The sequence below is a fragment of the Medicago sativa genome, chromosome 5, assembly GCF_051527215.1.
Source record: "Medicago sativa cultivar Bolivia chromosome 5, Bolivia_mono, whole genome shotgun sequence".
Lineage (NCBI taxonomy): Eukaryota > Viridiplantae > Streptophyta > Magnoliopsida > Fabales > Fabaceae > Medicago > Medicago sativa.
The window spans coordinates 74,716,551-74,851,690 of NC_140753.1; the positions used below are offsets into that span (position 1 = coordinate 74,716,551).

Sequence of the window (135,140 nt, forward strand, 5' to 3'; positions counted from 1 at the left end):
TATTTATACATTACATGCATATAAAAATTTGTTTTTTCTTTACTATGTCATACTCTTAAACTTGGCCCCTCTTAAGCTAAATTTCTAGCTCCGTTCCTGGCTAAGTGATATATGTCGGAGGATGAATATAACTCACTTGATTAAGTTAAAGGTTTAAAAAGTTAAAACTCAAAGATTAAATACGACAAAAGAGAAAATACAAACTTTTGACATTCAAAAGAAAAGAGTGATACCTATCGTTGTATTTCTCTGATTGTTCTTCCAAAACCATAGAATGAAAAATTGATGGACTAATTAAGGTGACACATTAAGAGAGTTAAACAGATCCAAAAGTCCCTAAAAAATATTCCAAAAGTATGTCCTCACCTTAGTCCAAAAGAATGAAAAAAAAAATCCAAAAGTCCCTATTTCACATATAGAAAAATGTATCCAAATCCGTTTTAAATAGATTGAATTGAATCTAATCTTAGTTAATATTGGTTAAATAGACACAGACTAGATACTCTTAAGTAAAGAATCTGAATTTGAACCTTAATCCCTATATATTATGGTACATTATATATATTTTTATCTACCAAAACTATGTCCTCACCGAAAAAAAGACTACCAATATATATATATATATATATATATATATATATATATATATATATATATATATATATATAGACACACATACAAACCACACGTCTTCTCAACCTATCCCTCTCTTTCTCGAACCCCAAAAAAAAGAGTATCGCCGCTCTGCAACAACAAGAGAATTGTGATAATTTATTTATGGAAAATGCTACCATGTGCCCTAAGGGCACATGCTAAAGAATTTAAAATAGAAATAAATGTATTAAAAGTTGTGCATTTAACTTTATTCAACTTTTTAAAGTTAAAATTTTGTTATTTTCAATAAAAAACTTCTAATTTTGGATTCCTTAACTTGTGCCCTTAGGGCACAAGATAACAAGACCCTTTATTTATTATTACTAGCTTTAGACGGGCACGGAAGTCTGTCATTCTTATTGTGTTAATGCGTATAAATTACGCATCATAGTTTTTATAAAATTTTGATTAAAAATAATTTGATTTTGATTAAAATTATAGGTATAGATAATAGATATTTTATACTCTCTCCGTTCCTTTTTAAGTGTCTTTTTAGGGTGAATTTTTTGTTCCTATTTAACTGTCTTTATGGTATTTTAAGGGTACGATTTGTCAATTATACCCTTTGTCAATTACTTTTATCCTTTTCAATAAAACTAATTAATGTTATCTATTTGGAAAATTAAAATTTGTTTTTTTTTAAACAAAGTTTGTTTCTTATTATCTTCAAATTTAAACAAAATTTTGTTTCAAACAATGGTTCCAAGAAGAGTTAAAATTCTATAAATAATGAGTACCAATTGTTAAAAATTTCAAGTGTGACTCTAACATTGGTTGAAGTCATAGTTGAAGACTTAACTTTAATTAAAGAAGTTGGAAGAAAGTTAGTTTTTTTCTTAACTTTTGATTAATGTGAAGTTGGAATAATTAAAAAAAATATGCACAATATTTAGAAAATTGACAATTGTTTGTTATGCGAGAGACAGTGCGCAAAAAAATAGGAATTTGTTGGAGAAAAAGATAATAACCGACAATTGTTTGTTACGAGAAAAAGATAACATATTAAATTTATTGGAAAGATAAAGTGTGTGCAAAAAAAAGGAATTTATTGGTAGATTAAAATGAGGGTATAATAGGAAGAAAATTTGCAAAAATACACATCGCTATTTTTGTGTTAATTTTCTAAAAAGACACTTAAAAAGGAGCGGAGGGAGTACTTTCATATGGTAACAAACTATACTTATTTTTTTCAATAATTCCAACAATATAACAAATATAAGATCTTTAAAAAAATATAATAAATAATTATAAATTCTTATCTTTTTAAATGACACAAAAAGAATAACAGTCTTATAATCAAATTTGCTCAAGGGTTAAATTGGAAGGAGAAAAGCCAGCGCAAAATGGTTTACTTTCTTTATATATATAGTATAGACTAGAGTTTAGAACCATTTTGCGCAAAATGATTGCACCACAACTTTGTTGCTTTTGCATTTGGATTGAACCTTCATGTTTCCTTCTCTGAGCTGTAGTACTTTATTTTCAGAATTTATGATTTGATAATTATTTATACGGATTAACTTTAATATTTATACGGATTAACTTTAATAATTGTGAAAGTAATGCATCCAATTGAAACGCTTGTTTGAAATTACTGCAGTTTGCATTTAGGATGACGGCACTTTACATCTATGATGAATCGCCTGTATTTCCAAATATTGAAATGATAGTGATATTTGAAATTTTATCATTTTTACTTTATAAAACTCTCAGTTTACCAGGTTCAAATTTTCCTACACAGTGTGGTGTCCTTGATTTTCAAACAGAAGCACAGTAATATTTGGCTGACTTATTTGAATGATATAGTTCTCATATTTTCCATGATATTTGGCTGAATTATTGAAAGTTATGAAGCACACACAATAGAGGATTTTGAGGATTAGATAAAGAAAAATATTGGAATTCCTCACCTTGCTTGGAAGAGTAATTTTAGAGAAGGGAAAGAATACTTGAGTGAGATTTTTTATGTTTTGAAAGCATTATAAACATAGGAAAATCATTTGAAAGTTTGTTAAAATCTCTTTAAAATTCTTCAAAATCCTCTCTCAATACATTACTCTTGAGTTCCTTAGATCCTTTCTCCTATCTCTTCGAACAAGGTAACATTCTACTCTCTCTTCTCCATTATATCTACAAAACATATCAAAGCTACATATTACTCCTCATAACACACTTCAATATACCCTGCTACTTTGTTCATCATATTGCACATGCATAATTGACCACAAAAGCTAGTCCTACATCACCACATTATATTCAACAATGTTGCACCTCAATTGGATCTCTGCAGTCTAACAACTTTCTGCCCATCTCCCTTCCATAACTTCCCTTTTCTTTGTCGATATGCATTTGTGGCACGGTTGACTTCCTTATTAGTAGTTACGCGATTTATTAAGAAATGACCTCAGCTGCCACAGACACTGATTCATATTTGCGCCCCAAGCAATGTCATTTTTAGAATCCGACTCAACTGATTATCAAACTTCAATTCATCCACTCTTGGTCCAAAGACACCTGAAACGCAAAAACAATCCGCTTCATTTGAATCTCTTACTCATACGAACAGTGTAAATTTAGCCAAACTTATCTTTAGCAAATACCTCATATACCAGCAAGCTCCAGTTTACCTTTTTCCTTGCGTCATTGAGTTTGATGAAACCGTTATTATGCATAATGACTTTGTTGGCTGTAACTTATCTTTTTCCTTTCAAGCAGATGGATATTCTTATCTAACCTCTTTCAAGCTTCTTCTAATCCATTAATTGTCTCTTATTTTTATACCCCTTTAGGATTTTCACTCAAGTTTTCTCTTCTCAGCATCTCTACCTTGCTTCCACCACAAGGTATTGCATGTATTAATGAAAAATAGTAGTTTTCTTGCTTAAATGCTTTGATTGGTCCAATAGGATTTTATTCATTTAACTTAGTTTACTGGTGCAAAGCATATAATTATATTATGAACCATCTTTAAGCCTTTCATGCTCAAATTGTTTGAAACTCTTTGTTGTGACCCACTGAATTATTTTTTCCATGCTCATACATGCAAAGATTGTACAAACCCAAAAGATTTAGTTGAACAAGTTTGGATAATAGGATAGGAGCAGTGCTATTGAGCACGACTCAATAACCCCACGACAATACACGACTTTGTAATAAGCGGCTGTCATACAATACATGGGGGGAGAGAGAATAAAAGAAATCTTTTACACTATTCATCCAATGGCTTTAACTGTGCCGTGCGTATTCGTGCCTTGATTTTGTCGTGCTAACAAGCAATTTCCATAGGATAATAGGATGACAAGTACAACCGTTAAAATACCAATTGAATAATGTGACCCACTCTTTTTTTCGTTACGTATGTTACCCTTCGTTTAAACTATTTTATTTACTATTTTTTGTTGAATAATGTTATTTTAAATTTTAATTAAAAAATTAAATCCCATTAAAATAGGAAATATCCCAATATTATCAATATTATATATGAATGGGATAGAGATTTTGGGCTGAATTTTTTATAATTTCAAGTATACCTTTGAACAAATTTTCCTATATTAATGTTATATTGTTTTTTTTAAGGAATTAATGTTATATTGTTGGTGTTATTAAAAAAAAGTAAGGATTTATATTATATTTGTTAGATTATATTATTGTTGTCATTGAAAAAAATAAACATGGTTTGTTGAGTTTGGTCTATTTGAAAGTTATAAATATCTATACTTATAATTTTAATATATATCAAAAAAATTATATAAAATATTGTTTCTAATTTACACGCAACATTTCTATAAAATATCGTCGATAATCTATGTGAATTAGTGCAATAAAAAGAGCGAAAAGACATGTATATACTCTCTCCGTACCTTTTTAAGTGTCGTTTTGAAATATTAACACCAAATTAGCGAGGTATATTTTTTACACCTTTACTTTCTATTATACCCTTATTTTAATCCATCAATATATTTCTATTTTTTACAAACACTTACTCTTTCCAATAAATTTAATATGTTATCTCTGTCAAAAAATAAATATATTTTTTTTGTTATATTCCTCTCGTAACAAACAATTATTAAACAATTGTTGGTTACTATCTTTTCTCTAACAAATTCCTATTTTTTTGCATACATTTTGTCTCGCTCGTAACAAATTCAATTTTAAGATAACAAGAAACAAACTTTGTTTAAAAAAAAGAAAAAAACAAACAAAAATCGTACTCTTGAAATAACAAGACCACATACTCAAACAACACTCAAGAAGGGAACAGCTTGAGTGATAGTTTCTGTCACTCTCCCGAACCCTAAACAAAACAATATCGCAGCTCTGCAACAAAAGAGTATTCTCTCTCTGTTTACCTTCCAGCTCCTGAAAACTGTGGTAATCTAATCTCAGCTTCTGTATTCATTCCATGGCTTCCAATTCCTGTAGCAGCGACATTGTAAGTGGATGCTTTATTCACAATGATATTGCTTTCTCTATTCTATCAAAACTCCCTATTAAATCTTTGAAACGATTTGAATGTGTATGCAAATCATGGTCTTGCCTTACTGAAGACTCTAGTTTCATGACTATGTATCGCAAAAATATTTTTATATCTCAACCTTATGAGGGTGGTACATCTCTACTCATAAATATTTACTCTGACTATGAAAGGTTCCATTTTCTATCCGGTGAAAGGTTTGAGAATAGGGTCAGTTTCATTTCTCCAGTTAAATCTGAAGTTGAAATCAATGGCTTCGCGAGTGTTAATGGTATACTTTGTTTCCATTACGGTCTTTTTGAAAAAAGTCTCTCACTGTGGAATCCAATTACCGAAGAATCCAGGGATATTCCTCCTTCTAGGACACTTCTTCCACCTATTGTTCATAAATTTAATGCGGCGGATAGCTTTCTCCATCGCACTATGATTCATGGATTTGGTTATGACTCTATTGCTGATGACTATAAGGTGATTTGTCTTGAAACATTTGAACCACTCTTTCGTAATGATGAGCTAAGCCAGAAACATTCATTCTTGCTGCAGCATAAATCCCTGCAACCCTTTTGGCAGATTTATAGCCTAAAAAGTGACTCGTGGAAGAAACTCGACGTCGATATGCCTCGTGCTTCAATTTCGGACGGAAATTTCCAAGTGTATATGGATGGAGTTTGTCATTGGTTGTCTATGCCTCATTGGTTTTGTTATCCTCTTAAACTTTATGTTGGAACATGTATGGTATCATTTGACTTGAACAATGAGACATTCTTAGTCACACCCGTACCCTCATACGTTATATTGACGAGGACACAATTGTTGGTGTTGAATGACTCCATTGCCTTGATTTCCTTCCCTGACCACACACAAACTTTTCACATATCAATTTTGGGTGAAGTTGGTGTGAAGGAATCATGGATCAAACTTTTCACCGTTAAGAAACCTTGCGCTTGTGTTGGGTTTCCTCTGGGAGTCGGTATGAATGGTGAAATAGTCTTCGCAAATAAAGACAACGAAATACTTTTGTTTGATTTAAATACCAAGAAGATTGTAGAGCTTGGGATTAAAAGAAGAGATGAATGGTGTCTTGGTCAGATTAAAGTTTACAAGAAAAGCCTTATTCCAATCAAAAGAAATTTATTATTTTCCTATAGATAGTTTTACTCATGATTGTGGTTATAGAAAGTGGTGGTCAATTGCTAATATCAAAATTATTATCAAGTATTTGAAAGACACTTTCTAGTTGACTAGGCCATTTGCTTTGCTTTCCTTTTTTTATGCTTGCATATTCTTCATTGTAGTTTCAGAATCCTGATATGTTATCATATGAATGGATAAGTGTCAGAAGTTCAATATTAATACAAAGTTCTTTCTTTTTACGTCTTTATATATTGTTTGTGCCTATTAAATTCTTTAAACTCTTGACCTTGATCCATGCAATTTGGTCAAATGAGTTGCACTTATTGCTCTTGATTAGAAATCGTGACCAGATTGAAAATTTTGTTGCTATTAGATTTCTGTTTAGTTATCTTCACTCATAGCTCGGATTGCACCGTAATTTTGTTGCTTTTGCATTTGGATTGAACCTTCATGTTTCCTTGTCTGAGCTGTAGTAATTTATTTTCAGAGTTTACGATTTGATAAAATTTATACGTTTGATTCAAAGAGAAATTATTTATACGGATTAACTTTAGTAATCGTGAAAGAAAGTAATGCATCTGATTGAAACACTTGTTTGAAATGACTGCAGTTTACATTTATTATGACTGCACTTTACATCTATGCTGAATTTGCCTATATTTCCAAATATTGAGATGATAGAGATATATATTTGAAGTTTTATCATTTTTACTTTATAAAACTCTCAGTTTACCAGCTTCAAATTTTCCTTGCAAAACAGTGTGGCGTCCTTGATTTTCAAACAGAAGCACAGTATGTAGTGAAAAATTCTATTTGGGTGTGGGTGCAGATCTACTATTCAGGCTTTCAAATTTTTAAAGGAAATCAAGTTCCTAAAGAGATAATAATTTACAAAAAAAGAGCCTGCTTCCAATTCCACATATCTCAATCATTATCAAGTGTTTATTTGATAAAGATACTCTCTAATTACCTAATAATGCATTTTTTTTCCTGCATTTTCCTCATTATTGACATGCCTGAAGTTATCAACTCAAATTTTATTTATCTTCATGTCTTCTTATATCATGGTGGTTATCAGAATCTCTATAACTCAGCTTCTTATTTTTAGTTGAGTTTAAAAAATGAATGGAGTGGAGTGAAACACATTCCATACCATTCAAACCACCAATTTTCCATTCCTTTAATTTGGGTATATGCAATGAAATGAAACTTTTACTTGTGAGGAGTGTGTCTCAACCACTACTTCTTTTTGATGAAGATTGATTTCGAAATTTAAAATTTTTCAAAGAAAAACCTAAAACACTTAATGTCGGATCAATCACTTGACCTCTTTATTATTTCACTTCTTCACTCCCTTTAGGTCATCTCTCCATAAGATGATAAAATAGGACCATACTAAAACGGAAATGAATTGAACCATATCAATTATCAAGGTTGAATCACTCTAATTTGGTTTTTTTGTTTTACTCACTCTAATTTGTTTATATATCAACTTATTAAGTTTGTTGGTTGGTATGGTTAAAATGGTAGTTGCAATGAAATTTGATATGTTGGGGTGCGGATCCGAATCTACATTTCCAAGGTCGGCTCAATAGTTTTAAATAGTAAATATGTGGCCTAAAACAAATTTTAATACATGAGGCCAAGTATTCTACTTCTGGAAAACAGAGTGTTATCATCTCTTCTTCAATGGCTTTCAATACTGCTTCCCCTTGCACTGACAAATCTGTGGCTGCCACAAATAAAAAGTTAACCGACTATATTTACAATGATATTGCCTTTTCCATTCTATCAAAACTTCCCATTAAATCTTTGAAGCGATTTAAATGTGTACTCAAATCATAGTCTCACCTATCTGAAGACTCTCAGTTCATGACGGTGATACATATCTGCTCGTAGATCTACATCAAGGAGAGTTTTTTTCTCTATATGGTGATAAGTTCGAAAACAAAGTCAAAATAAATTGGCCACATCAATTTCCAGATGAAAACACCGATTTTAATATTTGTGTTCTTGGTTGCAGTGCTAATGGTATACTTTGTCCAAGTCTCTTTGACTTACATGTTCAAACAATCATTTCGTGGAATCCAACTACAGAAAAATTTAAGGCCATTCCTACGACCACCATTGAGTCGTTTCTCCCGCCTATTGCAAATGGTTTTGAGACTATGGTTGATTTTCTTCCTTGTTTTAATCTTGATGGATTTTGTTATGACCATATAACAGATGACTATAAGGTGATTTGCCATGCAACATTTCACATAGACTACCTTGATGCCCACAATGATGAGCTATCTAATAAAGATTCGTTGTTGTTGCGAGATAAATCTTTTCGCCCCATTTGGGAGATTTATAGCCTAAAAAGTAACTCATGGAAGAAACTTTATGTCAATATATCTGAGTTTGATAAAGGATTGGTGACTTCTCATGATAGCCTTCTTCGAGTGTATATGGATGGAGTGTGTCATTGGGTTTGTGGATTTTGTGAAGGAAAACAAAAATTTATTAGTTTTGTATCATTTGACTTAAACAATGAGATGTTCTTTATCACACTTGTACCTTCAGACCATAAATTGCACTCGACACAATTAATGGTGTTAAATGGCTCCATTGCTTTGATCTCTTTAAATAAAAAGGCGAAAACTATTCACAACAATTTTGGGTGAAGTCGTCGGTGTGAAGGAATCATGGATCAAACTCTTTGTTGTTGAACAACTACATGTTGGATTTCCTATCTTCAGGTGTTCCGTCTATATACGGCACCTTTCGTTTGTATCGTTTCTCCGATCTTTGTTTGTCTTGAGCAAGGGATCTGGTTTTTAATAAAATTTGCTGATTCAAAAAAAAAAAAAAAGATAATGAAATAGTTTGTTTTGATTTAACTACAAACATGATTAAGGAGCTTGGTCTTAAAGCAAAAACAAGCAGTCAGCGTGATTTTCCAATTCAAATATCAGTTTTTTTTTTTTTTTTTTGAAGGAGCAAACATCACGGTTATTAGCAAGCATTTGAAAGGCACTTTCTAATTGCTTAGGCCGTTCGGTTTCCTTTTTTTTTTTCATGCATTTTCTTCATTGTAGTTTCAGAACCAAAATACATATTTTGAAGTTCAAAATATTAATACGAAGATCTTTCATTTAACGTCATTATATATTCATGTACCTATTAATTTCTCTACCGATCACAAGTTTTTTGTTCAAATAGTCGAGTGGTGAAAATACAAAGTGTAGAGTAGAGAATCGTAGGTTCGAACTTGCATTCCAGCACATCAAATATCAACTACAACAATCAACCGAATTGTACTTACTTAACTTTTTTTTAACTTTCTTTTTACTAGAGTCCGAAAGCTTTTTCCATTTTATTTATAAAGTTTTAACAGTTGCGATTATAATGATGTAAACTATAAAGGCAAAGTAGCAGGAATGCAGGATCATAAATTTGAATAATTATCAAGAGTGAGAAGATGAATAGCATGAAAAAAATTATTATGGTATAGCCATCAAGCATTACATTACATTACAGTAACATGCAGGAGAAGAAAATCAGTATATATTCGAATACTGGTACTAATTCAAATCATATTTGTGATCAAACTTAATCTTTTGATACTTTCAAGCACATTGCTACCCTTTTCATCACATTCAAAATTCTCTACTGCCTTCAAAGAGGCTTCGATTAGACCAGAAGACATAGGATGTCCGATTAATCTTTTGTCTTCTCAAACTTGGATCCCTTTTTGCATTTACAACCAAGACATTCAGAAACGACTAGGTGAAGAATACCAAGATAAAAAGGAAAATGAACAGGGCCAGCAAACCACATATCATCATCATCTGCCCCTTTGCACTGGCCTTCTTCATCACCATTGCCACTCTTTTCTGAAATCATAAACAAAGAGACGCGCATCAACTTACACACGTCAACATTCAAATCTTTTCCATTCATATCTTTATTACCAGCAATATTAAAATCAGAGAGCAAAATCCAAAAGCGGAAACTCACTTGGACAAAATCTAGACGATTGGATGTACTGTCCATCTCATTTCCCAGTTCATCTAGAATCTTTTCCTGAAGCATCAAGATTTTGACAATTTAGAAAGAAAAAAATCTCTCAGCAATAAAATCAGGCATGACTCGCATGAGAACACATCTTCTGTTGAAAACACTTGAAGGAAACATATTACATTAATGTTGCCTAGTCTACTACTTTTCAAAGCAATATAGAAATAAATCATAAAACATAAATATATCAGCTACCTGCCCAAGGAGCTCTTCATGTATTGTAAGTCCAACACCTCCGATTCTCTGTACACTTAAACTAAGCTCATCTAACTCCTCGTCCTGCTGCCTATCAATAGCAGTAAATATCACATTATAAAACTGACAACTTGTGGTTTCTAGAAAGAACATCCATTCCTAGAAGGTTCCCTAAGGCCTCGTAGGTGGTTTTCTGTTTTATTTTGAAATTTTCAAAATCAAAAACTAGTTTCAGTTTTGAATTCAATTTTAAGTTGAGTTTCAGTTTTTATTTTTGAATTAAGCCACTCTATTAACTTCACTTCTTTTTTTGGTTACACTCTATTAACTTCACTATGAATTAACCTAATATAAAAAAAAATTGACAAAAAATTGACACAAAATATTGACAACAACGATATAGATTATAAAACTATAAAAATAAGAATCAAACAAAGCAAAAAGATAGAACAAAGGATGCATAATCTTCCAAAACAAACCCAACCCCACAAACAAAGTAAAACAATTAAGCCCAATTTTCTATCATCAATCAAAAAACAACTTACGAAAGTACATCTTCTATATAATGAAAAAGCAACTGGGATCATACTGTTGAAAATCAACTGCAGGTGATCACTATCCATTCAACAGTGTAGTAAAGAGCTAAACTCAAACTCAATCATCAGTTAACAAAATCATGCAGAGATAATTGGAAAAGTTTGTAAAAAAGAGGAACGTAATAGTTCACACTTTAATATTATAATTTATTATGTTACTAAATTCTGTAACCAGTCACACTGTTGAGCATAATTTCAAAAGATTCAGAAGTTTGATGCATGAGTCATGTTTTAGAATTTCAAAAGTTTGAGGTGCATGGGACAGACACTAATACTGAGAATACTTAACTGAGAAACTACCCTTCCCTACTGCCAACTCATAATGGAAGCCTTAATTAGGGAATCACCCTCCCTGGCTTAAACATGAGATGCAGCCCCCAACCCAACAGCAACTGTTTTGCATTACAACAAGGTCCCACACACAACAAAAATATGCAGAAGGCATAAAAGACAAGCCACCCCCAAAAGCTATATCTCAACAAAAGAAGCCACGGGATAACAATGCCAAGTAAGAAAAAATCAACGCAAACAGGGTAACATGGAGCGCAGGAAGGGAATGGTGTGGCAGACTGAGAAACTGTATTGAAGGACTTAAAGCGTCGCACACAATGAAGGCTAGGGGGTCGATACAGTGAAGGTTACGGCATCACGAGCAGGGAAGGCTGTGCCTGCAGGAACGTTACTCACAGGAAAGGCATCACCGACAGAAACGATGTTGCGCAAAAACAATGTCGCACAGGAACAGTGGCGGCGTGCCGTAACTGGAACAATTGTGGACGAACGGAAATGGCAGGGGGGGTCATTCATAAGAGAAAACGCACGAAGCGTCAAAAGAGAATACACACGGTGGATATAAAGAGAACGTTTTTAGTGTTAAAATAAAAACAACAATCAGAAAATGTATTTATGTGGTTTTTGGTTTCCCTTAAAACTTTTTCAAGATTGGGTAGAAAATCATTTCAACCGTATTTTACCCAAACATATTTTGTTTCCAAATTTAACTTTTAAAACCAAAAACCACCTAAATACTTGAACATTGTATTTTGTGCCTATATTTATGTTAAAGTTACTTGCCAGAGTTTATACTATTCTTTCCCGATTTTCTTATCTTCTATAGGAATGAAAAACTGAATCCACTATTTCAGTTATATTGTTTATCTAACAGCAACAGTAGATTCAAACAACATTAAAACAATTAGCACGGATTACAAGGAAGAACACAATTAATTAATAGAATTAACTAGAGTAGCACAAGAAACATATTCACATATTTTCACAATTTATTGCAAGTACAAAGGATCTTACATCTGGTCAGAAAGCAAAATATAATGCACTCTGCTTAAGAGGTCAAACTAGTAATAACCAAGAGAATATTTTCCATCTCATACAAAAAAGTGTCCATAATTGGAGTTTGATATCACAAACATGTACACAAATTCAATTTAAGGTGGGAAAAAAGACAAACATACTATATAAGATGAAGAAAGGGAAGAAAACATACTTTATAAGAAGCATTTGCCTATCTGATTCTGATTCTATGAAATCATCATTATCCCCAGAGGCATATTGGTTAGACTTAGACGTACTTTGATGAGAATCTGGAAGCCTCATTAATTCCCTGTGCATCCCACTTATACTAGCATGAGTTGTTGTATTTGATCCCTTTCCAGCTTCCACTGTTCTCTTAATTGTGCGCACCTATTAATGAACAACATTTGTTCATGTGTATCATGCAGCAGATAGAGAAAAGGAATGGAAAACTTTATTTTCTTGGTTACAAAAGGAAAGGAAATCTAATATCTGTGGTTTATATAATAAATGAACAGCTGTAGATTAGGTTTAGAAAATTTTGACATGTATTCCTTAGCCTTGTTAAAGTTTGACATAGGTTATTTTACCTGGGTGCGAGCATTGCTGGTCCACCTCCTCCGGTTTTCAATCTCCACTTCATCAATGCCATACCAAGAAGGATCTCTAGATGCTACAGAAATTGCTTTGTCCAATTCATCCACCTTTCTATCAAAAAATTAACACATTTCAGTAGTTTGAACAGATTGTATCGCGGCAGAAAAGAATCCACGTCAAATATTAGCAATGCTGAACATGTGTGATAAAGAGAGGCTGGCAGGCTGCATATCTCAGTAGACTAAGTGTGTGCTTGTGGAGTTGGAAGATACTTTCTATCTTCCAACATTTTCACTAGACTCCATTTTTACCACCCTTCTTATTTTGAATAAACCATCAATCAGAAACCATTAATTCAGTCCCTGATATTAAGATGTTAGGGACTAAACCGACGAAGTTTCAAATACTAAAGGGACTACTTATAATATTTTCATAGTTTAGGGACTAAATTGATAGATTATTCTCTTATTTTTCACCTTTCCTACCACAGGGAAGGGATACAATCAAAGAAAAACAAGGCTGGGGAGGCGGGGAAAGGATATAAATGAGTTTAATACATTACTACACTAGACTATTTATTAATTATTAATAATAAGCTATTAAAATAAGTTAGAATCCAATAATGATATTTACAAATATTTTGCATACAATGTTAATAAAGTAAACTATTCTTTTGCCTTAAATTTTCTTGCTAAAGAATATCATTTACTTAGTAAAATAACTTCTGAACATGGGAAGATCACTTCCTCCGGCTGATCTAGATTAAACTCCAAACTCAGACATACCTTAAGTGCGTGTTTAATAACTAACAAATCCCAGTTCATGCAAGCGATGATAACTAATTTGTATCAAAATCAGCATAATTAGATCAATTACTGAAATTCAATACACAATCAGATTGGATCATGCAATAAAGTGATGGATCAACAGAAACCATGAAGAAAAAATGCAAATTTGATTCTAACAATTGCGAAATGAAGGTGAGAAAGAAGAACTTACAGAATCTTGAATATCTTCTTTGACAACGTAAAATGGATCTTGAGCTGAGGGCATTTTTTTTCTCAGAATCTGGAATTGGGAATTGGAATGGTAAAGACACGAAATTGATGAACAAATGGAGGAAGGAACGAACACTAAGCTTTGTTTGGTTGAGAAGAAAGTTAGCAAGCAAGTGAAAAGAAAAGAAAGTATTGGAGTTTTTTCTTGTTTGGCAAGAGAAAGTAATATTTTATCATTAAAAAAAAGGGTTAATTAAGTAAATGGTCCTTTTAAATATTCAGAATTTTGTTTTTAATCCCTATAAAATAAAATCACACTTTTTAGTCTTTATAAAATTTTTCTATCAACATTTTTAATCCCTATAAAATTTTCCATCAGCATTTTTAGTCTTTATAAAAATTTTCCATCAACATTTTAATCCCTGTCAAAAATTTCCATCAACATTTTGGTCCTTAAAATGCTTAAGGAAAATGTCACAGGGACTAAAAAGAGTGATTTTATTTTGTAGGGATTAAAAACAAAACGGTAAATATTTATAAGGACTAAAAACTTAATTAACCCTAAAAATATTATTTTTTATAAGAAAAACATTTTTTTTCTACAAATATCGAAAACAAGTGCCTCCTTATAAAAAAAAATAAGAATCTATTTTGTGTTTTTTATGTAATTAAAATAATTTTTATTTGTATTTTTAAGGATTAAAAAAAACTTTATATAGTTTTTCTTTTGTACAATAGGAGAAAAGAAAAAAAAATGAGAACAGAATAACTATATAGAAAAAGGAATTCTACTAACATCAGCACTAGCAGGAGTAGGCTAATTCCAGCAGGAGGAACTGCAATACAACAATAAGTCTCATGGCTATCAGCTTCAAGCTTAGCAAGATAGTCAGCGCAAGCATTCCCCTTCTGAAGAGTGTGATGCATGTGAATGTGTCAGTCCCTCGAAAGGAGCTCATTTATATTATAAATAATTGTTGTGTGGTGATGCCAAGCATTTACGGGTTCAAATATCAACTTTATTGCTGTCTTTGAATCAGAAGAACACCACAACTCTAAAATACAAAACTCTCAGGCCATATATAGCTCATAATAACCTGTCAATATCTCTGTATGGAGGATGTTAGAGAAGCCTATATTTCCAGTAAATTCATGGATCCAAGCACCATCCTCATTCCTAAGAAAACCCCAAAACCGAAGACACCGGAATTGCCAAGGCTACTGCCATCAACATTCAAAATCATGCACTTTATCACTCGCATGAGTGGAACTGGATGCTGCTTGAGGAAGCACTTAGCCAGAAAATTAGCATAGTTGTTCGTACACATCCGAATAGAAAAGGGAGAAACAACCTCATTTGCCATAAACAGGTTATTCCTAGCGCGCCATAATCACCAACAAGCGGACATAAACAAAAATCTAGAATGGCCATCAATACCACGACGTAACCAAACATAAAGATCATCCCCTTGAAAGAAAGATAAGTCAGTAAAGCCAATAGCTTGTCAAAGACGAGTTGCATATAGTTTTCTTAGATACAACTATTTAAAAGAGGTTTTTTGTTAAATGTAATTTTTTTTTATAATTCATGATGAACGAACCTTTAAAAGATTCTCATTTAAAGTTGTTTTTATTTATTTATTATTAGATTCTGATTTTTTTTTTTTTTAAGAAAAAATAAAATCAGCTGATGTGATACTCTTAGAAGTGGTATTTTTTTAAGTGATTTTTTCTAAAAAAAAATGTAGCAAATAACATCATAAACTATTATGTCAAGTGTCCAAACAAGCGCTATATTATGTATATAGATTTCTTCAAAAAAAAAAAATTATGTATATATATTGAGAAAAACAAATTAGATAACTTTTTTTATTAAATCAAATTTGTTACCAAAAAGAAAGGATTTCTAATCAAATTTGTTATCAAAAACAAAAGATTTGAAATCAATTGCAAAACCCTACCTTACTTAGCACGGCACAGAAGCTTCTGCAAAACAAAACCCTACCTCCTCAAGAGGCAATAGTATCAGTTTATCACCACAAACAAAATACAAAACTGATCGAGGAGAATAAGGAAGAAAAGTCACTGGAGCTTCTACATTAGTTTCTGGCTTCAACATCGAAAATGAAGGAAAGTGTTTTTGTTTCTAGAATATTGAATGACATTGGTGGTGAAGACTATCGGATGATTGAAAATTTACTAAGTTTGCGATCTAAGTTCTTAGCTAATCAATTCAAAGATGATGTTTCTCATATTCTTTGTTCAAATAACCGGGAGTACTATGCTGCTGATTCGGAATGCAACAATGATTTTAAGAAAGTTACAATGAAAGAAAAAAGAAGTAAACAATCAAAGAATCATGAGGATGTTGTTTGTGGATGCAATGAAGGTTTTGACAAAATAATAACCAAGAAAAAAATAAGGAAGCAATCAGAGACAAGAGATTTTAGCAGTCTTGAATATGGTATGCTTGAATCAAAGAATCGCGGGGTTGCTGATTGTAGACGCGATGAGGGTGTTGGGAAAAAAATTATCAAGACAAGAAGAAGTGATGGACCGCGGCTGAGAGTTGCTTTTGGCAGTCCTGATACAAAGAATAGTGAGGGAGCTGACGAGGGATCTTCATCCAATGAGGGTTCCAAAAAGGAGATCAAGAAAAGAAAAGACAAGGATGAACAATCAAGGAAACCGACAAAGAAACGCAAGAACCAGGTGCAAGAAGAGAAACCGGAGCTTCCATTGGCGTTTAAAGAAAAGATTGAACAAATGGAAGGTTGTGATGTGAAGTTGGTGATCCAGAAGGAACTGACAATGAGTGACGTGGACAAAGACCAAAGCCGCCTGTCCATTCCAATAGGTAAGATTGAAGAGAACTTTCTGACGCCAACGGAAGAATTGTCTTTGGATTATGTGTCTCAAAAGAAAAAAGGGAGGAAGAAGATTGTTGGTATGTTCGTGTCTGTGTTGGATCCCAATCTTATACTCTACGATGACATGTGCTTCAAGAAGTGGAAAATGGGGACTGGAGAGGTCTACATTATCACAAACAAATGGAGCAAACTTGTAGCAGAAAACTGTTTCGAAGCCAAGAAAAAGGTGCAACTCTGGTCTTTTAGATGCCGTGGTGAACTCTACTTCGCACTCGTCAAGCTCTAGCCAAGCTCTATTAGTCAATGATGCACGTACTTTTATATAAAATCTTTAACTTTTAAGTATTTGGACTTTAGCCTTCGTTTGCTTCATTGATTTGCATTTCAACTTTAGTTATATATAAAATTCAGTTATTTCAAATAGTAGAAGATTTTATGGAGTAGATCTTAGTTTTTATCCCATTCAATTATTGAATGAACTTTTAATTACTGTGTGCTTATTTCATTCTATCTCTTTTATGCTCCTTTGTTATATTGTTGTTGGGATTAACTTTTCCCACTAAACTGAAGGATCATGGACATTTCAATCAATTAGGAGTAGCATTACAAGAATCTAGCACATCAGAACAAAGTTCAATACTATTGTCTTTTTATAAGGTGTTCATTACAATGTCTGCATTCAGAAACTTCAATCATGTGTATCCATCCAAAAACAAGTACATTTCCCTAGAATGGTAAAAACAAAAATCCCATTACAACGTTTCTATAGCAGAATCAGATTTTGCAACACATAGCTAGGTGAAACTTTCAAGTACGTGACTGCAACTTTCAGCTTTGGAGAAATGCAGATGTTGGGAAATATTAAACTACGATAGTTATACTTGTTAATGTCAATGTATTGTAGTAGTTGTTGTCAAATATTTTATATTTTGGATTAATGTTAAACTATTAAATGTGAGATAACATATTTGGTTATGTCACAATGTTACACTGAAAACTTAGTGAAGAATATTGAAAATTTCTGTCAAAAACGATCTCCAATTTATTTCAAAGCATTAGAAAATAACTGACATTGTTTTGTGATGAGTTGAAGGCTATAAATCTAACATGTTAAAAAGTATATGTGCAGTTCATGTGTTGAAATGTAGATCATTAGGTTCTAAACATGCTTGAGGTAAAAACAAACAGGGCAATATAACTTGCAGCTCAAGCAATTGCAAGCTTAGTGATTTTATCAAAAAATCAGAGAGATTAAGCAGGATGATAAAAGTGTTCCAAATTTAGTCTAGCTGCTTGATCCGTCCATAGAACACAGCAAAAAAATATGTAGTTTTTGCCTGCGATCACTTTCTTCACGTAAGAAAATTAAGAAGGCTATTGTTTGTCCCATATTCTGGACACATATTTCCAATAGTAGAATCTATCTATCCTATGCAGACTCATAATAATTAACTGACCATAAAATTCAATGAACTTGCTAATAACCCTATGATTCCGCAACATTTGGCTCAGAGTTAAAACCGAGTCAGTAAATTTCCCAAACAACTTGATTCCAACACCACCAGGCAATATCATACTCATAAGCTGTCATTCAACAAGTAAAGAATGTCAATGCCTTATCATGATCACCAAAACTAGAATAGGAAGGAAATTGCAATCATGGAGTAATTTGAAAAATCTTAGTAGATGGAAAATATGTTCTTATCTTTTAGATTTCTATAAAACACTGACCATGTTACTGCCCTCATTGCTTCATATAGCTGATACAAATAAAAGCAAGACATGGTAATAATAATTGGTTAACATATAAGGGCCAATATGATCTCCATTCTCGTCAATGTCGTGTTCAATGTCCGTATTAGTGTTTCATATATAGTTCAATAGAGTGTTAGAGTTCTTATTCTTACCAATTCTAAGGATCATTATGGTGAAGGCAGACTATAAAATTTTCCATATTTTCCACACAAGCTAAAAAGGTGGAGAGGATTATTAAACAGATTAGTATAATGCTAGAAAATATTTGATCTGAACCACATTAAAAAATTTAATCTACCGGGCACAATATTGTTTAGTTTGATCATCAAATGTGTCTTTTATTAGTTAGTTTAATATAAAAAAATTACTCGCACAAGATATAATCAACGATATTTTTGTAATTTAAGAATACAATAGAACTATAATAACGTCATCTCACACATTTAGAGATGATTGATTCACCTTATGATAAAGAAAAATAAAGTTTGAGAGTTACGCCACAATATTTCATGATTTCATCTCCCCCTAGAAATGCTTTTCCGAGTCACCATTGCATTGCTAGCAAAAACTCAACTTGTCAACATCAACAAAATTAATGGCAATGCAAAAATCAGATGGAGTACTAATTAACTTGAGAGGAGTGATTTCACTTTAGGCTAAATATGGCATTCCTTAGCTTGGTCTCCTTCTTAAAGGAATCTTAGCATTTTAGGGAATTCATATTCACAGATCAATATACTTCACTACACCCCCTCCATCTAATCTTCTATAAATTCGCACCTCTGCTTTCACTTGAAATTCTCACACCCTCTCATCAACTCTTCTTGCTTTCTTCATTCTAAAAAACTTACTATAATTTTTTCTTCAATTTTAGAAACCAAGTAGAACATTTTCCTATTAAATATATGTAACCTCTGGTTGACCCTTCACCCTTACTTCTTCAAATTATTCAAATCTGTTACAGAGGGTAATTTAATTAATATAGTTCTTGATGATTGATAGATCATTTGGTAAGTGGTAACAAAATATGTTTCTAGTTTTTTTTTAAAGGCAAATCTGTTTATAGTTTTTTTAGAGGAAATATTAATGCATAAATCTTCTATCTCTTCATTATATATATGTCCAGTGTCCTTTACATTTTCACTAATACTACTCTGACTCTCTAACCTCTTCTACTAAGTGATGAAAGTTATTTAATTCAAATTAGTATAAATTATTTAACATTAATTGCTCATTTTAATTTTCTTCTTCATGTTGAATAATAATCTAGCTAAAAACAAATCTAGTCTAGCTAAAAAGTATATGTGGTTCTGTTTACATCATAGTAAACAAATAGGTTACAACGGTCGAAGAAAGTGATATATGATTCCGATGAAAGTGATTATAAAAGCCTCACGCCATAAACACCATCTAAGTGGAAGCTTCATTAGGACAGTCACAAATACCGAATTACCTTTCTCTACATATAGAGCAATTGTGACAGCTCCTAAAGGAGTAAACATTTCAGTGAATCCCAATGTTTTCTCATATGTTCCCACTGTAGATGGAAAAATGAAGAAATCTATTGGGTCAGCTTCTTTTGTTTTGGGATGATGGCAAGTTTCAAGTGAGGAGCCCCATTATTGTATTTGATGAACGAGAGCAGAGAAAAGTGCATAAAAGTATTTTGTTCCATAAAAGTATAGAGCTGAATTATTTATTGTTTTTGATTGAAGAGTGAAGAAAGGCAAAGGGTGTCAATTTATATTGTATAAATTACATAATATTGTAATTTGTAATTTATTATGTATTATTATTGAATAAGTTGTATTCTTGTCAAATGAAAATTAAGTTGTATAATTTTTTTTAATATTTTCATCTTTTATTGATTCATGATCACACTCGTTTTTGGCCATATCTAAATATTTCAAACAAAAACCTAAAATAGGAGTCGTTCAACACTTTGGTGACTGAACCTACAAATAAAGATTAAGGGTCCGCTTGTTTTGGATTTTTTTGAAAAAAAATCTATTTTTTTAACTAAAAAATCACTTTTTTTGTTTTTGTAGTGTTTGTTTTAGATTTTGAAAAAATCCATTTTGTTAAAAAAATCATTTTTAGGCTCAAAATGAAAATCTATTCCAAGTAGCTTTTCCAAAATCTATTTTTTTTTCTAAATACAAGGAGCTCAAGTGTAAGAGTTTCAAATCTTCAAAAAATGATTTTTAGGATAGTAAACAAACACAAATAGAATAGATTTTTTTAAAAATCTCTACAAAAAAAATCTCTAGATTCTTTTACCTCAAAATCTATTTTTTTTAAAGCTGAAACAAACGCACCCTAAGTAGGACAACAACAAAGGACTACACGTCAAGTAGAGTAGAGTACTAATGGGAACCAAGGATGTGTTGCAATGAAATAACTAAGAGTGTATATAGTACATCTCACTAAGAAAGTAAAAGCAAAATATCATTGCTTAACAAAGTGAAGCTAATATATACATCAATCTCATATATCTTCTTGTTCTGCAACACAACATAGCAGCAATACAAAGGAACTATTTGCACGCCTTCAAATTGTCCATTTAAAAGCAAAACACATAGCTTTAGACAAACCCCTTGATGGTCCACTTCCTCAAGAATCTGCAGTTGGTACTGCATTGAGGAATCTAGTTGGGTCGGTTTCTGCGGAAACTTTGGTTTAATTTCTCTTGGATTTGCTTTCTAGTTTAGTTCATGTGTTAAAGTGTAGATCATCAGATGCTCAACAAGCCGCCGCGTCTTTTGTTGCATCCCTCTACTTATCAACATGCTTGATGCTAAAGCAATCAGTGCAAGAAAACTTGCAGCTCAAGCAATCGCAAGTTTAATGATTTTGTCGCATGATCGGAAAGAAATTAAGAAGGATAGTGTTCCAAATTTAGTCCAGTAGTTTGATCCAAGTCAGTTTCTTGCCTTGGATCACTTTCTTTATGAAGAAGGCCATTGTTGTCTCGTATTGTCAACAAATGTTTGCAATCCTAACAACAGTTCATCAACGCCTTCAACTTAAGGCATGTATTTAAATAGACTCACTCATTTGTGTTGTGTAGATGCAGTCTCCTTACCATAAAATTCCAACAAATAGTAGCTATAGGACACTTCACCATCCTTTTCTCAAAAAATAATACTAGGTGGAAAAAGCACACACTCAAGGGGGTTATAATTACAAATTTTGTCTAGGTTGGGTAATTTGGTCCCTAAAATTAACGAAATTTCAAAATAATACCCAAAATTGAAAATCCTCATCATATTAGTCATTTTGAGTGGTCAATTGAGTCTCTAAAATTGTCCTAGAGGACTTATGTTATTGAAAATTTTCAGTTCAAAAGATGAGTTTTGAAATTTCATTGATTTGATTTAATGGATTAAAAAGATTTTTGGAACTAAAACGATAAATAACCCAAAAATTGTAAATGCATTTATCATAGTAACATTTTTTTCCTTTCAAAAAGAGGGTAGCTAGCAAAGAGCTAGGCTACCAAAATATATTAGATAAAAGAGAAAAGAAACAAAAAGCAGGGGGACCAAACCAAAACCTCCTTAGATATTAACAAATCTAAAGTTAGGCATACCTAACTTATTCTTTACAAAAAAAAAAAAAAAAAAAAAAAAAACTTGTAATGCTCATAGGTAAGTCAAACCAAACAGTTAGACTAGTAGTTGAGAGACCAAGACTTGCAAGCATATCAGCACACTGGTTGCCCTCTCTATACACATGCAAAACAACAAAATTTACAGTAGAGAGTATTAAAATGCAATTGCTCCATCTGTTCCTTAGGTGCCAAGGAACTAACTTATGATTACTGAAATCTTTCACAACTAATTCAGAATCGGTTTCCAACCAGAGATCAGATCAATTGTATTGTTTAGCCAACTCAATGACTCTCATTGCACCAGATGGTTCAGCAGAGAAAGCATTACCAGGGCTTAAATTTTCAGAGAAGCAAAGGAGAAAATCAGCATCCTTGTTCCTAAAAATTCCTCCACAGGAAGATGATGTGGAAGTAGCAGCTCCATCCGTATAACATGAAGATAGAATAGAAAGAAGGAAAAAAAAACTATATACAGCGACAAACCTAAAGGCCAATGTTTTAATGATAACCATCAAGATTCTTCATGGAATCCCTCATAGAAGCTACACCAACAGGAACTACGGTAGCATCCTTGTCAGCACTATCAAATCCACTCCGTCCTCAACATACTCATATTTATTTTACATATTTTTCTTCGATCAACGATAGATAATGTTGAAAACATAAACTTTCTTCCTAAAAGGATAAAATGTTCAAATTCATTGACTGCGCCACTTAAAAAAATTTGGTCAATCTAATTTTTTTTTGGAAAGGAAAAAATATTTATTCAATCTTACTGTCAAAGGTAGATTGGCGGCTGGTCAAGACAAACTTTGATTAATTTTTCGTTATCGCATTTTGTGGAATTTGAGTTAAAAAAGCACGTATGTCTATTTTTTTTTCCTACATGACTTAAGATAGGTGAGACATTTTCCATTTCATCCCTGTCTTGGCCCCTTTATTTCCCCCTCTGGATCCCAAATCGATTCAAGAAAATTAAAAATTTCCTTATAAAGCAATTTTTTATGCATGTGTTATCTGACAACGTTTTCACAGTACATTTATATATGTATATGGTTCCACCACAAACAATGTGTGTATCTTATTACTATACTTATACCACACCTACATTTTCTTGGGCACATGCAATGCAATGCAATGAATATATGGCCCAGCACAATAATGTTAAGCCACACTTTATCTATATGCTATAGTATAGATATATTAATCCACATCCTAACATGAATAATACTCCATATATAATCAAGAGAATTAAATATTCAAGAAAGTTTTAATTGCATCAACCTCTTTATCCTTAAAAAACTTTAGTTCCTGGATTGCCAAATTTCTTGCTTCAACAACTTCTTTATGATCTTCCTTGAATCCCCATTTTATCATTCCTTGAATAATCCCAACATAAAAACCAAATTTCCTCAATCTCTCAATTTCCTCTTCACACCCTCCACCCAAAACACCACCACATACAGCCCCACACGAATGCAACCTACCTTCATATTTCTCCACCACACGCCTGATTTCTTCCACGTGGCAAATCTCATCACCGTCGGATCCACCACCCAAAGTTTTCATGTACTGTGCATCTATCACCCCTCCTCCTGAACCCACAGCCCGTGAGATCTCAACCATCACCTTTAAGATCCTCTCAGAATTTTCTCCACCGTCGGATCTAGCTAATAATTCAAATCCAAACGGGACAATTCCATCACCAGTAAGAAGCTCCACGTTAGGCCCGTAAACATGATCGATCATTGGCCCGGGCTTGGGACCGGGTCTGTCTGAGAGTGGAAGATGCTCGTGGGTGTAAGTGGCTGCTTCCATTAGTAACAAAGCTGAAGCGGCGGATATGGCTTCCTGGCGTTGACCACCGACGAGCTCACATGCGGCGAGGCATAACGCCGGCACGGTTGTTTTAGGAGCTGTGAAAATGAGGTGGTGCATGGGCTCAAAAACCAAAAGGGGTTCTTTGATGGTAATCGTTTGTTTGAGATGAGCTTCTACGTCAGCATGCAAGGAAGCCCAGTAAGGAGTTTGAGTCATACTCATTCTGACGGTGGTGGGCTTGAGCTTGGTGGTTAAGTGGGAACGGTGTTGATTTGATATGCATGAGAAATGAACGGTGGATTTGACATTGGTGAGGTGGGAAGTTGTAGTAGCCATATTGGAAGAAGAAAAAAATTAGGTGAAAGGTTGAAGAAGAGAAAGGAGGGAGAAGAATGAAATAAGTCACAAGTTGAGAATTATTTTGATTTTGATATTGATGGGATCCTTAATTATTATATCTATATATCTATATAGGTTCGTTCTATGGTGTTGATATTCAACTAATAGAAATTTGTCTGCTTTGCTTGACATTTTTTTAATGTGCTTAGATTTTTTCTTATAAAAGAAATCAAATAAAAATGAGACTAAATTATAGATGAGAGAGAGAGAGAGAGAGCAGGAGACAGAGATTGGAGGACATGTCTATAATAATAGAGTGCTGTATAATTAATTGATTGAGACTGTAATTTTACTTTACTACAATATTAGTCTGCATGCATGACTCTAAAAGCAAAAGTAACATCAAGAATTCCAGAAGAAAGAAAGCACATATGAAGAAGCTAAATGCTAACAAGTGTTTAGATATAAAAAATTTGAAAGTGGTGTGGTGTATTCGATTTTTGATAATTTAAAAGAGAGTAAAATTTCATGGTAATTTTATAATAGGGATACATGGAGTAGTAGGGATTTAAGAAGAGCAAGAAGAAGGGAGAAGAATGAAATAAGTCACAAGTGGTGCTATTGATATTGATAGATCCTTAATTACAATTTTTATGGCTGTGTTCATTCTTCCGTCAAAACGTTCGTTCCATGATGTTGATGTTCAACCAAGGGAAATTTGGCTGCTTTGCATGGTCATCTTTTTTTTTAATGTCTCCCTTACGTTAGGTAAGGTGAGAAACTCGTGTCAAATGTCAAATAAAAAAGGGTAAACAGTGTTTTTAGCCCCTGTAATATAAGTCACTTTTGGGTTTAGCCCCTGTAAAAATTTTTTTTTTAGATTCCACCCTCATAAAATTTTTTTGTTTTGGTTTTGGCCCCTGACCCCTCTGACTCAGCAGAATCTATGAGGTGGCACTGACGTGGCATTTTTTTTATTTTTCAATTTTTTTTTGAATGCCACGTGTGTAAATGAATGTCCACGTGGCATTTCTGATTTTTTTTAATTAAAAAAATTTAAAAATTATTTTTTTTAAAAAAAAAATTTATTAAAATTTTTTTTAAAAAAAACAAAAAAAATTCTTAAAAAATAAAAAAAATGAAAAAATTTCTGAAATCTGAAATTGGAAAAACTAATAAAAAATTTCGAAAATTTCATTTTTCCAGAATTTTAATTTTTTTCAGAAAATTTCGAAATTTTATTATTTCAGAATATTTTTCATTAATTTTTTTCATTTTTATTAATTTTTCAATTTTCCAGAATTTTTTAATATTTTTTCCAATTTTTTTATTAATTTTTCATTTTTCCAGAATTTTTTAATTATTTTTAATTTTTCCAGAATTTTTTAATTTTTTTTAAAAAAATAAAAAATGCCACGTGTATCCCCAAAAAAAATATAAAATAAAATTAATTATACAGTTAGTGTGACACGTCATCAAAAAAGGTGACACAACATGCCACGTCAGCGCCACGTCAAAGATTCTGCTGACTCAAGGGGGTCAGGGGTCAAAACCAAAACAAAAAAATTTTATGAGGGTGGAATCTAAAAAAAAAAAATTACAGGGGCTAAACTCAAAAGTGACCTATATTACAGGGGCTAAAAGCACTGTTTACCCAATAAAAAATACAATAAATTAGATATGAGAGATAAAAAGAAAAGCAAGTGGAGGAGAGAGAGCTCTTTTTTTTTTTCAAAAAAAAAATATATTTTAGAGGAAACTTATACCAATAAGTTAATTAATAATAGATATATCAATGGATTGAATTAATGGTGTGTTTGATCCGCTAAAAAATAATATATAGGATAAAACAACTTTAGTTTTACAGTGTTTGATTTGTAAAACTGTTTTAAGGACAGAACAAACTTGAGGTAAGGGACAACACAAAAGGTGGAAATTTTGTCTCTCGCTAAACCACGTCACAATTTTTTGTACCACGTACAAGTTGTCTGAAATACGAAAATAGTTTTTTGTTCATTGAAAATCGTATAAGATAAAAAATTATTCAATATCATAGAAGTTTGTCTTGTGCTAATTGTTCTGCGTTATGTTGTGTTGTTATGTCGTATACATATTGTTTACCAGATCAAACACACTTATATATTTGATAAAGAGTAACCGAAAGTTAATAAATTAGTCGATAGTGGATAAACTTATGGTAGCACATAATAGATAAATTCGTTTATAATTGATAATTAACGGAGTGCACCATAAAAACATGTTAATTATCCTTAAACTTTGAAAATCTTGAATGTTTTTTTCCAAACATGTTTAAATAAAAAATTCATTTATTAAAATTAATTTTTTTTAATATGAAATAAATTAAATATGAAGTTTTTAAATGTAAAAAATTAAGATAAAAGTAACGAAAATATTAACTTAGAAATCAAATTTAAGTTTATTTACTGTAGAATTTTTTTTCTATAATATTTTAAAGATGGTTGTAAAAAAAACAATTATCTAAAACATACATGATGGCTTAGCAAGTGTTTGTTTGGATTTGGGTTTTATTCAATTTTCCCGCGTCCCAATATCTTCTTTAAGTGAATTTTGTGAAGCTATATTTTCAAGCTTCTGAAATATGGCGATATTGATGGATCCTTAATTGTAATTGATGTTGCCTTGTTTGTCGTTGATATTTAATTAACGGAAATCTGCTTGTTTTGCTTGGATATAGATATCAATGTCTTTGTTATGTTAAACACATGCTTCGTCCTTCCAAAAATATAAGAATTGATCAACTCATGTTGATCCTTTTTTTTTTTTTCATTTGAAGTTTTCCTTAAAAAAATTCTTTTATTAAAAAAATTGTAGTAAAAAACATTACAATATAAAAAAAATATTTTAAAAAATTGTTATAACCTACTGGACTAACTTGAGCTTAAGATTAAAGAAGCCGAAAGAAATGAAAAGAAATAAACACACATAACAAATGACGATATTGATGGATCCTTAATTGTAATTGATGTTGCCTTGTTTGTCGTTGATATTCAACTAACAGAAATCTGGATGTTTTGCTTGGGTCTATATCAATGTCTTTGTTGTGTTAAACACATACTTCCTCCTTCCAAACTTATGTTGATCTAATTTTGTTTATATTTTGAAACGGAAGAAGTATGTAAAACAGAAAAAAGAATGAGTTATAGTGGTGGGATTTATATAAACTCATACTTAATTTTTTTTTTTTTTTTTAGTCTAAGGATTAAAATTTTACCTTTGAAATGGAATAAGTGAGAGATTTAAGATTCGAATACTAATTACCACATGTATAAAGTAATGTCCATACCAATTGACAAATAAACGATATTTATAGTAACACTCACATTTGAATCTAACATAGTGGAATAATGTTCATCATGTCAGTCTCACCATTAAGATTTGTTGGGTTTTGTTGACGAAGTATTATCCATGATTTCATCGTTTTAAATATATAGTTTAGGGAGTAACTCACAACAGACGAGGCCATCTAAATTTTTTGGAGGTCCTATTTCAATTTTGAAATTATTATATGTTTTGTTGGTTTACTTTGCACAGCCTGACCACATATATCTCCAAATCTCCATATAATTTCCAAGTCTTCCTTGTGACGTGACTAAGGATGGCAAAAAAATCCGCACCCATAGATATTTGCAGATAAAATCAGCCACAGATATGTAGCGGATACCATAATGAATATCCATGGATATAAATAAACGGATATTTTAACTACCCACTAATTAATGGATACAGATGTGGATTTAACGGTATCCGCACCCGCGGATATCTATACCCGCTATTAAACCGAATAAATTACATAAATAATCTTAATACCTTTCAATTTCCTGAGCAAAAAACCTCGGTAATGTGAGTGTCATTAGTTATTACACGACTATTCAAATCTGTATTACGTTCCTTTAAAAGGAAGTGAAAGTGGTCAGGATTGTTGAAGCAAGAAACTTTGTTTTTGCTAAATATGATGAGCTTTATTTATGCTTTTGTTAAATCAAATAACTTTATTTTTATTAAATGTAAGGAGCTTATTTTATGTTTTTGTTGAGTCAATGATCTTTGTTGTTATTATAATGTATGAATATTATGTTTTGCTAAAAAGAAAAGGAAATATGCATGCTATGAACTTTTGTTTTTAAATTTCAATTTTTATGAAAACTTGTGAAGTATCCTTAAAGAACGTTCTTAGAACACTCGTTAGCAAGAATGTTTTGTTTAAAGAGTGTCCTTAGGGTTTTTTTTTTTTTTTTTAAGAATGTTTTGTTTATTTTGAATTCACGATTTCTTTGAGGGAGGTGAAGACATATTTTTCCTTTTAAAATTAAAGAAGTCTAATCATTCATCTTTTATAAATGTTAGAGTTATAGATAGATACAACAAATATTGAGTGTGAATTATTAGCTCCAAAAAATATTAATATCAATACTAAAACTTCATACTCCTCCGTCTCATTTTAATTGTCCTTTTAAAGTATTTTTTCTATCTTAAAATAATTATTATTTTAGAATATCAAAACAACATTTATTATATTTTTTCACTAATACCTTTATTTAATGAATTCCACTCAATTTAACTACCCCTCTAAATATAATTAATAGATCCGTTTTAGTAAATGTATTATATTTAGCACAAAAAAATTATTATGGTTTTACAAGGTGAAAATATATTTTAAATGGAAATGTTATGAAAGAAACATGCTACTTGGTGCTCAATTTATTTTTCAAACGTCACATTCGATAGGACTCTTTTTAGTGAAATATTGTAAAGTCTAACCCATTTAAATTGATCTGATGATATTGGCTTGAGATCTAAGACTTTGCATGAGGTCAGATTTAGTTTTTTTAAAAAAAAAAAAGGTATTGTGAAGTTTTAGAGTTTTTCTATTCACACCCCATATTTTTCTGGTTACACCCAAATTTTCTTAAAAGTTTTTAATAATACCAAAATTGTCCTTTTATATAATTTTTCTTAAAACCTTAATCTTATTCATTGTCACTGAGCTTCACCCTATTTCACCCCACAAACGATCAAACAATATGATGTTCAATCAATCTCTATGGAAGATTAAAGAGTGAATCAAAACTTCTTTCATCCATACTCGATTGAATATAAGCAAGTTCTTCTTTTTCAAGTAGGTTCATGTAAACTAAGTTTACATGAACCTACTTAAACTGAGTTTACATGACCTATTAAACTAAGTTTACATGAACCTACTTAAAACTGAGTTTAAATGACCTACTTAAACTGAATTTACATGTACATACTTAAAATAAGATTATGTAGAATCATTGAACAAGGTTAATATGCACACTTAAACTCAGTTTACATGACCTACTTAAACTAAGTTTGCATGACCTACTTAAACTGAGTTTAAGTATGTACACTTAAACTCAGTTTACATGATCTACTTAAACTAAGTTTACATGACCTACGTAAACTGAGTTTAAATATGTACACTTAAACTCTATTTACATGATCTACTTGAACTAAATTTATATGACCTACTTAAACTGAGTTTAAAATTAAATTACAGTAGAAGGAAAACATAAATTGAACCTCGAAAAAGCTAAGAATTATGGAACCAATAACAAGAAAAACATAATCAATTGAAGAACACAACTTACTAACCTCATATGCTTCGAATTTTATTGGAAATCTTGCATAGAAGGGATAAATCTTACTTGGAGAAATAATTTTGGAAGAGGAAAGAAGAGGGATTTTGAGGTGTAACCAAGAAAGAAGGAAAATGCTTTTTTAAAAATAAATTTTATGAAAGGGTAATTTTGTCATTGTGGGGTGTAACCAGAAATATACAGGGTGTAATTAGAAAAAGTCAGGTTTTATTCTTAAAACAACAAATGTCAAAGTCCGTTACGTTTCGATCCTCTCAAAAGTCCGTTACTTATAGGTAAAAATAGTTTAAGCTTTTACACTCCCCGACATTGGAAGAAGGAGGCCATGGATACTCCGATGGCGGAGGCGGCAGAGTCAACCTCCGACGATGACGACATTGACAGAATAAACCAACTACCAAACTCCTTACTACATCACATCCTCTCCTTCCTCCCTACCAAAACCTGCATTCGTACCACACCCCTCGTTTCTCGCAAATGGCGCAATATTTGGAAGAATCTCGAAGCCTTGGATTTCTGCGACAGTTCCAGCCCCGTAATTTATGAATTCGATAACGACGAACAGTTCTTGATCTTCTCCGTTTTCGTCAACACTGTCCTCACTCTCCGCAAATCTCGCATTGTTCGGAAGTTCCGTCTCTCATGCTATCACGTTCAACTCGATCCCTTCTATAACCACTCGATTGACACGTGGATCAATGCCGCCATTGGCCCAAACCTCGAGGAGTTTCATCTCACTCTGCTTACCGCCGCCGGCTTCAACAGGGTGCCTGTTTCCCTCTTCTCTTGCCCTAACCTTGTCTCTCTCAGGCAACAATTCCTTTCATCCTTTCTTTTTGTTTTTTTATCGTCAAATTCTCTATCATAGGGTAGTTTAATGTATGTAAGTTTATTAGTCTATTCAAACATACAACTGGATCTATGAAGCACGGACACCTACACGCCCCAACAGGGATAATAATTTGAAAAAAAAGACACAATTCAGTGTAATCATAGATCTTGTGTCGTGTTTGTGACATGGGGATCCGAGGAGTGTCCGGATTAGTAAGTTGTCATGAAATAGACTCTTTTAAACATTAACAGCTTATTTCAATAGGGACTACAAATATATTTGCTTTTTTTATTTTTTATTTTTTTGCACAGTTCAGCTGTTCTCTGATTTAGTTTAAATGAGATATGATACGTGATGATAACTTGACGTAACATTCATGTAATGTACTTCAGTTTCAATGACTATATCATTCTGCAATTGCAAGACAATTCGGAGATTTGTTTACCGTCACTGAAGTTGCTGCAACTACTAGACATGTATAATTTGGATTTAAATTCTGTGAATGTCCTTCTCTCTGGCTGTCCTGTTCTCGAAAATCTGGAAATTTCTTTTGCTCCTGAATCTTTGGCCACACTTCGGGTGTCATCTTCAACCTTGAAGAGGTTAAAAATCAATGTTGAGAATGAGGTTGGGGCTTACCTTGAAATAGACGCGCCTGATCTCAAGTACCTTAGTCTCACCAATATCACGTTTCGTGATGCTGCTTCTGTTGGGAACTTGCACAATGTGGAAGAAGCACATCTAGATGTATTTTCCACTCCTGAAAGTGAATCTGTTGAACCTGTACTCAGTCTTCTCCGAGCTCTCTCTGGAATTAAACATCTAGAGCTGCTTAGTTTAACTACAAAGGTGAGTGATTAAAGTTTTTATTATTTGTATTATATGTTGTTTTGTGCTAATTATTATTAAATAATCACTTAATCACTTGCTTTTGTCTTGTACAAGCAGTGGCTATTTGCTGCCCCTGTCTTAGATTTTCCTGAATTTCGCCACTTGCTTTATATAGAGCTTTGGTTTCTCTCTGTCAACATAAGTTTTCTGATCGACATGCTTCAAAAATGTCCTGTGCTACAAACTCTCATAACATTCAACTACAAGGTTTGTCTAGAGCTTTGTTGTGTCCGTGTATTTTTTGTTTGGATCTTACATGTGAGTTGTCCATTGTTGCCAGATGCATCCATCATTTGATTCATCACCTTCATATGAATGGGAAGTGAAGCCGAAAAGTGTTCCTAAATGTCTTGTATCCCATTTGACCTTTATTGACCTTCAAGAATATCTCGGAAATTTAAATGAGCTGGAATTTACAAGCTATGTTTTGCAAAATGGACTTGTTTTGAAGACAATGCATATTCGCAGTTTTTCGCTAGAACAACAGGGGGAATGGTTGAAAAAAATCTCCGATCTACCAAAGGCATCTGCCACGTGTCAAGTTAAATTTCACTGAGCTGCATCATCTCAAGGTGTGAATGAACTCTTACTTTATTTTACGTGGCTTTTTCTATCAAAGATGATGTTATGAGTCTGCACAATTAGCTTTCCCTTGTTTTTACATGCATGCCACCAAATTTTCAACTATATTGTTTGTGGTGGAATTCCATGACACCCCCAAAGTATCTAAATTTATTTGTTCTTGTTATGTTCTCATAATTAAATCTAAGGAGCAATGTTCAAAAGAAGCCTAGAAATACAGTTAGGCTTGGGAAGAAGTTATATAATATTATTAGCTAGTTAGAATATGAGTAATGGATAGTTAAGTTTGGATGGGAAGGGGGTGCATTCAGTTAACTGGAGAATTGGTGATCAGAAGAGACTAGGCTCTCGAATTCCCAGTACACTCTTATTCTTTTCATCCTTTTATTTATAATTCCTAAACTCAATGAGTTGTAGTTTCTATTGTTAGCAATTTCCTTGAGATGTATCATTAATAAAAGAAGTCTATTCAGTATATTAATTTAATTTCCAACCAATTCTATCACCTTGCTGGGTGTATGGGTGGAAATCATGCATCATGCATATAGAATAGAATAGTGAGAGTGAGAGAAAAGGCAGGTTGGAATTTAGTTAGAATTAAGGGAATTTAGTTAGAATAGAATAGTGAGAGTGAGAGAAAACCAATGAGATGCTAGTAGTGGCTTCCATCATTTTGATGACACTCCTAACATAGATTATCATGGGGGTAATGAGTAGCAGCTTATTGCCTGACACATTTCAACTGTTAGTTAGATGTTCGCTATCACTGTTACAATTAAGTTACAATTTCTATTTTTGGCTGTTGGCTATTAGTTGCAATTCTGTATATATGTAGTTTATTGTAGTCCAATATATGTCCATTGCAGCTCTGTTGCACTCTCACATCGTGTGATTATATTTTCCTATGCCATTCTAACTTCTAGTTCTTACACCATAATGAGTTGTATCATCTCTCCTTATGAGGGAGAACTGCCAAGTGTGGTCAAAGACCATGTCATTGGCATTATAACAACATTCAGTTTGTTGATGAAAATATTCATCAGTCTACAACAGCTGATCCACTTTTTGGCACATGGGATAGGGTAGGTGTAATATCATGCTGTAGATTCACCAATAGAACAATGTTTACTTGCTTAGAATATCATTTTGATTTAGCAATCTATATGTTGATTACACTCCAATAGATGGCCATTGCCTGTTTGAGCTATTAGTTGCACTTTCACATTGTGTGATTTTTTTTCTTGCTATTCTATTCTAGGACCTTGTGTTGTCAATGTATTTGACATTACAACAAGATGCAGTTTGTTGATGACAATTTTCATTAGCCTACACAAGCTGATCCTTAGAATAGCACTGTGACTAGTAAATATGAGTGTGACCATGACAGACTAAGATGGGAAATAACTGGTTAAGGTAAGTAGGAATCAATGAAAGTGAGACATTTCACATTTGTGTTAAGGTTTTGGTTTGAAGCATCAATGGGGACTTTTCTGTAAGTGCTGCAGATAGATGAAGTCTAATGCAGATAGATGACAACACTTGCAAGCAATTAGGCACCTAAATCTCACGAAGACATCAAATGCACGGTTCTACCGAAGTAGTAAAAATAGAGTATCATTCCGACAGGGAGTTGTTCAATTCAATTAACTTTAGTTGATGATTAGAAGAGGTTAAATTGCAAAGTTGGGGTTTTCAAATGGTTGAAAGAAAATATAATAATAAAAAAAGAGCCTTGGGATTATTGGTTCATCATAATTACAGACCCTTCACAAACCAAAACCTTAAACCTAGAACTTTATGTTAGACCTACTTTCTACTCTTTAGCCTATCACATATCCTTTCGGTCTCAGTGAGTGTGTTTCTCTAGCAACCATGCCTATTTTCATGGTTGATTGCTATTGAAATCCTTGAAGCTCGAAACTTTATTGTCTCAAGGTTTGCTAAACTATTTTCATGTTTCGCAATCCTTGTCTATATTCACTTGTTCCAATATTAAAACTTCATCTTTCAATCCTTCGCTTAATATTTGTGATGAATCAATAACAACTATTAAACTTCATCTTTCGATCCTTCGATTAATAGTTGTTATTGATTATAAGAACGGTGAAATAGATTAAAAATTAGGGTTACATAAAATTAGGGTTTAAAGCTTGGTTTGATTAGGATTATGTCATTAGACTTATCCAACAATCCCAAGACAAGAAGAGTCTACTCACTCATGTTCATCGTAGACATGGAGCAGAAGAAGAAAAGCATAGAGTAAATAACAAAGAAATAAAGAAAGAACTTTTATTAAGAAAGACAATTGTCACTTATTGAATTCCAAGAACAAAAGATGAATTGTTGTGATAGCTAGCTACTCTATTTATAGTCTTATGTCGACTTAAAACCTAAGCAACTAATCACTAGAATGTTCCACAAGAAACCACAGGCTTTTAGGTTAAAATAGGTAGCTTGTTTCCGAAGCAAAAGCAGCAAAAGAGCACCCTGAAGCTTGGCACGGCTGTGCTGCTGGTGGCACGGGCCGTGCCTCCTCTCTGACTTGGGGAGTGACATATTTTTGTCCCATATTTCGTATTTTCATCCCGAATCAGCTTCTACTAATTATTGACTCATCATATGACTAGTTATTTGTAGTCTTTCTTGTTGGGAATAAACCTAATGAAATTTGAAATATGATGACATTTGCAGTGTGCTTTGCGGCTTCACTAAGAAGAAGACGTTGGGAGCAAAACGGAAGATTATGCATTTTTTAATTTCAGCACGTTCACGTGGCTCTGGCCGTGGCAGCTATTATGTTTGTTTCTTCGTGATTAGTTAGTCTCATGGATGATTCCTTTTATTGTTGGTCTGGAGTCAAGACATGTTGTCTCATTATCTTCTCAGTCCATTTCTTTTTATATGCTCTATAGTCTATACTCTCTAAATTTCTTGATCATGAGAAAAGACAGAACATCTTATATTTGAACTGTTATACCCATCTATCTGATTATTTGTTAACCACTTTATTGGAAATACAGGTTTCATTTTTTTTTTTAAAGAAGGAAATACAGGTTTCATGTTGATTGATACCAAGTCCCCATTCAGTTATTTCACAGTTAAAAATTGGTTCCTAATCCCATTGTTGATGGATATACAAAATTTCCTTTTCTCATACCTTTGGAATCAAGATATACAAAATTATGTCTTCTTTATTTTACAATTTCAAATGTTTTATATTATTCTCTTGTGATGGGGATTGTCAACAATACGTTTAACAAAAAAAAGTTGAGTAAATAGGCAATTACCCCTCGAAATTGTAAGTTTCGTCAATTACCTCCTGAAATTAACAAAACTTCAATTACCCCCTGAAATTACAGAACGTTAATCAATTTGCTCCCTCAGTCAAATTTTTTTTGTTGGTGAAGATGACGTTTTGCAAATACTCCCTGAAGTTTTGCACTTATATGTGACATTTGGTAGCAAACATTCAGAGAAGAGTGAATTTGGAAAACATTTTCAAAGTTGAGACTAAATTGAAATATTTATATTTTCAAGACTAAATCAGAAGAACTAACAATGCCAACCATTTTGATTCATTTCGGTTGCCAATAATATACTTAATAAGAGAAATGTTAGGAACATTTTATTTTCAAAACTCTTATTAACACAGCTGTAAACTCACCCTTGTATTGAGTTTTTCATAAAGTGATGAGTCATGAGACCAATACGAATTTCATCCACTAAAAAAATGAATGTTGTTATTATTCTCTACTTAAGAAACACTTTACAATGTTTAGTATATGGCATTAATAATAGAAGAGCTAAATTGAAAAGCGTTTTACAAGAGTCCTCCAAGTATGAAATTGAAATATTCATCTTCTTAAGTGGAGCTTCTGTTTTTTTTTTTTGTTGACAGAAACAAACTTACCCATTTCATTCATAATAGTAGTTTTAATACAAGATGACATATAATCATGAACTTGAGAACTATTATAAGATAATGACGCCCTAGCTAAAGAGTGGGCAACCTTATTTGCTTGTCTCCTAATGAAACTTATCTTAAAGTTTTGATGATTCATAAGTGAAACTTTACAATATGGAGCTTTTAAGAACTATGAATCTTCTTCAATTTATTTTACAAGAGTTCAATTATTATAGGAGGAATATTATTTGAACAACTAAAAATTGTTTCTATACAAAAAACACCACTTAATTATAACTATTGATTTAATTTTAAAGAGATAAAAAACTAATAAGAAAACAAAATCTATCGATATCGTATATAAATACGTTGTTGAACAATTAAATAGTTGTCCAAATAACATTGTCATACATAAAACTACATAACCCGCTTTTAAGGTGCATTCTCAAAATTGAACTTTTTTTTTGGTATATTTGTTTCAACGTTTAAGAAAAATATAATATCATCTCATTGTTTATAAATGTTGTATTAGAGTCCGTTTGCTATAATTTTCTTAACAAACAAAACATTTTTTTTTTCAAAAATAATCACTTTTAAGAATATCGTATCTGTTTGTTTTAACTTTTTTTAAAAAAATCAGAATCTTAAAAAAATCAAAAACAAATTCAAATATGAAATTGTTATGTACAACTTTTCAAAATGTAGATTTTTTTTAGAGGAAAGAGAAAATGTGGTTCAAAAGATCGAACTGATTTGATAACAAAAAATTAATCTAGTTGTATAAAAAAAATAATGTTTTATTTAAAAAAAAGTTATTTTTATCGCAGTAAACAAACATAAAATAAATTATGATTTTTTTATAAAATCTTTAAAAAATAATCTCTAAATTATTTTATATCAAAATCACTTGTTTCAATGTGAAACAAATAGACTAATTTCTATATAAAATGTTATATTAACTTTCTATGTTTTGTCGTAAAAAACAGTGTTAGGTAATGTCGGTTTGGTTTATTTGAGAACAATTAAACTAGTCCTTCAGGTTTTTTTGGTTCCTCTGAATTTTTTCTATAGGTCATTGCACATTCATTTTTCAATTTTGATGGATAATAAAGGTAAAGGATCAAAAGCATTATCAACCTCTTTGCAAAACCTTAATTTGAATCTGAATTCCCAATCCAACTTCAAATCCAACAAGTCTTCCATTACAACAACGATCACCCGTCCTCAATTTCCCGGTAATTCTTTCTTTCAACCCCCCTTCTAAGCGCTTATTGCTTATCACGTGATAAGCGCTTTTGTATAAGCTATTTCCATAGAAAGATATAATAAATTTATATTGTTTTCGTTAGATAAGCTCGATTAAGTCAATTCAAAAATGACCATGATAAAATTTGGAGACGATTGATTTGCGTTTGGAACTTGAATAGGAATATAGGATGATTGAAGTTTGTTTGTTAGCCACTAGGTGTGTGTTTTGTGTTAGAACTGACTTACGAGGAGTTTGTGTGATTTACATTAGGTCATTCATTGTTTTAAACAACTTAATTAAGCGCTTATTGCTATAAGTTTTGTGAGACTGTTGGGAGGGATTATGCATAAGCTATTTAAACTAATTTCGTATAATCTATACCTTGTTTTCACAAGCTATCTTGGAGAGCTTATGGGAATAAGCTGAAAACGGCTTATAAGCTGTTTCCATAAGCTCTCCCAAACAATCTCACAACTCAAGTGCTTATGCTAGTAGATGCTCAAATAAGTCAATCCAAACAGGCCTTGGTGGTAAACATGCACAAATGCTTTATTTCAGAGATGGCGTTATATAATTATGAGGGGGTTTGTTGGGTCATGTTTGAATAAACAACTTGATTAAGCGCTTATGCCATAATCGTTTATCATATAAGTGTATGTATAGGCTATTGTTATAACTAATAAAATAAAGTCTCACATAATCTATAAATCTATAAGCTGTTTTCACAAACTATCTTGAAGAGCTCTCTGAAATAAGATGAAAACAACTTATAATCTGTTTCCATGAGCTCTTTATAACCAATATACTGAAGTCAAACTAGTTACATATAATCTATAAGCTGTTTTCACAAACTATCTTAGAGAGTTTACGGAAATAAGCCGAAAACACCGTATAAGTTTCCATAAGCTCTTCCGAATGATTTCTCAACTCAAGAGCTTATGACAGTGGACACTCAAATACACCAATTGAAACAGTCCCTCGGTGGTGCTTTCTTCCCCAATCATATGCCACAGAAGATGACATTAACTAAATTCCATGAGAAATTTGTCGCGCAGGATTCCTTACTAAGACAAAACCTCCAAGTCTAGTCAACCTCTGCATTGGACTTATTGGAAGACATTTGGAGGATATTATTGAAGATTTAGATGAGATTGCTGCCGGCTTGCCGGCTGAAATTAAGGTAACTTAGTTGAAAATGATTTTATATCTCCTCAAGTCATATGTCATGTATTTATGCACATACTTGTCTAAAACAAGAATCGTTAATGATGTACTTGACAAAGTAAACAAACTTTGATGACAGTTAGCGGTAGCAGCTATTGCTAGAAGAAGAAAGTTGCTGAATGATGATGTCCTGATTGCATTAGCTGATGCTTCGTGGGAAATCCTTGATGTCTCTTGCTCGGATGTTTCAGATTTTGGATTGATAAAAGCAGCTGAAGTATGTAGATTTGTTAAAGCTCTGGACATAAGGTATAGAATTATAACTTTTGTTTTTTAAAAATGACTAAGCTAGGAGCCTAGGACTATGTCGTCATTTTAATGCAAAACAATGTTCTTTATGTTTGAGAATAAGAGAAATTGTCATATTTTTTCCAGCATTATTTAGTCTTTTGAGTTGCGATGTATATTCAAATTCATAAACATTTCTTACAATATGCTCCAGTTTTAGTCTTAAGCTTATGTGATGTTACAAGAACATGATATGCAAATATTTTGGACCTGCTTGCAAGCACTTCCTGCAAATATTTTTCTGTTTGGATTTGGACTATACTATAGAATATGTTGGAAGTAGTTGATCAACACAGATTTTGGTTTCTACTTTGGTATTCCATTATATTTTGTAGATTTGCTTCTATTAGATGTGATGATTATTAATTTTCTTCACTTTGAATCTGATCTGTCAATAACCTCACATGGGGTTAACATATTGTGATTCATGTCTTGCTTTGTAGAAATATCTTTATAGTGTCTAGTATGTTTTTTTATATTATATTTCTTTCTTTCAGAATCACTTGATATATTGAGACTATTTGCAGCCGGTGCACCAAAATTACTGCTAGTGGTATATCTGAACTTGTTAAGCACTGCCATTCATTGGATACATTGAGATGCGGGTACGTATATTGCATTTATCCATTTTCAGTTATAATTCTATGTTAGTACATTTTACCAACTGTGTTTCTTTTTGAAGTGTATTTCATTTGTCATTTAATAGTACTTAAATAATTCTATGTTAGTACATTTTACCAACTGTGTTTCTTTTTGAAGTGTATTTCATTTGTCATTTAATAGTACTTAATTTTGGAAACTGAAAGTTTTGCTTCGATGGGCTATTTTAATATCATATTCACATTACTGTTGCATCTGTCATTCTTTTGTAGTTAGGATATATAATTGAAGTTCACTTATAAATATCATCAAAACATGTCCACTCTTAATCTATGATGTCAAAAAATGTATTTATGATCACATAAGCTAGTTTCCTGCTCTATATATATATAATGTTTTTCCTTTCACTCACTGGAACAACACCGGCTAAAAAAATGTTTTAACTTAGGATTGCAAACCCCATAACAGGTACTGAACCATAATTAATATTGCAGAGGGTGTCCAAGGAGTGACAACACTGCACGGAGATGCTTGAGTATATTTAAACCAAGGCTAGAATATGTGGAAGAGGATTCTTGGGAGGAGCTTGATACTAAAGAAATGGCTAATGGTGCACAATCACTCCGGTGGCTAGTATGGGTATGAAGTTAAAATCGCTGTCTGGATTATGATAACTTGTAAATTCGTAATTGAATGTAGATTCTTCCCTTTCAGAAATTGAAAAGAAATTATTTTTATATATACCTATATATATATATATATATATATATATATATATGTTGAAGATATATACTTAATTGTTAATTTAATCTTAAAATATTTTGTTTTTGCAGCCGAACATTGATAATAATTCTTTAGAGGACTTTTCCGCCGAGTGCCCGCGTATCGTTGTAAATCCCAAGCCATCTCTATTTGGGTTTATGGGAACTCAAGTTCCTTTAGAAGCATTTCAAAATATCATATTAGATGATGCAGTTGTGAAAGACATTGATCCCAAGACATGGACAATGCATGGGATTGCAAAGAGGCCCATTTCTTCACCTTCTTCAAGCTCTACTGAATTATCAGTAGCTGAAAAATTCAGACTTGCCTTTGAGGAAAGGGATAATCGGTTAGCTCCAAAGCGAGCTAAAAATGCTCGGCAACATCAGCGTCGGGCAGCACGGGACATGTTGTTGATGAGCACAAATGCCAAGGCAGTGGTCTTAGCATCGCAAGCAAGCAAATCTCTCCATAGTCGAAACTTGTAGTCTCGGAGAATTCTGAAATGATAAGTATTTTTTTGGTCACCGTGGAATGTACTATTAACTTATGTATATGTGTAAGTTGTTTCTTGGTTATTTTATGCTAACAAGTTGGAATTGGGAAAGATTGTACCTTTGAATTTTTGTCCTGTTTGTTGTTTTACAAAGTGAAAATATATTTTAAATTGAAATGTTATGAAAGAAACATGATGGCTTGGTGTTCAATTTATTTTTCAAATGTCACCTGACGATATTGGTGCTTAGAAGGACTCTTTGTAGTGGAATATTGAGAAGTTAGAATTATGTTGATGGTGGAGATCAAATCCTTGACATCCTTGTCACTCCCTAATATTATAAGTTATGATTGATGAGAACGAAGGCATTGTTTGGCATTAATGTACAGGTGTAATATCTTGAACAATAGGCTCGCAAATTCACTTTATCAATTTTTTTCCTCCATAAACTAAAAATGGAGTTTCTTGATTTTGCTTTCAAAATTGATTCGAATTTGAAGCTTTTGATCATTGAATTGGCTTTTAGAATCGAATTTATTGTTCAACTCAATTTTACATAAATGTATTCGAAAGTTTCAAACATAAATTACTCAACATTCAACTTACTTTTAGTTAAAATAAATTTTAGATAATCAATTAATTAATTTGAAATACATTTTTGTCATCGCAGAAGCGCGCACACTCAACCACGACTCTCAACCAAATCATTCACGGAATTTCGATGGGACTTGTCAAGTTGTCCCATACAAATCTACTAATTTATAAAATGTTGTCATTTCAAAAAAGAAAATGTTGAAGTGCAGGATACAACTTGACAGCTCTTGTACCAATCCTGCATCATGATTTGCCATCTTGATGCGGCCATTCTCTTGAGTTCTAATACAAAATGCGCAATTTAATCCTAGATTTTTTGTCGCGCTACAACTCTGAACTCGAAATAGGGGCAGCAAAACATCTTGTGTCGCAGCAAAAAGCATTCATGTTAAGTGTCGTCCGTGCAACACACTCATTGAAATCCCTCACAAACAACGTTCTAACACACTATCACACTATCACTGAACACCATTTCACCAATTCACTCTCCACATACTTTGAATAATCTATCAAGTCTTAAACATCACTATAGAATTCATAAAGTATTAATTCTTAAATATCACATTGGAAAAACCATCAAGTCTTATACTTGTGTTTGGGTGAGTGCTTTGACAAACACTATGGAATGGTATCTGGTGTATACTTGTGTAACTGTAATGCTATCTCAATTACCAAACTTGAACTCTATAGTTGGGGTTTATTAGTGGCTTTTAGGCTTATGGCCAATTGGATTATATCCATTTTAATGGAGAATAACTTATTGCAAATTGGTTGCTGTATATTGTCGATTAAAATTCCCTCTAATGGTGATGCTTGATCATTTGTTATGGATAAATAATTAAACCACATGCTGGTGGAAATGAAATGGGTGTAGTCTTGTGAAGTTGAATTAAGGTAATTGATGTAGAGTAAGGAATATTACACAGTCCTTGCTTGCAGTAGCTTCTACATTTGGAGTGTGTCGCTCATAGATATAGTAGACTTATATATACTATATAGTGTACTTACTTTACTGTTAGAATAAGATTATGCACACAAATTCCAGACTTAAACTTGGATATAAGGGTAAGATATTTTGTGACTAAGTCAAAGCTGAGAAGGAGGTTTGTTCTTGATGGAGGATCCCAAGTGGCGTGCTGTAGGCAACATGTTTCTCATATGCCTATTTTCTTTCATTTGGAGCAGGTCATCATAATGAACCATCCTGGTTACGTTATTATTGTTAGTAGAATAGAACACAAGGATCAATTTTTTTCTTTCTCTTTCTCTATACTATATGATGCTCGAAATCTTGTGCAACTTATGGACGACATAGTTCCTGCGACACTTTTCACTCCTTCACTCACTAGGAGTCAGTTAGTGGAATATGCTGTGCTCGATATTGTCGAGAGGAGGTTTATTCATCGTCTGTGATTACTATTGGTGGCACAGAATATGGTTTAGCTAATGACGAGGTTGCTCATGTGAAAGAATTTGGTAAGAATGACACAACATTTAAAAAATAGACTCATCTTGGCCGTCTTTTAAAATCTGGGGATTATGCTCTTGGTTATGACTTGTGTGGAGCTAGCACCAATTGCTATTATACAAATGATCTTCCTGCTGCAATTTTGATAAAGAAGACTAGTTATGAAGAGAATGGTAGAGTTGTTCGAGATAAGATGGAATATGAATATGGACTCTTCATAAAAGATCTAGAACAAGACCCTCATCTCACTTTCACCATAGCATCCGACCAAAATCCAACCTACCGCCACCCATCAGACAAGGCCATCAGAGATCACTTCAGTAGACCTTCTGTTCCATTGGAGGAGTTGCTTGCTGGATAATCTTGATCTGAATTACCAGTTACAAGTTTAAAAATAATCACTTCTGTTGATCATGATTTGTTTATTCCAATAACAAGGTGCTTTTTATTTATTTTTCATTTAGGTTGTTTTCATTTGCAATTTCTGTTGTTTTGTTTATTCCAAGAGCAAGAATGAGGAATATGCTTATTTTTCATCATGATATAGTCCTACTACTAATAATAATACATATCTTATTGTGTTTACATTCCTTTATTCAGGGTCACTGGCTGACCATGACAAGAGAAATTATAACTGTCCATAAGTGTTCCATATTATGCAAAATATGTAGACATAAGCAACGAAGAGAGCGAAACTGTAACAGCCAATAGACAAATAAATGACAGTGAAGAATGCAACTCTGCTCCACAAATTAGATACAGTTTTAAGCCTAAATAGAGGAGGTGTTTGCTATAATAACATGGAAATGCAGTATAATACACACTCCACTCATAATAGAGAAAGGTTGGCGATTTCGATCGTTCCAAAAACCTTTGCCATGCAAAACAACTTTTAATATGATTCACAACTTTCTAATCCATATCTACGTGCTTCGTATTTGCAAACGACTTTTAATACGATTGGCATCTTCCACGATCTTTTGAATAAATTCATATTCGTACCTGCAAAAGTTACGACTTTCAATTCAGTTATGCAAAAGTTACGACTTTCAACAAGTTGTCGCATAGAATACAAAAACTGCACTGAAACTTAAAACAAAATGTAAACAACAAAATATTTCATGTCTAAATTTCTTGCTGGTAAAATCATACTTCAATTGATAGCTATAAAGAAGAGCAGTTTTTTTTTTTTTTTTACCAATTCACATACCTTCCAAAACGATGAAATTATATTATATTATATCATATTCTTAACTGCTATTACTAGTCGAGTAAAAATTGGTTATTATAGAATAATGCAAATAGAAGTCTTTTGAAGTATATTACATACCCGGTTGTATAAGCCTTTCCGGACAAATTCGACACTTCAAACAAAGCTGACTTCCATTTCTGTACTCTCTCTGAGTCAATTCCAAAAGTATTTTCATGTCTAGCCATGTCTTCGCCATAACTTTTTCTCATATGCCTTATGTCTGATGGATCCACTTTGTAAAAGATTGGCCAAACTAATTGATTCTTCAATTTCATACACTCCATAATCTTGACAAGTTCTTCAAGACACCATGAGGAATTCGCATAGTTTTCAGACAAAATGATAATCGACAGCCTTGATTCTTCAATTGCATTTAGAAGAGTGGGTGAAATTTGGTCTCCAGTGTGCAGTCCTCCATCATCCATGAAGGTCTTGAATCCCCCTTGACATAAAGCGTGATAAAGAGAACCTGTAAAAGAGTTGCGCGTATCTTCTCCTCTAAAACTTAGGAAAATTTGCCATTTGGCCATTGAATGTCTCAGACTATCTAGTGATACTTTCCATTCCTCAATTGGTTTACCTCTTAAGGAAGATCCCACTTCTTTAATTGTTCTCGGTAACCCTTCACATTCAAAGGAAACTTCACGTGCCACATTCAATAAGTCAAATGAAGATGAGTTCCCTTCATCATGAATACCAGAATGTTTTTGGAACAAAGTCCAAGATTCCTCTGTAGATAAGGGACCAAGTTGAATATCCCTTTGGGAGTACATCAATTCACAATCTTGTTGGGAACGTGCGGTCAAAAGGATCTTGCATCGATTACTATTACAAGGAATGCCTACATCTTCTGGATCAAATTTTACCCGAACATCATCGAAAATCACTAGAATTGGACGACTCATACTTTCTATTCTTGAGAATATTCTTCTTGCTCTTCCAGCTTCACTGTTTCTATCGAATGTCATGTCTAACAAGTCAGCAATTTCTTCTTGTATAGTTCTGATATTCAGGTTTTGCGTCACCGTGGCAAATAAAACCTCATGAAAAATCTTTAGATACTTAACTTTCTCACCCATTGCTTTCGCCAACGCTGTTTTACCAGAGCCCTTGCTACCATACAATCCAATCATAGAGCAATTATCATCTCGCAGTGCCTCTAAAATTTGATCTGAAGTCTTATCTCTAGACTTAAAACACAAAATATTTCCAGACGAGAAGTGCTCTAAACTTGGAATTGGAGTTGAAAATGGATCAAATTCGCATTTTACATTCAATGCGGTTATTTTTCTCAACAATTTCCTAAATTCATTCCATTGTCGTTTTCTTGATTGTAGTGTCAGATTTTCAACCTCTTGCATGAGTATATCTGCTTCTTTTAGCCACTCAAACACAGCATCGCTTACCTTTTCCGTTTTGTGATCAGTTGCTTCAACTTTTACACGCACAAGATCTCGATTTGAAATCAGCCTACTCTTTTCTGTTTCGACTTCTTCAAAGACTTTGCCGAACCAATCAGATAGATATTTCTTTCCTTCATCGTCCTCTAACACCATCTTTACCGCCTTACCAACAAAAAACATGGCATATCGAAGATTTGCTGCTGCTGCAAAGTTTTATTGATGTAAACATTTAAATCAGCATACGTTTCACAATGAATATCATTTTCACTTTTCAATGTAAATTTTTTTTTTTTTTTTTTTCCAATTGTGTCTTCTACTATATACAATATTCCCAAAGTACTATTTTCTATTAATGACCGAAAAACACATCAATAGTTAACAAACAAGGTTAATGTAATAAAAAGTGTCACATTTTTTTACATACAATTTTATTGCATTTCTTAATCTATGTACAAACTTTGAACGACATATGCAGTTTAAAACGGAGAGAGTAACTGACACAAAAATTTAAATGAAAGGAATTGGAACTCACACATGTTGCAGCATGCAGAAACGATGTGTCAATGAATTTTGAATAAATGAATGTCTCTTAGCTTCAAAGTAGAAGGTTAGTCAACAAATAAATGGTTGGAGGGGTGTATATTGTGAAGTGTGATGTGATCAGCCTCCAACTATAGTCTATATATATGAGATGAGATATCATCAAGTCAAGTCCAAACTTTTGTGTAGAATAATAATAATAATGATGGCTATGTGATTATTTCATAGGAAGCTTCGTTTATAAACAAGAAAGAAGCTGATTCAAACTTGAACTCACCAAAACTTACAAGAAAGAAACAAGTAGTCAACCCGGTTTGTTTCTTCAGTGAAAATACTGAGAAGATAGAACGGGGTCCTACTTCAATTATTAATCTTGCTTCGGAAAATCTGTGGGCATATAAGAAGAGTTTTTTTTCTTTCTCTCAAATGAATTTTTTTATAAACAAAGTAAAAAATCAAACTAATAAAAACAATGTCAGAATTATAATAATATTTAACTTATACCCAAAAAATATTTATTTAGTAATTTTTTGAAAAACAATCCTGCCAAGGCCGGTCCCAAGCCCGGGTAAAATGGAGAGGGTTGTGTTAGGCCTCGACAGCCAACGTAAAACTTTGTCGAATCTCTATGACATGGACCAAATACGAAATAGTGTGAATGCTAGGTCGTTGCCCGGAAGCAACGCGCTGTATGGCTCGAGTACAGTGTCAAATGAGCAAGGGCCGCTGCATCGCCGCCTGGATGTAGTGAAAAATAAGCAAGGGTTCCCACATCTTCGCGAACGGGTGCGGGTAAAGAAGCTAGTTCATGAGAGTAGGATTCGTTTTGGAACTTGGAATATAGGTACTCTTACGGGTAAATCTATGGAAGTAGTAGACACTATGACTAGGAGGAGGATTAACTTTATGTGCCTACAAGAAACTAAGTGGGTGGGGAAAAAGGCGAGAGAATTAGATAGTTCAGGATTTAAGCTTTGGTACACGGGTGAAGTTAGATCGAGAAATGGGGTAGGCATCATTGTGGATAAGGAGTGGAAGAAAGATATTGTGGATGTTACAAGGATAGGAGATCGGATTATAGCCTTAAAGTGTGTAGTGGAACAAGACACCTTTAACGTAATTAGCGCTTATGCACCTCAGGTAGGACTAGAAGAACACCTTAAAGTAAAGTTTTGGGAGGAGCTAGAAGGATTAATTCAGGATATTCCATTAGGAGAAAAGATTTTTCTAGGAGGGGATTTGAATGGGCATGTAGGGAGGGTTTCGAGAGGTTTCGAGGGCGTGCATGGGGGGTATGGTCTCGGGGAGGTAAATGCGGAGGGAAATTCCATCTTAGATTTTTCATCGGCTTTTGATCTTACAATAGCAAATACGTGTTTTAGGAAAAGAGAGGAGCATCTCATCACTTACAAGAGTGGGGCCTCTTGTTCTCAGATCGATTTCTTTCTCATTAGGAAAACAGACAGGAAGATCTGTTTAGACTGTAAAGTCATACCGGGAGAGGGCTTAACTACCCAACATAGAGTAATGGTGATGGATGTAAGGGTTAAGAGGAGGGCAAAGAGAAGAGACCGTAGCGGGGCTCCGCGAATCAAGTGGTGGCATTTAAAGGGTGACAAACAAAGGATATTCCAACACAAGATATTAGAGGGAGGTTTCAGGCAACCACATGGAAGCGCTACTGATATGTGGGAGAGGATGGCTCATGAGATTAAGAAGGTGGCAAAAGAGACATTGGGAGAATCTAGAGGTTTTGGACCTAGGGGTAAAGAATCTTGGTGGTGGAATGACAGTGTTCAGAGTAAAGTTCGAATCAAGAGAGATTGTTTTAGAGATTGGTCTAAGTGTAAAAGTGCCGAAACTTGGGATAAATATAAGATAGCTAGGAAAGAGGCTAAGAAGGCGGTGAGCGAAGCGAGAACTCAAGCATTTGAAGGATTATACCAATCTTTAGGTACCAAGGAGGGGGAGAAATCTATATACAAGCTTGCGAAGGGACGAGAACGAAAGACAAGAGACCTGGACCAAGTGAAGTGTATTAAGGATGAAGAGGGTATAGTTTTGGTGCAAGAGAGAGATATTAAGGATAGATGGAAGAAGTATTTCCACAACTTATTTAATGAAGGATATGAGATCTTACCAGACTCTAACAGGTTAGACATCAGAGAGGAGGACCGAAACTATAACTATTATCGCCGGATTCAGGAGCACGAGGTGAAAGAAGCGTTGAAAAGGATGAGTAATGGCAAGGCAGTTGGGCCGGACAACATACCTATTGAAGTGTGGAAAAGTCTTGGCGATAGAGGAATTGGGTGGCTCACAAAACTTTTCAACGAGATTATGAGGACGAAGAAAATGCCGGACGAGTGGAGAAGAAGCACCTTAATTCCAATCTATAAGAACAAGGGGGATATACAAGATTGCGCGAATTATAGGGGAATTAAGCTAATGAGTCATACCATGAAGTTATGGGAAAGGGTAATTGAGCGAAGACTAAGAAAAGAGACTCACGTTACGGATAACCAATTTGGTTTTATGCCTGGGAGGTCGACTATGGAAGCGATCTACTTACTTCGACGCGTGATGGAGCGATATCGGACGGATAAAAAAGACTTGCACTTAGTTTTCATTGATTTGGAGAAGGCGTATGATAGAGTACCTAGAGAGATTTTGTGGAAAGCCCTGGAGAAGAAAGGGGTGAGGATTGCCTATATTAGAGCTATCCAGGATATGTATGAGGGGGCTTCGACTAGTGTGAGGACGCAGGATGGGGATACCGGAGATTTTCCCATAACAATAGGACTGCACCAAGGGTCAACCCTAAGTCCTTATCTTTTTACTTTAGTTTTGGATGTACTGACGGAACACATCCAAGAGTTAGCACCGAGATGTATGCTTTTTGCAGATGATGTAGTCTTGCTTGGTGAGTCGAGGGAGGAGTTAAACGGGAGGCTAGAGACTTGGAGGCAAGCCTTAGAAGCGTACGGTTTCCGCCTGAGTAGAAACAAGACGGAATATATGGAATGTAACTTCAGTAAAAGGAGAAGTGGGTCTACCTTAGAGGTGAAAGTTGGAGATCATATCATACCCCAAGTTACACGGTTTAGATATCTTGGGTCCATAGTACAAAATGACGGAGAAATAGAAGCTGATGTACATCATCGTATTCAAGCTGGGTGGTTGAAATGGAGAAGAGCCTCAGGTGTTTTGTGCGATAAGAAAGTACCACTTAAGCTGAAAGGAAAGTTCTATCGGACAGCAGTCAGACCGGCAATGTTGTATGGTACGGAGTGTTGGGCGATTAAGAGCCAACACGAGAGTAAAGTAAGCGTAGCGGAGATGAGGATGTTGCGTTGGATGAGTGGTAAGACTAGACATGATAGGATTAGGAATGACATCATTAGAGAGAGAGTGGGGGTAGCACCTATAGTAGAAAAGTTGGTAGAAAATAGGCTTAGATGGTTTGGACATGTAGAGAGAAGGCCCGTAGACGCCGTGGTAAGAAGAGTAGATCAAATGGAGGAGAGTCAGGTTAAAAGAGGTAGAGGAAGACCTAAGAAAACTATTAGAGAAACCATTAGAAAAGATTTAGAGGTCAATGAGTTGGATCCAAATATGGTCTTTGATAGAACATTATGGCGGCATTTGATCCATGTAGCCGACCCCACTTAGTGGGATAAGGCGTTGTTGTTGTTGTTGTTGTAGTAATTTTTTGAAAAACCAGTAGTATTTTAGTAAGAGCAATGATAGATAGACACCCTTATAATGTGTACAAATTTTCTAGAATTATGGGATGGGACATAACTCCCAATCTTTTTTATTCTTATTTTTTATTTTTATTTTTTATAAAATGCCAAATTTTCTACAATTAAGTACTAAAGGGATAATATGGTCATTATACATTCACAATCAATTTTGATTCAATGTATCCAAACAATATCAACTCAAAAGAATCACTTTTAATTAAGCGTATCCAAACATAATCAATTCATATCTAACTCACTTTTAACCAAAATCAATTCTCTCAAACTCAATTCTATCAAAATCAATTCTCCCCACCGTTATACCAAACACACACTAATACAAATTTTTCTAGAAGCATTTTGTAGACCTCCTAAAATGTAGAGAGAAAATTAAAAACAAATACTTTTCATAGGGGTCACATACACTACTTTTCATTTTTCATTTACATAGGGGTTATGTCACATAACAGAAAAACAATTCATTACAATTCCTTCCTTCAATCAGAGACATATCCTAGAAAATAAAACAAATAAGTTTTTATATAAAAACCAAAAACAAAACAAAAGTAACAACTTATATTTTTACCACAAAACTTTTATTTATAGATTTTTTAATGAATACTTTTGGGACACTGCTTAACCAGACTTTGTTATATTAATGTTTGCTCAAATACATTATCCAATTGTTTAAATAAAGAGAAATGATATTTTGACAACCATTTTTTGACAACTTTTGGATAACTTTCTCTCTCATACTCACATGATATTGTTATCCTCTCTCTTCCTTTTTCTCTCTCCATTGTTTTTGACCAATAAAAAGTGAGAAAAACAAGGTTGTCAACAAGGTTGTCATCAAATGGATGTCAAAATATCATTACTCTTAAATAAAAAACCTCTTCTGTATTCTTCCAAACCACTCTCATAATTTTCCTAAGCCAGATCCAACAATTCCCTATTTTTAGACCAAAATTATAATTATTAGTGCATAAAAATGAAAATACTTTCCTCTAAAAGAAAAATAGTTAATCTCAGGAATAGATGAAATATGGTCATAATTTTCCCATAGATACACGGTAGTGGTACTGTCCAAAAAATTAGACAATAAAGCAACACTTGAAAAAAATAAATTTGGTTGGAGTTTGAAACCCGCATATTAGCAACTGAGCTAAATTCACGAGATATTTAAAAATTTATCTAACATGTTAGCAATTATTTTTTAAAAAAAATGACATTGTCCTCACAAGTTTAACTCAATTGTTAGATACAATGCATAACACATGTAAATGTTCAAAAATTATTTTTGGTCTAACCAAAAAAAAATTTTAAAAGTTTTTTGTGTTAAACAAAAATTGAATTTGTTAATCTTTCAAAAAAAAAAAAATTGAATTTGTTAAATGTAGGTGTTACACCAGAGGGAGGTTCAAACAGAAGTAACATAACGCGAAATAGGAATGTGGAAGAGAGGTTTATTCACCGCCGTCGGCGCACTCCGCCACCGCACAACTCCGTCAGGAGTCCGCGGCGCCGCCACCATGTCATCCGCCGTAGACACGATGGTTCTCCGCTCCCTCAAAGAACACTACATGGAAGTCGCCAAAATGAACATGCCACCTGTACTCTCTCTAAAAATCTCATTCTCTCTCTCTAGGGTTTAGGGTTTAACATTTTTTATGCATTTCAATTTCAGAAAGTGAGTCCTCCATCAAACTTCACAATCGTGAAAGGAGCGCTTGATTCCGAAGGTCCAGTTTTGAAGCGAAACTATGGCGAAGAAGAAATCAGCATCTACGTGATGCGATTGAACAATATCGGTGAAGAACAAGACGGTGCTATTGATCAATTGTTCATTCATGTTGATGTGTCTAAACCTGAACAAAAGGAATCGTTGAATTTTCTTTGTGGTTTGTATGAAGATGCTCTTGGGATTCACTCTGTTTCTATGAGACCTAAGCTTCTTGATTCTAGTGGATACATTCTGACTCCTACACACTATACTGGTCCTGTTTTTGCGTATGTTTCTTCAATCTCAATCTCTATAAATATGAATTCATGATCTATGGAGCCTTGACACCGGATAGACTCTTAACACTTATAATTATTTCAAAAAATGACATAATTGAATGTATTCAAATGTGTCGGTGTTGTATCGGTGTCAGACACTGACATGTGTTGTGTCGGACAACGTGCACACCGAAGTGGCGGTGTACACTAGGGTTTTACTATGCTAATTTTCATTTTTTGTTTTGTTCTGTTTTGAGTATTTTTGTTGATAGTGAAATATATGATTCTGATAGGTTGAAAAGTTTAGGGTTTGTGTTTGTGTAGTTTAGGATAATTGAAATAGTTGAAGTGTGTAACAATATAAGCTGAAAAAAGATATATTATAGTGAAGAATGGTTGGAAAGAGAATTTATTAGAAGTATATTCACCTCCTAAATCACAGCGGTTTTACTCTGTCCGTATTCGTGTTTTGTTTCAAACTTTTTTGAACTATAGTGAAATATATGAATCTGACGTGTTTAGAGTTTAGGGTTTCTGTTTGTGTAGTTTAGGGTAATGGAAATAGTTGGAGTTTGTAGCAATATAAACTGAAAAAAGGTAGATGAAAATGGAGAATTGGATGGGGAGAATGGTTTTGGATATGTTTGATGAGTATAGAGGATTTTCTATATGGTTAAAACTAGCTGAATTCATGATACTGTAGGGTTTTAATCTGTCAATATCCATTTTTTTTTGGTTTTGTTATGTTTCAATCATGTTTTTTATAGTGAAGTCGATGATCCTGTTATATGAGTTCAGGGTTTTTGTTTGTGTAGTTTTGGGTTTTGATGTGTAGAGAAGATTTGCTATATGCTAAGGAAATTTCTGAGTTTAGTGATTTGAAGAATGGAGTTGAAGTAGAATTTCCCTCCATTATTAAGCACTCTTCGTGTTTCTAAGTGGAGCATAGGCTTATGTTGATTCTTGGGGAAATTGCACATACCACCGTTAGATATGCTGAATTGAAGTGTTGTCCATTATTGGTCATGGCGCTGCCATGGTGGATTGCGGTGGCGGATTCTCTGATAACCACCATGGCCAACTTATGAAAGATGGCGGCGCCATGGCGTATTTTTCGCTTTCCACCGTTGATAACTCTGGAAATTACACCCCCTCTGTTTTGAAAAAGACATTTATCTTCCTTCAATCACACACATCCTCTACAAGGGATGTCATTTAAGCATATCTTAGGAGACTTAAGTGCAATTTCCTCTTCATCCTAAAATAGTTTTCTATTGTAACAAGTAACAATATAACGAAAATGACAAGGGTGTACCACACATGATAATATAGTGCCTACTGGATTCACAATGGATCCAATCCTTTCCTGCATCCTATCACAGTGATAGTTTTACAGTATCAGATCGTCCTTCAGTGGTATTAGAAGTCTAAAAGATAGTTGGACTTTGTTAGTAGGAACTTTGTTTGTTAATCCTCCATAAGCTCTATATATAAAACATCTTGTACTCATTTTATGTATCTTTTACTCAATTCAATATGTTGCCTTCAGAGTATACTCTCTACCTATACTATGCGTATGACCTTTACCCCACACCCTTGGATTTCTCACAACTGTTCCTAAACTAACAATGACAACCGACAGCTAGTTATGAGAAAATATTGTGATTGTGTATTCTTTAATTTTTTGTACTGGAACTTAATGTCGGTGCTTAATTGCTGTCAATGTGAATGCTTCATGTATTCTCTTTTCTGGATGACATAAGATAGGAAGGGTTAAGCTAGGTAGAACTGCTGAATCATGTTTTGCATAAAACCAGAAGTTCTTTTCTATTCCTACTTAATAACTTTTTGAGCATGTCTCCTCAATCTCTTCTCTACTATGAATTGATGATACACTAGAGTTTTACTCTGTTAATATTCCTCTTTTGTTTTGTTTTGTTTTGTTTTGTGCCAAGTATTTTTGTTTAATAGTGAAATCTATGATCCTGTTAGGTTTAGAGTTTAGGGTAACTAAACAGTTGGTGTGTGTAACAATATAAGCTGAAAAAAGATAGATGAACATGGAGAATTGATCGGGGGGGGGGCGGTTTTCGATATGTTTATGAGTACAGAAGATTTTCTATATGGTAAGTAGCTGAGTTTTGGGATTTGAACCTGAAGTAGAATGCCACTACAATAAGAGTTCTTCCTCTTTTGTTAAGTAGAGCTTAGGCTTATGTTGCTTCTAGAAAATAGGCTTAGATGGTTTGGACATGTAGAGAGAAGGCCCGTAGATGCCGTCGTAAGAAAAGTAGATCAAATGGAGGAGAGTCGAGTTAAAAGAGGTAGAGGGAGACCTAGGAAAATTATTAGAGAAACCTTTAGAAAGGATTTAGAAGTCAATGAGTTGGATCCAAATATGGTTTATGATAGAACACTATGGCGTAATTTGATCCATGTAGCCGACCCCACTTAGTGGGATAAGGCTTGGTTGTTGTTGTTGTTGTTGTACCTTTAAGATATGCTTAAATGAAATTTTGTCAACTGCCATGGCCAATTTGTGAAGGACGGCGTGACCAGGATCTCTTGTGGCGGATATGACTGGGCCATATTGTGGATTTTTGGCTTTCAGCCATGGTCTGCCAAGCCATTGATAACTCTGGAAATGACACCCCTCTATTCTGCAAAAGACAGTAATCTCCCTTTAATTACGCAAACCCTCTACAAGGGATGCATGCATGATTTAAGCACATCTCAGACGAGATGAATGCTTGCATCCTAATAATCTTCTATTAACACAATGAAAAGACAAGGCTGTACCACATGCAAAATTATAGTGCATACAGTAGATTCACCATGCATCCAATCCTTTCCTGCATCCTATCATAGTGATAGTTTTACAGCATCAGATTGTTCTTTAATGGATATTGGAAGTATGGAATTTATTTAGAGTTTGTCGGTAGGTACTTTGTTAATCTTCCATAAGCTCCATATATAGAACATCTTGTAGTCATTTTCTGTCTCTTAATCAATTCAATATGCCGCCTTCAGAGTATGCTCTCTATCTGTCCCATGCCATTTACCCCTCACCCTTGAATTTTGGTTCAAATTCAAATAATCACAAACTAACAATGACAACTGTTATCAGAAAATATTTGTGTTACTTCATTTTTTTCTTAAACTGGAACTTATTGTTAGTCTTAATTACTGTCAATGTGAATGCTTCATTTATATCATGTTTTCTGGCTGACTTAAGATAGGAAGGTTCGAAGGTAAAACTGCTGAATCCTGTTCTGCATAAAACAAGTAGTTCTTATATGTTGTTGGAAAATATGAACATCCTTGCTGTTTCTGGATTACAAATTTTGTCTTAAACCATATCCTATTCGAATTCTGTTAAATTCCAATGTTTGTAAGTGGTAAACTAGGAAGTGTATTGACACTTTTGACTGACTTGTGCGTAAATTGACAGGGAACTAGATGAAAAGATGAGAGATGCATTTCACGGTTACATAGAGGAACGAGGTGTAAATGATAGCCTCTTTAAATTTCTTCAAGCATGGCTATATGTGAAGGAACATCGAAATTTAATGCGTTGGTTCAAAACGATGGGCTTGTTCATCGATGGAAAGAATCAAGCCGTAGATGCATAATTTTCTCATCTTGAAGAGGGCATGTATTTTTCCTATGAGATCCAACAGTTAGCAATTAATGTATTCAAAACTCTTCGAATTCTGACTACTTTAAAAGGAATGAGCAAGAGCAATTTTCTTTTTTCATCTACTAGAGGATGGGCTTAATTTTATAGTAAATCCGTTTTATTTTTCTTTATCCTTATTATTACATAGGAGAAAAAGAAAAGTTTTTTTTTTGAAGACACTAAAATGGAGAAAAAGAAAAGTTGCATTCAAAGGTGTGTAAGCAACAACTTTAAAAGGTAGGCATCCAATTAATTTCAATGACCGACTTTTGTTATAACTCCCTCTAAAAAAGTTATTGCTATTTTGTACAAACTTTTTCTGTCGCATGAGAAAAAAGAAAGCAAAATAAAAGAGACACCAAGGCCAGCCAGTAACAAGTAACAGGATCATCAAGAGCAAACCAAAGAAGAGTCTTGAGAAACTTCCAACTAAGGTAGTCCATGCAAAAATTGTCTTCTCTGATAGAATGAATAAGGCAACCTTGAGAAGAAAGATCTTTAGTATCACGAATTACAGACACAGAGATGAAAACTCAAATCACTTGAGAGGATCAAGGCTAGGACAGAGAGAAAATATGAGTAAAGATCACACCTATATAACCAAGTTATATACCAGATTTCTAGTAATTATACCATAAACATTTAGGTAATTGCAATCTCCCTTTGATGGATGCCACTGAATTTCTCAAGATATTAAAATTTAATCAATTAAACTGTTGAATACCGTCATATTATCTTAAAGGTTGATCACAACTTTATTTTTATAGTATAAATTTACATTCATATTCATGTATTCTTATGGTTAATGATTAGCTATTAGTTCCTCTCAAAATATTTGATATTATTAGCTATTAAAATATCGTTTAAAAAATCAATTTTCTCAAATTCGGTTTTTTTAAATCAATTTTTCATAATCAATCTCAATCAAAAATAAGTTACATAGTTAAAATAACGTCAACAGTGCATACCTACTTCTGACTTGTGGCACAAGTCATTGTCAACCTTCTCAAGTTTTATAAGTACATGTACATTCTTGTCGTTTTACATGCTATACACGTTTCATGTATTATTTCAAGTTTTATAATCAATTAATTTTTACAATAGTTTTAAAATTAATGCTTTATTTTAAAAAAAAATATTGCTAGGTAAAGTTTTTTCTTAAATCAGTTTTATAAGAATTCAAACAATATGTCATGCTCAATATGTTTATAAAACTAAAAAAAAATCACGGAGAAAGTATATTTATTTAGTTAAATAGTTACTCCAGTCAGAAATATCTATCAATTATGTGTTTTATCTAATCTTAATATGTGTTTTATCTAAATTACACACACATATATATATGATCAAAGTATTCTTTCAAAAAAAAAAATATCAAAGTATTATTTTTATTAAATCTAATTTCACATTGTTGAATTTTGTTAAAGTGTGTTCTAGATTATACATTATTATTGGTTTTGAGTGAGAATTGGTATAATCTGGGTAGAGATTTTTATCACCCATTACTATCAAATGTTATTTTAACCTTCGTTCTTAAAAGAAAAGGGTCATGGTAATTTGGAGTTTGACTGAAAGGTACGTAAAGTCTTGTCAAAAATTGTTCCACTCAAAAATCGGAGTTCTTTTAAACAATTAGTCTTTGGTGAAACTCACTAACCAAAAAGAAAAAAGGGAGTAAATGTATGTACTGCAATTGTACCCAAAAATAAAATGTACTTCAAATATATTAATTTACCAAAAAAAAATTTATACTTTATAACTTGACGCACCTTACATTTTGAATTGCAAATAAAAAAAGTAATAAATGAACAAACTAATCATCAAATTTTTAGTGCCACAGATACCATTGAACTTATTCAAACATTCCTCAAAATTTGCCAAATCTAGTAGCAAAAAATAAAATCTCCAAATCAATTGAATTTTTGAGTATTATCCAAAAATAAGATCAAGTTATTCCTTTGTTTCAATTGGAAAACAAGTCTTAATTGAACCAATTAGGTGTTTGATTGGGCCATTGAAAATGCTCCATGCTGCTACTTTGTGGAGGCAAAAGATTGAAGTTTGATCCAGCTTCATATTGTTGATTTTGGAGCTTATGACAAGCAATCTGAGTTTGGATTTTGGCCAGCTCAGCTTCTGTATCATGGATTTGTTGATACAATTTAGAGATGATCCCAACACATCCATAAACAGGATTTTGAATCCTACATTGTGCTTCTAAATACAAAGTATTTGCAGCTTGTTCTCTTACATAGTGAGGCAATTGCTGCACCAATAAAAATACTAGATAAGAAAAAACATATATTTTTTATAACTTTGATATTCTTTCCATATGTTATAATTATATTACATAATATAAATACTAGATACTAAATATCAATACATTATTAAAAGTACCTGAAGCATTTTTCCAACATTGGCACCACCATAGATTCGGTGGACAGAAGCAAATCTTTGAGGATTATTGGCAGGGAAATATGGAGAGAAAATGCAATCAGAAGGGCACCTTCTTCTTTGACTCTTGCAAGCAGCACACCTACCATAAATCATGATGTCAAAATCAAATCCTTTGTATAAAGAGGAAAAAAATTCAAATACAAAATCTGACACCAAAGAAAGAATTATTGTTTTTTAAATTTGTGATCTTAGTAATCTTGCACAAAATCTGATGAATAATGTGCCAAGAGAATAGTATTTGTATTGTAGATACTAGGTTTATTAAGGAAATCCTAACGGCTATATTTGCAATGCTAAGAAGGAAAGTTTTGTACATTAAAATTGTGAAATTCATAGAGGGGCATTGATCAAGGCAATATGCATGATTTAGTATTAGAAATTAGAACTAGAAAAGGAAGTAAATAAATACCTGCGTTGACATTTATAAATTTAAGAATAAAGACGTAATTAAAAGAGAAATATGATTGTATGAAAAATTGGAAATTAAAATATTGAGTGTCCATTTACAAGTTATTATTATTGATTTTTTTTTTTTGTCAAACAGTTCAATGTGACATTCACCCTTTAGTGTGTATAAGTGGGGAATTCCAGGTTGAAACTCCAACCATTGCATATCGCAATGACTATTTTGAACTAGTATAAACTAAAGGTTAGTTGTGTAAATTTATCTTTAAACATAAATATCTATTTTTTTTCCTTTTGTCCTAGATAATTGTTTTCTTAATTTTTGCAAACGTTGTCTTTATTCTCTACTGTGTTGGGTCCTCGTTTTGCCATAGAGAGAAAAGTCTAAATTTCCAGAGAAACTTGTTTAATTGAAATCAACCATCCTTTATTTTTTATTTAACTTGACTAAATCTGCATCTATATAATGACATAAACATAATCCATGTGAAAAATAGTGGTGGCAGAAATAAAGTCCATCAAAGAAAAAAATTAAAAGAAACTGAACAAATTGAATCATGGTGATATTTTGATGCCATCACTATTTTTCAATTAATTAATTATACCTTAATGAAGACTTCCGACACTGTACGAGGAAGAGCATCAGCATTTCCATTTTGTTGCTATATTTAAATAAAATTAATATATCAAATTACCCTAATAGCCCTATAGTTAATTAGTTGTTTGAAAGAAAGTGTTGGTTTTTTAGTAAAAAACAAGTGGGTGCAGCTTGCTAACTTATTATTGTTCATATTATTTGTTCCCACCGAATGTTATCTACATAATAAGTTGATTTAGAGCTCAATACAATGGTGGAGATAGGCTAAGCCGATAAAAGTTTTGTAAAGTAGGACTTAGTTGATCGAAAAATTGAATATCAAAATTTGATTTGTTACTTATCATTGATTTATAATTTCTAGGTTTGAGTCCGACCTTTTAAAAGTCAATTATGCTTTGTTAGCCAACCTCGGTTTACCAATGTTACTTTGATCATGGTGGAAATGAGTTTGTCCAATATCAGAGCAATAAGGAGGTTTCTTTTTAGCTACCCCCTAAAAATTACAAAATTGTCCTTAATAACACTTCCAGTAGATAAATACCAGAGGTGTATTTTTAAAATTTCGATTTTGTTACTCCGGTAGATAACTACCGGAGTAACAACATAGAAATTTTAAAAAAGCACTTCCGGAAGTTATCTACCGGAAGCACAAAATCGAAATTTTTAAAAATGAACCTCCGGTATTTATCTACCGGAAGTGTTATTAAGCACAATTTTGTAATTTTGGGGGCCTGAAGAGATATGGGGAGCCTAAAAAGAAATCTCCGAGCAATAAAGGCTAATTCTTTTGTTTTAACCTGTGTTTGGGCTGAAGTAAACTTCCGTAAAAGTTGGTTGATGGGTATTAACGTGAATCCATCTTGGTTGCATAAAACGACAAGTATCAATTGCAAATCTAAGTGCCTTGGTGTAAGATTTAAGTTCAAATTCACAACAAAAGCTTTATTGTTTTTATGGGGATTATTGAATATAATTAAGGTTAACGATGAAAGTTAATCTATTTAAAGGTGGCATTGTGAACAAGGACTCTCAACCTTGTGTTATGAATTGCGGTGTTGAGGAAACCGTTCGGCACTTGTTTCCAAATGCTCTTTTTTCCTCTCAATCAGTGGCGGAGGCCCATTAGGGCCAAGGTGGGTCATGACCCACCCCACCAAAAAAAGATTGATTTTTTATAGAGAAAATTATTAAAATATTGTTGACTTTTAATAAAATTACATTGCCGCCCACCCTCTTCTCCATCTCAATACGTTTTATCATCACTTTTTTTTATGTTAAAGACAATTTCATTAACGGAAGTCTGGTAATAAATCAAATGTCAAGACTGCAGAAATACAAGGCCGAGTTTATTCAATCTATATGCAATCTAAATTCTTAAGAGCATATTTTGGTAAATAATGAGCAGATTGGTTGGCTTTACGCCTAATATGCGAAAAATTTAAACTACGAAAATTACCCTTAAAACTAATACAATCTTGAATAATTGAGCCAACATAGTTGGGAGATTGTTGGTGAGCATTCAATGCACTTTTAAGTCAATTAAAGTGTGTAAATATTTATTTGGAATTTTCAAGGTATACAATTTAATTTTTTTTTAGGATCAACTTTGTGCTTAATGCTTATTAAAAAATAAATTTTGTGTATACATATAAGTTTATTTTTGTGGCCCATCTAAAAAAAAATTGGCTCCGCTGCTGCTCTCAATTATGGTATGGTATTTTGACATGAATAGGAAGCTCTTGTGCTCTAATAAAGCAATTTTGCATTATAATTTGGTGGCTTGTTTGCTTGGTAAAGTTTTATTTCTTCTTATTTGGATGACATGAGATATGTGGAAATTAAGAATAACGTCATTTGTGGTAACCTTGATGTGAAACTCAGTCTTTAATTGAGAGCTTAAGTTGCTTTCTTGGGGTACTTAGGTTTGATGGTATTTGATTTTCTTGTATTAGATTTGTTATCCCTACTAGCGAAAAGACAGGTACTCACGTGCCCGTCTTTCCGCTCTTTTTATTGCGCTAACGTTTGAAAATTATGAACGGTGTTTTTTTTTTATGAAAATTTTGATTTTGATTAAAACTAAAAAAAAATATAAATGTTTGTTGCTTTCAAGTTATAAAAAATCAAACTAACCATGATTATCTATTTCAACGACACCGACAATAATACAATATAACAAAAAAAATATAATCTATATTCTTTTTTTAATGACACCAACAACAATTTTATTATAGAAAAAGTTGTTTAAGGGTATAATTGGAATGATGAAAAAGTAAGTATAAATATATTCATCTAACTTGTTACATTTTTTAAATGATAAAGAAAAAAAATATATATTCATATCATGTTTGTTACATTTGTTTAATATTTAAATTTATTTTTATCTATTTGTTACATGTGTTATTTGTATTAAAAATGTAGGGTACTTTTGAAAAGAAAAATTCAGTCCAAAAGTACTGAAAGGGTAGTTTTCTTTATATACAATATAGATATAGATTTCGGTTGGGTGTGAGGGTAATTTCTTATTTTAGTAACAGGTTGTATAATTTTCCCCTTCTACAACAAGGCACACCCTTTTGGCCACGTTTATTTTTTTCTCAACTCTATAATTTTCCCCTTCGACAAGTCACATGTGTTTCGCCACATTTATTTATTTAAATATAAAAAATAAAAAAAAAATAGTTCCTCTAAACCCTAAAACCCTTTCTCGAGAATGGTAAGCAGCCAAGCAAAAGCATCCAGCCTCCCCAGAAAAGCACGCTTTGTCTTGGGTCTCGGCGCTGTCGTAACTACCGTGTACTCCTCACTCTACACCGTGAAGAGCGGCGAACGCGCCGTCCTCGTCGATCGATTCCGCGGCACTCTTCCAAAATCCATCGGTGAAGGAACTCATTTCCTGATCCCATGGGTTCAAAAGCCCTACATCTTGGATCTCTGCCCTCGTACTCACAGGCTCTCAGCCATCTCCGCTACCAATGATCATGAGCCAGTGAATCTCAATCTCCGTGTTATCTCTCGTCCCGACGTTCAACGTCTTCCTACTATTGTTGAGAGTCTTGGTCCTGAATATGATAAGATTCTTCATTCTGTTGCTAATGAGGTTCTCGAATCTATTGTTACTAAATCGAGTCTGTTAATGCTTTTTAGAAGTCATTCTTGGTTTTCTGATCGTGTTAAGGATGCTTTTGTTCGACGTGCTAAGGATTTAAATATTCTTATTGACGAGGTTGACATTACTCATTTCTCTAACCCTAGGTAAATATTTATTTGTCTATTATCATTCTAGTCAAGAGTTTAATTTATTGACTTCTCTATGCATCTATTTTATAATAATCATTTTTTGAAATATATTTATAATCTATATGACTAACTTGATGATGCTCTATACATTTCAGAGACTGAATTGGGTGGGTATTTATTTACTCATTTGTAAATTGTATATTTTAGTCCATACATTTAGTAATTTGATATTGAAACAACAAATATAAGGATGAATTTGATCTTCATAGGTAATATTAAGGATCCATTTGATTTTAGGGATTCAACTTTAGGGACTAATCTGAAATCTCTGCTAAGTACTGACTAAAGATAATATTTGGACTAAAAGAAGTTTTTGTCAAAAAAAAAAAAAAATTATTTCAGGGACCAATTGAAGTTTCACTAGCTTACTACAACAAACTAATTAATTTACTAACTTGTATTCTTAAAATAACCGTAACAAGACTGTAAAAAAAAAAAAAAAACCGTAACAATTTAATTAATTTACTAATAGGCTCTAGATCATTAACTCTAACCAACTAATTAATCTACTTAATCATGAAGTGGCATTTTCATTTCCATGTACTCATTCTCTGTATGATCCAATATCAGGTTTTTTGACCAGAAGCTGGGAGCACCAACGGAGGAGGAAAGTCGATTTTATGAAAACTTTGATGACGGAATGCCGAAAGCATCCGGGAAAATGTGAAGCTCTCAAGATGTTTTTTCGTCTTGAGCATAGCCCTGGGACTGCCCATAATCCGGCTGCTCATCTGGACATTGGAGACCTCTTGATTTTATGAATATGTACATGGGTCGTAATCCTCCGTGTTGATGGAACGTGATCCGATAGTGGCAAATTTTTGGTAGAATGTAACTCAACCATAGAACTCTTAACAATTATGTTTATGAACTCTTACAGCATATTTCAAAGCTTACATTTTGCATGTGGGCTGAACCTAACTACTCCTTCTGTCTTCGTTTGATTGTCGCTTCTGGATTGTGCATTGTTCTTAAAGAAATGATTAGTTAGGTTGATTGTAATGGTAAAATTAGTAAAAATCATTTACTAAAAACACATTTATTAATTGTAGTTAGTGTACTAGTTAAGTGACGTGAAATTCAATAAATAAAAGTTATTAGTGGAAAAATATAATAAATGTTGCATTGATATTCCAAAGTGACGATTATTTTGAGATAGAGAAAAAAAAAATACACCTATGAATAAGGTTAATAAGTAAATAGTCTATACACCTTTTGGTCTCTATAAAAAAAATAATCTTCAACATTTTTAGATCCCGTAAAAGATTTCTTCAACATTTTTAATTCCTATAAAAAAAATTATCTCAATATTTTTTGTCCTAAAGATGTTAAAGGAAAATAGTTTACAATTTTTCGCCAACATTTTTAGTTACTGTAAAGAATTTCGGTCAACATTTTATGTCTCTTAAAATGTTAAAGGAAAATATTATATAAACTAAAAAAATGTGATTTTATTTTGTATGGACTAAAAATGAAACTCTGGAAATTTATTAAGACTCTTTTACATAAAAAAAAAAAAAAAAAACTTAATCAATCCTTTTAAATATGATTCTTAAATACAATACTGAGTTTTATGTTAAAAAAACATGTTAGCATGTCCTAGATGTAATGACAATACATGAACATGTTCTTAATTCTATTGTATCTGCCAATATCCTAACTCCTAAGCAACTGCCAACTACTATAACTTTTTGATTGAAGGTATGTTACTTCTGTTTAGATGTTTTAACCTCAACTTCTTTTTTTTTTTTTTTTTAAGGATTCAAAGTTAGAGAATCCAAATTCACTTTATTCCATTTCTTTAAGTGAAATGCTCTTAATTTCTTTCTTGCATGATTGATGCTGGAAATATTGATAAGAGGAGTCGCATTCTAACTTCTAATTTAAGTGTTGTTTCTTAAAAAAAAATAAAAAAAATTAAGTGTTGTTTATAGGTCGAGGTGATGAACCCAATTTTTAGTTACATCAGGTCCAAAATAAATGCATCTCCATGTGCTCAAAGAATAAAATTTTGATTGACAATTTTATTTTATTTTTGCAAGTAGTAACGACAACAAAATATTTTAATTCTTTTTTTTTGGTTAATTAAGTTTTTGGTCCCTATAAAATTGGGACCTTTTAAGTTTAGTCCTTACTTAATTTTAATAGTTCTTTTAGTTCCTAAAAAAAATTATGCATTAGTCTTTACTCAATTCAAATCTGTTTAATTTATGTTTAAACTCTTGAGTTTTTGAACAATTTTTTGCAGACGTGTTAAGAACATTACTAAAAGTTCCTTTGCAGAAAATTGTCGCAAAATTTTATTTCTACGTCCATATTTTGTTGATTTTATCTTTAACTTTTGTCGTTTTAAAAAATTCATATTTAATTCATTTATGTTAAAAAATTCTAAATTTTAGTAAATGAACCTTTCATAATGTTCTAAATTTGTCTAAAAAAAACGTTCAAAAATTTATTAAACAAAATTTGTTGTAGTAGGGACTAAAATTAGAAAGAAAAAAAATTTTGTAGGTAGTAAAAAACCTATTAAAATTAAGCAAGGACTAAATTTAAAAATTTCCAATTTTATAAGGATTAAAAACATATTTAACCTTTTTTTACAGAAATATTTTAATTCTTCTTTGTGAAAACATTTTAGTCGCGTTAATTAAGATAGTGTTATCCTACGTCAAACAGTCTTACTCCTATATTTCTTTTTTTTGACAAACTTACTCCTATATTTCATTAATGTATTATGTATATATGTTTTTTTTTTTTAATTAAAAGTAGTTCTAGAAAGCAAAATGGGACGATGTGAACACGTAGAGAAATCGTCAACCAAATAAGTTAGCCCAACACGTTTTGAATTAATAAATCATTTGACTATGTTCCTTCAAAAAAAAATCATTTGACTATGTTATAAAAAAACAACTCATTCGTTTACCTTTGAAAAAAAAATTAAAAATACCATTTGACTGTCTAACATGAATCAACGCGTGGTCATACCACCATCGATCAGCCGGGATCGAGCAAAGTAGCAACACACTAGTGTTCAAAACCCACACAGGTGTAGGTGCAATATAGATACATTGTTTTCATCGTCGCTCAATAAGTTAGGACTCGGTATATGTATAAGAGATAATGAAGGTAGCCTTGTCATTACTAAAATTGATTGGTTCTCCCCGCTTTATGACGTCAAAGTGGATGAAGCAATGAGATTGTATATTGCTTTAAGCTGGGTGGCAGACCTTCGGTTAGATAATGTTGATTTTGTATTAGATTTAAAGAAGGTTGTTAATTACTTGAGATATCGATGATATTATTGACTTTAGTTGTAAAATGTATGTTTGTAAGTAGTTGTTCCAAATCACTTTTCAAAACTCTCATGTTGATGTCGAGTTTGCCAGAAACAAGCTAATTGAATCGCTCATGCATTAGCAAAGGTAGCCTCATTTAATGATAGATTCCACCTCTATATTGATGTCCAACCATGTATTTGTTTCATGATTGAAAATGAAATGAACTGAGTTTGTATCCTCAAAAACAAAACAAAAAATCAATCAACGCGTGACTCTAAGTTGACAAACAAAAGAACTATAAACATAGTACCAACATTTGTGTCATTATCAGTAAACGTGTGAGAAAATATAATTTAACATACCTTGAGTGTGTACAGGAAATGCAAAATAAAAGATTAATTTTACAATAGTAATGTAATTATATGTTTTACACGGTCGACAAATCACAACCGCTCAAAAATGTGATTTTAGAAATAGTTATAGATAAAATCAAACAAGACCAATGATATGAGGATTTTAAATGGTAGACAATATAAAAAAGGGTTAAATATGTTTTTGATCCCTATAAATATACCAATTTTCGTTTTAGTTTCTCTAAAATTTTCTTTCAACTTTTAGTCCCAATAAAATTTTCAATCAATACTTTTAGTCCTTATTTTTAAGTAAATCTTTGCATTATTTAATGAAATTGTGCATAAATGTGTAGAATATTGTAAAAATCTTTTCAAAAAAAAAAATTAGAATTTTTTAACATAAGATAAATTAAATATGAATTTTTAACTACCGAAAATATAATAATTCATGTTTTGTTAAAAAATATTATTATTTTTTGAGAGATTTTTATAATATTATAAATATTTTTGTAAAATTTTCATTTAAAAATATGAATTCTACATGAGTTTACTTTAAAAGATGGACGAAAAGTGAAAATGAAAAACTTTTAGAAACTAAAAGTTGATGAAAAATTTTAGAGGGACTTAAACGAAAACTTAACATATTTATATTGGATCAAAAACATATTTAACCCTATAAAAAAAATGTACCTATTTCATCAAGTAGTGCAGTAAAGTTTATATAGCCAATTAGACATACAAACTTCTAATTAACCAAACTATTTTTTTTTATAAATCTAATTGATATTTATGTAGCTAACTTTTACAATTTTTTTGTGTTAATTCTTCGGTTTACAGAAGAAGAAAAATCCTAATAATAGTCTTGATAAGTATAATCTGACCGATAATTTTTACACCTTGCCCGTTTGATGGTTAGGATAGGATAGAGGCAGGATATGATAGAAAGCTGGATAGAGATAGGATATGATAATGACATGATAAACATTAATCCTATCATGTGTTTGATGCGCACATGATAACAAACATGATATCATTATAATTAAATGAAAAAATTGCTCTCATAATTAATTAAATATTATAAAAATGGAATGTTATTAATCATAATAGAAAATACATGCTATCATTATTTTAAAAATGATAATATTTTAAAAATGGCAGAATATCAGGATATTAAATAAGGAATGATCTTCTAATCCCATCAGGATAATTTCTAACCCAGCCTATACTCAGGATAGAAATTACAAAGGAAAGTCAGGATAGGATAGAAAAATGGTTTATTTTATCATATCTCTTTGGTGCATCAAACATGAGATTTAAGCAGGATATGATTAATGTATCATATCCTGTCTCCCTATCCTGACCATCAAACGCACCTAAAGGTTAATGAGATTCGTTTTATTTGGTTAGAAATGACAATCGTCTTTTTTACAACAACGTTGAATTGGAGTAGTTTTTTTTTTTTTTTTTTTTTGGGTACAAATTTGGTAATATTATTTTATTCAAACAAACGAAATTGTCATGTTATATAGTTTTCCACCCCAGCAGCCAACCATAATTGACCCTATAACGTCCCTACTTTCAACTACCATAATTATCATATATACACACACACATCTTGTGTGAAAGTTGCATATTTTGCATACATTTTTCTTTTTCATTTTCATTTCAATATGGCTTTGTATTTGTCAAATATCTTTGGGTGCTTCTCTGAGTCCTCATCTCCACAATCTAAAAAATACGTATGCAACGGTGATGTTTGTGTTCTAAGAAATCCAAAGGAAAATATTGACAAAAAAGCATCAAACACCAATAAGCAAAAACAGTTTTCTCGTTTTTCTATCAAATGGTCTCCAAGATCACGCTTCTGAATTAACAAGGCTCATGATTCTTCTATAAACAGGTTGATTAGTGTTATTGATTCATCAGTGTAATTCTCTTTGTTCCATCTATATATTGTTACTTTTTTTTTTTTACAGATATATATTGTATTTTTGTTTAATTTTTGAGAGGATATATTGTATTTTTTTTGACAGGAATATTGTATTTTTTGTTGTTATTAATTAGCATATGCAATGATGTAAAGGATTGTGATCGTTAAAGATGAAATTGGACTATTGGAGGCTACAAACAGTGGCATATTAATTATTTTTCTTCTCATCAATTAATATATATCCTACCTTAAGTTGTTTACAAGAAATAACTAAAACATAAAGAACAATTATTTCATGCGGACTCCTTAATGATTCAGCAAAATCGTGTAATCCATATATATTCTACCTTATTCCATCTTAATTTTTTTAATGTAACTTTTATTTTAATCTCATATGGATTACACGATTCTGCTGAATCATTAAGGAGTCCGCATGAAATAATTGTTCTTTGTTTTAGTTATTTCTTGCAAACAACATAAAGTAAAATTTTAGGATTCAAGAAAATAATTTGTCTTAATCCTCCAAATTATAGGAAAAATGTCATAATAATATAATCTACAATTCGATCAGTTAAAATATAACTAAATATTAATTAAAGATTGTTTCCGTCAACAACCAAAGATCGAATTCAGGTGGTACTGATCGATTTGATCCTACTCAAAGTTCATTAATCAATTGAGTACACTTTGTTTTAAAAAATATTTGCTTATATGTGTTTGACGGATACTCGTGTGGATATAAAGTGATCATGAATATTATACTTATCTAACAAGATCTAATAAGGAATCGTACTCATTGACATCCCTTCACAACTTTGCTGGAGGATTTGTATTTCCTTGAGAGAAAAGTTTTGTTTTGAACGGAGTTGGAGTAAATTGCAACTCACTCAATATTAAGAAAGCTAAATATATAACCTCAGTAGTACAGTGAGTCAAAAAAGCATTGTAGAAGTTTTTTATTGACGTTATAAGACAAGTTAAGTTACAATCACATGGAACAATACAAAAATATGGAGATAAACATAAATGTACGATGATTAGGTGATGAATGAATCTACAAGGTACCGACTCCCAACGACCAAAATCATGTTAGATAGAATGAATGAATGGGGTAGATTAGGTGATCAATTAGTCTTACCAAATATGAGATAATATGACTAAATGATTCAATGATACAAAACATGCATGTGCATGGTGTGAGACGTATTTAGTTGTACATATTAGACAAAATTTATTCTAATGTTGATAACTAGTAAAATTTTCTGAGACAAGAGTTACCCACTTGCCACTAATTTCATAATGGTGTGGACCTAGTTTGTTACCTAAACCTTGGACCCAGAAAGAAACTTTCTCGGCTTTGTCCTTCTCAAATATTTTCTGCTGCCCCTATGAATCTTCTGGGAAGGAATCCAAACCACTTATAGTTGTTTAAAACGGCTATGGTTGTACTCAAAAGGACAGAAAAGGACACGGCTGGAAAGTATTCAAAGAGTGTGTTTTCAGACTTTGGATAAACTGATAAAAATACACTTGATTAGCATTTTTTTAACAAATTATCTTCTTTATCTTTATGTAAAAACATTTTTAAACAAATATGTATTCAAAAAATTTAAATAATAACTTTAACTAAAAAAATACTTAAAAAGTACAAATGAACGTGTCTAAATCCAAATGCATGCAATATTCACACCTAGTTTATGCTTTGTTATTTATCTAATAATGGGTATGTGTCTGCCTTGAAGCCTTGCAAATTTAAAAATTGAAAGTGGGAACCACCTAATATTTGATGCGTAGTTTCATTCATTCGTTTAACCTTGTTCAATGTCCCCAAATGACAAACTGATTTGTACTTCAATAATGTGCTTCAACTCCAATAACTAGCAATGTTTTTGACCCCACCAGGGTTGGTGAAAGCCACAAGTTTCACTTACAAAAATTAAAATTCAATAGGAGTCACACATTCTTTGGGGTCTACCAAGAAAATAAAACAACACAAGGAACAGAAGACAAGGTGGCCTAATTTCAATTTCAAATGGTGGATGGTATTTAACCTGAATATTCATGTAGCAGTTTAATCGGGTGAATCAAGAAAAAGCAAATTTGCTCTTGCACTCGGCCACTCACGACAAATAAACATTTCATGTACAGAATAATAACATTAAGGCCTAAAATGTGACATGTAATCTTCTGATGAAATAAAAATCTAGGCAACTCAATTTCATCCATTTGTAATGAATGTACAAGGCATCAACGGGATATTTTACCATCTAATGAAAAATTTAAGCATCACTTCACCATAATCAATTGACCCGTTGCTATTTTCTGTGGTTTTCAACTCCAAGATAATACAAATACATGCTGCAGCATGTCAGTAATCCCTTTCTGGGAAATATGGAAAGGTTTTAGAGCTATTTCTCCCGAGTGTTTGAACATAAGGAAACTCATTGCGATTTACCTTGTGTCAAATCCTACTTAAGAAAACCATAAGATCCACAGCATAAGCATCCAAGGGATAATAATCTTCTACAGCACATGGTATCCATTTCATACCTTTCAAAGTAACAAAGCGGTAACCTTTTCCTCAACTTTATGAATCAAAATCAGAATCCAATGACAAGACCCGAAATTCAAGGAGTCAAATTCTTCCAGAAACATGCACATCAGAATTGGAACACCCATGTCATAGCTGCAAAGCAAGGTCTGGTTGTTGTGAGTCAACCAGCACGCCAGAAGATTGTTTTGCAGGGGACCCAGGTGATTGGAAATCAACGTTCAAGTCAGGCGGAAGTGTTTCTTGTTTCTGTCTTGGTTGACTATGAGGCCGGACAGCTTGCCAAGGGGGCTGCATTTGAAATCTTGCTAAGTCGGAAGCTGCTACTTGAGGGAAAACCATAGGTCGGTTTGAAAACTGTGAAACACCAACTGCATGCATGTGTTGAGGTACAAGTGCCTGAAATGGGAAATTGTTCTTCTCTGCCTGGAAAGGCATTCCACCAGCAGGAAACTCAGCCCTGATTCTTGAAAGATGCTGCTGGTACTCTCGGGTCGGGTTGTACAGTGACTCGGCAGAGATCTGGTTTTTGGGTGAACTAGAACTTTCAGGCCCTTGTTTAAACCCTGCAGCTCCTACAGACATCCATGCACGGGCAGCTGCTGCTGAGGCATTACTTAAGTCTTCTCTCCGTCCAGGTGGAACTGATGGAGTTACTGGTGGAGTTTCAGCAGGGGAATGATTGGATGAACTTGAAGCCTGCTGTTTTTGCGCCTTCTCAGCTAACATCTTCATCAGCTGAACTGGGTCGCTAAGACTCTGCTCTTGCCCATGAGTAACAAAGGGAGTCGATCTGGCTGTTTGAGTTGATGTACTTTCAGATGATGGTGCAGTCATCCGTCTATTGAAACTATTATTCCTGACTTTGCCATTAGGTAACTCTCCAATAACAACTCCGTTAGCATCTGGCTGCTTGAAAGGCATAGACGTTAAAATGTTAATGTTACTTGGTATCATCTCTCTAGGTTTAGAAATAGCAGCAGGAGCACTACTTGTAAGCTTCGAAACTAGACTGGCATTGTTCAGATCGCTTGCGGGTAAAGAGTTTAACTCCACTTGTTTCAAACCCTTATTCTCAGATTTGCCAATGTTCCTCGTTTGGACATTCGGTTGTTGATGAGTGAGATTGATAGAAGCATTCGGTTGTTGATGAGTGAGATTGATAGAAGCATTTGATTGTTGATGAGTGAGATTGATAGAAGCATTCGGTCTTACTCCAGCAGAACCAAAGAAAGATGGTTTTGCTTCTGATGTGATCCCACAGCTAGGGCGAACTGAAGGCTGTTTCCCCTCAAATAACGATGGTTTTCCTTCTGATGTGAGCCCACAACCAGGGCGAACTGAAGGCTGTTTCCCCTCAAACATCGGTTGATTTACAGGATGTTCAAAGGTGGACTCTACATTCTTACCATTTTTGCCTACCTCTGTCAGTTTAGTAGTAGACAGCAGCTTTGTTGCCAGACCAGGTTGCTCTTTCTGGACATGGTTATCAAGCATCAATACTGGGGTTGGAAGTGGTTCATACTCTCCAACCCAACCTCGACCATATTTACAGCCAGATGGCAGTGCCTGTTGAATCCTCTGGGAAGCTATTCGCCAAGCAGTAGGTCCTAGAGTTGCAGCATAACGAGCCAAACTCCTGGCATAGGAATATTCAGCTTGAAGTCCAACCTGTTGCCAAAAATAATACAACATTAAATGCATTGAACAAGAAAAGAAAGCTAAAGTTATTCAAGGTTTCAATCCTGATACATACAGTAACTAACTGCTTAAGTTCACTCTCAAATGTCGTAAATACTGAATCAGATCTAGTAACTGGTAGATTAGCCATGTTATAAGTAGCACGGCGTTCATATTCTTGCACAGTTGATTTCCTTCCCATCTTGGAGAGAAGGCCTTTCCCTGAAACAATAAAATAATAAAATCAAACAAAAATGGTCAGATGTTTTATTAAGATCCTAATTTGGAAGAATGCAAAAAACAAAACATTGAAGTCACAGTATAACAGATCGGATGGAGAGCTTGATCTCTTCTCGGATACCTGATATGAAGTCTTCTGCTTTCTCTTGATTTGCATCAATAAAGAAAGAACTTCCCAAAAGACCATCAATGTTGCCAGGCCTTTCACAGAGGATACCTTGCATTGGATGGGAAATTGGCAGTACATCTCCAGTAGTAGCAAGAGTTGCACCAGAGCAGAAATCAGAGCCAACAGGTTCCTGTGAAGTATAACCAAGTGGCCTTTTGGCCAGCTTCTTACCTAAGGAATTGGATCCTGTTTTTTGTTCAGATTTCAGCTCACTCTGAGAGCGTTCCAAATTGATCCTTAACTTCTCAAACTTCTTTCTAGCTAGTTCTTGTATTGAGCGTGCCTGTAACAAATACAGGGATCATTAAGCAAGCACAACCAAATGGTTAGTTACCATAATATTCAAGCAAAGCGAAAGAAAATAATCATCTTCCTACCTGTTTGTGGTATATAGTATCTGACGAATTGTACTGCATTGCATTTGAACAAATCAAAAATACATCACTCTGCATTCAACAATTGCATTCAAAGGTCAGTAAAATAATTTGTATTTTAATGCACCACTTGGTCAGGAAAGTGCTATCTATGTGCAGTTTAAAATTGATTCAGATGATAAAGCAAACAAAGATCGGGATTTTAATGAAATAATGGGATCCTTATTAACGTAACAATTTTGTAATTAACAGATATCATTGTCTTCTCCTGCATCCCTTTCATCTAAAAGACGGTCCAATATAATCCCTAATGCCTATCAACGGTCAACCTCTAGAAATTACAGTCCTCTGTGGCCTTACTGGGCATAAAATTGTTTTTTTGTAGATTTGAGAGTGAAGATTGATGACAAGCCATGCATCATAAGGTATATCATATCGGCATTGCCTTTGCTTTCCTAGTAAATCTAGATTTGCAACCTAAAATCATCTATCTCAAGCACATCTGTTCATGCATTACAAGTTTATAACAACCAGAATAACACTAACGATTCACAAAGCATGGAGGAAAACCAGTAACAAAGGACATTAAACCTAATTTAAGCAAATGAATAGACATCATTTTTTTTGTATGCAATGTCTGGTCTGCTGGTAACTTAATTTAAGCAAAATCATAAAAGTCAACGACAGTCGACAGCCAAACCTTTTACACCAGGTAGAGTTAGATTCAAAGATTTATCGATGTCATAGAGTTCTATCATATGCATTATGTCCAAAGATACAGTTTATCTCTAAATTTTTCTTGATGATTTGGTCTATAGTTTTTTATCTCTATCTACCTTTTAATTATTGGAATATATCTACCATCTGGCCGGCTCTCTTTACCAGTGTTTCTACATATTTTCTCCATCATACCCACACCGCCTAAGACAAGATGCTACCATCTCTAAAATGGGTACTACCCTAAAATTATCTCTATAATGATTGTATTTTGTATCCTGTTTTGCCTAGTGTTTAAGCAAGATCATACCATGAGGGTGAAACTGCAATATTACCACCAAGTTAAGAAGACTATCATTTATGATTTATCAATGCCAAAATAGACAAGTTATCAGACAAAAAAAAAAGAATACGTTCTTCCACCTTTGATGTCAATGGCTTCGACAAATCCTAATCTATTGTTGGATTCAACAAAAAGAAAAATCTCAAAAAGAAAAGAAATCTGCACTGCCTATATCAACTATGAACAGTCAATAGATTTTAACACACCTCAAATTGTTCCAATGTAGTATAAGATCCATTTGCCAACTTCTTCCGCACAGTGGCAAAGTCCATGGGATTATCAATGACATCATGATAATCAGGAAGCTGCAACGAGGAAAAAAACTGAATTTCCAACCCAGATTGCATTCAAATATCAAGATAAATAATCTACGGAAAGAAAAATCCACACACCTCTTCCGGATCAACTGGCTCAGCATACACACCATATGTGTCCTTCCTGCCATCATCCAAGTTAAGAAAACAAACAGCATAAAACACTTCATCACCATCAAAAATACAAAATCATTCACCACAGCTAAAACCACAAACCCGCAACAAAAAAGAGAGGAAAACAGGAATAACAAAAAAACCACTTACTTTTGAAGCTTGTCAAGGATCAATTCAAGGGTCCTCTTATCTGGCAACGGCAACGGAATCCCGGACAGAACCTTCAAAGGGGTTCCTAACAGTGGAGACAAAAAAGCAAGATGAGAAACTCAGTATCCAACGTGTTTCATAAAAAAAAAATCATAAGTGCATGTTTGGTACCACGGTTGTTTGCCGAAATCACGATAATACCGTCAAACTCACCGTGAATCCAAACATGCACTATAAAAAGTGAGGAATTTAAGAATTACAAAAGAAACAACAAATCAGAAACAAAAACCTGTAACAGAGTGGAGCCCTTTAGATTCATCCACTTTTATACCCTTTACCTGTCACAACAAAAATCACACACACCAAGAAACACAGACACACAATTAATAATGTAATCTAAAACTGTTAAAAAAGTAAAGAGTAACAAAGAGTGCGATGCGATTAAGACAGGAACAGAGACAGAACAACAAGGCGTAGTTTAAGGTTATAGTTACAGACACATAACCATACATATAGTTATAAATAGATATGGAGAGAGAAAATGAAAGCGTAATCAAAGAAACTCAACATGTGTGTGTGTGTGTGTGTGTGTTAGTTTTTGACAGTTGACCTGTTAGTTATCTCTCTCCCAAAATCCCGACACACAGACAGAGAGAGCGAAAGATAGAGAGAGAAAAACCTAGAGAGAGAAAGAAGATATAAATTGAATAATGGACCAATTGGTATCATTCATTCTTCTCCAACAAAAAAAAATCTCAGTGATTTTCGCTGACATGGACATAAACACATACACACTCTTTCTTCCTTAAACCCCACACAACACAACCACACAAATCCAAAACCAAATGCACTTTCATTTTCACTATTTATTTTTCATTTTTCAATTTTGTGAGGTGACACAGACGCAGACGCAGACACAGACTCCGGACACAAAGCTCTGACACAGACACCGGACACGACACTACAGATGGATGAAACATAACACCAGTGATCCATTTGAGAAAATTAATTAGTTGAATGGAATCGCATATTAACACCAACACGTCGTCGATCAGAAGTTTCGGTGCTGCATAGGTTTCACATACCTCACCCCTATCAGCTTCACCTTCTTCTTCATCATCTTCATGTTCTTCAGCATTTTCATTATCTTCTTCAACTATTTCTTCTTCCTCTTCTCTTTCTTCTTCTTCATTTTCCTCTTCCTCTTCATCATCATCAACCCTATCTACACTTTTTCTTCCATTTTTCCGTTTCTTAAACTCAGGCGCGTGCACCACACGCGACCTACCGCGACTGGTCTTCAAATCCTCTTCATCATCCTCATCTTCTTCCTCATCCACACCCTGGTTCAACTTCTCAACAAGCTTCAACTTCTTCTTCTCTCTCCTCCTCTCATCTTCATCTTCTTCTTCCTCCTCATCCTCATCAAGATAATCATCAAAGTCAATGATAGGATACCTCACATTTCGCCGCCGTCGGCTCCGTCGTAAGTCAGATTGAGTCGTCGTCGGAGATTGACCAGAACGGCGAGCTAGATCTGCTTTAGAAGGTCGTCCTTTCTTCTTCCTCCTCACGATCTGACCCATGCTTTTGAGTTTCTCTCTCTAGAAATGTTTCTCTCTCTCTCTCTCTCTAAAACCCTGTTTGGGTTTCTCTCTCTTGCTTTGGTTTGGGTTCCATTAATTTTTTGAGTGTGGGTGAGTGGGTGTGTTTTGGCTTTTTTTGTGACCGAGCCTCGATTTCTAGACACGGACCTCAGGTTCGGATCAGGTTGAGCTTTTCATCACTCTCACTCATTTTCTTTTACTCTTTCTTTATGGCTTAATTAATGCTATCACTTTTTCTTTTACAAAAATGGCTTATTGCTTTTTTTCTTTATAAAAAAATGGCTTAACATTTTATTTATACAAATCTATAGTGAGTGTCTAGTTCAAGGAATGAAAAGAAGACAACACTATATACAAAAATTTATATTACTTTGCTTTAAAGGCTCGAAATAGAAATAACGATTGTATTTGATCTATATTATAAATTAATATGTCAATTATTCAATTAACATAAAATGTTAATTGTTTGTTATAATAAGATAAGGATAAAAAAGTATTTGATTAAATTTTTTTAAATAAAAAATGTGTTTTTAATTCAAAATAAAACAATGTTTAGTTTATGACGGAACCTCCTTCAAAAAAAATGTAGTGATATAAATTGATTTTAAATGAATTAATTTTGTAAAATTAATTTTAGTTAAAAGTGGTTAGAATAAAAATGATTTATATGTTTATATATTCATGTAGAAAATCAAAACCTACAAATTGAAACTAAAGACACTTAATATTAATATGTGTTAGTAAATTAATTTTGTTTGAATCGGTTATCATTGGTGTATAACTACAACATTAATCATTCGAGTAGAGTAGAACTTACCCGATGAAAAAGTTCTCCATTAAAAGATTTAACACTAATGCATTTACATAATTAGATTTGAACATTGGGCTTTTATTTAACTCTGTGTTTTTGGGTCTTTGTTATTGGAATCAAATTAGTATAATATGGTAGTGTATAATTAATTTACACATACATTTAATGATGTGTTGTAACGTTAATTAATGAATATGAAATTACATAAGTTATCATTGATTAATATGACAACGCATCATTTGATACATATATGAAATAACTCCCTACATATTGTACTAATTAAATTTATATTAATATATTACATGATGATAAATAAATATGATATGTTGAGATTAATTTCAAATTTTGTGACTTGAGTATGTTACGGGATCAGTGAATGAAAATGATGGCGTTTTGTGCTGCTTGTTGCCCGAAACTTCCTTGCGTGTCCCTTTGCCTGATGCCCGTTGTCTGGAACTCCCTTACGTGTCCCATATCTTCTGTCATTTTTACTTTTCTTCACACAATTACAAAACGTTATCTTCACGGCTCACGCTTGTGGCGCGTAAAACCCACCTTCGCTTAAACATCAACGTAGTACTTTTTATTTTTGGTAATTCAACATACCATACTTTTTTTTTTCTTTAGGAATCAACTTACCATACTTAATTTCAGTCAAAAAAAAAGAAAAATCAGACATAAATGCATAATTTTAATGTAGGGAAAATTCACTAAAATAAAATGTAGACTTCTTTTTTTATTGATATGGTGAATATTAACGAGAAGTTGTGTTGAGATTCTTATTCTAATTTGTGATTTTGATAAAGTTAATGAAATTCAAGTTTTAATTTTTCTTCATTTGAATTTTTCATTTTTAATTGATTTATGTTATATATATTTATGTATTATATATGATTTCATTTTAACTTTGAATTTTTAATTAATTTATGGTATGTATCTTGTGTTTTAATTTTGCATTAATTTGAATTTGTGTATTATTATATGATTAACCTTCACCTTTTACAATATTGTCTTTGATCCGTCGAAAAGACTTTTGAATTATATTATTATATATGATTTTTTCTATTTTATCAAAAGGAAAAAGCTAAATTACACCGAAAGTTCTTTTAAGTCATTGAATGAAAAAAAATTACCACAAAATTGAATGAATGGTTATTATTTAGACACCTTTAACTTTTCAACACACATTCATCATATCGTTTCCTATGTATATCTTTATTCAAATCACAACACAAGCCTATCACGTTACGTTCTTGATTTTTTTCTTTCAAAGTGTAGACCGAAAATAAGGTTTCTATAGGTCAATTTTCATATTGAATAACATAGCGTTAAACCTTAATTGAAAAAGCACTATAAACCGACCAATTTAAAATTTCTTTCCATATGCTCTCAAAACATTCACACTCAAGAAGCAACTGCTATATGGTAACTCATATCCCACAATCACCTGAGTTTAGTATTCAAAATCTCAAAGTGAATGGAAACACTTGTGTTGACTTATTCCAAATGATGTATTGGATTAGTAAATCACCATCCCAACACATATGTACTCAAAAACATGTATATGTTCCGTTTACGGAATATTAATTAGGGTTGTGTTAACCGGTGCCCCCGGGGAACCGGGGAACTGGTTAAGGAAACCAAAAAAAAGAAAGTTTTAGTTTAAAAGTAATATTTTTTTAAACCTTTAAAGAGTTGACTTCACAAGTAATATTTTGTTAATGTTCCAATGCATTGGTTAACATTTCCAATGGTCAAGCTTCCAAACTCATTTATTGAAAACATTATCATGTACGTAATAAAATATCCAAAGAACAAAGTAATAATGATTCAAACTCCAAAACAAGTATACTCGCTATGTGGAACATGATGGTAAAAGTGACGAATACCATATATCTGGAATCACACTCTTTGGGTCCCATTTTTTGCGGGTCCCATTTTTTGGTCATGTTTAAACATAATAACTATTTTTGTGATATAACTTTTTGAATTCTTTTAACAAACTTATTATTTTCATTTCTATCCTAAGGTTTAATAAACATAAGAGTCTTCCATTCTAACTCAAAGTAAAGTTTGAAATAATATAATGCAAAACAATCATGTTTAGGCTCTTAGGTTATGCAGCATGAAACAAGAAAATTGCACCCTCTTCTTTTCTTATTCCATTCGTTAACCGATTTAAGCCTCATTCACCTTTTCTTCCATCACTTACTTCACCTTTTCTTTCATTTCTTCTATCTCTTCCATCACCTTTTCTTCCATCTAATAATGAAGTGTCAAAACTTATGTCTCGTTATTTGCAAAATTGGGTTTGTCACTGCCACATGATTCTTCGGGCTTGCCTAAGAATTTTGATTGAAGGAATGTACATGGAGTGTTAACTCCGGTACGAGATCAAAACAATGCGGTTAGTGTTTTTGTTTTCATTCTTTTAGTGAAAGAAATATACTGATTAGTGTTTGTATGAATTTTAACTATACTGTTCTAACTATAAACAATGTGATTAGTGTATTTGTTTTCATTCTTTTTGCAAAAGAAAGATACTGATTAGTGTTTGTATAAATTCTAACTATACTCTTCTAACTATATAGTTACACATCTACAACATCTTGTTCCGTATTCGCTGTGGTTGCATCGATTGAAGCACTTATCGGGATCAAGAAGCATAAGCTCACGTGACTTTCAATGCAATATGCACTCTCCCATTTATCTGTTCAGAAGCCAAATCACAAGATCATACCATCTTCGAACCAATCATTTCCAGGAACTCACATCAAACATGTGTTTGAAACCATTAAAAGAATGGAAATACCACTAGAAGAATCATTTCCATATAGAGGGCGTTACCAAGAATTACCAAATGATATAGAGTCATTTTTCAAATTCAAAATCGATGCATACAAGGGTGTGGTGTTTCCTACAAATATTGTGCGTAAGATGATGTTAAAGGTTTTGGAGCTGCCCATCGTAGTGTCGGTTGATGCTAAAAAGTAAAAGAGGTGGAACCGTGATATGGTACTAGTTTTAATATTGGTTAAAATTGATAGGGTTTTATTTAAATTTTTATATTAATCTTTCTAATTTGTTAGGTGTTTTCTGGGCTTCATCTCAAGATGACAATCACACAGTTTTAATTACTGGATTTGGAGTGGATGAAGGAACGCAAACCCCTTTCTGATGGGTGACGAATTCTTTGGGTAATAAATTTGGCAATAATGAATATGTGAAGATATCACTTGGCATTAATGTCTTTGGCATTGCGAATCAATTTTGGTATCCTATTATAAGGTAAATAAATTTAATTTAATTTTTTTTCTATCTAGGGATTATTGAGTGTGTGTGATTGTTAGTGTAATTAAATGTTGTGTTGTTTCAATTCCATGAGTTAAGAGTTTTATGTGTTTGTTATGTAGGAATTCCATGTGTTAAGAGTTTTATGTATTTGTTATGTAGGATTTAGTTTTTAGAGTTTGTTCTTGTATCTTATCATAATTTATCATTTACTTTTCTTATATGAAAATCTGAATAAGTTCTTGCTTTTATCATGATATTATTTTAAAGATTATTGCCTTGATGTGACAAAGTGAGTATCATAAAAGTTGTTAACACATCTTAAATAAGATAATGTATTATAGAAATTGATCAATTAATATTTGAATTTGAAATAATATTGAGTAATCATAAAAATTTGGGTTGCTTTAGAGTTGCACATAATTATTTACTATTGGAGCAAAATTTATTTTTTGTTTGTAAAAAAAATCATTTCCTTTTATTTATTATACATGTTTTATATTTTTAAAAACATGGAGAAATCAAATTGTATTGAGTGTTGGTAGAGATAAAAAAGACTCAAAAAAAAGTTAGATTCTTGATAAATCAATTACATATGGAGAAACTATGACATTTATACCTATAATAAATTGTCGTAATTAAACTACAAAACTTATGTTTTGTAAAATAATAAGTTATATACAATTGAAATTACTTATAACTCGAACGAGAAGCTATATATATATTTTTTTAATACCACATACATAAGTTTTATGTTTTTAAAAACATGGAGAAATCAAGTTGTGTTGAATATTGATATAGATAAAAAAGACTCAAAATATACAAATCAACTCACTTGAGAGTTGCTAAAAGAAAAAGTTGTTTCTTGAGATATCAATTACATATGGAGAAACTAACACATTTAGACCTATTAAAATATGTCGTAATTACAATTACAAAACTTATGTTTTGTAAAATAATCAGTTAGATACATTTGAAATTACTTACAACTCGAATGAGAAGCTATATATATATATATATATATATATATATATATATATATATATATATATATATATATATATATTGAAATACCTCATACATATGTTTACGTTTTTAAAAACATGGAGAAATCAAGTTGTGTTGACTGTTGGTAGAGATAAAAAAAAGACTCAAAATATACAAATCAACTCACTTGAGAGTTGGTAAAAAAAAAGTTGTTTCTTGATAAATCAATTACATATGGAAAAACTAACAAATTTATACTTATAAAAAAATGTCGTAATTGCAAAAAGTACAAAACTTATGTGGATTTTCTTATGTGTTTTTTTTTTTTTTTGCTTATAAGAAAGTAAATGTGATTTCATTAACAGATTTTACACACCATACATGTCACACACAATAATCAGTTTAAGATAATAAAATAAAATAAAATAAAAAGGTTTAAATAATAATAACACTAAAAATTGAATAATTGACAAACTGAAGACTTAAAAGTGCTAATAAAAATATAAGAGCATCTCCAAATAGAGTGTGAAAGAATTTTTCATAAATTTGATAAATCCGTGTCTTGATTTTTCATTCCATTAGAGGAACTTGATGTGACAAAGTGAGTATCATAAAAATTGTTAACACATCTTAAATAAAATAAGATATTCTAGAATTTGATCAATCAATATTTGAATTTGAAACAATATTGAGTAAACATAAAAACTACATAAAAATTTGGATTACTTTATAGTTGCATAATTATTTACAATTGGAGCAAAATTAATTTTTTGTTTGTAAAAAAAAATAATTTCCTTTTATTTATTATACATGTTTTTTTTTAAAAAGTTAGATACAATTGAAATTTATTACAACTCGATTGAGAAGCTAATTTTTTTTTTTTAAAAAAATTTCTCATACATATGTTTTACGTTTTTAAAAACTTTGAGAAATCAAGTCGTGTTGAGTATTGGTAGAGATAAAAAAACTCAAAATATACAAATCAACACACTTGAGAGTTGCTAAAAGAAAAAATTGTTTCTTGAGAATAGTTTATTAGTGATGGTTTGTAGAGCATAAACTATGTTTAGGATAGTAGAATAACCATTTTTATTGGTTTCCAAATTTTAAATCTATTCAAACTAATAAATATTCAGTTCAAACTCTCATGTATTTGTCTCAAAAAGATAATCAAATTCTTATTCATACACATTTTTCTCATTCATTCACAAAATGTGTATGACTGAGAAATAAAATCAAAGTGATTACATCAAACAATCACAATATTATCATGTGTTTCGTTTTCCATTTGAAAATAATCTTTTGGTATCCTCCCTCACAAACTTTTTTTAAAACACTTTCTTCCAATCATAGAAATGCAGTTTCGTATTTTTGTAGTTAGGTGATCCTTGATTCGTATACAAAATTCACCTTAAAAAGAAATAATTGCGAGAAAATTAGATTAGGGGAAAAATAATTTAAATCTTAAATTCGAAATTGAGAGAAGAGAAAGAATAAACGTTGAAAACGAAATGAAAGTAATAACAATTTGAAGGGCAAATATCATAGTCCTTTAAATGAGATGTTTATGATAAATTAATTTTTTTTGAACAAGCCAAAATAGAATAAATTAAGAAACCACATTCTACCCTACACAAGAAGTGCCGAGAAAGAACATCAAAAGTTAATTGCAAAGTCACCACAAAGAATATGTCTAAGGAATAGAGCGAATAAAAGGAGAAAAGCTACGTAGTGAGGCTCATACACAATAGGGATTAAGCCATCAAACATGATAATCAAAGGCAAAAGTAAAATCCTTTACCTTCATCGACCAATAAAATTGCAACTTAATTTTACCTAACAATTGGGGTAGCTTAGCTTCTTTGTTGTCGAAAATTCTTCTATTCATTTCCTTCAATATCATCCAAACACAAAACAACCAATATGCATAAAAGGCTTAAATGATCTATGAATTCCAAACACAAGACAACCACATAATCGATTTCTTTTTGTCAATGCAAATAACCGATTTAATTGCATATATAATGTTTTTTTTTTTTTTTTACCTAACATATATAAAAGGTAGCTTATATTTATTACTACAATATACCATAAAGAACACAATATATACACACACACACACACGCTTTTGTGAATGCTTTCACTTTCAATAAACTAACTAATTAATTGCATATGGCTGTCACGTGATTATCAGCTACATAAAAATTAAGATCATAAAGCTTACAAAATATAAAGAAATAGATTGTCCTAGTTGGATCATTAAAATTTTGCTCCTAAGCACAAATTAATCTTACTTTTGACAATGACAACATTTGTATAGACCAACTTTAAAAAATGTTATAAAAAAAAATAACATTAAAATAAAACAATATCAAATGTAAGTGGGTGGAGAATATATTCTGGAGTGCTCTCTTTGCATACTTTGATTCACTAAGCACTAGATCAAATCTCTTCTTTTCACACGCAAATTGACGTGTACCACTCATTGATAAAGTTTTGGAATTGCTTTAAATCCAAAAACAAGTTCAATTAAGCAATCACATAGCAATATACAAGATGGGTTTCAAAGCTTTACTTGTGTGTTCCTTTGTATTTTTCTATAGCTATGGTTTCTCAATAGCTCAAATGGTTCCTGCTGTTTATGTTTTTGGAGATTCACTAGTAGATGTTGGCAACAACAATTACTTGTCTCTTTCCATTGCCAAGGCAAATCATCGTCACTATGGTGTTGATTTTCTCAATCACAAACCAACTGGGAGATTTAGCAATGGCAAAAATGCTGCTGATTTTATTGGTATGATTCAAAATTCAATTGATTCAACTAACTCTTCAAATATATTACTACTATCATTTTTGTAATATATTGGTATGATCCAAAATTCATGTGTTGATTATTACATATGATATCTTTGATGATAGAAATCTTTTTTTTTTTTGAAGTAATTGATGATAGCAATCTTGTTATCATTGAAATTCCAAAAACATCAAATCATATTTTCTATGGTCATTAGCCTGTATTTTCGACTAGAAATATTAGTGATCAAATAGCTTAAATATTATTATCTCTGTTTTTATATAGTTTTGAAAATATAAATATTTTCATACTCCAACCTGCTAATTAATCTACTCATTTTAAATTAATAATCACCAATAATATGTGTGTATATCAGATATTATACTTGTTTTTTGAATATTATTCTTTAAAAAAAAGTAATATGCGCGTCAATTGGATATATATTTTATGGGGTCAAAATAATCCATATTTTTGAACCAAAAAAAAAAAACCATATTTCTTTTTTGCAATTTTTTTCCTTCAAATAAACCCATGTGATCGACTTTGATTTGGTGAACTGAGAGTGGAAAAAACATAATTACATGGGATGCAGAAATAGATGGAATTGCTCAACAAACTTGAGAAAACTTTAAAAAGTTTATTTCCTATTACAAGAATATAAATGGTTTTTTTCTTCATAAAACACGATATGACCAAAATAAAAAACAAGAGAAATGATGGCAAGCCTCTATAAGTACATGCATGCATACATACATACATGTAAAGTTCAAGTGTTAATGTCATTATTAACTTTTCCTTCAAAAAAATGTCATTATTAACTTCTGATTATTTTAAGTCATTTAACAAAAAAATCTGGTTATTTTATTGAGGTATGGACACTATAGTAAATTATTATAGACACGTGTATTGACAATAGAGTTTCCAATTCATTCCATTTGTCTTTTTCTTATGTTAATCGGTTCTATTTGTATTTGTCTCAAACGAAAATATATACGATTAAATTCCAAAAAGAAATTGTATATGATTAATTTGTTGGGTTGCAGGTGAGAAATTGGGTTTGGCAACTTCACCACCTTACCTCTCCTTAGTATCAAAGGGTAACAAAAGTGAAAATAATGCATCCTTCATAAATGGTGTTAGCTTTGCTTCCGCAGGTGCTGGAATATTTGATGGTACAGATGAACGCTATGTAAGTCACCAATTTTATATTCTTTTGAATGAAGACCTAACTCGAATTCTAATCATTTTTTTCGATCGAATCTAATATCGATCTAATTTAGCCATGACGAATAATATCCTAAATAGTCTTTAATATTTTCATTTTTTTTTGACAAATAACATTTTCATTTTTGTTTTTGTAAATTAGTTTTTATGTTATAATAAGTCAGAGTAACTTAGATCATGAGAAAATTATGAAAGACTAAATTGAATTTTTGATATTTTTTTTTGCAGTAGCAAATTTCATTTTAATTTTCATATTTTTTGTGCTTATATATAATATCCCAAATAGAGGTGGGCCCATAAGTTAGGTTTGCAAGACAAAGTCAAAGATTGTTGTCTATCTCTAGAGGATGTGGGCCCTTATAGTAGTGACATGGATCACTTTACGCCAGCACAAAAAAATTAAAGAAAATAAAAAACTGTTATTGTGCGGTGAGCGTGGATCGAACACGCGACCTTCAGATCTTCAGTCTGACGCTCTCCCAACTGAGCTATCCCCGCTTGGTGATATGCATCTAAATCATTTCTGTTTTGTAGAGACAATCGTTGCCGTTGACAAAGCAAGTGAACTACTACACAAACGTGTATGAGGAACTAACAAGAGAAGTGGGAGCAAGTGCTTTACAGAAACATCTCTCAAAATCAATTTTTGCTGTTGTGATTGGTAGCAATGATCTCTTTGGATATTTTGAGTCATCTGAACTTCGTAAGAAAAATACCCCACAACAGTATGTTGATTCCATGCTTTTCTCACTCAAGCTCCAACTACAGGTATGTCACAGTAACTCAGCATTATGTTAATTATTTAGTTTCATTGTATGCAAAAGTAGTGCATTTTAACAAGGAACATTTACTTTTAGTTATATAGTTTTTCCTTAGGTTGTTGTTACACTTAAGTACGGACTAGTACTTCAAATTAAAAGTGTGTCCGTTGTCATACACGTCTTAATATCAAGACTAACACGATACCGACACATGTAATTACTAATTCCATTTTTAAAATATAATTGGTGTCGACATATTATTGCCTTGTCCAATCTTCGTGTGTGTCTGTGTAGTTGATTCATATATTGTTATTTATGTGTACGTCACAAGGATGCCTAACATGCACCAATCACAAAATAGTCCAACTTTAAATCTGCTAAAGTGATTCCACACACAACATTTTCATCTAAAATTTAAAATATAAAGTATATTCATTCTCATCAAATATGAAATTTCAAGCAATAAATAGGCTATTACTGTATTTCGATTCATAACCACATTTATCAATGGCGTACATATGGTTGAACCATATCTCATTTACCAGCCATTATTATATTCTGTTATGTTTGCTTAGAGGATACATTCTTATTTATGTTTTTAATTTTTGCAGCGATTATATGATAATGGTGGACGTAAATTTGAGATTGCTGGAGTGGGGGCACTTGGATGTTGTCCTGTGTTCAGGCTCAAGAACCAAACGGAATGTGTTGTAGAAACCAATTACTGGTCTGTTCAATATAACAAAGGTCTTCAATCCATGTTGAAGGAATGGCAATCAGAGAATCAAGGCATAATGTACTCTTACTTTGACACTTACGCCGCCATGAACGATCTCATTCAAAATCCAGCTTCCTACGGTATTACTATCGCTTAGTCGCCAATATCTTTCCGTGACACACCATGATTTTGTCGAAGTTATAAAGTGTAACTTTGACCAAAATCATGGCGATTCACCCGATTTGGTTATCATCACATCCAATCCAAACATGCACTAATTTTATAATTAGCTTAGACATAATCAATTATTATGCCATGGGACAAAATGTAATAATTGATCATACATGCTAGTTTTATTTAATTGCAAGGTTTTGTGAAATTTGATGCTAAAATGAGTTTATGAATCCATTTCAGGATTTACAGATGTTAAAGCTGCTTGTTGTGGACTAGGAGAGCTAAATGCCAGGGCACCTTGCCTGCCTGTGTCACATCTTTGTCCCAACAGACAAGACCACGTTTTCTGGGATCAATTTCATCCCACGGAGGCAGCTTCACGTATCTTTTTCGACAAAATTTTCGATGGTTCTTCAACTTACACTTCTCCTATTAATATGAGACAGCTAGTAGCAGCCTGAGGCGATAGACGTTGAAATAGGTCAAGCGAAATGACAGATGCTCACAACCTAACCTACGTCCGGCCATTGGCAATCAATTTTTCACTTCAAATGATTTTTTTTTTTTTGTACAACCAAAGGGAAATTATAGACTCTTCGACAAACTGCAGTGTGTTTCTGACATTCATCTTCTCTTGCAAATACATTAGGATGATAAGGCAATTCAAATGCTTTTACTCTAACTTTTGCTTTGTGATTTGAAAGAGTTAAAAAAATATCAAATTCCATCCCACAAGAGCAATCTTTAGCAACTCATTTCTCAAGAAATTTAATGATTCCTCAAAATGGCATCACTTGCACAGAAAATAATCAAAGATTTTACCAAATGCCCTTATGAATCCCATGTCCTAGTGTCTGAGTTTTCGAAAGAGATTTTGTTTTTTGAAAAAAATTCATTGGAGATTTATCTGGAGCATTTTCATTCTTTTTTCCTCTCTTCGTCAAAGGATTAGTACACTCATTGTCAATCTCCTCATCATCAAGAGTCTCCTCACAGCTTGGAGCATCCGAATTCTTCTTTATCTTCAACATTTTCATGCACATTCCCCACATTTTGACAAGCGGTGATGAGTAATATGAGCTTCAGAACGAACATCGTGATCCTCTTTCTCCTCCTCACCATCATTACCTGCAAAATTACTTTGTCACTAGTAATAATTGCATAAAAAAAACAAAATTATAGTGAAATGATAACTAAGTACTTAATAAAAAATTATAGAAAACATTGCTATGATTGTTCACCTGAACCATTGTTAGATACACATTAATTTCATTATGTTCCTCATCTTGCTCCTCCTCCAATATAGGCTGTAGAGACTTTAGATGAACTGGTGGTGAATTTTCTGAAGGAAAAACAAATTATAATAAAATAACCAAGCAATGTCAGAAAATCATAACTTTAACAAATAAGGAATTATAAATTAATAGAAATAGTTATACCAAAACAAGCTAGTTATTGAAATAAAAAAAAAAAAATAATCATTAAGCAAAACATCATATGGTCCATCAAACGCAAACCACGCACTTCAGCATTATTAATTTAACTATCGTTTTTACCTACACCAGGCTGAGAGTGAGGAGCCTCTGATCTCATCTCTTGATCTTCAACTTTCTCATGCACATCCTCCACATTTCTTCAAGCTGAATCATAGTTACCATAGTTGAAAATTTCATTTACTTCAGTTGTCAATCCTAAAGCCAATGATTGAGTAACTATCAACTGAATCAAAGTGGTTCAGTTTGTCTTTGTTTGTTATGCTTATATCGATTGATAACATCTATAGTTTGTATGATATATCAATTGATAACATCTATAGTTTGTATGATAACATCAAGTTAATAATTTTTGTATGATAAATATCAATTAGAAACTACCATTTCTTTTAGCTGGAAAACCTCAGGAGACCATTGCATTGGTAATATCGATCTTTCAAGATATTCCACATTTCAGTTGCAGTTGTCGATTAGATGATGGTGGATGTGATATCTTTGGATATGGATTAGATCTTTAATTTCCTTTCCTCAATTAGATCCTTTACATTTTTGTGTCTTAAATTATTTTTCAACTCACTTTTCCATCTTTGCATTCAAACATGAATAATTTTATACGTATCTAAATTTTAGACAAAATCAAATTTTCAAAATTGAATCATTCAAAATCATTTTGTCACTGCAAAAAGAAACATACGCGGGTGTTTGATTCTACAATGACACAAATTAATTTTATCAAAATTAATTCTAACTAAAGATAAGTTGAATGCAAAATGATCTATGTTTGAACATATTCATTTACAAGTGGATTGAACAATACATTCAAAACTAAAATTAATTGTGGAAGTCAAAAGATACAAATTCTAGCTTCAAGTCAAAATCAATTATACTTGAGAACATAAAAATATGTCAAAATTAATTCTAAACTCTAAGGGTATGTTGGGGAGGGCGTTTTGGAGTGGTAAGTCTATATTTCAAAATATATTTGATATTTTAAAAATATTCAAAGAACACCATAATAAATGATCATATACTACTTCAATCAAACTTAATTGATTTTAAAAAAGATTTTATAGTGTCTGTAATTCAAAAGAGAAAGGTAAGTTCTCCCCTCCAAAATCCATCGAGAAATACCATAAAAAAAACCAAACATACAAGTTAATATATGAACCAAGCAGTAAACAAAATACATGAAGAGGAAATAAAGGAAAAAAAATAAAGTCAATAAGGAAAGCATATATATACACTCCTTGTTGAAAACTATAAGCAAATGCCTTGGTTATGAACTTATGATGCATCAGGAACTGCAGAATATATCCTCGAAAAAAAGGTTTAAGTCGCCATTGTCAACATCAAATTTCAACAATTTCTCCATAGCGTCCTGCATGAAACATGTATATGTGAGTAAATGATATCCAAAATGTAACAAGTATCTTTAATTTGACTTTTGAAACTGAAATAATACCTTGTATTCATCATCTTGAGCTGAGATGTTCTCATTGCATAACCTCTCAACACAATTGTTTTTTGAAACAGCGTCCAACACAATTGCTGCTCTTTTTATAATTTCGTCTGGCACACCTGCATGAACGATGCAGCCTGATCTATCAGAAATTAAGTGGAAAAATCGGACTCAATATATTCATCACATTACTAAAAAGGTAAAGTAAAATAAATTAAAGAATATCTGTGTTCAGTATACACATACCAGAAAACACATCCACCTAATATGAATATGTTTAGTTTCACCTTCAAAGTAAATTTTAGTCTCTAATCTGTATAAAGTTTTGTTGACTGGCCTCTTCTGTACAGATTTCATTAATGAAATATACTAGCAACACATCAGCACACCCTCTCTTATAAGTTATATAACTTATATTGGTTTAAATTTACGAGTTTAACCATATTTATGTGCAACCCACATGATTTAATGGAATTCATTTAAATTTCAACCAATGAGAGATAGTGTGTTAAGAAGAGTGTATTGGAGAATGTAGCTAACACTTATCTTCACTAATCTGGCTTTTGATCTCTACAACAGTATCTTTATTTATTTGGCTTTTGGTCCCGACAACTAATACCCTGTTTGTAATATCAGATTATATCAATCCCTCTAGAATCAATTCAAGCATAAACATTGCCTTAGTTGCTTATAGAAAATTTGCCCTGTAACTTGAGGTTTTCCATTTGGAGCCTGGTAGAATCTTAATTCTTAAAAAATCAGGATTTAAGAATCAATCCCTCTATTTCTTGGTTGTTTGGGCTTTAGTTCTTCTAATTTATAGCAACTAAAAAAGTAAATGGTTCGTATTTTCCACCAAGGATCAATTCCTCTGATTTAAGGTATGGTATTATATTATATGATGTGATTATACAAAACATATAACTGGGGTGGAAATGGTGAGGTAGAGTGCCAACAAAGCCAAGAGATGGACAGAGGGTTTGGAAATATCAGCTGGAGTCCGTGATTGAACAAACTATGTGGGATCCTACATTGGATGATCTATGACTATATGACTGAATCCTCCCCCAACTAATATAACATTCAAATAAAAACTAACAACTCTAAGGATCAAAATCTCAAAACTCAAGTAAGCACAGCTATAGGAACTAAAGGCATCCCTAAACCATAGTATACTTATCAGTGGCTCAGTTAGTGCAAACATAATGAAGCTGATTTCATTACGATTAGTGCAAACATAATGAAGCTGACTACATCATATAAGTAATTGAAAAATCAAGCAATGCTTTGTTTTCCTTTTCCTCTCTCTTAATGGCAGCTTCTTGAAGCAGATCCACCAATTAAACTAGACTTAAGACAATTAGAATGCTTGTTTCATTCATCATCTCTTACAAAGACATTAGGATATGTCATTTCAAATGCTTATAATTTTTCTTGTGATTGAAAGAGTTCAAAAATCACAAATTCCACTCCATAAGAGCATTTTTTAGCAATAGATTTCACAAGCATTTGAATGGTTCCACAGAATCAGAACGACATTACTTCTACCGAGAAAACCCATAGATTTTACCAATTCATATCACATGTCCCACTTCCACTCACCTGTCTGTGCATGACTCATCCCCCATTGCTACAGTAAAACTTAAAACCTTAGCATTTATTATTTACAATGAAATCATAACAAACATAGGCATTCAAGCATCACCTTGCACACGCGCACGCGTGTATGTAAATACGTTTTCTATAACCTTTTTGATCAGGTAATATAATTTTTAAACAGTATCTTGTAAATTACCTGCCAGTAGTGCACAGTGCAGCCCTACAAGATTCCCAAAACAACGCATGTCATTTCCATCCATTTTTCAATTGATATACAATACTAGTAAAGCAAAAGCATACCATAGCTATGATGCACATGCCCGGGGACAAGCCTGCAGCAATATGAAAGTAAGTTAATAGCAAAGCTGAAATCTTCTCAGATGCAGAACCATTTTAACTCCATACTAATTTCAATAATCTAGAAAGCACAAGGACGTCATTGAATGAATTGAATACGACCACTCATGCACATGTTATTATATATTCGGCTATTAGCTATCAGTAGGGAAAATATTGAAACAAATGTATGCTCAAATATATAAATTTTGGCTTTCAGTTTTCCATGTCCAGATGAAAAGGTTTGCATTTTATAAGGTTAATATTGGCCGTGGTGGGCATGTAAAATGAACAGATCAAGTAAAGTACAATAAGGCAATAGCCTTCTATCGAATTCACTGTCAACAGATGCCCTTATGAGGTAAGTATAATTCCTAGCATACTAAATGGCAGAATCAACAAAAAGATACCTATATAAAAAAACAATATCTTCGATATGAGTTGAATCGTCTTCAGGCCTCAGTATACTCATTGTGTAGAACTTAATCTGCTCGGACTGAAATAATCCAATAAAACCATATAAATTATCATGTAACATTCAATTAAGAGTTTTAAAACATCAAACTCCACCATATTGAACAAGTACAAAACCTTGGTCAAAGAACACCCGTGCAATAAATCCATCAGATGAGTGCACACGAAAACCTAGAAAATTCATACAAAAAATGGCAATTACAATCTCTCACGAGAAAGTGTTTCTTAGTTTACAAAAAGTGAAACAAATAACCGTAACTATGAATATACAATTACAAGTTATCGATTTATACAGTTAATTTTTTTTGAATAACTTATAAAGAAAATTTCATAAATAAATAATTTTTGAGTACAAATACAATAAGCTAATATTGAGTTAAAAAGTAAAAGATATATGCAAAATTGTAAAATTTAAAATCAGACGACTCAAAAAAGTAATAAATGTCAGTAAAACTGTGTATCTTAAACGAAAATAAATAGAAGAGACTGTCTCCCTTTCAAAAGTCGGTACACTAATTTTATATTCAAATTAATTTGAAGTTAGGTGGATAAAGTTAGCCCCTAAAGTACAAGTTTGATAAAAAGAATGTGTGTATGTGCGCTCGCGCGCACGTGTGTCTGTGTGAAGAAACAAATATGAATTTCATGCAAAAAATAATAATCAATCAATATGTTGAAAAAAACCATGCCATTTATATGAAATTGTTCTCACAATGTATTTACTTTTAAGATGAACATAGGATGAATCTATATGTAAGCATGCAAATATAATTGAAAGATGGCTTCCACCAAAGAGGCAAGGGAAGGCCATAAAAAAGTATTGAGAAACCGACTGAGCGTGGCCCATCGCCAAAATACCATAATTAAAAATTACATCAGTTTTCAAAATTGAATGAAAAGCTAACAGACATTTCAGGAATATAAGAGTTAAACCTTTGGAGGTTCATCACACGTGATAAAGTGATTTATGGCCCCAGCAAGCAAACCAATGCCATCTGAAAGGAGATCAAAACATATATGCTAAAAATTAGTCTCTTAAATAAAGTCATGTATTACACATATTAGACATTTCAGAAACATTGAAGAAACTGACCTTCTGTAAGAGTACCTTTACCAAATTCATCCACCAGACACAGAGATCGTGAAGTAGCATGCCTGCAGGTGTACATTTTCACCACAACAGCCATAATCAAATCTTTTACTGTCACTACATTTCTATCATATCTTAAGTTTGCATATGATCTCTAAATCTCTTTTAATGATTTGACTTATTTTAGTTTTGTTAGCATGCCTGCAGGTTTTGACTGCAATAACAATAATTAAACTTTCTACTATCATTACATTTCTATCATGAATTAACTTACATATAACCTCTAAATCCCTTTTACTGATTTAACTTATATATCTTTTGTTTCTCCCTATCACTGACTATTAGACTATCCTCCAAATCATATTAGACACAGTATCTTTTTTATAATGTAAACTTTACCGACTTTCTTTATTATAGTGGTTTCCTGATCCTATATTGTACAGTTATAAAAGAATAATGTGAAAGAAAGGATCATACTGCACAGTAGTTCAAATACTAGGTGAACATACAGATTTAGCCCACGATTGCTTTTAGTTCAATGTATTAGTGTTACAGCTATGCTTATCCGTCTTTTTTTCAGCATACCTCAGCATCATCCCAATTTGATGTAGATCAATCATAAACGTTGATTGTTCTGCTGTCATAAGCCTGCTTCCTGTCGCACAAAATATTCTGCAGTTTTGATCCCCAAAAAAATCTGTTAACATTATGATTGAAATAGTTTTTTTTTTTTTTTTAAATATAGATTGTAATTTTTAGAAATACAAAGTCCTATCTCATAAAAGACTTGGGGTACAAGAAAGTCATACCTATCTGTCAGCCCAACAGTTGCTGCATCAGCTGGCACAAAACTACCAATGTGGGCCAGGAAAACAATAATAGCCACCTGACAAAGGAAAACACTTGGTTATTGTTTTTTATTATAGATAATCAGGGGCAAGGACCATAGCATTGTATAGTAAGGATCAACTATCCAAAAAATAAATGGAGAATAAATTCTGTGTTCAACTACAAGACATAAAAATTGTTAGAGTGAAGCACATAAACAGAGAACAGAATGTGTTATTAAAGGAAAACAAGTAAAAAAGCAAAATCGACAACCAAAACAGACAAGCTTGCCAATCTCTGCCTATCCACCATCAGAATTAAACCCCTTTGAGTACCCATTGGCAAAGCACCATAAACAGGTCAAGTAAATAAAGTTATTTTAAGTTTGTAAATCCAAAATAAAACTGAAATTGTCCAAATAAAATTGCCCTTATTACTCCTCAAACTTCTTTATTGCATGCGAAAATGTCCCGTGCCCAATGGACAAATCCAGCTAGCATTCACCAAATGACACGAAGGACTGCGTCCAATTGGTGTAATGACGTTTCAAAATCATAGGTAAAAATACATAACTCTTACCATAAAACAGAGAGATGTGTGACCTGCAAACCAGTAAAAAATTCTTTCATTTGTATTTATCACTTGTTAAATTGTTATATAGGAACCAGTAATTCTTCTGGGATTTTATTGATCATACTGTGAGATTTATATAGGATCTGTAATTTCGGACTGCAATGGACTTTTCTGTTCCAAGATTCATAAATTCTGTTTACAATTGTAGCTTTTTAGAGTTGTCAGATCAGATGAATAATAACAACCAGCATTGATACATGTAACGCTAAAAACAATAGTTCTGAAACATATTATTTGAACATTAGAAATAGAGGTTAAAAAGAAGATGGCCTGCCTCTTCAACATTATTGCTATTCGAAACAATAAATACAAATGCCATAGAGAAGAGAATACATATTCTAGGAATATAAAGAATAATAACTAAACACCTGTTTTATATAGATACTCTTCCCAGAAAAGTTAGGACCAGTAATGATGTTAACTCTTCCTGATAAAAAGAGTAATTGAACAGGGATTAAACAGTAAAATTATAGCAATAAGAATTTCTTGGACATAATTTAGCTAATATCAGTTATGAATATCTACATCTATTTACCATCATGAAAAATCTTAGTATCGTTAGGAATAAACGTGTCTACAGTCATTTCCTGTAAAACATGCCTACAAACAAAAACAACTTTTTATCATTAATCATTTCAATAGTTATCCATTTTCCAGAGGATTTTTATGAACCAGATGCGTCGAACCTTCCATTTTTTATATCGAGCAAGTTTTCTTCGGTCAATACAGGTCTGACATAGTTGTTCTGTCGAGCAACCAAAGCCATCGACAAAAAACTGGAAAAAAATTATCAATGATGAAATGTCCGGGAAAGCACATGTTATTAATAACAAAAGTTTATCTTACCAGTCCAGTTCAGCCGCAAAAGTTGCCACCTTTGTCAAATGGGTTGAGAACAATGACACATGCGAAAACAAATCTCTGGTGATCGCCCTCTCCATATCTTAAACGACAGAATTCAAAAATAATTAAGTAAAGATTTGCACTAGAGACCAATTATTGCAACTCTAAAAGAAAACTCAATATTCTCTGTAATGTATCTTTGTATATAAATATACAAATCTGTTTTTCTGAATGAATTTCGTCAAGGTCTGGAGCTAACTCCTTACAACCAGAGGGCATTTCCTCTGTTAATGACCAACAGAAGATGCAGAACAAGGAAATAAGTAGGGTAAAACACCCGCACACACAGACAGGCAGATCCTCTTTGTTCCCAAGGTTGAATGCAGGGAAGGCCATCACTATCCTCACGTGTGTTCTCGTGATCCGTAAAATCGGACCACTTAATTAAACAGAAGTGTTATTCAAACAACTAATATTTGAAAACTTTTGCGACTACTTTTAAAGTGGTTAATTACGTATAGTAGATGATTAATAGGTATACCATATACCAGGCATCAAAACTAATTGACCATCGGCGTAACTTCATTAACCATGAATTTGAATGTGATTAATCACAATTTTCAGGTTTCCAAACATCTGAAAATTATGATTAACCATCAAATTTGTGGTTAATGAAGTTATGTTGATGATTAATGAGTTTCAACACTTGGCATATCAATTAACCATCTACTGAAGATAATTAAACACATTTGAATTGCGTTAACCACGTAAAAAATTGTCACAGAAGTTGTCCGAATTTGGTTGTATGAAAATCATCTCTCCTATTAAAAATTGTGAAGTTCTATTAGGCAGCCTGCATACATCCAATACTTCTAAGGGAACCATATGCAACTCCCAATCTTCAGTTAAAAAATGTGGAGGTTGTTGGCAAGACATAGCTTCTAGGATCACTTTCTAAAGTTGCAGCATGAGAGATTGGAGGCACCCTGTTTTTTGAATGTCCCTCAATAGAACCCCCGAAAAGTGAAAAGATATCGGGGAAATATAAAAAATGATTAAACACCTAGAATTTTATGATAGATATCTCCTAGAAGATTGTCCAATTCCCGTGTCTTTGGTGTACGATAAAAATATCTTTTCGTCTCTCCATCTGCATCACCAAACTATATTTGAAATGATTACCATCAAAATAGAATATATCGATTAGAATAAATTACTTGAACAAAATGCAGACACCAACATACAGTGTATTCCCATTCTATAAGTTTCTCGAGAGTGGCTTCTTCAAGTTTTTCTTCAAAGATGCACATTAAATATCCTACAGAAAACAAAAACAATATGCAATGATAAAATCTCAAGTGCTGTTAAACAGTCACCATGTCGGCAAGCCTGTAACAATCATGGTGCCATGGCAGTCCAGGGATTTTTTTAAAAAAAAGGCATTTTAGTTAGAAAATATTTATAAATAAATTAACAGAGCAAATTAGTGTATTAGCTTTAACTTTTTTTGTTCTTTGACCTTCTTGATTTGATAGATAACCTTTTAATTAGGTTTCTAGCTCTTAATGCAAGTTGTAGATTTTGCATGTCTAGTTAAAAATGCTTTCACGATAGTTCAACGTTAAATTTTTGTCATCCATCATCTTCCATTAATAACTGATCCAGAAACCCAGGCATCAGGAACAGTTCTAGCCCAGAAAAGATTTAATTTAGCATCAAACAAAGACACATAATATCTAAAAGCAACATTTGGAAAATTAAACGTAAATTAGTTGGCAAAACTCAGAACTCGGAATAAGTAACTTGTATAATAAAAACTAAACTATTATACTTCTTTACAATCTTATATAACAACAAAAAGACTTGTTTTATTTTTATCAAGATACTGTGATTGGTGAACTAAGAATCCAGACACTCAATTGAGTTAATTGTTCTCCTAAACCATGGAAGGCTGTGGAGGGATTTGAACACAAAACTCGAATGTTAAAGCCTGATGACACATAGTGATTTGGGCCAAGGGCGTCAGACTCCTACTCTTATTTAGCTTCAACTTGAACAAGCTTGGGCAGTTGGCACAACAGTCAAACAAATACATTGCAAGGAAAACATGTCAAGATAGCAATCAACAAAGAAATAGTGCATTCCATAATAATATTAATAATAATAATAATAATATTGGGTTATTATCAACTAGTTACATGTTTTCTGGATGCAAGTATTATTCAGAGTCAGAATTACCTATTTGCTGTATATAAACAATACAGGGAACAAGCTTGTTCTTGCATAGATCAGGGAGTTGTGCAAGTTCCAACGATGAAACCTGCAAAAAATGTATCACGGTGAATATACACAGCATATTTGTTTTACTGAATTAGAATTTAGAGTTTTCATCAAAGCTACCTCTTCCAGGAATTCTGGCAATTCCTCATATATTTGCCTTAGCTCATCCAACTTAGAATAACCAATTTATCAAAAGTCCAAAAGTAAAATGTCAGCCACAGTAAAACCAAATTTTACCTTGTGAAGGAAGAAAATTTATGCAGTAGATTAAACTTAAACAGCTACGGACTAATTCATCTATTGAACAACTACACAAATACTTGACAGACAATTTGAATAATAAATGATTTTCCAATTTGAAAAATGCATATGCTAAGGGGAAAAAAAGAATGAGGAGCCAGGGTTTAACCTCATCACAGAAACCTTCTTTCACCACTGTTGGATATCCCTTCTCTTTAGTTCTGTTTACATCAATAACCCCAATTATCTGTAAAAGATAGTCAGTTATAACAGGAAGCCAATTGAAGGAAAACTACCAAATGTCACTCATACTCAAACAAAAAATCAAATAAGTTTCTACTCTCTAGATTGTGTCGACATTTAAGATGTTTTTCTTTTTAATCAGATGCATTTAATTACCAAATCATCATCACACACAATTTAGTTTTTGCATCTCGTTCTGGTAACTAATAGGAGATAAGAAAATAAAACGTACCAGCTCATAGACATATGCAAGCTCCGTTGTTATGCATGAACTTGCCTGCAGTATTGTTGAACATTAAAAACAATCATTTAAGCTAGAAACTATACAAGTGCACTTCCCTTAAAAATAAAAATAAAAATAAAAAATACAAGTGCACTTGAAGAGAATGGATATGTGTACCATCTCAACAATATCCAAGTTCAAGTACTTCAATTCTTCTTGAAGACCTTCGGAAATTCCAACTTCAAATATCTTGTTTACATGCAGTAGTGCACTGATACTCTAAGACAATCAAATAAAAGAATATAAAAACTGTGCTGTAGCAACCAAAATGTGATATTCACTATATATATATATATATATATATATATATATATATATATATATATATATATATATATATATGGGGGCTGCTAACTTACACCCACCTAAAATCACTAAGGTGCAAGTTAGCAAGCTACACCTAAAAACACATGGATAATCCAGGAAAACTATGAAAAAGATATTCTATCCATTTTTTCTTTATAAAAATTGACATTTAATTTAAATAATTGACATATTTATATGATTGTTTATAAATCACATGAAGTAAAAATTGAAGCCAGCCAAATAGTTTAAAATATTATTCATTTTATAATTGACTGATCATTAACCACAAGACAAGAAGGGGGGAGGGGGGATTACGACTTTTTGGTTCCAGGCAACCAGCGACAAGATACAAACAAAGGTTCTTACAAGTTTATGCCTTTTTATTAAGTGAATTGGGGTCACATAAATATTAACTCAAGAAACCTTTTACATGTAGAAGCAAGCATGGATTCAAACAACACAAGGGAAAAAAACAATGATTGGAAATCAAATAAAGCCATTAAAGAGAAAATTACCTTCAGAAGTGCTGCCCAATCAGTGCTAGTGCATATGGAGCTTGGAGAGTCAAATTTCTTGATCAATTGAAAATTAAATATTTGGAGGTATAAGTATACACAGAAATATGTTTAAAAAATATAGAGAGAAATAAACTTACGCTGAACAGAGAAACATCATATTCCTAATTATACTAAATCGGACCAGCCTATCTTCACATGTCAATGCAGCATGTAATAGTTAAAACATCAGTTTCAACATGATAAAAATCAGGAGCACACTCGCACTGTTTTTCAATAATCAGTTGGCCATAAAAAATCAGGATCTATAAAAGAGAGCTTACTAGAGGGATAACACACAGCATATTTGAGAAATTTGGGGGGAGGGGAGAGATTGTCATACCTTCAGCAAGTAGGGAATATCCTTCACAGATTTCAGGGTTTCACGTAAAGAAGCAACAAGTTCTTCCGAGCTTTGAAAGAAAGATATCTATTTCTCATCAAAGAAAATTAGTTCTTTTTTACTAAATAGCTAGGTTACCTCCAAATGTACAATAAACTTGTGTTTTCTCACTTTATTCCAACCTGAAACTTTTGATTCAGCAGATTTGTAAAGCAAAAAAGGCCATATGTGATAAACTATAAAAGGATACAGAATTCAAACGGTAGTTTAGAACTTCAAGATCAAGTATGGGTCTCAAGAACCACTGTCTGAAATGGGAACAAGACAAAAACATTACTGAAAGTTTTGATGTTTAAGATGTATACGAATTCAGTCGCACAAGTTTAAAAGTCGTTACTTATCACCTTAAAAGACGTCTACCCATTGGAGTGACACACTGCATTCAGGATAAACAATTATTTGTGTGTTACGTGAAACTGGCACTCGCTAAATTAAATTAAACAACTCCAACAAACCTTATTCATCATTCCAAATACAGAAAACCTGCAATTAAGAAAAATTATCTCAGATAGTTAACTCATTTTTAAAGTATAATATATATAAGATTGAGTCAGCAACTACCCTTCTTTTGATCTACCAATTCCCATGTGGCTTGGGTGCTTGTCTATCTGGAATATTTGTAATGCTTCATGAGCTGCTGCGTCAAGTTTGATAAAGTTATTTCTGTATCTCCACTTTAAAGAAAGACACAGGTTGAACTCAACATTATCTCCTTTCAAATAGCACAGAAATATGGATAGCATTTAAGGATGAGTAAAATGAGTGTAAGGATACAGTGAAATTTCTGCTACAGAATCTATTGTAATTGATGTATTTCCAGATTCTTTTTGCTCAAGAGTATCTACAATCCTTTCATTCTCTAATATTGCAAGAAGGCCACCACTAGCACGAACTTGTACTTCACTTCCCATGTCCATCATGGAACTCAACTGCAATTGTAACAGGGCAGAAATACATGCAATTCTGTTACGAGTATTGCATTGATATATGGAAGGACCGGAACAATGATTCACATACCAGACTTAATACAAGTAACAAATAGTAGAAGAATATATGTTTTCCATTATTAATCTAAGCATGTGCATTTATAAGTAACAATCTTAAGATGCTTTGAAGATCGACTATCAAGATACATTGAGACAAAGATGATAAATTACAGTAGTAGTAATTTCAGACTCACAAAGTAAATCCTTTCCTTGACGTCTAATCCATCGTCCATTCCCGCCACCCGAAGGTAAATTAATCTGTAAAAGCAGGAGGGGGAGGAGGTGAAAGACGAAGAAGCAAATGATTGCTGAAATTTCAGCACTCCATTTTTGTTTCTCTTTTTATTTGAATGATTGGATTGACAATTCACCAAATAAGATCTCATAGAATAGCCTCATTCCAAATCACAATGAAAAATTAGGCATGTTAATTAGAACAAGTACAAAAGAAGTCAGATTTTGCAAAGACTTTTGCACCCTTACTGAAGCTGAAAATCGAAAAACATAACTTTTCTAGGTTAAAAGAGAGAGAGGGAGACAATGCTGAAAAGACGAGCAAAAAATAATAATTCAAGATGGAATATAAGCTCATAATCATAGTTGCTTTTGCATGTGGGTGAGCATTTGTGCATGATAAGTTTCAATCATATTTTAAATGTTATATACATCACCATGACACATAACAATCAAAATTTAAACAAAGAACTGAAAGATCTATACAAAACAATGTCTATCAAGATCCAAGAATTAAACATATCATTAACAAATACACTGCAAACACTTGAATAAAAAATTCTCTCTAAGATCTTAGCTGCTTCAATACCTGTGCCATGCTTGCTCATAGCTGAATATTGAACTTTTCACAAGCTTCACTGTAGGAGCCTCAGCTACTTCATCTGCATAACTACAATTGATAAAATGATCCGAGGGCAATATTTTTGTCACTCAACCAGATGAAGTGCACATTACCACTTTGTTGCAGAGCAGCCAAAAATGATTCTTCTGATTTAGTGCTTGTGTATATGACCAGAGGGTTTGCTTGATATTTCACTGTACTAGTCATTGAAGCCAAAAGACATTCGTACATTACAAACCACAACCGATAAGAAAAGCATTAATTGCAGATCATTAGGGGCACATGAAGCACAATAATGAAATAAGTGTGAAACGGCAACACGTAAATTCTCTTAGCTTTAAGCTTCAAATATGATGGTGTATGGAAACACAGAGGAACATAGCAACTTAAACTGAACACAAATCCAACAGCAATGAAGGGGAAAAAGCATACCAAGATCAATAACCGAAAAACCATTGTCCCCATCATCCCAAGCTTCAAGCACATTAAGTTGACGAAGGCTGGAATCATAATAAGAAACTCCTATTCTGTAAAGAAGATTTAATAACTCATCAAACAAAGAATACTCGATTTAAACTCGGGCAGAGAAGTTTGCGTGACTCACATTTATAGTTGTCTAACCATCGCTGGACATATTACAATTTATATTTATATATTATTTTTAATTATCAATGTTTCTGAAACAGTTGGTTACTCAATTTGAACTACTTTCCTGCAACATCATTTTTCACACAAATTCACTTCCAATGCACAGAAACTATCATTTGGTTTTTGTACGAAACAATTTTATTCTAGATTAGTTGGAAATTCCTGGCAAGTGGTAACAGATATTTGAGCTATTAAAAGAAGCTTACCTATGACCATTTTGTATGCAGGCCATGTAAACCTACATATATAAATAAAAAATCCAGTAAAAACCAAGGACTGAAAAGTTGATGAGTCATTTATGCATAATCCCTAAGAAATCATACATAAAGATATATGGTTAAGATATTAATCAAATAAATATTTTAACAAAGAAAATAATTTAAAGCCTTTTCCCACTAGGTTAATAAAATATTCAACATGACATTGTCGTCATAAAATTTGCGGATCAAACAAGCAAATAATTTTTATATTTTCATATGGTAACTTCAAAATTGAAACATAAAAAAAAAAAAAATACTTATATAAAACTTAATTTACATAAGCATGTGTGTCGATGTTGGACACTTAACATGCCTTCCCATTAGAAATTTAGGTTTTTCGTATGCTAACTTCAAAAATTAAACATATACAGATAACTTCTTATATAAAACCTAAATTACATTTTTGTACTTAACAAAGACCTTGGGAATATATACTTGTCAGCTTACTGCTTATATAAAACATGTTATGAAAATTTTTGCACTAAAGAAATCTCGTCACGAAATTGAAACTAATTCTTCCTTAATTTGTAAATGCTAGTTAGTAGTTACTGTTAATTCAGAAGCACAAGAAACCACAGCTCTAACATAGATGACTAACAACCGTGACAAATGACTTGTTATCTATGAATCACTGAAACAGACACGTATACCAAACACGACATTGACATGGGCACTGGTAAATTTTATAAAAACATAAATTAATTGAACATAATCACATGTGTCGGTGTCGCACACTTACACGTGTCAAACACTGAACACACCTTCCATCAGAATTCTCGGTTCTACAGAGCTTATTAGCTTATTACTGCTTGAAATACATTATTATGATAAGTCTAGTTGAGGTCGTCAATAGTATAGTTAAATATCACTATAATAAAAATCATCATCATCAAATAGTGAAGTGTTAGTTATTTGGATATATGAACACAGCGATTATAGAATAATCACAAATAGTATGTTCAAAAACCTTCAATTCCAGTTTCAACTTCAGTTCATCAATTTAAACGGTTATAGAGCGTTATTATCTACAAATTAACGGTTAATTTTTCCAGATTCTGCATAAAAACACAATAATCTCGTTGATCTCAGTGATCAATTGCACCGATTCAAATTTCAACCTCAGTGATCTCCGTAACGTGATTGATAAGAAAAAAGTAAAACGAGTTAATCAGTTTGTGGAATTTTCTCTCATTTTCTAGGCGGTAAGAAAATTTAGAAGAAAAAGTAGCGTGAGAGATGAACGAACGAACCTGAGGAACCTCATCGATCATCTCATCATCCATATCATCCTCCATTTTCAGCGATCGATCTTGTTTCTGAGCGCAGCAAGAAAACGAAGGGGCGAGAAAATTTGAAATGAAAGTGAAAATCGAAAATGCGAGAAAGAAAGTAACGGAAATTTGAGCGGGGAAAAATCGAAATGAGGGAAACTCTGGTTTTTATATTGGAAAGGGATGGAAAATCTGAATCTGACTCGGATACGGCGTCGTTTGAAGCACCGAAAAGCATGGGCTTGTGCATATGGGCCAAGCACCAACTATCGGGTTAGTGGGCTGTAATTTTTGTGAGTTTACTTTTCACATCCCCAGACGTCTTAAACACAATTTTTTTATAGGGAGATTAGTCACTTTAGTCCCTGAACGCAGATAAATTGCAAAATAGTCCCTAAATGTAGACTTTGTTAGTCAATTTAGTCCCTGAATGAAGACCACATTAGTCCATGAATGTAGAATCCGTTAGTCACTTTAGTCCCTGAAATTGACCAACAGAGTCTACATTCATGGACTAAAGTGACTATTCCTTTACCATTCAGGGACTAAAGTGACTAATTTTTCTTTTTTATGTTGTCATCTGAAAATAGACCGCAAGAGGTTAACACTTTTAGTAATCTAGGGTGCACAAATTTTTTTTTTCATAATTTTTTGTTTTGTTTAAAAATTGGTTTCAGTTAAAAAAAATAACTTCAAAAGATTTTTTAGACAGTTGACACTTGAAAAATGGCATTGAAAATCATAGGTTGTCACTTTGTTTACCTTTTTTTTTTTTTAATGAAAGAGGGTCGATACCCAAAAGAAGGAAACTACGTAGCAATCAAATAAGAAGTTAAGCTCAAAAAATATGAACAAAATACAATTGGCTAGTTTGAGTTTAGCAGGACTTATAAACAATCAAACAATCACCGTTATTGCGACCAATAAACGCTAGACTATCTACACCCATAATTTTTTCACGATAACCATGCAACATTTTAACTTTCTAGAGTTTAAAAGAAGAAGTTGTTGGTTTCTTTGAACACACAAAGTCTTACACCCTTCTGTCGCTATTATAAGCAAAAATCAATATTTTGGATTCATTCATTTAATGATGTATGTGGTCTGTAATAAAGACGTCTATAATAAAGACCACATATATCATTAAATGAATGAACTTACAATATTGTTTTTTTGCTTATAATAGTGATCGGAGAGTGTATATAATAAGTATCAGTTTGATTTGGTGCTCGGAGGCTCGAACACACGTAAAGTTTTAATTTTGTTGTGGTTTCCAAGAATCTACAAAATGGAGCTTCTACTGTCTCAAGGTTAAGACACAACCAAATGGAGGCATAATTTTTCAAGTGATACTTTAGCTTTGTCTATTTTCTTTTTTTGGAAATTAACTTTGTTTACGTTTGAAAAAAAATCAGAAGTAATGGCATTAAATAAAGTGTACATCATATTCACACACTTGAAGTGACACACTTTTCTCTAAGAGGCAATTGTAGTGACCCTTAACAACTCACAATTAAAATCCCATTGAAATTGGGAGTTATTAATTTACAATCAATTAACAGTGTATATATACCTTTACTTTAGTATAAATTACACAACAAATTCTGTTCAGTAAAGGATAATTTTGTTTAAAAAATAAAAATATGGGATTTTTAAAAACACATGAAGAAAGAAAGTTCCCCGTTTTATTTTTAGAAACATGATGAATTAAGGACTATTATAAGCTTATTTTTCAGAGTGCAAAATTACATTTGTGAGGAAGGCAATGACTTGGTTGCTCTCTCACTTTTTAAATGTTTAAACAAATACATTAACATTGCCAACAAAGATCAATCATTCCCAACCAATTTTAGGGATATGAATTTTTATTTAAATAACACTAATTTTGTCAATAAGAAGCTGAAACATAAAATAAAATATTATAAACATAAAGAAGATCACATTGTCAAAGAACATACTAAGTCTTGAAATATATTATAATTCATAGAGTAAGAACACAAGCCAACTGCACACACATTCCTATAACTAATTAATAGTACTACTAATTTGTGGAGGGCCGCAGGTACATGTTAAAGGTTGCGATACTATTCCAGGGGTTGTGTTGTATACATTTGGCGAAATCGCAAACCTGATAGGGTTGCAAACAACCTTCACGGTCTCCCAGCTATAAAGGAAGAATAATTTATTTTTGAACATAATCGAAGTCAGCATTGTGAGACCGAATTCGACCATTCCATGTTTACGGCAGCTCTGATCAATGCCATCCGCCACATAGGAACCTGAATACGTGTCTACCTTCAGTTTCATCTCAATGACACTGCTGCCGTTGAAATTAGATTGCCGCAGAGTTGATGTGTTGTCAAGAATGACGTGTTCCTGGTCAGTGTAAAACACCTTGACATGGAATTCGTCGTGGTGGTATGATATTCGCAGAAAGTGGTTGGGGTTTGACACAGAGAGTGTGATGTTCAATTCGGCAGTGAGTTTTGTGGCGTTGTTTATGGTTAGCGAATTGATTGAGGCCGAGCCGACTTGAAAATTTGGGTAATGTGCATTCTCACCAACGATGAGTGCAGCCACGAAATAGATGAACCCTAGGGCGGCCAGAGCAGCCAAGAAGTAGAAGGAATTCATTGTTGGATTGGAGGAAGTGGTGCTCTAGTTAGTGCTGATAATTAAGCTTGAATGAATGTTTGTTTCTATTTTGCTACAACATTTAATAACTGATATTAGTGTGACATGATAAATTAAATGGTGTTTAGCTAGGTAGGTAGATAGTGTACTAGTGTGATGTTAGAGAAATTTCCTCGCATTTTCTTTTGGTTTATATTTAGATATGCATAGCAATATGTCCAGGTTTACAAATGAAGGCCTAATTGAAAATGATGGATATGTACTTGCCAGCTAGGTTTGGTCATCATGTGTTCAAAGATAGCCATTTCTCATCAATGCAAATTAATAGCTAGTCATGGTGATTTATGGCAACAAGAGAAATAGTTTAACTTGAGTTTGGAATAGGAGATAGATACATTGTGAGATATATTGAAGCAATCATAAGTTAACAAAACAACAAAATTCTTTGATGAGTGTTCCATATATTAGCATTATCAAATAGAATGGCACCTTTCTAAAGAAAAGATGGATACACACCTAGTAGCTTGAACCAAGAAAATTTATTGGTAACATTAAGTTTAACAAGCTCACGTCGCATTGCATCATTTGGCGAGACACGATGGCATATATATATATATATATATATATAGAGACAGGATCCGTTGACACCAGGTGTAAGTCTAATGACTTACACCAAATCTCAACCATTAATTCCAATCAATCAAGTGGCTAATAATTCACAATATATCCAATTAAAAAAAACCCAAAAACTGTGGCACATGTGATCCGTCTCCTTCATCTTCTCTAATTTTATTCGCAGCCTACCAAACTTGTTCCCTTGAATAAATATTTTCCAGAACAACATCAGCTCACCGTCTTATAAGTCAATGGTAGAAATTCAATTTGAATTTATCTTATGATGATGCCAAATTAAAAAGAATTATCCCCAATTTTGGAAGAAGAAGAAAATCAAGATTTGAGGGTTATTTGTATCATCGTAACAAGAAATTGCAAGTCTCAGGTGTAATCAAACAAAAGGAATTTATTTCCATTAGTGTTGAGATTCAGAAATTAACACCTTAATCTATTTATAATTTTATCTCAATGATTGATGATTGATGGTTCAACACTAGTAATTGAGATTCAATAAACCACAAAAATTGCAGATCGTAAAAATAAATGAATTTAGGTAGAAGGTCTTTGAAAAAATAGCATGTAAAGAAAAACTATCTAAATGATCACATAAAATAAAGGGAATGACTGACATCGATCAATGAACGATAACCTGAAAGAGATGAAGGAGACAGATTGTATGTGCCACTGTTTTTGGGGTTTTTTTAATTGGATATATTGTGAGTTATTAGCCACTTGATTGATTGGAATTAATGGTTGAGATTTGGTGTAAGTCATTAGACTTACACCTGGTGTCAACGGATCCTGCCTCATATATATATATATATATATATATATATATATATATATATATATATATATATATATATATATATATATATATATATATAGGGGCCCGATTATGACAATATTTACTAACAACATAACAACATGAGAATCGTAATATGGGTTGCTTGTGAGAAAATGCTGAGGTTATTAGTGTCAATGATAATTTTACCCATAGACAATAGACATTGCACATAAGAAATTTAAAACAGAGAAAGCAAGTGATTCATGCATATAGAAATTTGAATTAGAAAGTAACATGGTGATAAGAAGACTCTGAGAAGAGACAAAACTAGCATACCTTTCTTCACATTCTTCAACTAAATTAGGTTCAACTCGAATAAGAGAATGACTTGAAAGATTAAGACCTTTAATGACATTCTTATTTTTAGGGCATTCATAATCTAACAAATTCCCTACAACTAGAGTAGCATTTTTTGACAGACCTATAAACAAGAAATATAGTGTTACAAGAAATTAGGAAAAACAATATAGGTTCGTTAAGAAAAATTTAACGAATTAACAAAAATAATAAAACAAGTTAATCAAGTTTGTGCAATTTTCTCTCATTCTCTACACGAGAATTTAGAAAAAAAATAGCAAGAATTTAGCAAAAAAAGTAGCCTAAGGGGAATGGACTTGTCTCATAAAGCCCAATCATAGTTTATACAAAAAAAGATCCAATCACAAAATCAGGCTAACAGTGGTAACTTTTAAGATATGTGCTATCTCGCAAGTATAACTCAATTGATAGTTGTAACATGATTTTCACTTCTCAAAACTTAAAGTGTATACGTGTAACTACTTAGACTATTTGAATGTTTGGTATGACATCATAATAGACTGTTGGAACAAAATGTGTTTAACAATAAACCTTAAAGAGTTTTGATGATAACAAGGTATTAAAAATTGTAAATTGGATTAGCTAATATTTGTTCAAGTGTACAGGACCATAATTATAAAGTTACATCATCATTGGTTCTGAATGAGCAAATAAAGAGCTATGGAAACAACAAAAATTTGAAGCTTGGACGCTCCTGAAGGCAACTTGCTCCTGAAGAAATAGCGCTCCTGAAGTAAGCTGCTCCTGAAGAATAGTGCTCCTGAAGACAAGAGGTGCAGAAGTCATCTCATCAGAAGCTACATCATCAGAAGCTGCCTCATCAGAAGCCATTTCACCAGAAGCTGAATATCAACTGGATTTGCAAAGAATCAAGAATTGAAGAATCATCAATGCAAAAGCTGTCTATTGGATTCGAAAACACAAACAAAGGATTAGTGGAGCTTGCAACGGTCATTCCAAAGGTGTTTGAAGGTGTGTGTTTGCAATTTGGACGAAAGCGTTGACATTGTACTTTGTACGAATTGTACAACCACGTTCTCCACTACTCTGTTTTGTGTCTGCACTTCAAGACAAGAAAACAGCTCCAGAATACGGTCTCGCCTGCATAGATGTTCCTTTGGATAAGGAATGGATTTCAAATTTGTTCTTCATAGGACAACAACCAAATCAGGCAAAGGATCATTGGTGAAAGATCAAGCTTCAACAACGACTCTTTGGTGTGCTGGCAATTTCACAACGTCTCTTTCACACCTCTATATAAAGGAGTGAAGACCTAGAGAATTGGTAATGCAAGAACGCTAAACGAAAGACTCACAAGATTTTCACAAGTACCAAACCTCTGCTGAAATTGTTCTGCATTCACTTAGAATTTCTGTGTCTCAAAGTCATATCTTAGAAATTCTTAAGTCCATTGAGTCTGTATCTGATTTGTATTGTGAGCACCTCTGATTGTATATCAAGTGTTCAACCTTAAACAATTTTCTGTGTAATTTTGTTTAGTTAGGAAGTCTCTTGCAGTTGTGCTTGAGCAGGAAGTCTCTTGATTGTGTTCTTGAGCAAAGGAAGTCTCTTGCTTGTGTGCTTGAGCATTTGTAATCAGATATTACTCATAGTGAAATCTCCTTGGAAGTGCAAGGGGGACTGGACTACTTCCGGATTGTGGAAGGAACCAGTATAATTGCTTTGTGTCGTTCTTCTTCTCTCTCTCTGTTTTATTCCGCTGCATTTAGATTATGATCATCACTTCAGAAGCTGTCTCACTTAGCTTCTGATCAGTGTATTCAGTTATTTAGAGAAACGAAGAATTTTTCAAAACACAATTCAACCCCCCTTCTTGTGTTTTTCTCACCTTCAATTGGTATCTAGAGCCTTGGTCTGTTGTGTATCACTTAACCGTGCAACAGTCAAAGATCTGAGAAAAACATGACTACTCCTCCTCCTGATGGTGATACTAGCTATAAAAATGTCTCACATGATTATAGTGATAGTAAGAAAACCAGTGTTGGAAAAGTTCCAAAGTTCAATGGAGATGCTGAAGAGTTCTCTTGGTGGAAGACCAATTTTTACAGTTACATCATGAGCCTAGATGAAGAATTGTGGGATATTCTGGAAGACGGCGTTGGTGGTTTAGTCCTTGATGAAGAAGGAGCTGCTGTGGATAGAAAGAAACATACTCCAGAACTGAGGAAACTTTACAAGAAGCATCATATTATCAGAGGAGCTCTTGTCACTGCCATACCCAAAGCAGAATACATGAAGATGAGTGACAAATCCACTGCTAAAGCTATGTTTGCTTCTCTCTGTTCAAATTATGAAGGGAGCAAGAAGGTCAAAGAAGCAAAGGCTCTCCTGCTTGTACATCAGTATGAGTTATTCAAAATGAAGGATGATGAAACTATTGAGGAGATGTACTCAAGGTTTCAAACCTTAGTTTCTGGTCTACAGATTCTAAAGAAGAGCTATGTTGCTTCTGATCATGTAAGCAAGATTCTCAGAAGCTTACCTGCCAGATGGAGACCGAAGGTGACTGCCATTGAGGAAGCTAAAGATTTAAACACTTTAAGTGTCGAAGATCTTGTTAGTTCTCTCAAAGTTCATGAGTTAAGTCTTAATGAACATGAGTCTACTAAGAAGAGTAAATCAATAGCTCTTCCATCCAAAGGCAAGTCATCAAAAGCTCTCAAAGTGGTTGAATCTGAAGAGGAAGAACAGTCAAGTTCAGATTCTGAACCAGATGCTGCAGAAATGGCCATGCTCTCAAACAGACTTCAATATCTGGCCAAGAAGAACAGAAAGTTTCTCTTCAGAAGGGGTAACTCCAGAAGCTCAAGGAAAGAAGATCAGAAGGGATGCTTCAACTGTAAGAAGCCAGGTCACTTCATTGCTGAATGCCCTGATCTTCAAAGAGAAAAGTCAAAGGACAAGTCAAAAAGGTCTACATTCAAACCAAGCAAATTCAAGAAGCAGATTAAGCAGAGTTTAATGGCAACCTGGGATGACTTGGGTAGTGAATCTGGATCTGATAAAGAGGAAGCTGATGAAGATGCAAAGGTAGCTGTTGGGTTGGTAGCAACAGCAACTTCAGAAGCTGGATCAGATTCAGACTCAGAAGATGAAAATGAGGTATATTCCAAAATTCCCAGAGATGAACTTGTTGAGTCACTTAAAGAACTTCTTACACATTTTGAAGTAAGAACCAATGAGTTGAAGGATTTAAAAGAAAAATATGCTGATTTGGTACAACAGCAAAAATCAACTTTATTGGATCTGAAAGCTTCTGAACAAGGACTTAGGGGCTTTGACTTCATGTGTAAAACATATGAAGATCAGCTCAAGTTCTTATGTCAGAAGCTACAAGAAAAGTGTAATGAAAAACCTTTAAGTAACCATGAAATTGCTCTTGAAGATTTTATTATATCTGGCATTGACAGAAGCAGAGTGGCTTCTATGATTTATAGCATTTACAAGAACAATGGCAGAGGAATTGGTTTTCCAGAAGTGAAACTGGAGAAAACCAATCTAAAGTCTTGTTGTGAATGCATCAAGGAAGGTCTGAAAACATTCTTTGTACCAGAAGGGGCTGAGTTGGAAACTGTTGTTCAATCAGAACCTAAAGCTTCTAGTTCTAAGGCTAAGATTACTTCAAAGCCAAAGAACTCTAAGTCAAAGGCTATGATCAAATCTGATTCCAAAACTTCAAAGGTTAGGATCCTGAAAAGATCAGAACCTATTCCTCAGAGTCTGGTGAAACCAAAATCTGGGGTTCTGAAGTCTAAGTTTCAGAAGAAGACAGTTACTGCCTCTGAAGTACCAAAACCTAAGATGATGGTTAATCAGAAGCAACCCAACTCACAGCACAAGGTACAAGAAGTGAAGAGTAAAGCCTTAAGTACTAACCTTCCAGGACCCATAGAACAATGGGTACCTAAATCTAAAAATGTCAATGATGCAGGTATGTCTAAGAGCAGTGCCAAAGCAAAGATCATGGTACCTAGACAGCGGTTGCTCAAGACACATGACAGGAGACAAGTCCATGTTCCTCAGCCTAACAATGAAGGAGGGAGGAAATGTGAAATTTGGAGGCAACCAGTCAGGCAGGATCATAGGTACAGGAACTATTGGTAATTCCTCTACCTCAATTAATAATGTATGGTTGGTAGATGGTCTTGAACATAACCTTTTGAGCATAAGTCAATTTTGTGATAATGGTTATGATGTGCTTTTTGAAAAACCCAACTGTACAGTAATCAACAAGAAAGACAAATCCATTGTGTTCAAGGGAAAGAGAGTTGACAATGTCTATAAAATCAATTTTTCTGAACTGGCTGATCAGAAGGTGATTTGCCTACTATCAGTGAATGATAAGAAATGGATGTGGCACAGAAGGTTGGGACATGCTAACTGGAGGTTAATCTCTAAGCTTAGTAAGTTACAACTTGTGAAAGGGCTACCAGACATTGACTATCATTCAGATGCACTTTGTGGTGCATGTCAGAGAGGGAAAATTGTGAAATCATCTTTTAAAACCAAAGACATTGTCTCAACCTCAAGACCTTTAGAATTACTCCATATTGATTTATTTGGACCAGTGAGTACTGCATCCTTATATGGAAGTAGATATGGATTAGTCATTGTTGATGATTACAGCAGATGGACTTGGGTGAAATTCATAAAGAGTAAAGATGTTGCGTGTGATGTATTCAGTAGCTTCTGCACTCAAATTCAATCTGAAAAAGAATCAAAAATTTTGAAAGTCAGAAGTGATCATGGTGGAGAATTTGAAAATGAGCCATTTGAAGCTTTTTGTGAAAAACATGGAATTTTCCATGAATTCTCTTCTCCTAGAACACCACAACAAAATGGAGTTGTAGAGAGAAAGAATAGAACTTTACAAGAAATGGCCAGAACCATGATTCATGAAAACAATTTACCAAAACATTTTTGGGCAGAAGCAGTGAATACAGCATGCTATGTTCAAAACAGGATCTATATTAGACCTATTTTGGAGAAAACAGCATATGAACTCTTTAAAGGAAGAAAACCCAATATCTCTTACTTTCATCAATTTGGATGTACTTGTTACATTCTGAACAACAAGCTCTACCTAAAGAAATTTGATGCCAAGGCCCAAAGAGGAATCTTTTTAGGTTACTCTGAAAGGTCAAAGGCATACAGAGTGTATAATTCAGAAACACTCTGTGTTGAAGAATCTATGCACGTTAAATTTGATGACAAGGAGCTTGAAGATAAAACTTCAAAGCAGGGTGAAAGTTTTGCAGAGATACAGGTTCCTGAAGCTACTCCAGAACCTGATCAGATAGCTGAGTCTGAAGATAGTCCAGAAGCTGAACCCACATCAGAAGCGCAAGATGAAACTGCTTCTGATGAAGCACAAGATGGCTCACATCAAGAAGATCCTCCCAGAAACACATTCAAACACAAGTCTTCACATCCTGAGGAGCTAATCATTGGAAACAAAGATAGTCCAAGAAGAACAAGATCACATTTCAGACAAGAAGAGTCAATGATTGGACTAATCTCAATGATTGAACCTACAACAGTTGATGAAGCACTTTCAGATGATGGATGGATCCTAGCTATGCAAGAAGAGTTGAATCAATTTCAAAGAAATGATGTGTGGGATCTGGTACCCAAACCTCAGCACAAGAACATTATTGGAACAAAATGGGTATTCAGAAACAAGCTGAATGAGCAAGGTGAAGTAACAAGAAACAAAGCCAGACTTGTTGCACAAGGGTATAGTCAACAAGAAGGCATTGATTACACTGAAACGTTTGCTCCAGTTGCAAGATTGGAAGCAATCAGGTTACTTCTTTCCTATGCAGTTAATCATGGCATAATATTATATCAGATGGATGTCAAGAGTGCATTTCTCAATGGTGTCATAGAAGAAGAAGTGTATGTTAAGCAACCTCCTGGATTTGAGGATATTAAATATCCTGACCATGTTTTTAAATTGAAGAAATCACTATATGGCTTGAAACAAGCTCCCAGAGCTTGGTATGATAGACTAAGTAATTTCTTAATCAAAAATGATTTTAAGAGAGGACAGGTTGACACTACACTCTTCAGAAGGACCCTTGGGAAAGATATTCTTGTTGTGCAAATATATGTTGATGATATAATATTTGGTTCTACTAATGCATCTCTTTGCAAGGAATTTTCTGAGTTAATGCAGGATGAATTTGAAATGAGCATGATGGGAGAGCTGAAGTTCTTCCTTGGCATTCAAATCAATCAATGCAAAGATGGAGTCTATGTTCATCAATCAAAGTACACAAAGGAGCTGCTGAAGAAGTTCAAACTTGAAGATTGTAAAGTGATGAACACTCCAATGCATCCTACGTGCAACCTGAGCAAAGAAGATGAAGGAGCTAAAGTAGATCAGAAGCTGTATAGAGGTATGATTGGTTCTTTGTTATACCTCACTGCATCTAGGCCAGATATTTTATTCAGTGTATGCTTGTGTGCAAGATTCCAATCAGATCCTAGAGAATCTCATATGACTGCTGTCAAGAGAATCTTCAGGTATTTGAAGGGAACAACTAATCTTGGACTCCTTTATAGGAAATCCTTAGATTATAAGCTAATTGGATTCTGTGATGCTGATTATGCTGGTGATAGGATTGAAAGAAAATCAACCAGTGGCAATTGTCAATTTCTGGGTGATAATCTTATATCCTGGGCTAGCAAAAGACAAACAACTATTGCTATGTCTACAGCAGAAGCAGAATACATTTCAGCTGCAAGTTGTTGTACACAACTACTTTGGATGAAACATCAGTTGGAAGATTATCAGATAACTGCTAACAGTATTCCCATTTATTGTGATAATACTGCTGCTATTTGTTTGTCTAAAAATCCAATTTTGCATTCAAGAGCTAAGCACATTGAAATCAAACACCACTTTATCAGAGATTATGTTCAAAAAGGAATTTTAGATATACAATTCATTGATACTGAAAATCAATGGGCTGATATATTTACTAAGCCTTTAACTGTTGAAAGATTTGATTTTATAAAGAAAAATTTGAACATGCACTTCGTGTCTGATTAAATGTTTGCTTGCTCCTGAATAGGATTTTAGGTTCTGAAGTTAGTTCAGAAGCGGTAGTCCATCAGAAGCTCTTTATTGAGGTTCTGAGGAAAACTCGCTTCTGATGATGACATCAGCATCTGAAGTCCAGAAGCTGGATTTGTTGCTTCTGAATAGTTGAATTAGTGGAAACGTTGGGAGTTACTTGTTAAAGTAACTTCTGGCCCACTAACTTGGTTGTTACTCTGTGAACTTCTTACGTGGCCTTTATGTGTTGGTGTATAACTAAAAGGGCAATGATGATTTAAAAGCTTTGAAAGTACTTTTCACGCGCCCCCAATTTTGTCATTAATGTTATGTTTGTTTGTCTCTTTTGAATTGCAATCGTTTTACTTTTAACACTTTGTCAATTCACACACTACTCACTCACAACAAACACATTTGCTCTCAAACCGTTTGCGAAGTAAGCGCATTCTCTCAACCTTAGAACCCTAAAAATCTTCATCTTCTTCAAATCTTCGTCAATCATCAAATGGCATCATCAAGCTCAAAAGTTTCAGAATCTACTTCAAACAAGCAAAGCGTATCAGAATCTGGGTCCTTCTACAAAGAAAAGACTATGGATATTCCATGGGAATCCTTGATAGTCCAAATAGAGTCACCAGTGGATTTTACTTCACTCAAGAAGTACGAAGTAAACATGGAAGGTTTAATAGAAACACAGGAGCTGTTTGAGTATTTCAGAATGCTAAATGGGCCAACATATGTGAATTTGGTCAAGGACTTTTGGTTAAAAGCTGAAGTGTACAATGAAAAGCCTGCAAAAGTTGTAAGCAAACAAGCTGGGTCAAAGAAAGGGAAAATGGTCATGGATATGAATCCTACATCATTTGACAGCTTAGAAATAAGGTCTGAAGTGATGGGCATTCCTATAACCATCACTGAGGAAGTTATAGCTAAAGCTTGTAGAAGGCATGCAGAGGGAAGATTCCAAGAAATAGTCAGGAAGGAAGATGTCCTGCTACAAGGTTACTACAACACTCTTTTGGGTGGGAAGAAGGATGCAAAGCCTTCTGAAATGGAGATTCACAACAGGATGTTGGTGAAGTTCAGTAATGATTGCTTCTTTCAAAGAGCAGGAGGATCTGACCAACCCAACAATCAACAGAAGCTAGCAATTTACTTCATGGCTATTTTGGAAAAGATAAACTTCCCAAGATATGTAATGGATCATCTCTGCTGGGCCATAAACGAAAGCATTACAAGAGAAAGAAAACAAGTACCCTATGGAAGATTGCTGTCTGAAATCTTTCATCAAGGAAGGGTGCTGGAGTTCTTAAAAAGGACAAGGAGTGCTTCTGATAAATGTTTCAAAGTCTCTACTGCTGAAAGGACTATCAGTAGCAGGAGCTTACACTCTATGAAGTTCTTCAAAGAAGCTCCTAAAGATGAGAAATGGTTGGAGTTGACCACAGAAGAATCTGAGATTATCAGAGACTTTCCTTCCATAGTTAAGGAAAGTAATCCTGAACACTTAGCTAGATTAGTAGCTGAGTACGTCTTGGAGGAAGATGCGAGGTCTCAGGAGGAAGCTGCTCTTGCTAAAGGAAAAGGCAAGAAGGCCAAAGCAGTTGCTGTGTCAGAAGCTGCTGTTTCTGATGCACCTAAAGGGAAAAGGGCCAGAACTAGTTCTGAATCTGATGCTGCTCCTACTAAAGGAAAGAAGGCCAGAACCAGTACTGAGTCAGAAGCTGCTATTGCTAAAGCTGCTAAGTCTGAAGCTAAACCTGTTTCTATCAAGGATAAAGGAAAGATGCAGAAGATTGGTGCTGCTTCTATTCCTCAGAAGAGAAGAAAAGGTAAGGCAGACTTGGTAATCACTCAAGAGCAGCTGGAGGAAGCTCTTGAAGAAATGGAAAAAGAAGAGGCTGATCCCAAGCTGAAGAAGAAGAAGGCTCCCCTTCAACTTGTGAGTCCTATGGTTGAGATGACTCCAATAAGGAAAAGGATGGCAGATGAACGTGCTTCTGAACTTATTGCAGACAAAAAGGATCTAAAAGCACAATACACTCATCAAAGAGATGAAAAGCTCAAGGCCTTGGGATTGGAAGATTGTGATAGGTTCTACAAAGATAAATTGGCTGAAGTAAGAGCCATTGCTGGTAAGCCCACTGAAGACAATGAGGAAGACGATATGATGCTCATGTTTGAAAATGCTCCAGAAGAGGGAACTTCAGAAGTAGTTCCTCAAGCTGCTGATCCACAAGAGATCACTTCTGAAGCTGGCCCTGCAGATCAGGTAATTCAGATTCCAGTCACCTCTATCCCCATTTCACCTTCTTCAACATCTGTACCTGAACCAATAGAAGACACTTCTGTCTTAGACAATCTTGCTCTCCATTACTCAGGTGAGTTACCCATAGACAAATCCACCTCAGAAAAAGCCTCTGAAGCAACTCCAGAAGCAGATGCTTCTGAAAACGTTGTTTCAGAAAACCCCCATCAACAAACACCTGAACCACAAAAACCCACAACACCCCCACAATCACCAACAGCTACCATTGACCCCCAACTCAACACTCAAACATCAACTTCACCACAACAACCACCATCTGAAACTGAATTTCAACCTTTACCTGAACACTCTCCTGAACCAACTCCCATGGATGTTGACATCTCTCTAGTCAATGTTCAAGCCTCAACCTCCACCACACACATTGATTCTGACCAGCCCTCATCTTCTAACACACAAACACACCTTACCATTCCAGTTCCTAACCCTATTCAAGACTTAGAAATCAGTGATTCTGATCTTGAAATCCTTGAACATCCACCCACAAACATCCTGGAATCTGGATATATCAATTCTGAGCTTCTGACAATCCTTAGTCAATTGCTTAATCTTGTGGATCAACGAAGGACAATTGATCTCACAAGTGCATATGAAGACTCCTGGGCATCACTTCAGAACCGGGCAACTGAGCTAATTGAAAGCTTAAGGGCTAAGTGCATCAGAAGCAAGGAAGCTTCTGTCAGGAAGTTAATGGAGCATCTGAATCAGAGTCTCAGAGTAAGAAGTTCTACACTGCTCCTGGCAAACCAGCCTTTCTTCTTAGAAACGGATTACTTGACCAGAGAAGCAAGGTTGTGTAAGCTTCTGAAGAAACAGATGGCACAGCAGCAGCAAGAAGCTAAGGAAAGGGAACAGGCTCTTCTCCAGAGGCAACAACAGCTTGAAGAACTGTTGCAGAAGAAGATTGAAGAAATGGAGGAGATGAAGAAACAACATCAAACCAACACTTAGCTGCACACCCTTGTGTTTTTCTTTTTGTTTGTTGTTTGTTTTGAATTCCTAGTCCTTGCTTCTGAAACCATTCTGTTTTAATTCTCTTTGCCTCTGAATGCTTACTGATTCTGACTGTTTAGCTGCTTCTGACAATTGAATATACATGATTTTTGCTCTGATTTATTTAGTTCATTGCTTAGTATACTCTCTCACGTTTGAGTTTTTCTCATATCTTTTTGTCTTTTGTGCTTAGATTTATTTTAATTTTTTTTGATAATGACAAAAGGGGGAGTATATGTGACAAGTATTTAAAGGCTCTGAGCCCCATTAATGGCATTTGAAATTTTTGAAAAACTTCTATCTTTTTACCTTATTGGTATAAGCTATGAATGAACGAAGGAGTATCAAAATTCAAGTAAAGTTAATTGAACCATTCTTCTTATCTATAAGTAAAATCTTTCAATGATTCAATTTTGCTTTTAAGCTCTGATAATAATTATTGCGCAAAATGAATTTAATTAACCTGGATAGAACTTAGGGGGAGCTTACAAACCTCACCTTAAAGACTATCAGACTCAGGGGGAGTTTGAGCTTACAAACCTCAGATTCTGAGCTTACAAACCTCAGAACCCCAAAGTCAACTTGTTAATTAGATTAACAACAATTGATCAATTTTAAATACTGTTGTTTGTCATCATCAAAAAGGGGGAGATTGTTGGAACAAAATGTGTTTAACAATAAACCTTAAAGAGTTTTGATGATAACAAGGTATTAAAAATTGTAAATTGGATTAGCTAATATTTGTTCAAGTGTACAGGACCATAATTATAAAGTTACATCATCATTGGTTCTGAATGAGCAAATAAAGAGCTATGGAAACAACAAAAATTTGAAGCTTGGACGCTCCTGAAGGCAACTTGCTCCTGAAGAAATAGCGCTCCTGAAGTAAGCTGCTCCTGAAGAATAGTGCTCCTGAAGACAAGAGGTGCAGAAGTCATCTCATCAGAAGCTACATCATCAGAAGCTGCCTCATCAGAAGCCATTTCACCAGAAGCTGAATATCAACTGGATTTGCAAAGAATCAAGAATTGAAGAATCATCAATGCAAAAGCTGTCTATTGGATTCGAAAACACAAACAAAGGATTAGTGGAGCTTGCAACGGTCATTCCAAAGGTGTTTGAAGGTGTGTGTTTGCAATTTGGACGAAAGCGTTGACATTGTACTTTGTACGAATTGTACAACCACGTTCTCCACTACTCTGTTTTGTGTCTGCACTTCAAGACAAGAAAACAGCTCCAGAATACGGTCTCGCCTGCATAGATGTTCCTTTGGATAAGGAATGGATTTCAAATTTGTTCTTCATAGGACAACAACCAAATCAGGCAAAGGATCATTGGTGAAAGATCAAGCTTCAACAACGACTCTTTGGTGTGCTGGCAATTTCACAACGTCTCTTTCACACCTCTATATAAAGGAGTGAAGACCTAGAGAATTGGTAATGCAAGAACGCTAAACGAAAGACTCACAAGATTTTCACAAGTACCAAACCTCTGCTGAAATTGTTCTGCATTCACTTAGAATTTCTGTGTCTCAAAGTCATATCTTAGAAATTCTTAAGTCCATTGAGTCTGTATCTGATTTGTATTGTGAGCACCTCTGATTGTATATCAAGTGTTCAACCTTAAACAATTTTCTGTGTAATTTTGTTTAGTTAGGAAGTCTCTTGCAGTTGTGCTTGAGCAGGAAGTCTCTTGATTGTGTTCTTGAGCAAAGGAAGTCTCTTGCTTGTGTGCTTGAGCATTTGTAATCAGATATTACTCATAGTGAAATCTCCTTGGAAGTGCAAGGGGGACTGGACTACTTCCGGATTGTGGAAGGAACCAGTATAATTGCTTTGTGTCGTTCTTCTTCTCTCTCTCTGTTTTATTCCGCTGCATTTAGATTCTGATCATCACTTCAGAAGCTGTCTCACTTAGCTTCTGATCAGTGTATTCAGTTATTTAGAGAAACGAAGAATTTTTCAAAACACAATTCAACCCCCCTTCTTGTGTTTTTCTCACCTTCATAGACAAAATTACAATGAAAACCTAAGTTAATGTGGAAGCTCGAGATTGTAGCTTATTTGAAATCAAGTAAAGTCATATATGGGCGCAAGTTTTCAACCTTAAACATCAAACCAAACACTCACGTATCCAAAATTTAATATTGCATCAATATAGTTTTCTATAGTATAAATTGCTAAGCTTGTTTTTCTTTATAAATCTACGATAAATGTATCTCTAATATTATTTACTTAATTTTAAACTCTTCTATAGTATTTTTTTTTTAACAAGCCTCTTCTATATCTTTTTTTTTTTTTTTTTGAATGGCAAAGATAATTATATAAATAGATAAACAGAAAAGAGAAACTGTACAAATACACCAAAGGGAGCTCAAGGGCCCTCTAAGAGCGCCGACCCCCAGGAAAACCCCAAAAGCCCCAGAACAAGAGCAGGGGCAGACCAATGGCACACCAGAAAAACACAAAAAAAAACCCCAAAAACACCAAAAATAAAAGCCGCCAAAAACAGAAGAGCCACTCCACCGGAACACCTGCAAGGACAAAGGAGAAACAAGGAGGAACCGGAGGAGCCAGGCCGGAAGGGAGGAGAACAGAAAGCCTCTTCTATATCTATAGTATTGTAAACTAAATATCATTATAGTCCCTAAAAATGTCACCCACTTTATTAAAAAAAAAATGTCAACTAACGTATTTATATGTTCTAGAGTAAAATTGAGTTGTCTTCTACTTCAATTTAACAATTTATTGCTCTCTCTCTATATATATATGTGCATATCAAAATTTAACACCCTGACTTTATTAACATAATTAACTTTTTACTCTGTTTTTTATTGACCAACATGATACCTAATTTTGTCCAAAAAAATCGTAAATTAAGTGAATACAGTCTTACAATCTCAAACTAATGTTTTACTCAGGTTTTCACATACTAACTTGAGATCGAGAAAGAAAACTCATAACTATATGTTATAAAAAAAATAGAAGAGAAGTCACAACTTTATCCAAACAAAAATGTAAATACCACTAACCACTAGAGTGATTTTGGTTTGATTTTTAGAAAGGAATATAAAATCAAATCAAATGTTTCTTCACACTTTTATTATCATAACATGTTATAAAATTTGCAAAATTATGATTTGATGACAATATAAAAATAAAGTTGGTCAATAATAGAGCATTACATGAATTTATGATAAGCACACACACACACTTGATACTGGAACAACACCTGCAGATAATTGTCCCAGAGTTACAACTAACAAGAAATCCCACATCCTAACTTCCCAAGACTTTGAAATATTTAAATGTAAATATTAATTAATAGTTTATAAATTGAGATCCCTAGCTAAATGCAAACACATTCCTATAACTAAGTGGGATACTCCATCTCAATTATACTTAATCCTAGTAGCAGGTTACACCTTGCAATAGAATACCAGGGGTTGCATTGTAGACATTTTGAGAAATTTCAAACCTGAGCGGATAGCAAACATTTGAAGACTCGGAGCCCGAAAAGACGAAGAAATAACTTTTGAATCTCATCGAAGTCGAAACAACGAGTCCAAATTCAACCATTCCATGATTGCGACGGCTCAGATCAATTTTCTCCGCCACGTAGGATCCCACATACGTGTCTACCTTCAATTTAATCTGGACCATGTTGTTGTTGCCGTTGAAAAATGATTGCAAAGTTGACGTTTCGAGAGTGATATCGTTGTCAGGACGTCCTTGCTGATCCCTGTAAAATATCTTGCCATGAAATGCATCGTGATGGTAGGAAATTCTCAGATGGTGGTTAGGGTTTGAAACAGTGAGTTTTATGTTCCATTCGGCTGAGAGTTTTGTGGTGTTGCTTACTTTGAAGGAGCTGAGTGAGCCTGAGTCCACACGGACATTTGGGTATTCTGCTAGGGTGGCGACTAACATCCAAACCATGAAATAGATGAAACAAAGGGTGATGAAAAGGAAGATTGCAAGATCAGTGAAGGAGCATTCACGTCGTGATTCTCGTGAAGGCATAGTTGGATTGGAGGAGTTCATGATGTTGTTGTTTGGTTTCTATTTTGCTACTATTATATATAGAGAGAGAGAGAGCATAAATGATCAAGGTGTTTAGCTACACAAAGGGTAGAAATGTAAGAGCTTGGAAATTAAGTCTCGTTTTGCTTTTGCTTATATTTAGAAATGTGAGTAAAATGCATGAGTTTACAAATGAAGACATCTGATAGTGATGGACATGTGCTCGCTAGTTTGAGCATTTTGAAAAAAAATAATATTAGGTATTTAATTAAGCACTTACTAGCAAATTCTGAACAAGGCAAAGAAATATATTAAATAGCTACTCATGATGTCATAAACACACAAGTTAGTATTTTCCTTAAAATATTAGGATACATTATACTAATATATTGAAAACAATGACTCTAAATGATCTCAATGAATTTTTCAATCCATTGAACACAAAATGTATTCTCTAAGACCTATCAATATTTTTGGGTATAAAAAAGACATGTCAATATTTCATTCAACCAGTACATTTCTAAATCAATGGATGAACATTTTTTTTATTCTTTCATAAAATGAAAAACTATATGCATATTAGGAGCCATTCAAAACCAGGACAGTCAATTGAATATGAGCATATATATGATGAAAAAAAGGCATATCAAGAATTCAATTATTTTTTTTTTTGTGAAGGGAAAGAATTCAATTAATGTTGTTCAGCTAGTTAGGTGTAGTAATATGACGGATGAAGGAAATTACATCGCACTTTCCTTGTGGTTATATTTAGAAACACTGAGCTATTGGCTCAGTTTACAAATGAAGAAGGCAATAATAATGAAGGGCACGTGCTTACTTGGTCATCAATTATGTGATCAAACATAGGAGAGCACTTCCTTGGTAGGCACATCAAACTAATTAATAACCAGATTATGATTTGTGGCAACAATTTGGTTCTCTTAAGAAAAGTATATTTTTATTATAGAAATTTGTACATTTAATGCATCAAAAAATTAAAATATTAGACATTTTCAATAAATAATTTTTTAATTGAAGAATGTCTTTAGAACACTTGTTACCAAGACCATATAATTTTCTACTATTTCTTACTACACTAGTCATGGAACTTTACAATTCAACCAACAAGTTATCAATTTTTCAGAACATTATGATCTTCATTGAACATTGAAAACATTATTATGATCTTCAATGATGGTTTAATTATAATTTGTTATGGCATTTTATTGTTTTTAACATTGGATCCATTCAGGAAAATTCTCTAAATTGTGCAAAAGTTTTGGAGTTTAGACCAGTTCTTTTTATGGAAGTCCTATATTGTTGTCATGATGTTTATAATCGTCTTTTTATAAAATCTCTTACTACACTATGTATGATAAGCAAGACAATTTTTACATACACTCGAACATTCAATTGTTTCATTCTAGTATGACTTCCATGGATAAGCCAATTACTCGAAATGAAGCATCATGTCAATACCCACCATCATATTTAGTTTGTGTTTGAAATTGCCATGATGGCACGCAGTGGCGTATCCAGGACCCTGACTCAAGGGGTGCAAAAAATTTCAACTCCATTAATAATTATATAATTTGTATGATAAAAACATAATGTTTGGATTTCCAAATTTAAAATATACATGTAAAGTGAATTAAAATTACTTTACATATTTGTGATTTATATGCTGCTAATTTTCATTAGTGTTGAGAGGATACTCACAATTTTTCAAAGGATAACTCATGCCTCACAAAAAGTTTAAGCATACTCTATGTTATATTAATTGTTTGCGAGGTATCTAAGCAAGTTTTAGTTTGGTGTAGTGGCAATACTTATTTTAGTAGAAGCTCAGGTCTTGGGATGGAGACTTGGCCTCTTCACTTATGCAACATTTAGTTGAAAATAAAAAGCAACCAAACAAAATGATAAATAACCAGAAAAAATACATAGGAGTACTAAACACATATATAGCTAGCAAATGTCAGTTTTAATATGTAAAAGGCAAGTACTGCAACTACTAAAACTTGTTATGCGTCAGCCTTAAAATGAGAAAGCCGTTGGATTGGTGCAACAATCAAAATTCAGGGTGTGCAAATGGAAGTAAAGCATGATAGTAGGGGTAAATTTGGAAATTCCAGGGTGTGCAGGTGCACACCCTCAGCCTTAAGTGGCTCCGCCCCTGATGGCACGTCCAAATGCACGTCAAGGTAGAAGCTACAACATGGAGCGTTAAATTTGATTGATGTGCGTCTATGAGTGATCACCGTATTTCTAGACATATGCTTATTTCGTATGGTTTTAGGACAAGGAGAATCAAAAGTGACTCTAAACACAAAAAATTGATTTTAACATTTGTTTGTGATGTCAATTAAAAATTGATTTTGTATTTTGAATTGATATTTGATTCAAGTTTGATGTGATTTGTAGTTTTTGACTCTAAACATAATTTTCACATTAAAATTATTATTTAACCTACTTAACGAAATTAGTTTTTTTTCCCTTACATCTACTTATGTAATTAATATTTTTCTATAATTTACTTATTTTTTGACAACATGTAATTTACTTGAACAAATGCCTCAAAATATAACAATAATAAAAAAAGATAAATTCTAAATGGAACATGTGTGCCATGGACAAACTTCAAAAATGCTTAAAACACCAACGACGATGTCTCTTAGACGTTAGAGTAATGATATTTTGACATCCATTTGATGACAACTTTGTTGACAACCTTGTTTTTCTCACTTCTTATTGGTCAAAAACAATGGAGAGAGAAAAAGGAAGAGAGAGGATAACAACATCATGTGAGTATGAGAGAGAAAGTTGTCCAAAAATTATCAAAAAGTGGTTGTCAAAATATCATTTCTCTAGACATTAATAGTCATTTTTATATGATTGAAAATAGTGATTTAATAGATACTGATTCAGTAAATATAGCCGAATACAAGCATATTTATGTAAGGGTTTGCAAAATTAATAGTGTAATAATTGGATATAATTGCAAGTTATCTATGAAATGAAATGTAGAATTGATAGATGTGAATTCAATTAAATTTGATATTCTTAGTACATAGAAGCATTAAGGAAAATATAGAAGAAAACTAAGTCTAAGACTATCATTACTCTACCAAAAGGAGAAAGGAGAGACTTCATCAAATTTCTTCATACCCATTATTGATCATCATTTTTTAATTTATGCACAATTCAAAATTCCTTGCATAAGAAAAGAGGTTGGGTTCTTTTTTTGCATAAGAAAAGATACATCAAGAGATCCGTGTAGTTACATCCCATTGTTAAAGTACACAACCACTCATCTGTTAACCAATCAAGGCGGTTGAGTTGCACCTAACAAGTTTGCAAGTTGTCCTTCCTCCAAAACAAACATACAAATGTCTTCTCCAATGGAACACTCCCCATATCCGATATAGCACACTCCTTGCAAAGTAATTGAAAGTAATCTAAGAAAGACCGAACTGGTTAATGCCATATCAAAAATGCTTAAAACACTAACAAACATTATTTCTTAGAAATAGACATTATAAACGAAAAAAATATATGATTAAAATAGTGACTTAATAGATATCGATTCGATAAATATAATAAAAAAATATTATCATATTGAATTGACATCAAATCATCAATCAAATCTCCACCTTATTCATGAAGACGAAGATGATCGTGATCTTTTTTTTTTTTTTTTAAGAGTATCGTTAGTTGTTAAAATTTCCAATAATTTTTAAGGATTGATCCATTGTTGATCAATTAAAAAGGTGGCCCACTCTAGACCTCACCATAAAAATAAGTTTTTTCAAGTATCCCTTGGATGCACCAAGCAAGACGGTTGAATTGCACCCAAGTTTGCTAGTTGTTCTCCCTTCCAAACAAACAAACAAACAAACAAACGCTCCAACGGAACTTCCAAGCCAAACATTATTCACCCACTCCCCCGTATTCAAGATAGCACACTCGGCAAATAATCGACACTAATATAGGAAAGACCAAACCGGGGTGTCTCCACCATCGGCTAACTTTTTCTACCAAAGCACCAACGAACCAATCGCCCAATCCTTGTCCCGAACTCACTCCACACAAACATTTCCACCACAAGATTGATAGATTCGGATTGATCAAAATATAAAATATCCGAACCATACATAGCACTCAACATTTTGACCATTGCCAATCCTCCTCGGATCATAACCGTCACTGCCACCTTCACCCCAAGACCACATTCAATCTTCAAATTTGTGTATTTTAACTTTTCAACGTAACTTTGTCGTGTTTTTTTACTGAAATGTTAACACTTATTCAATGTCATGGACATCTCCAATTAATGATGATAGTAATTGCAAAACACGTTAGCCTAGCTACTACTAGTATTTACATCACATGCTGCGCTCAGGTTACAAATTAAGGAATTTTACACTTTTGGTTCATGTGAAAAAAAAGGTAAATGTTGTACTGCAAACTTTTGTGAAATTATATCATAGTTTTTCCCAGAGTTACAAGAACTTAAACAAACTTAATTAATATTGGAGGAACAAACTTAAACATGGGCAGCCACAATGATCTAATACACAATTAACATTGGAATTAAATCACATAGCTGTCTGTCCTAGAGTTACAAGAACTCCTACAATTAAAGATCACAAAGCCAGATACTAAGTCTTGAAAATATACATATAAATAATTAAGTTCTGGTGCATGTTACACCTTGAAGTAGAGCAGCTGGGGTTGAATTGTAGACATTTTTCGAAATTCCAAAGCTTAGTGGGTAGCAAACATACTTCAAATGTTTCCGATTGGAAACAAAGATATTATTCTTGAACCGCCGGATAGAAGTGAACACTTTGAGCCCGAATTCAACCCTTCCATGTTCACGGCGGCTCCGAACAATGCTCTCGACCAAGTGAAGTGGCTCATACGAGTCTACTTTCAGCTTCAGCTCAGTCATGCTGCCGTTGAATGGTTGAATAGTTGATGTATTGAGAGTGACGTCACCGTATTCATCTCTGTAAAATACATCAGCATTGAGTGTTTCTTGGTATGAGACACTTAGATACTGGTATGGGTCGGAGACTGAGAGTGTTATGTTCAACGAGGCACACATTTTCTCGGTCTCTAATATCCTACTGCCATTTATGGTTAGTTCGTTGAGTGATGCCGACTCGACTCGGAAACTCGGGAACTGTTTACCACGATTGGTGGCGTGTGCAAGTGCAAGCAGAACAAAGATGATGACAATCAGAGCTATTATAGCGGCGAAGCATTTGCAAAGGTGACACATTGTTGGATTGGACTCTCGCTTATAATTTTTTGTTTTGCTAGAACTGGTGGGTGAGTGAGTGAATGAGTGAACTCGTAGAAGAAGCTAGTAATAGACAGAGAGCGCGTGGTTCCACAATCCAACCACACGCCATTTTTATTGCCATTTTCAGTTGCCACCTTCTCATACAAGGAGAAACAACCTATTTCAAATGAGCAATGCTATATATCAAGAAAGATTTTATCAAGAAATTGTCCCGAAATTAATGTTAGCCAATAAAATCTCAGCCTGGCCGGAAATCATGGGGTGATGGGTGTTATGTATTTTTTTGTTATGAAACTTTAATAAATAAAATTGAAATCTAAGGATGATTATTCTGCCATGTCATTCTTGAATCCATCAAGAAAATCCATTCTTGATACCTAGCATTTTCCATTTCAAAATCTATTACCATTTTTATATTTTTCTATAATAACAAAATTAAAGGCAATAACATAAATTATATTAGAAATATTATAAATAATACATGCATTTTTGTAAATCAGAAATCACAGGGGTGATTATGGGCCTGATTATGATGTATTTTTTTTGGCACAAACAGTGAAATCAATGTATCATCTTAGTATTTGATTATCATGAATCCCGTCGAGGAAAAGCACCAAAATCCTAGCAACGAAAAATCAGAGTCTAAAGTAGAAGGAGAACAAATGATTGAGCAATTTCTTGAAAGACGTGAAGAAAACTCCCTTGAACTCCTTGTAGAGTAAAACGAAGAAGATTTTGAACAACATAGCTCCATAGTCAATTTCAAGAAGTTCTTTTCCAACAAGCATGCTTAAAACAACAGAAATTGCAATGGCCGTCGTTGAATTCATATTCCTACAAAAACAAAAACAGATCTGAGAATGATTTTCGTTCTTTAACTACTCGTAAGAAAAAATAGCAAATGAAACTTACATGAACACAACCGTCAATGCTTCATCGATTAGAACAGATTTGAAGAATGAGAAAGGAGAGAATGGAGAAGAAGTAGAAAATCCTTCATCGGTGATGTTGATAGCTTCCATTTTTTCTCTACAAAATAAACACGTTAAGCTTAATTAACATTTCATAATTAATTAGTTTGTTAGAAGAAATTAACGAAGCAAGCACATACTGAGTTGAGTATAGCTAAGCACGGAGTTAAAATGAGAGAGAAACTAACGAAGTAAATAGTGATTCCACCGTTTATATAATCGCTCAAGTGGGCTTGGGTTTTTCTTTATCCGCGTTTTTTTTTTACAGAAAGTTTAGGTGGGTTCGGCTCCGGTCACCACCAGGGTTAGGGTACGCTTCCGGGCCCAAAGAGCATTTATAGAGGTACTTACAGATCATCCACCAACACTGCCTTCACATCGGCAGAGGGAATCGAACACACGACCTTCTGCAAGGAAGTGACCCGTTCCTTACCAACTGAGCCAACGTGTGTTGGTTTCTTTATCCACGTTTGTTAATATCTTATTATTTTCCCTTTTGAATGTCTTTTATGATAATTTTGTAATAAAAAATTACTTTTATAAAGTTGTAAGTAAACAAGTTTTTCATTTGACAATTTGTATACAAACAAGTTTAAAATCACTTTTTTTTAAAGTGATTTTTATTACGGTAAACAAATACAAAATAGTTTCTATTTTTCTATAAAATTTCTAAATTAATTTTTTTTTTAATTTGTAACAATATGACGAAAAATATATAACTAAACTAGTTATAAATGATGAACTTTATTAAACTGGGCTAGTAATGTGAGGATTAGGAAATTACATTGCACTTTCCTTGTGGTTATATTTGGAAATACTGAGCAATTGGCTAAGTTTACAAATTAAGGTAATAATAATGAAGGGCATGTGCTTGCTTGTTAGACTGATACGCGGTGTTTCTATTTAGTGCATGTCCTTTTTATTTAGTCAATGTTTTTTTTTTTTTTTGAAAGAAATTTAGTCAATGTTGTTTCAAATCCCATTCTCGTATACTATTGACGATGTATTTTTTGAAGGCTTTTATATCTGTAGATAGGGGCTCATTTAAAAATTGGTCCCTGTATTCCTTAATCCTGACATATTTTGCCATGTCAAAATTTAATCACTTAAAATTTCGTCCCTCTCTCCACTTAATCACTGCCACGTATCTAATTACAGGGGTATTTTTGTAATTTCATGTTTGTAATTACAGTGCCATGGCAGTCATTAACTGGGCTGAGGGACCAATTTTTAAGTGATTAAATTTTGGCAGGTCAAAATGCCAGGATTAAGGAATACAGGGATCATTTTTTAAATGACCCCTATTTTTTTTTTGTTACATGGCTAAAGATAGGAAAAACAGAAAAACAAAAACAGACAAGAAGAAACGAGGCTAACGCCTTAGGAAAATAATTCCTAGTTCATCCGTCCTAAGCAGAGGCAGCAGGTCGTCATCATTCGAAGAGTGGATAGACAACTCGTCATCATTCGAAGCTCCAAGCTTGGCCAGAAAGTCCGCACACTGATTGCCTTCTCTCAGCGAATGCTGAAGGGAGAAATTTCTAGTACTCATGATGTCTTTGATGTTTTGGATAAGAACGGCATAGACATAAAAATGATTTAAATCATCTTTGATGAGGTTGACAGCAAGAAGGGAATCTGAATAGCAAACCAATTCCTCACAATTGAAACTAATCGCCAACTTTAAACCATGTAACTAAACACATATAAAAGCCTTTTTTAATTTGAAATTACTAATTAACAAGTGATTACATTCAACCTATGAAGCCCGGATACTCCAAAACGGAGACGTACCCGTATCGGATACGTATCGAATACCGATACTCCACGGATACTCGCGGATACGTGCCCACGAAGTATCAGAATTAATTATTTTTATTTTTAATAAATATTTTATCGGATATTTATACGATACTCCACAAATACACAAGGACTTCTAAGATACTTCACATATATGTATCTTAGAAAAAGATGAAGAGTAAAAAGTGAGACAATGTTGTAAAAATTCATTATAGATGTATATGATTTAATTTTAGATATGCATCAATAGAATTGTTTTTCGATTAAACACTTAAAATTATACTTCTTGTGGATGAACATGGCAAGAGATGTGGTTCAGTTAATCAACATTTGATAAAATTTGTGTTGAGTTCTTTTAATGATGTTTCTCTCGATATACATATGAAAATCTAATATGATTTATAAGAAAACTTTTAAAAAAATATTTTGATCACATGTATTATTTTTAAAAAATTCTAACTTTTATAATAATACAATAATGAAGAGTAATCAGTGTTAATTTTCTTCAAGTATTTTACATACATATAAGTTTTATTATAAATTTTTGTTAACGTATCCTAACAGTATCGTATCCTAAATTTAAAAAAAAAAATCGCGTAGCCGCGTACCCGCGGTCGCGTATCCCTACCGGGGCTTCATAGCATTCAACACATGTAGTACGTACTGGTGTCCGACCCCACACATGTGATTATATTCAATTATGTCATTTTTTGAAATTATTATTGGTATCGACGAGTCAATCTCTTGTCTCGTATTTGTGTTTGGGTTTCATAGATTTTTACTAACTTGCACGAAGAGTGTGCGTTCAAACTAATTAACAACCAAATTCTGCTCAACTCGTCAAGCCAAAGAAATATAATTGAGTATATAATTCTAGGCTTTGTTAACTAATAGTGATTAAAGCACAATAATCACCAACACTTTACAATTCAACCACAAGTTATAAATTTTCCAGAATATTATGATCTTCAATAATGTTTTAGTTATAATATTCTTATTTTCTGTTACAGGGGTCTCTTTGTACTTTTTAATGCATTATGGTATGTTACTGTTTTGAACATTGGACCCATATATTCATGACAATTATGTAAGTTGTGCTAGAGCTTTGGAGTTTAGACCACATGTTTTTATGGAAGTTATATGTCATTGTTTCAATATTCCTTGTTGGTGGTATGATGCTTGGAAATGCATTATTGACGCACTAATGCAACCTAATTAATCTTCTAATTAATCGGACTGGGTGGTTTATAGGAACACCATCGCCAAGCGAAGCTGAAACAAGAGGTAGCTTATAAAACAAGAGTTGTTATAGAAGAATCACATCCCGTGTTGGCCAAGATATCAACACATATTTATTTGCTTCTCAATACACACGAGATATCTTTAACATTCCACAATAACATCTTTATATAAAGTTTAAATGAAGCGGATATAAATTATTTTAAATTATCAAGGTTTTTGACACGATTGGCCACTCATTTTCAACTATCTTTCTGCAACATCATTATTCACAAAATTTCACTTCCGGTGTGTTAGCCTATATTTTCGAAGGCTATTATTAAATGCAGTCAAAGAAAGTTGACCTTATCATCGAAGAAATAAACAGTGTTCTTAGGTCTTCATCGAAGTCGAACTTGTTGGGAACACGTGTTTCAGTTTGGCAGGTGGAACCTATCGAGGGACGATTATTTCAGATAAGGGCAAGCAACGGATGTAACACCCCGTTCTCCCAACAACGTAATATTAATTATTATAATCAGAGTAATCACACAACGGAGGGTCACACTACTTTTCAAAAATTCATAAATAGAAAATATCTATTTATTTAAGCCCAACATAAAGAATCTTAATAAACTGCAGCGGAATAATTCTTTAAAATATAATTTCAACCAAAATTCAACATTAATGAAAATCTTGGCACAAAGGCCCCAACATAATTCAACTTTATTTTCAACAACGATAAACTCTAATAGCAAGTCTTTTCCAAAATATGTGATACATAAAAGAATGAGAAGACATTCGCAACGATTTCCCCATCCTAGTATGTATCAGAGCCCTAGACACTTGAGCCGACCAAACCTACAAGTCATCAGTACCTGCACATTACCCATGGTCGAGGCAACATATACGCAGAAGGGGTGAGAAACTTATCCAATAATAATAATATATAATTCATCAAATTAATGAAAACAACAAAGCATATCACAACAGGCATCATTAATAATGTATTTAAATAAACACATAAGCAACGACATAATTATTTTCAGCAACAAGGTACAGCAACAACGACAACAACAACATTATCCACAACGACACCGACAACTCGACAATGCGACAACGACAACAACTCGACAATGCTACAACGACAACAACAACCCAACAATGCTACGACAACAACAACTAATGCATCATGCAGGTGGTACCAATCTACGCGCGTTGAATGCTAAGCATTCCAGGGCATAAGCCCCCAACGATTTGGATGGTTAAAGCATCCCAGGGCATAAGCCCCCAACGGGTTGAATGATGAACATTCCAGGGCATAAGCCCCCAACAGATGTGAGTATGCAAATGGACTCAACTTGTGTATATCAACATACAACTTCAACAGCGACTACAACAACAACATATGTGCCTAAAACAATTATGACACACTCCCCAACTTTGACATTAGATGATGCAACAACGTCAACAACGGAAATCAACAACATAGCATATATATAAATCAATTACATTCATCTCAAAGTCTAAAACATCCCCCAAAAGCAATTAAGTTTTGATCAATAGAACATAAGTCAAATATCCATAAAACACCTCAACTAAATCCCTAACACTTAAGTTTGAAGTTGGAAAACCAACCATAAGTTTTTGGACTAACTAGAGATTAGTTATGCTGAGTTTTCTTAAAATTTTCTGAAGACCCACCTGAACTATTTTTATCATAACTCAAAATCTACAAATCTTTTCCACTCCAAACCAAGGCCATTATAAAGCTAACTTAATTATCTACAACTTTCATGTTTACACCGAAAACTAATTCAACACAGAAACGGGTGAAAATCAGTGAACAATCGAGGAAAAAGTTTGCAGAAAACGTGTCACGATTTTGGAAAACGTGCCACGTTTTTACGACCAGAAAAACCCAACTTTCGACATTTTAAAATCGTGCCACGATGCCCAAAACGTGCCACGTTTTTGACAGTACCAGGTCAAAAAAACAGCTTTTCAAAAGTGCGATTTCAACATAGTTTCACCCAAAAATCCCATCTTTGATCCCTTAATCACCCAAATTGTCTTAGAAACATGTTTACAGGTTTAGTATACAACATAGGGAACAAAACAACATATAATTATGCAATTCAACAACAAATTTCATCATAATTCATCATCTATCATAACTTCTCAAACCCTAGAAACCAAGAACAACAAATTCATCAATTTTCAAATTATATATCACGATTATTGAAAGGAATCCCACCCTTACCTTAATTCAGCAAAAATGAACGAATAGCTACAACAATCGATTTCTTCCTAGCTCTCTCTTGGTTCTTCTCCTCTTCCTCTCCAAAACCAGTTGTTTCTCAATTGTACGTGAAAATGTTTCTGTTCTCACTTTTTCTTTCTTTTACTCTCAAAAATATAACTCTTTCCTTTTCTCACTTAACTCCCACTAAACTCTCATAATTATTTACTTAATTCTCATTAACTAAAATAAATACTGTTTCTACCTATTTCTATTTCTCCTATTATTTCCACAAATAATAAGACAATATTCATTCAAATAAAACACAACTCTATAAATCATATAATAAAATAGCATCACACCATATATCACATAAAATCACCCAAAACACATATTTCACATAAAATCATCTATTTAACAAATAAATTCATATAAAAATACTCACACATCTACTAAAAATAATTAAATAAAAATGGGGTGTTACAACGGACATCTCCAAAAGGCGCGTTCGAAATTCAAATTGTATGGATAAGACTTGTTAGTTTTCTATAGTTATAGATTTGAATGCGAATTTAGGTAGTTATTTCTACTTGTATAAATAGTAGTTTTTCCGATGGAAAAGAGGTCACAATTCAATCATACAAAACTTACACTCAAATTATCCGTATGGAAGCGAGAAACGAGTCACAAGTTGCAATGTATGAACCTGTGTACCAATTTACATTCAATCAATGCAATTTACATTTGTTT

The 135,140-nt window shown here is 33.2% G+C and overlaps 15 protein-coding genes, 1 non-coding gene and 1 pseudogene across 18 annotated transcripts; 9 read left to right on the forward strand and 8 right to left on the reverse strand.

Moving 5' to 3' along the window:
* Nucleotides 1-4,918: 4,918 nt before the first annotated feature.
* LOC146924975 (F-box protein CPR1-like) lies at nt 4,919-6,509 on the forward strand. Its single transcript, XM_085709960.1, has one exon. The coding sequence runs from the start codon at nt 5,057-5,059 to the stop codon at nt 6,278-6,280; it is 1,224 nt and encodes a 407-aa protein (XP_085566086.1). The 5' UTR covers nt 4,919-5,056; the 3' UTR covers nt 6,281-6,509.
* Nucleotides 6,510-8,430: 1,921 nt separating this feature from the next.
* Nucleotides 8,431-9,955, forward strand: LOC146924976 (F-box protein CPR1-like; annotated as a pseudogene).
* LOC146924977 (syntaxin-61-like) lies at nt 9,677-14,193 on the reverse strand. The gene is made up of 6 exons (XM_085711906.1): nt 14,020-14,193; nt 13,014-13,139; nt 12,617-12,813; nt 10,520-10,610; nt 10,265-10,330; nt 9,677-10,140 (listed from the first exon to the last, which is right to left on the reverse strand). The coding sequence occupies exons 1-6, from the start codon at nt 14,071-14,073 to the stop codon at nt 10,030-10,032; spliced, it is 645 nt and encodes a 214-aa protein (XP_085568032.1). The 5' UTR covers nt 14,074-14,193; the 3' UTR covers nt 9,677-10,029.
* Nucleotides 14,194-16,142: 1,949 nt separating this feature from the next.
* LOC146924978 (uncharacterized) lies at nt 16,143-17,309 on the forward strand. Its single transcript, XM_085710973.1, has one exon. It carries the CDS (start codon nt 16,143-16,145, stop codon nt 17,172-17,174), a length of 1,032 nt encoding a protein of 343 aa, XP_085567099.1. The 3' UTR covers nt 17,175-17,309.
* A 5,960-nt stretch (nt 17,310-23,269) lies between these two features.
* Nucleotides 23,270-24,900, reverse strand: LOC146924979 (heterodimeric geranylgeranyl pyrophosphate synthase small subunit 2, chloroplastic-like). Its single transcript, XM_085709956.1, has one exon. It carries the CDS (start codon nt 24,411-24,413, stop codon nt 23,508-23,510), a length of 906 nt encoding a protein of 301 aa, XP_085566082.1. The 5' UTR covers nt 24,414-24,900; the 3' UTR covers nt 23,270-23,507.
* Nucleotides 24,901-30,372: 5,472 nt separating this feature from the next.
* LOC146924981 (putative FBD-associated F-box protein At5g56440) lies at nt 30,373-31,136 on the forward strand. Its single transcript, XM_085709963.1, has one exon. The coding sequence runs from the start codon at nt 30,402-30,404 to the stop codon at nt 30,942-30,944; it is 543 nt and encodes a 180-aa protein (XP_085566089.1). The 5' UTR covers nt 30,373-30,401; the 3' UTR covers nt 30,945-31,136.
* LOC146924980 (putative F-box/FBD/LRR-repeat protein At5g44960) lies at nt 30,373-35,396 on the forward strand. The gene is made up of 4 exons (XM_085709962.1): nt 30,373-31,757; nt 31,857-32,006; nt 32,080-32,371; nt 35,073-35,396. Exons 1-3 carry the CDS (start codon nt 31,290-31,292, stop codon nt 32,353-32,355), a joined length of 894 nt encoding a protein of 297 aa, XP_085566088.1. The 5' UTR covers nt 30,373-31,289; the 3' UTR covers nt 32,356-32,371; nt 35,073-35,396.
* A 1,861-nt stretch (nt 35,397-37,257) lies between these two features.
* Nucleotides 37,258-41,095, forward strand: LOC146924982 (RNI-like superfamily protein). Its single transcript, XM_085709965.1, has 6 exons — nt 37,258-37,520; nt 38,590-38,714; nt 38,838-39,007; nt 39,574-39,651; nt 40,141-40,285; nt 40,480-41,095. The coding sequence occupies exons 1-6, from the start codon at nt 37,385-37,387 to the stop codon at nt 40,894-40,896; spliced, it is 1,071 nt and encodes a 356-aa protein (XP_085566091.1). The 5' UTR covers nt 37,258-37,384; the 3' UTR covers nt 40,897-41,095.
* Nucleotides 41,096-43,666: 2,571 nt separating this feature from the next.
* LOC146924983 (putative disease resistance protein At1g52660) lies at nt 43,667-46,277 on the reverse strand. 2 transcript variants are annotated; one of them, XM_085709967.1, is made up of 3 exons: nt 46,154-46,277; nt 44,297-45,821; nt 43,667-43,968 (listed from the first exon to the last, which is right to left on the reverse strand). In XM_085709967.1, exons 1-3 carry the CDS (start codon nt 46,155-46,157, stop codon nt 43,890-43,892), a joined length of 1,608 nt encoding a protein of 535 aa, XP_085566093.1. In that variant the 5' UTR covers nt 46,158-46,277; the 3' UTR covers nt 43,667-43,889. The 2 variants fall into 2 exon arrangements, with proteins under 2 accessions (XP_085566093.1, XP_085566092.1); XM_085709966.1 differs by having other exon boundaries at nt 44,297-45,824.
* A 4,886-nt stretch (nt 46,278-51,163) lies between these two features.
* Nucleotides 51,164-55,667, forward strand: LOC146924984 (Mitochondrial glycoprotein family protein). The gene is made up of 3 exons (XM_085709968.1): nt 51,164-51,517; nt 51,592-51,914; nt 55,357-55,667. Exons 1-3 carry the CDS (start codon nt 51,356-51,358, stop codon nt 55,535-55,537), a joined length of 666 nt encoding a protein of 221 aa, XP_085566094.1. The 5' UTR covers nt 51,164-51,355; the 3' UTR covers nt 55,538-55,667.
* A 1,695-nt stretch (nt 55,668-57,362) lies between these two features.
* Nucleotides 57,363-58,134, reverse strand: LOC146924985 (LOB domain-containing protein 23-like). The gene is made up of 2 exons (XM_085710974.1): nt 57,982-58,134; nt 57,363-57,850 (listed from the first exon to the last, which is right to left on the reverse strand). Exons 1-2 carry the CDS (start codon nt 58,132-58,134, stop codon nt 57,566-57,568), a joined length of 438 nt encoding a protein of 145 aa, XP_085567100.1. The 3' UTR covers nt 57,363-57,565.
* A 3,544-nt stretch (nt 58,135-61,678) lies between these two features.
* LOC146924986 (prohibitin-3, mitochondrial-like) lies at nt 61,679-63,265 on the forward strand. Of its 2 annotated transcripts, none has more exons than XM_085710975.1 (2): nt 61,679-62,299; nt 62,915-63,265. In XM_085710975.1, exons 1-2 carry the CDS (start codon nt 61,758-61,760, stop codon nt 63,009-63,011), a joined length of 639 nt encoding a protein of 212 aa, XP_085567101.1. In that variant the 5' UTR covers nt 61,679-61,757; the 3' UTR covers nt 63,012-63,265. The 2 variants fall into 2 exon arrangements, with proteins under 2 accessions (XP_085567101.1, XP_085567102.1); XM_085710976.1 differs by having other exon boundaries at nt 62,928-63,265.
* Nucleotides 63,266-69,925: 6,660 nt separating this feature from the next.
* Nucleotides 69,926-76,238, reverse strand: LOC146924987 (DNA-binding bromodomain-containing protein). The gene is made up of 9 exons (XM_085709969.1): nt 75,643-76,238; nt 74,847-74,895; nt 74,558-74,642; nt 74,372-74,417; nt 74,186-74,284; nt 72,923-72,991; nt 72,498-72,828; nt 72,213-72,358; nt 69,926-72,127 (listed from the first exon to the last, which is right to left on the reverse strand). The coding sequence occupies exons 1-9, from the start codon at nt 76,141-76,143 to the stop codon at nt 70,586-70,588; spliced, it is 2,868 nt and encodes a 955-aa protein (XP_085566095.1). The 5' UTR covers nt 76,144-76,238; the 3' UTR covers nt 69,926-70,585.
* Nucleotides 76,239-83,792: 7,554 nt separating this feature from the next.
* LOC146924988 (GDSL-like Lipase/Acylhydrolase superfamily protein) lies at nt 83,793-87,606 on the forward strand. Its single transcript, XM_085709972.1, has 5 exons — nt 83,793-84,047; nt 85,091-85,236; nt 85,806-86,039; nt 86,644-86,890; nt 87,165-87,606. The coding sequence occupies exons 1-5, from the start codon at nt 83,810-83,812 to the stop codon at nt 87,383-87,385; spliced, it is 1,086 nt and encodes a 361-aa protein (XP_085566098.1). The 5' UTR covers nt 83,793-83,809; the 3' UTR covers nt 87,386-87,606.
* On the reverse strand, nt 85,697-85,769 carry TRNAF-GAA (transfer RNA phenylalanine (anticodon GAA)). Its single transcript has one exon. It is a non-coding gene; the product is annotated as a tRNA-Phe (tRNA).
* A 1,831-nt stretch (nt 87,607-89,437) lies between the features above and the next one.
* MSH5 (MUTS-homolog 5) lies at nt 89,438-104,141 on the reverse strand. Its single transcript, XM_085709970.1, has 34 exons — nt 103,989-104,141; nt 102,685-102,716; nt 102,263-102,357; nt 101,944-102,024; nt 101,798-101,870; nt 101,169-101,232; nt 100,763-100,917; nt 100,550-100,651; nt 100,444-100,471; nt 100,333-100,364; nt 100,179-100,236; nt 99,929-100,015; nt 99,547-99,603; nt 98,843-98,944; nt 98,675-98,719; nt 98,369-98,446; nt 98,080-98,130; nt 97,918-97,999; nt 96,924-96,997; nt 96,743-96,842; nt 95,683-95,779; nt 95,523-95,612; nt 95,372-95,436; nt 95,205-95,263; nt 94,185-94,261; nt 93,961-94,047; nt 93,379-93,440; nt 93,219-93,280; nt 92,403-92,456; nt 92,222-92,307; nt 91,776-91,807; nt 91,672-91,695; nt 89,880-89,995; nt 89,438-89,795 (listed from the first exon to the last, which is right to left on the reverse strand). Exons 1-34 carry the CDS (start codon nt 104,031-104,033, stop codon nt 89,712-89,714), a joined length of 2,436 nt encoding a protein of 811 aa, XP_085566096.1. The 5' UTR covers nt 104,034-104,141; the 3' UTR covers nt 89,438-89,711.
* A 24,466-nt stretch (nt 104,142-128,607) lies between these two features.
* Nucleotides 128,608-129,182, reverse strand: LOC146924991 (uncharacterized). The gene is made up of 2 exons (XM_085710977.1): nt 129,072-129,182; nt 128,608-128,993 (listed from the first exon to the last, which is right to left on the reverse strand). The coding sequence occupies exons 1-2, from the start codon at nt 129,179-129,181 to the stop codon at nt 128,795-128,797; spliced, it is 309 nt and encodes a 102-aa protein (XP_085567103.1). The 5' UTR covers nt 129,182; the 3' UTR covers nt 128,608-128,794.
* Between the last annotated feature and the right edge of the window lie 5,958 nt (nt 129,183-135,140).

Bases quoted from the DNA above. Each gene is read 5' to 3' on its own strand.
- LOC146924975 (XM_085709960.1), top strand. From the start codon at position 5,057: ATGGCTTCCAATTCCTGTAGCAGCGACATTGTAAGTGGATGCTTTATT.
- LOC146924977 (XM_085711906.1), bottom strand. From the start codon at position 14,073: ATGCCCTCAGCTCAAGATCCATTTTACGTTGTCAAAGAAGATATTCAA. The intron at 12,814-13,013 runs GTAAAATAACCT...GTTCATTAATAG, and splicing joins CCAGCAATGCTCGCACCCAG to GTGCGCACAATTAAGAGAAC. The intron at 10,141-10,264 runs GTGAGTTTCCGC...TTATGATTTCAG, and splicing joins ATCGTCTAGATTTTGTCCAA to AAAAGAGTGGCAATGGTGAT.
- LOC146924978 (XM_085710973.1), top strand. From the start codon at position 16,143: ATGAAGGAAAGTGTTTTTGTTTCTAGAATATTGAATGACATTGGTGGT.
- LOC146924979 (XM_085709956.1), bottom strand. From the start codon at position 24,413: ATGGCTACTACAACTTCCCACCTCACCAATGTCAAATCCACCGTTCAT.
- LOC146924981 (XM_085709963.1), top strand. From the start codon at position 30,402: ATGGATACTCCGATGGCGGAGGCGGCAGAGTCAACCTCCGACGATGAC.
- LOC146924980 (XM_085709962.1), top strand. From the start codon at position 31,290: ATGTACTTCAGTTTCAATGACTATATCATTCTGCAATTGCAAGACAAT. The intron at 31,758-31,856 runs GTGAGTGATTAA...TTGTACAAGCAG, and splicing joins TGCTTAGTTTAACTACAAAG to TGGCTATTTGCTGCCCCTGT. The intron at 32,007-32,079 runs GTTTGTCTAGAG...CATTGTTGCCAG, and splicing joins TCATAACATTCAACTACAAG to ATGCATCCATCATTTGATTC.
- LOC146924982 (XM_085709965.1), top strand. From the start codon at position 37,385: ATGGATAATAAAGGTAAAGGATCAAAAGCATTATCAACCTCTTTGCAA. The intron at 37,521-38,589 runs GTAATTCTTTCT...TTTGTCGCGCAG, and splicing joins CACCCGTCCTCAATTTCCCG to GATTCCTTACTAAGACAAAA. The intron at 38,715-38,837 runs GTAACTTAGTTG...CTTTGATGACAG, and splicing joins GCTTGCCGGCTGAAATTAAG to TTAGCGGTAGCAGCTATTGC.
- LOC146924983 (XM_085709966.1), bottom strand. The intron at 43,969-44,296 runs GTATGTAATATA...TAACTTTTGCAG, and splicing joins GGAAAGGCTTATACAACCGG to GTACGAATATGAATTTATTC.
- LOC146924984 (XM_085709968.1), top strand. From the start codon at position 51,356: ATGTGGAAGAGAGGTTTATTCACCGCCGTCGGCGCACTCCGCCACCGC. The intron at 51,518-51,591 runs GTACTCTCTCTA...TTTCAATTTCAG, and splicing joins CCAAAATGAACATGCCACCT to AAAGTGAGTCCTCCATCAAA. The intron at 51,915-55,356 runs GTATGTTTCTTC...GTAAATTGACAG, and splicing joins TATACTGGTCCTGTTTTTGC to GGAACTAGATGAAAAGATGA.
- LOC146924985 (XM_085710974.1), bottom strand. From the start codon at position 58,134: ATGATTTATGGTAGGTGTGCTGCTTGCAAGAGTCAAAGAAGAAGGTGC. The intron at 57,851-57,981 runs GTACTTTTAATA...TTATTGGTGCAG, and splicing joins ATGTTGGAAAAATGCTTCAG to CAATTGCCTCACTATGTAAG.
- LOC146924986 (XM_085710976.1), top strand. From the start codon at position 61,758: ATGGTAAGCAGCCAAGCAAAAGCATCCAGCCTCCCCAGAAAAGCACGC. The intron at 62,300-62,927 runs GTAAATATTTAT...TTTTTTGACCAG, and splicing joins ACTCATTTCTCTAACCCTAG to AAGCTGGGAGCACCAACGGA.
- LOC146924987 (XM_085709969.1), bottom strand. From the start codon at position 76,143: ATGGGTCAGATCGTGAGGAGGAAGAAGAAAGGACGACCTTCTAAAGCA. The intron at 74,643-74,846 runs GTTTTTGTTTCT...CTCCACTGTTAG, and splicing joins AGGGCTCCACTCTGTTACAG to GAACCCCTTTGAAGGTTCTG. The intron at 74,418-74,557 runs GTAAGTGGTTTT...GGATGATGGCAG, and splicing joins ATCCTTGACAAGCTTCAAAA to GAAGGACACATATGGTGTGT.
- LOC146924988 (XM_085709972.1), top strand. From the start codon at position 83,810: ATGGGTTTCAAAGCTTTACTTGTGTGTTCCTTTGTATTTTTCTATAGC. The intron at 84,048-85,090 runs GTATGATTCAAA...GTTGGGTTGCAG, and splicing joins AAATGCTGCTGATTTTATTG to GTGAGAAATTGGGTTTGGCA. The intron at 85,237-85,805 runs GTAAGTCACCAA...TCTGTTTTGTAG, and splicing joins ATGGTACAGATGAACGCTAT to AGACAATCGTTGCCGTTGAC.
- MSH5 (XM_085709970.1), bottom strand. From the start codon at position 104,033: ATGGAGGATGATATGGATGATGAGATGATCGATGAGGTTCCTCAG. The intron at 100,016-100,178 runs GTATCCTTTTAT...GATGAGAAATAG, and splicing joins TAAACTACCGTTTGAATTCT to ATATCTTTCTTTCAAAGCTC. The intron at 89,796-89,879 runs GTATTATTTCAG...TGTTTCATGCAG, and splicing joins CTCAAGATGATGAATACAAG to GACGCTATGGAGAAATTGTT.
- LOC146924991 (XM_085710977.1), bottom strand. From the start codon at position 129,181: ATGGAAGCTATCAACATCACCGATGAAGGATTTTCTACTTCTTCTCCA. The intron at 128,994-129,071 runs GTAAGTTTCATT...TTGTTTTTGTAG, and splicing joins GCATTGACGGTTGTGTTCAT to GAATATGAATTCAACGACGG.